The 123,181-nt window shown below is 40.6% G+C and overlaps 2 protein-coding genes across 4 annotated transcripts; one reads left to right on the top strand and one right to left on the bottom strand.

Annotated features, from left to right (window-relative positions):
* The first annotated feature begins 8,352 nt into the window (after positions 1-8,352).
* On the top strand, positions 8,353-20,210 carry LOC311265591 (large neutral amino acids transporter small subunit 1-like). 2 transcript variants are annotated; one of them, XM_084367406.1, is made up of 12 exons: positions 8,354-9,090; positions 9,552-10,229; positions 10,757-11,290; positions 11,428-11,553; positions 13,435-13,540; positions 13,697-13,741; positions 14,583-14,706; positions 14,824-14,927; positions 15,171-15,267; positions 15,457-15,606; positions 16,945-17,119; positions 17,370-20,210. In XM_084367406.1, the coding sequence occupies exons 2-12, from the start codon at positions 10,154-10,156 to the stop codon at positions 17,441-17,443; spliced, it is 1,611 nt and encodes a 536-aa protein (XP_084223532.1). In that variant the 5' UTR covers positions 8,354-9,090; positions 9,552-10,153; the 3' UTR covers positions 17,444-20,210. The 2 variants fall into 2 exon arrangements, with proteins under 2 accessions (XP_084223533.1, XP_084223532.1); XM_084367407.1 differs by having other exon boundaries at positions 8,353-10,229; positions 10,760-11,290.
* Positions 20,211-23,546: 3,336 nt separating this feature from the next.
* On the bottom strand, positions 23,547-109,703 carry LOC311265090 (TOX high mobility group box family member 2-like). Of its 2 annotated transcripts, XM_084366423.1 has the most exons (9): positions 109,075-109,703; positions 78,438-78,530; positions 68,424-68,483; positions 52,873-53,130; positions 35,402-35,632; positions 31,625-31,705; positions 28,575-28,973; positions 27,615-27,754; positions 23,547-25,258 (listed from the first exon to the last, which is right to left on the bottom strand). In XM_084366423.1, the coding sequence occupies exons 1-9, from the start codon at positions 109,177-109,179 to the stop codon at positions 25,216-25,218; spliced, it is 1,410 nt and encodes a 469-aa protein (XP_084222549.1). In that variant the 5' UTR covers positions 109,180-109,703; the 3' UTR covers positions 23,547-25,215. The 2 variants fall into 2 exon arrangements, with proteins under 2 accessions (XP_084222549.1, XP_084222550.1); XM_084366424.1 differs by lacking the exon at positions 78,438-78,530.
* Between the last annotated feature and the right edge of the window lie 13,478 nt (positions 109,704-123,181).

Below are 123,181 nucleotides of genomic sequence, written 5' to 3'. Positions count from 1 at the left end.
ACTGAGCTAACTCACGAGCAGCCGCTACAGGTGATATGCTGCCCCCTATTGGTATAAGTGAGTATAAGAGTATAAACTTAAGAAGAGGCCAATTCTTACATATTGCACCCCTCTACATAACATCTGACATTGTCTTAAATCACTCAGTTAATGAGGCTTAAACAATAAAAAAAGTAATACACTTTTGAAACAAGATGGAACTTTTTCCTGAAACCTCTGACTGAATGTTCTTCTATTTTTTCTTTAGGTGTACTCCTGTTTATCCTGTTTATATATAAAGAATATATAAGAATATGTCCAAAGCTTCACCCTTGAAAACTTATTCAAATCAAATCATCAAATGACATCAGCAAAGTCCCTCAGGGCTCAGGGCTTTAGCCTCAGGGGCAACATTGGGATTGGGCCTTAGTCACACTTGACAGATTTTTGGGTAGATGTGCGACGAAAATAGTAACCCCCTGGAGCCCTGCACTGTTCAGCCGCCTACTCATCTTGTATTTATGTTTTAAATTGGCCTGTCCTACGTGTCAAGTAATTATAGTGGGAATATACTGCCTATGTTGATATTATCAACACAAGTAAATAATGGGTTTCATACTATATTTCATCTTTCAATTGCAACAGAATGTAATATTTTCCTTCTCCATGGCTGAATAAGACTGACAATATATAATATATTTGAAAGTATATACTTGTGGGTCTCATCAGCTGGAACCTTTGAGAAACATCTAAACAAACAATGGAACAATTTCAAGCCCACCTTGTGCTGAATGTAGAGCAGCTGGCTGGTTGATGGCCAAAGTTTCCAGCTCACATTCGCTCTATATTTTCAGTCTTAATAATAAATACACAACAGGTTATATTTGTCTTGAGTGTATTCATCCCTAACTACCAAAAATAAGCAGTTTAAGCTGTGGAAATTTGGCTCTTTGTGCCTCCTAATACTTAATCTAAGTACATTATGACTCACAAATGAGGATTTTATTTAAGTACAAACATGTACTTACTCCTGTTATCCATAACTGTATATTCAGACACTTAAAATAGGCCAATGTATAATGTATTACCCCATATTCTTACAGCCTTACATATGTCACATGGTTCTCACAGTAAATGGGAAGATTTCTCTATGATGGGAGCTGTAGGAAGTGAAGATGTTGAAATGCAGGAGGCCTTTTACAGCTCGCAGCCTCTCTCGGAGATAAATTCTTCTGCTGCTTCAGATCTCACATACTAATCCTTCCCTGCTGCTATTTTCTCCTCTGTGACAGCGGGGCTTCGGCAGGGATGTTGGGGCCAAAACACCAAGCCAGCTGTGTGGGCTGAAGAACATCTTATACTGTATATGTTTCACGTGTACGTATAAGCATCGTGTCAGGCCTCTCAGAATCAAAGAGGGTATATTTTCAATCCTCTTAGGAACATATTCAATACATTGATGCTATTATGTCTTTTTGTGCAATTTCCTTGTGCAAATTGGTCAGAGAATAGCCTATTTCCACAGCCGAGTGAGCAGACACTAATGAATGTAAGGTCGACACGAGAGAAGGAGAGTCGGTCAATATATTTATATAAATTTGCCTGTAAATGGATGCCATTTGTGATGTTTGGCACCCATTAGCTGACAAGAGGCTTCTGTCCAGGTTGTTAGTGCACTTGAGTGTCGCCACACAGCTATTTGATCAATAAGGAGCTTAGGTGCATGTGTTTTTGCTTGTGTATAATTAACAATAAGTGGTTGGAGACAGGATGGTAGGGAATGAACCAGCCTAGAGAGCAGAAAGGGAAGAGAGGGAGGAGTAAGTGGTGTGTGAAGAGACATTGGCAGAGCAAAATCAGGGTCAGCTGTCAGGTCACATTGATGCCAACGGGAAGCAAACTCAAGCAGAGAGCCTGAGCTCTCGTTTCCCCAAGTGCAACACACAAACACACACACAAACACACGCACACACCCGCGGCCAGATTTGTGATAAGCTATAAGGTAACAGGAGGATGGATGGATGGAGGAGGAGGAGGAGGAGGAGGAAGTGGGCGTAGAAAGATTCAGAAAATGCAGCGATGGGTACAGTTGCATGTTTTCGAGCATTTTTCCAGGCCGGATTAGTGACAGTCGATCAAGGAGGGATTACTGATGGCCTGAGGCGCAAAATATATTTCTGGAATTAGAGGGCGTTTGATCTGTCTTATCAGATGGGTTCGCTGCCTACTTTCATTGGCCGCATATTCGCTGCAGATGACATAAACGTAAGTGGAGGAGTGCGTCAGCTCAGAAGCAGAGTGACAGTGGAGCTCTTCGAGTTTAATGGTGTAGATCTGAATAAAACACAAGGGATAACATTCAGCATTAGGTTTGGTTGGTGTTCCTGCTCCTGCCAGTAAACAAGGAGAGGGATGGATGATGTGGTTTCAGTGTAAAGATTGACTTCACATCATTGTGTCAGTGCTAAACAAGCTTCAGAGCACCTAAAAACATCCCCTGTATTGTATGTGTGTGATAATTTACTACAAAGAGGACTGGATCACAGTTTGGTAATTATACAGTATATCACTATCTGGATAGTCTGGCTCGACATAAAAAAGATAACACTTGACCAACCACAGAGCGGTGGAGAGGTTCAAGAGGATGTGGAGCTAAAAGCACCAGAGTGACGAGCACACAGGAGGATCACAGGAAGAGAGACAGAGAGAGGACAATTACATGGGAAAAGGGGGTGAAATAACAGGGATGTGGAAACAATGAAGAGAAGAACAGGAGGAAGGTAAAATAAACCTAATTTGGACCATCATCATCTTTTATAGGCAGAGTTGGGTTATCAGGGGGAAATGCAGGAGGTTCAGTTGGAGGAGGCCTGATGGAAAAAAAAATGAAATGGAGAGGAACATCAGTGGGTGATGAAAAGAAGGGGGAGGATGTTCTTTGAAGAGAGACGGTAAATTGGCAACATGAAATAGAAGACAAAAAGTGGGGGAGAGGAGGGGAAATTAAGGGAAATAATGAGGAGACTGAAACCGAAAGAATCAAAGGATACAGGACATTATGGACTACAGTGGCATGTGATATATAAGTATGTGAACAATCTTACATCACTAGAGATAAGAGAGTAAGATAATAATAACATTTATTACATATAATTCAATTAAAGAATGCAGAAGTTTAAAATCTGTGGAGGAAACCTGCTGTGTTAACAATGCTTTTTCACTATATTACGTAAAGTGTATGAACACCCGTGTCCATGTTATAGTGTATATTTCTGGGGCTGTTTTTAATGCTTCGTGCTTAATGTGTATCATGAGAAATATTAATGTTACAGCACGCACTAACGTTTTACACAATGGTGTGCTTCCAACATGCAGGTAACACTTCACAACTCCCCTGTGCACCATATGAGGTCCATATAGAAAAGAAGCCAACTAACACAATAAAAATAATACATGTTATTCATTCCGAATGGCATTTTATATATAAAAACATTTATAAATATATACGTAAAAGTGACTTCATGAATAAAGGCTTTTGTATCCGTGTTTGTTTAATTAAGATTAAGAAAAATGATAATAATAAAAATTAAAAATAAAAATATATTCTTTTTTTATTCTTATTTGTTTTTCCCAGTTTGGTGTGAGAACACTACTGGCCTAAAGTGTTGTTAGTCCTCTTCAGGCAGAATAGGAGCAAATCCTTGCAAGGTTTCCAATTGCCGTGGAAATTTATACAGCAGCACATTAATCTATTGATCTATTGTCAGAAATGGAATAAAATATTCATAATCATGTTTCCATTCGTGAACAATCACCTGCAACTAAGAATCCTTGTGTTTTTGTTTCCTTTTTCAAGAGAGAATAGTCCTTTTCTAGCATGCAGAGTACACCATGTTGCATCGCCATGTTTCTACAGTAGCCTAGAAAGGAAAAAACCAAACACTGACTCTAGAGAGAGTTTTTGTGGTTTCAGAAGCCACCATAGGGGACCTTTAAATCCATGGTTCAACAGTCACATATGGGTGTCCATACAGATATTTCTGCCATGTAGCATCAACGTGCCATCTGAATTACATACTGTGTTGAAGGAACAGTAAACCTACAGGTTAATTACATTATAGCAAACTATTTTAGGACCCAACAGCTCTGACATTCTGCTTCACTTCAGGTCTTTGAAAACTGATCTTCAGTGATAAAACATTTATCATGAAGTTATCTCTGCCTCTCCTTTACAGACAGAAACCAGCAATAAAAAGAGAAACCTACAGTCAAAAAGTGTGGGATAGATGAGTGCAGGCAAAAAACAAGAACAAAAGAAAAATGGGTGGAGAGATTGGAATGAGAGTGAAATAAGCCAGTAAAAAGCTGATTGAGAAAAGAAGATGATAGGATTAAGAGGTGAAAACAGAGGAGATTGAGGCAGCCTGTGAAAAGAGATTACAGATTTGAGTGAGAAGAAAGCCGGAGGGAGGAGGGGAGCAACAAGAGAACAATAGGGAGCAGTGGAAATATAAATGAAAAGCAAGAAAAACATGGAAACAACATATATGACAATAGAAACCAGATGCATACAAAGACAGGCAAAACAAAGCCTATAAGAAAAAGGAAGATGTCATAGTGAAAGATTAAGTTCAGGGTAAGTGACCAAAACTGTCGAAATGTATGCCCATCAAACATTTTGTAGTGCTCTGGTGGCCTCGTCTTTGCTGATTTTAACAAACTTGTAACTTCTTCAGTTTCTTCTGCTCAAGAACTGTAACCACTCACAGGTAAGTAAAACTTTGAGGTACTAGTACTTAATCTGTTGCAGATTAAGATGCTGCATTCAACTTGACTCACGAGGTAAGCTTTTTAAAATATTGCCGTTGTAGAAAAAAAACTTTGACCTTCAAAATGTTACATTTTTACCACCCAGAGTGTTAAAAACAGTGTTGCTTTACCTCTGTGATGATGCATTTTTTCATTAATACTCTGACATGTGATTTGAAAGCACACACGCACGCACGCGCGCGCGCACGCGCACCCACCCACACACACACACACACACACACACACACAGACACACAGACTCGAAAGGCTCCCTGTAAGATGCTGACTGTCACAGTGCTGCTTGAAAAACATCCCCAGTGCTTACTGCTCACTTCTGTGTGGGCTGCAACACATCCTGTCTGTCGATCATCATCTGCCATCACAGTCGGCTCCAACATGTCTTATTCATACCAATGACTTCACATTCATTATCATGTCACCTCACAGTGCTGAATTTAAAAATAGCTTCTTTTTGGGTTATGAAGCAACAAGAGAAATGTATTATTATGGAAAATATTAACCAAGAGGTTTTAGGTGCGCTCTGGTGTGCAAGGATAAAGTTGCTGACAGTGCACTCAAGTGCAATTTTAAGGTAATATAGTGTTCCCATTTTCCGGTGTTGTAAAAAGTACCCAAAAGTCCTACTTGAGTAAAAGTAAAGATATTTTGTTAAAATATTACCCTGGTAAAGGTGAAAGTCACCCATACAAATAGTACTTGAGTAAAAGTTTTATAGTATCTGATATTAAATTTACTTAAGTACCAAAAGTAATTTGATGGAAAATAACATACTTCAGTATAAAAAGTACAAGTAAAAATGAAATATACATATGTGTGTTTATGCTGTGTACTACGGAAGCCCTAAAGGGCCATGCATTCATTCATTTTATTTCCTCCGTTTTCCCGTGATAACGAGTTAATTTCATTTGTTTTCTCAAGATCTCGAGTTATTATCTTGAAATAACAACTGCCGTTTTCCCGAGATAACGGGATAATTAATTCGAGATGTTGAGAAAACAAAACGATAGTGTAGTATATTAAATCATTGCAGGAAACATCAGTCAGTGTAGCAATGTCAGAGGAGCAGGAGCATATCAATCACCATGTCACATATCTTTTCAGTCAAGGCCTGACACAGGCTGAAATAGCATTATGCCTTGCTATTACTGATAAAATACAAATTAGTGTGTGTCATCTAAAAAGATGGTTAGCAAGGCTTCAGCTATATCAGCGGGGCAATCTAACTGAGCCTGATGCCGTCGTTAACTACATAGCTGACCAGCTACGAGGTCCCAGGCATCTCCATAATCTCAGGCCTATCATATCACAGTCATTATCTCAAGATCTCGAATTAATTATATCGTTATCTCGGGAAAACAACGTTTCATTATCTTGAGATCTCGAGAAAATTATCCCGTTATCTCGGGAAACGGCAGTTGTTATTTCGAGATAATAACTCGAGATCTCGAGAAAACAAATGAAATTAACTCGTTATCACGGGAAAACGGAGGAAATAAAATGTATGAATGCATGACCCTTTAGGGCTTCCGTAGTATACTATGGGTTGACTGATTATCAGCCTGGCCGATTAAGATTAATTAATTAAGATTCTGAACTTCCCGTTATTTCAGCCTATAAATTGGCTCCACTTGAACCAACTACAGCATTAAAATGCAGCTTATACACTGATAAATCAATGATAAAAATAATAAAATGTTGATTGTAAAACACTACCATTTTGTCAATAATGCCTCTGTGATTTTACTTTGAACACAGAACATTTACTTATAATGCAATATTTTTTATTATGATATGTTAAATTAAGTAAAAGATTTGAATTTGTCCTCCGCCTGGATACAGGTCAGTTCAAATAACAAGAAAAGAATACAAGCTGCAGATTCAAAGTTTTATGTTTTATGAATGCTTTCTCCCACTTTAATTTTGAGCCACTATTGACAGTTTGGACCTCATACACTGTTGTTGATTTTGCGCTCATCTTTTTTGTGTGGATAGGTTATTTATTGCAAGTTAAATTAAATATAGAAATGTAAATGATTATGTCCCAGCATATTTGCATTGATAAAGGAAGGGGAAGGGTTGTTTCAGTTGGGTCCTGGAGCTGTTTCTAGCTCATACATTACATTAAGTATGACATTTATTATAAATGATGAGATTTTGCACCACCTGGCTGCCTCTGCGAGAACTATTCACATTACAGTAACTCGTGATTTCTGTTCGCTCTCTCACCATCTAACTCACCATCTACCTCACCATCAGGTGCTACACTGTAATGAAAGCTATTGACAAGTGACTCAGCGCTTCTCCATTGCAAAACATGTTTATTGTACAGCTGAGAGTGTGACTTTCCTGTGTTTTCTAAATGTAAATCATTACTTATAAAACAGTGGAATGGACACTATAATGACATGCTGGGTAAGAGAGACGTTGTCATTAATCTAAATGAAACAAATGCTTCTTGCTTTTAAAGACAACTTGTTTTGTTATCTTATAAACAAACAAGTACATATGGAGACACTCTTAATGCATCACATTAAACATAATTCAGCTACTGGATAAGATTTTAGGGATTACACATTAAAACTCTCAAAGCTTGTGTGCAGCATTACATTTTTCCGTTGTTTGCAGTTTCATTTCCTTTTTCTAGTGTTTTCACTAAAATCATATAGGCAATAACTTGAAAGAAATCCCTGGGACAGACAGTGATGGAAATAAAATCTGCACTCAAGTACAAGTATAGTTACTTTACTGAAGTAAAACTACTGGCATTAAAAATAATACTTCAGTACAAGTAAAACATATTCTTCTCAAATGATTCTCAGAGTATTAGTTACCTTTTAACCATTGATAGTTAGCCTTATTGGCTACCAGAAGGTTGGATATTAATTCAAATTGTACTCAGCACTCACTTATAATTGTAAAAGTAACTCAGTGGATTACATGGTGTCATGCATATAAGTGTGTGAAAAATTACAGACTTAAAATACTACTACTACAAAAAAAGACTTTGAGTAGATGTATTTAGTTACTCCCCCCCTCTGGTGAAAGACTAATCAATCTTCATTCAGTTGTTTTTCCTCCCATATCATTTCTTTTAGATAATAATACATAGGTCTAACTGACACCAATGATAAGACTAACATGAAAATGCATGATTGGCAATGAGTGGTTTCCTTACTTATGTGTTACAAACATTATCCTGGTAGCCTAGCAGAAGGCTGAATAGATGTATAAATCCATTTCGAAGTGACAGCAGCCAGGTTCCTATCTCCAGTTTAATGACTTGTAGCTATTTAACACTTTTGTAATCTGCATTTCATTTTAGCCATGCCTTTAAAATTTCCCATGACGCCTTGCGGTTGTGAAAGTGTTAATTTAATTCAAGTTTTATCTACCTACACATAACAGAGACGATCTTTGTGAGGCCAGTCTGCCTCCCGTGCTTTATGACGTTAACATTACATTGCTGAATTATATCCGATAATTGCGACACCGTGAGGGAGAATAACTTCCAAATGCCCTCGTACTTATACGCCGCTTCCTCTTTTCACATCCGGGCATTCGGAAGTCTTGCACTCTGGGCTACTCGCAGAGAATCTGATTTCTCCCCGCCGCCCAGGGGAAAGTCCCCGGACTCGAGGCAGAAAGTGCCGCTGGGTTATTCCAGTGTTCGCTAGCGTCGCACCGCCAGCAAGCTAAGACGTTCGCATGAGCAGAGCTTGGTGTACGCTGGTAGACTTTGTCAGCGTAACTAGTAATGCAAGTGAGCAGTACTAACGCTAAAACAGAACGGGGCTCATTCTCGGAATGCACTTTTAAAATGTTGTTTATTACATCTAACAAACCATTTTCATTCAGAGGCGCTAGTGCTCTTACGTTAGCTTACTTAGCTTTAAGCTAGCTCTTCCGTGTTGAGCACAGTGGTTACTTAGCAACACACGAAGTGCCGGTTTAGTTCGGACGGACTCGAGAACACACGATGTGGTTCGTTTTACAAAAGGCGTCCAAGGGAAGACCCGTTTGTTAGAGCTTAAACTTATAAATGCTTCTTATTTACACCATCTCCTTCTTGTGCAGTTACCTTTATATTCAACCGCAGTAGTTGACAGTGAAGTGCCGAAGAGAAGTTCCCCAATTTAAACGAGTTGAGGCCGCCATCTTGTGGTCGAAAACGTGACATGCAGCCAATGAGCGTCAAACAAGCTGTAAGTGCCTGGGATGAATTAAAATAAATTAACCTGACATCACAGGCTGTAATTTGCTAATAAAACCTGAATACCCTCGGTAAGTAATGTCACAGCCTCATTAACATTTTCCTTATGAAGTCTTGTTAACGTTTTTCTCAATTTTGTGATGAAAATAGACCGCAATGTTTGATATTTCAACAATTTAGTATTTTTTCCATATAGTTAAATGGCTTAGATTCCCTGTAAGCTCACATATAAATCTATATATTTTAAATAACCAAATCAGTAAATTTTTTTAACAGTCAAGAATATCAATCAACATAATTGCTACTACTAGCTAATTTTACTCTTAAAAGGAGAAAAAAATAGAATTGTAATGCTGTGTAGGTTTGGTCCTGTTTGAACAATTCAAGATGGTGGAAAAACCATCAGTCAACACAGGAATAATATTAGACCCATTATTATTATTATTATTATTATTCTGCATGGTCCCTGCTGAATATGGCCCGTGCTTCTCCATTTTCTCTATGGTGTCACCTTTCTGCATGACATGGGAAGGACAAAGGCACTTGTTTTTCCATGTTGGCACCACTGGAGGGAGCTCTAGATTCACAGCGTACCTGCTAATACACTCTGACGTGAGGCTCACAAAGACACACACTGACATACTGTATGCTACTGGATTAGGTAGCACACAAAAAGATTACAGCGTCACATGGTGGCCCCTCCAAATGGTGCCTGCCTGTAACCTACTTCCCTTCCTCTGAGCTATCCCATCATTCATTTGGAGTAGGCGTAGGCTCAGGCAGCAGCAGCAGCAGCAGCATCACAAAGGTCCAGCTCCTCCCTGCTGTAGCCTGGAGAGACGAGAGGGAGGGAGGGAGAGACAGAGAGAGGATCAGGGTCAGATGAATTCAAGTCTGAGTAACGAATGCAGTGTGTGCAGGAGAGTGTGTGTATAAGAGAGGACGAATCAGGGAGGGAGATTAGAGAGAGAGAGAGTTGAGGTGGGGGGGTGGGTTGTGTATGTGTGTGTGTATGTGTAAGAGTGAGAGACAGAAAGGAAATCCAGGCAGAGGGAGGAAGGGAACATAAAGGGAGGAAGGAAAAGGGGGGCAGGAGGAAAAAGACAAGCCAGGGGACCCAGATAAAGAAGGAAGATGGCTGAGCCGGTGCTGAAATCACGGAGCAGCCGGGAGAGCGTTGCCAAGGCGGCAAGCCAGGAGAAGATGGAGGGTAGGTACAGTGCATGCTCACACTCCTGTAGATAACCACATGGCGCAAAGCTGCGTTATGCCGCCATGTGCCCTGATGCAACATTGCCTAATGCAAAAGTACATGTGGCTATGGAGATGCCTTGTGATGTTATGGGTACGTGTATGTGAAAATGAAAGGTGACCGAGGTGACAGGTGAGGAAATGTTACACAAAATTAGACCCTGTGAGCCTTTTAAACACTACCTGATGCAATGTGTGTCACGCTTACAAAAGGGGCGGTAAATTCGGGACATAACAGCTGTTCTTCGGAAACAGGAATTAAAATTATCCTGATGAACCCGTTTAACCTGTTTGACAGTCGATACCTGCTGAACTCAGTTAACCTTAGAAGAGATCTGTCTGTTCTGTAAATGAACTACTGCCTAAAATGTCTCGGCACAGAAAACTTCAAACAAAACTTTGCCAATTTGATGATTCTCTCTTTTTGTATGAACACTAAATGCCTCAAATGTGAAATTCTCTTGTCTGCTCTCCTTTCTCCTCCAGCAGCCGAAGCACACCCAGACCAAGATGGTCTGATTGTAGAACAGCCAGCATCTCCATCCAGCCCCATGGTCCCTGAATCCGCCGCCACAAGCCCTACAGATGGCCCGCCCGCCCAAGGGGAGAAGGTCGTACTCAAACGTAGCATCACCCTCTTCAACGGTGTGGGGATGATCATAGGCACCATCATCGGCTCGGGCATTTTTGTCACTCCGACAGGTGTGGTCAAAGAGACCGGTTCAGCTGGGCTCTCCCTGATCGTGTGGTCTGCCTGCGGAGTCATCTCAACCATGGGTGCCCTGTGCTACGCCGAGCTGGGCACGACCATCACCAAGTCTGGGGGAGACTATACTTACATCCTGGAGGTGTACGGCGAGCTGGCGGCTTTTTTAAAGCTGTGGGTTGAGATGCTCATCATCCGGCCATCATCGCAGTATGTTGTGTCTCTGGTGTTCGCCACCTACCTGCTGAAACCTCTCTACCCAAACTGCTCTGTGCCCGACAGCGCTGCCAAGCTCATCGCCTGCCTGTGTCTTAGTGAGTGGGGGTTGTTGGCTGTCTTGCAAAGACTTACTGTAGAAATATGTTGTCTTTTTACAGATGACAAAGAATTAAATTTCACAAGCAATTATCCCCCTCATTCCTGATTCTACTCTCTTGTGTGTCTCCTGTAGCCTCCCTGACGTTTGTTAACTGCATCAGCGTGAGAGCGGCCACCAAGGTCCAGGACTTGTTCACGGCCTCCAAATTGCTGGCCCTGATCATCATCATCCTCTTCGGCTTCATCCAGATTGGCACAGGTAAGTCCCACCTACTCACTGACTGACAGACAGAATGTCAAGATACAACCCAAGCTGGTTTTATTTTTCTTCTGTTCATGGTTTGTCTCAGTCAGGCTTTTTCAGGGATCTGTAGAGAGAAAAAGCAGCAATAATAACACATGAATTAAACAAACAAAGGTTATTACTCAATTTGCTTTTCAGTCTATTACACTATTGGGTGTCATTTCCAATCTTTATACTAACATCCTGATCACATTGTGGTGCTCAGAGGACAAACTGTTGTGAAATGTTGTCGCTAGATTGTCCAAATATATGGAAAACAAGCTGGTTCATCATCACTTTAGTAAGAAAGGAAGACGGTTCTTTTTTGATGTGTGTGTAATGAGACATGTGCCATTATGAATATTCATAGTAAAATGATCTTAGCCTAATCCTGTTAATGTTAGTTAAATATTGAACAGTGATAAAACCGACTTAAATAATAAATCAGTAAAACTCAGTGTGGCAATCGTTTTTTTGTATTACTGCCTTTGCTGCCCATGATACGTGTACAGTATATTTCCCAGCATGCACCTGTGTACAGTGTTAAACCACTTCCTGCTTGTTTTCATTGTTGTGTATCATATTCATGGTGCATTAAGTGTAATAAAACAAATCCCATTACCGTTTGTAGGTTTTTTACAAAGTAATGTCCTCCTCATTATTGTCCCATCCTTATGTGTCAGTAGTTCTGACAAGGCAGGACTATTTCTTTTGTCTCTAATGATCAACAAATTGTTGACTAACACTAACACTAATGAGCCCAACCAAGCAAACTGCCCTCCTTTCAGTTTGTTAGCACAGTTGCTGAGTCTGAACACAAGGCTTGTCTGTCTGCAGCCATGTGATTGAGTCTGAGCAAGAGTGCAGCCATGTGCATCTGTGCCTGCGTGGGTGTATGAAGCTGAACGGCATAATTGGTTTCATACATGACTCGTCCGCACAGTATAGGACATTAAAGAATCCGTATGTAAGGGAATTGTTCGACAATTTTAGAAACATTGATGATTGCTGCAAAAAAGAAATCTCTGCCTCATGGTCCTTACAATGAAGCCCTGGACATGGATTTAAATGTGCAATATCAACTCCATCTTTAATAACAATTGATATTAAAAACTGAATCGGCTCCTTCATTCAAATTAAAACAGCGCGGGAAGACATTGTGGCCCTCCTTTGCTCCATGCTACATCTGTTCCTCTTCCCCCCACTTTTTTTTCCTTTTTGCAAGGCCACGCCCACCACCATTGTGCTCTACACTGCGTTACCATGGCAACTAGGCGGCGAAGCCTGCCGTCTGTTGTCACACTGTGGTCAGGACAGAGTGAGAAAATAATGTGTGTGTAATAGGGCCTCAAGGAAAGCAGAGTCATTACCATCTGAAAGAGACAGGTACTGTAGAGGAGAGAGTCAAACAGAACAGTTACTTTAAGCACACACCCTTTTTTGTTTTCTCACGTACCTTCCTTGACAGCTAGTGTTGCTAATTAAAAACTGGATTTTCTAACTGCTGTGTGTATAAATGTGCAGATGGAGGCTTATCTATCAAAAGATGTTTCTGCTCATTTTTTTTTAAATGTCAGCCGCACAGAATCTGATTGTGTTTCAGTACATCAAAGCAGATGCTCAAACCTGGAGGCAACAAGCTCAGATGGAGTCCCGACTGGCTAGAAAATGTCAAGCCTGTCAAAGGGCAGGCAGCAACAGACTGGGCTTCATACAAGAATTAAGAAATGGCAGCAGCCCTTAAATGAGAATCAATGAAATGTCTATGAAGCCACACTGTTACTTCAGGGAGAGAGGAACGTTTCTCTTTCATTTTAAGATTTAATTAACTTCTTCTTCCTCTTTCTGTGTGTGCAGGCGATGTGCCGTACCTGACGCTAGAGAAGTCGTTTGAAGGCAGCAAATTCGGGGTGGACAATATCGTCTTGGCTCTGTACAGTGGTCTCTTTGCCTTTGGAGGCTGGTGAGGCATTTGTGACCTATTTTGATGTAATTACATACCAGAAATAGAAATGATTCATTCATAGCTGCTAACTATTTTCTTTTGTTTTAGAATACATATTAATTACAGTCTCTAGCCAATCCCTAAAATAGTGCTGTGCTTTATATTTTCTTCTAGGAATTACCTGAACTACGTAACCGAGGAGATGATCAATCCAGAGAGGTGACTTAAATGTAATAATGGTTGTTTTGAGGATTGTACAGACAGATGAAACCATGGCCGACCCATCCATGACTGAGCTGAGATACAGTATTAGGGCTGCAACTAGCGATTATTTTCATAATTGATTAATCTGCCAATTAGTCTTTAAAATATAAAAAAAATAAAAAAATGCTCGTCACAATTTTCCAGAGCTCAAAGTGAAGTCTTCAAATGGCTTCTTTTGTCCATGAAACAGTCCAAAACCAAAGACTCTCCATTTATTATCATAAATGTCCAGACATATAAGTACCAACTGGATCTACTTATACTTGGTATAAGTAGATCCAGACATATAAAAAGCTGGATTGTAAAAAATGTTTGACATTTCAGCTTAAAAAATATATGAAGAGATTAATTCATTATCAAAATAGATGCCAATACATTTTCTTTTGATTGTTTGATCAATTAACTGACTAATTACAATATACAATGTGACATGAACCTCTTACAATGTAATTATAACACAATAGCAGCCTCAAAAACAGCTATAGGGTTGAATCAACATCTCTCTGATGACAAAAGAAAATTATTAACTTGAGTTTTGTTGCATTGGTTTTAGCTGTTACCATTGTTTTGACCACCTTTTGTTTGATGCTTGAAATATTAACATGCTCATAAATGCATGTAATGCATATATGTTTTTAATTAATATACAATCTAGCATGACTGATGATTGGATTGTGTAAAATTGGACACAAACATAATCCCTGATCTCATAAAAGCAGTTAAAACAATCATACATAAGTAGAAAATATGTTGGATGTTCTTTCCTCAAATGACCTCTGACCTCTCCCCATCACAGGAACCTGCCGTTGTCCATCATCATATCCATGCCTATAGTGACGGTGGTGTACGTCCTCACCAACCTGGCCTACTTCACCACCATCTCTCCTGAAGTCATGGTCGAGTCCGAGGCTGTTGCCGTGGTGAGTGTCATGGGTCTGTCATAAAGTTACCGCAGCTACGACTTGCAATTCAGTTGGCCTTTGTCCTGTTGTTATTGTTTTCTGAGTGGCCTTCATACATGTTGTGCTGTTTGGCAGAGTTTTGGCGAGTACCATCTTGGTGTGATGGCCTGGCTGATTCCTGTCTTTGTGGGACTGTCCTGCTTTGGAGCTGTCAATGGATCCCTGTTCACCTCGGCACGGTATGTGTTTGCACAATAAAATGTATTGTTGATTGCATTTTGCAGCTGAATTACAACGTTTTTTTTTGCAGTTCACACTATTGGAAATTAGCTAAGGGAATGCTTCAAAAGTTTTCCAAGCCGCTTTGAGCATAATATTCCTTTGAAGATGAAATTGCTGTCAGAAACTGGATGTGGTAAAAACTCACAAATGGCCAAGTATTTCATCAGTAAATACCAACTACCGAGCTTCCTCTCTTCTAGGTTGTTCTATGCCGGAGCTCGTGAAGGTCAGCTCCCTGCTGCTCTAGGACTGGTCCACACAGACCTCTTCACACCAGTGCCATCCCTCATCTTCACAGTAAGACTCAGCTGTAACTAATAGCAATGATTATCACTGGACATTCTAGGGTGTCAAATTAGACTCACAACCAACAAGGTGGGATCTAATCACTCTTAAAACATGTTTATAAAAACATTTGATGAGTACAACATGTGTGTTTATATGAATTTTACTGATACAATGTTGTCTTTCTTTCCCTTGTTTCAGTGTTTGCTGTCCATGCTGTACGCCATCTCTCAGGACATCTTCTCTGTCATCAACCTCTTCAGCTTCTTCACCTGGCTGTGTGTCGGGATGGCCATCGCTGGCTTGATCTGGATGCGCATAACCAAGCCCGACCTCAGAAGGCCAATTAAGGTAGAGTACCTACATCTGAAAGGTTGTTTTACAGATTTATCTGTGAAGAGAGTGATTGAGAGTCTTAAAGAGTGTGATGCAAGACCTTTGTTTTACCTGAACCTCAGCCAGGTTCTTGGTGTGCCCAAGACATCAACACATCCTCTGATTTCATCGAGAATCCACTATTTTTTATTTTCTTTCTTTCTTTTTTTAATGAAAGCGCCATTGTATCACTGCTCTTGTTGTTAGCTGGAAGTGGAACCACGCTGCGTTTCCAGGACAGGAGGGAGTGGCTCTTTGTTTCTGTTTCATCATGGGAATATTACTTTGGTTGACCAGAGTCTTTCATCTTTCCTTTGAGCCTGAGTGCTCTCAGCCCAGTTGTTTTATAAAATGAACCTCTAACAAGTAAACCTTTCATCAAACGAGACAGCTCGACTATTTCTTAGATCTAAATTCAGATCCTCCGACAGGGCAACACTGTATTTCACTTAGCTTGTGATGGCTGAGAGACTAAATTACTAAAACACTGTATGTGCTTGTAACAATCAATAATGTTTCTCAGGATGTTTTAACAGTCAATGTATTAAAATATAATACTACTTGTTAAAATGTTATAAATGTCCATGTAACAATATAATCACATTATTGCGATAACTGGTGGTTGTTACTTGTAACTGTACTGTAAATATTGTTACAAAAATATGCTATTTTCTTAAGTAAAAGCATCAAAGGAATCAAAATACAGCCTACTCAAAATACTAAAAGCAATACCAATTATGCTGGAATAGCAAATTTTAATTACTTAATTAATTAACTTGTGGTTTTCCTCCCAGGATCAGTTAAGTCTTATCTTAAAGTATAATAATACTGCGTTATCTGTTTATTATATTTTGTGTTATGAATGTGAATTTGCAAAGGAACCAGTAATTAAAGTTATCAGATAAATGTTGTGGAGTAAAACATATTTGTTTCCACTCAACCTAGGCATAGATTAGAATTATAACAGAAAATGGAAATATCTATATATCTATATCTATATACAATATATATGGTTTAACTGGTGATGCGATAATATACACAAGTAACCTAGCAAGGCAAATAACTTCAACTGCTTATTGTGTCATTGTCAACATTATTATCATATCATCAGTTAAAGTTGAATTATTGTGACATCATGATGCCATCATGTGATGTTTTTACATGATGCAGTATCTGACATTCATACGGTTTTTTACATTTTCCCACTTTCCCATTTTCAACACATTTCAGACGATCAGTTTCCTAATACTGCAGTGATCCTATCCTCTTTTCTAGGATCAAATACTTACATCTATTGTTTTTTTTATCCTGCAGTTTCCTCTGTTCATCCCCATCACTTTTGTTTTGGGGTGCGTCTTTATGATCGTCGTGTCCTTCTGGGCAGCTCCGTTTGAGTGCCTGGTAGGCAGCAGCATCATTCTCACAGGCATCCCGGCGTACCTACTGGGCTACAAGTGGAAGAAACCCCATGTGGTCAAGAAGATGCTGGGTGAGTGAGACATCTTTGTTCTTTGATAGCGTCTTTCTCTATTTGCTCAGGCGCAGCAGGAGAAGCATTCATTACAGTTTGTTATGAGATTCATGTGAGAATACCTGCTGGAGTGTGTTTATATAGTCAGTGCGAGGGACTCAAACAAGGTGTCGATCAGATGTTTAATACAAATCTGACAGCATTTGACCTGTAGCAGCCTAGTAAAAGAAAACAAACACGGCTAATGCGATGAGTTGTTTCTCCGCAGAAATCTTCACCATGTTCTGTCAGAAGATCTTCATGTCCGTTCCCGAGGAGAGGGAGCAACAGGCGGCCGAATAAGGCCGGACACACTGACCAACATGAGGGACTGAGTCAATATTTTGGTCTGAACATTCTTGACATGTTTACATTCATTCACCTGTGATTTGTTTTTTTGTTTAAACTTTAAATTACAACTGAAGCACTGATAGGCAAGTGAGAAAAAATAGATCTGCTGATCCATTTTCTGAGTTCTGATTGAAATGTATTATGACTTAAGAACATCATAAAAATGTAAGTTATTTTTTTTTTCCATCTCGGAAAAATCATTTCATCTGTGAAATCAGGTGAAAAAAAAAAGTTATAACCGATGCCTCTGATTGGCTTACCCCGATCCCTCATGCCTACTTCTAACCATGGCAACCGACAAAACAAATCCAAAGCCGTAGTTTATACGGTTTGGTTTAAAATGCTCAGACACACGCCACAGAGCAGTATGTATGTTCTGATTATTAACCTTATGAAGTCCCTTCGTCATGATAAATCATATCGTTATCTCTTTGTTTTCCTGAGATAATTAAATGAAATTAAACCGTTATCACAACAAAAAGTAATGCAATTATTAACTGGTGATCTCAAGATAAAGGCATTGAAAAAATAATTGCACTTGGCCTTTATGCATATTTAAGTCATAAACACAGAAAACAATCAAGATCACACTTAAGAAAAAGATCACCATTTTTTTTTTTTTTTCACTTGCCTCCTGGGCCTCCATACTAAACAGGCAGGTAACTGTGAAACAAACTGGTATTCACTAGGGCGGCCTGGCAATCTTGTTGAAGGAGGGTTTACATGAAGGATTGCTCTTGTTTGCTAAGTATGAAGGGATATTTTATTCTAGATCTTTTTGACAATTATATCTCCTTTAATGCTAGATCATGCTTATATGTTGCATGCTAGTTAATTATTAAAGGAGAGTCATGCAGTATGATTAGTTGTAAGCACAAGATCAAAAGCTGCACACAGTGTAGTCGAGTGGCCTAGAACATGCAAGTTTATTGCTCGCCTGAAGTGTACAAATGAGTAGCTTAGCGAGACAAGAACCTTTCTTTTTTTAACTTTCGTTACTTTTTGATAAACACTAACAACCAAACTACACATAGTTTATCATAGTTTACAGTTGTATGGAATATGAAAGCTGTATACAGTACCTACCTGTGAGTTAAACTCTCTGCTACAATTATGACCACACATCCTCAATAAACACTCACTGGCACTGCACAGTGTATAAATAAGGTCAGGGAAGGAAGAGAAGGAGGTTAACTATCATAACACTGGTTACATTATACTCATTAGCTACTAATATTTATGTTAAGCAATTGATTTGAATATGTGTATTTTTTTGTATTCATTTGTAAAAATGAGAGCACAGCACTATCTGAAAGCACAAACGTGAGATAAAACAGTGTATGTAGTGTTTCCTTAAGATGTGTTGCTGTAAATCAGGTCTGTTTCTTGTATCATTTTATCCTCACATCAAATCATGTCGCAGTCAGTGCTCCATGTGTGATGATGAAATGACAGCGGATACCAGCACCTGTTTGTGAGGCATTGTTATAACAGACTGAAGACCTGTATAGATGTCATTCTGGTTGTACTCAGTAAACTCATTGTAGTGATAGTGTTTTGTATTGCGTGCATCTACTGTATAATCTGTGCCAGACATGTCAGTGCTGATATTCCAGTTGTTTTGTTATATTGCCACTATAAGACCAGAATGAATGTTACAAAGTTATTGACATCAACTTTGCTTTGATTTTTAAAAAAAACATTAAAATCTAATAATTGAAGTTTTCCCAAAGTTACTGCAAGCACTTTCCCAGTCCACTCGAGATGGAAGAGGAAAAAAGTCTCTGAGGAAAAAGCTGGATGGAGGTTGTGTGGTTTGGGAAAGAGACAGTCCCCTTAAATATCAACAGTTGGTTAGTTGATTTTCAGCTTCTACTTGCTCTGCTGACAGTCCAGGACAAATCAACTGTAAATGCATATATTGATTGAAGACACCAAACAGAAACATGAGTGCCACTCTTCCAACATAAATGAAGCTAAAGTTTTCAGAAGTTCTCACAATGGTAGACTGCAGAATGATGGAAAAAAAAGAAGAAATACTTCCGACATGATGAAAGGTGGCCTTTCTACTTTGAAAACACATGCACACTTTAACCATCATTTTATATCTTAATAGAAATTGGACCATCACCAAAACACAATAGACAATGATCAACCCAGATTTAAAAATGCCACCATGGATTATAATTTACATGTAAAGGGAGAGAAGCACATCTTTAATGACCACCAATGGAAATGTCCTTCTAAAGAATCTGATGTTTAAAGCAGATTTTAAGAAAAAAAAACTAATTTTGGAAAACAATGCACCTCTTAACTCGCGATTTGATAGTTTCCAATGACAGATCGTTGCAAGCACAACAACAAACAGCACAATGCCTGAGACCCACTTAATAAATCTGAATTCAAAAAGTGAACATGTGTCTCAACACCAGTATATTAATATTTGTGAATTAAGATAAATGAATTCTGAAGACCCCACCATATATTTTATCTTTTGCAAAACATACTGTGTGGAATGTATTACTGTATGTGTGAATAGGCAATACCTTTCATGGTATTTGTCTGATGAAATGTTATGGAGGAAATAAAAAACTCTGCTAGCATATTTTTAAGCGTAAAAATGGAAAATAGCTATGTCAGATGTCAGTTATTGTAACTGTTAGATGTCAGTAACCATGGCAGGTACATGTAACAATAAATATATTTTTGTTCAAAGGTTGCTTGGTTGTTTGTGTTTTGTAAAGCCATAGCCAACACAAAAAGTCTTCCTCCTCTCTCTTTAAATTTAAATTCTCAATACTGAGTGAAAAAAGCGTCCCAATATAAAATTAAAAAAAAAGAAAAAAATGGAAATATCTTGGCAGCAGGGGGCGCCAAGAATACTGCAAAGTAACAAAAAAATAGCTTTTTAAAAACACATTTGTAATTAAAATACAGTTTTTAACTTTCATTTTAAATGAGATCTTGTTTATTTTTTGCTTTTAATGTTTGATTAAGGATATTTTCACATATATATAAAGAATGAAAGTATCTTTCAATATGGTCAGACACTGTTATAATACAAAAATCTGGCTTAAAAATTGCAGAAAAGGGCTGTTTTCAGTTGAGTTTTACTACACAACTCAATGTGAACAATCTTGTATGTTTAATTAATATTTAATATAATGCACTGATACAACACTGATAACATTAAATTTGAAATATAGCTGAGTGTCCATTGTCCAATCAATATTTGCTTATCCCCACTACATCTATAGTAATGTCTGCTTCTTTCAAGTGAGCACGTTTACCTCAAAGTAACATTTGCATTTTGGAACATTACACAGCTTAACAAAACTTCAACTGCTCTGCTCAGCAGAATGCATGATGGGAAAAGCGGGCTGTCTTTGACTCCAATACTCTCAGCACTGTTTCACATCTCTGTCAAGTGGTGTCTTCACAGTAAAGTTTCTGACTAGTTTGTGAAATAGATTGCTATAAATGTGATAAAAAACAATTTTTTTTCAAAGTTTATCCAAAGTTCCATAATTGTACAGGGCACCTGTCCTTTAACAAACAAATCTATGTAACTTCACAAGTCTTGTAAATGTATGCAGAACCAATCCTCTTTTATTGTTAATTGTCACTAATGTTATATAATGTAATACATTGAATTTTTTTCAATCAAATTTTATGGTTACAGATTTATCATGTTAGTTTGGATTAGACGTGTAAATTACAAGTCTATTTTTGTAATTTTATGGATATTTTGGTGTATTTAAAAAATACAGGGAATCTGTAAAATAAACAAATATTTCATAAAATGACAGATTGTGTGACAAAAGGCCCGGCCACTCTGCAGATAACACTTTCAAATAGAACAAGCAATCCCCAAAACACTAGATAACTTCTATCCAAATGAGGATGTTTCACAGGCACAGTTTTTCTCAAAATGTCGTCCAACTGTGTTATCACCTCAGCCATCAAGTGTTTGGTTAGTGATCCGTATGAAATGCTCTGTCCTTTCTTGTTTGCCTCGTCTTGTTTGCTGGCTGTCAGACAATGATGCCGTTGATGCCTGCGCTGTCAGGAGAGTTCATATCCGTCTGAAGAGGAAATGAGAGGGTCTGATGGCGACTGATGAAACCAGTATCGGAGCTGCTGGAGACAATATTAGTGATGGGAGATTGGACAGGCAAGGAGCCAATATTGCACAAGTGACGTAAAGGGTGTTTCTGCTAAAAGGGAGGGCATCAACCAGGGGCTTCACCAGTCCACTTCATTTGTAATATGATAAATCAGCACATATGGTGTAGTGAGTAAACATAAAAAAACAGATCTGAAAGGTGATTTACAGAAAGCAACTGTCGGTCAGATAACATTAAAACATTCTGAAGTCCTGTTTATTTTGAGCAGTCCTGAACATACAACAGGCATGTCATTTAAACAGATTTAAACTTATATTGCACATGTTATTTTCAGAGTTGCCTTGCAATCTTTCAGCTTTGTGAAATAACCCGAGGGCAGCTTCAATCATATATAACTCACTGAGGTGAGATTGATTCAACTTCACAGCAAAACGCATCATTGACATCAATCTTTACACATAATTTAGCTCTTTTGTACTGAGCCTCTTGAGATCTGTTTTTCATAAAACAAGAAACATTCTGCCAGTGGGGTGAAATAAATCCACTTGTCCCCTGAATATTTTGATTTGTTTCAAGAATGGCCCTGAAATAAGATATATAATAGAGTATAAAAAGTCTTCAAGGATCATTTTAAAAGGCTTTGTGTCTTTGGTTTGACTCAATGATGTTTCATTGTTGGGCATCCTTTAAATGAGAATAAACACAATACAGATGATGATATTCTTGTGCTTTCTCTTTTTCGTAATTAATGTTTAACATTTCTGAAACACATGATGCAGAGAGATGTTGGGATGAGGTTAAAATGTTCTCGATAGAACCTGAGTTTTCCACCGGCACTAGAATTCACCAGCAGATGGAGACAGAGGAAAATGAATGGGAGATGGTAAAACAGCAGAGGAATCCAGTCCAACCATTATTTCTGTCAGTAATCAGCCAGAACAGTGCTGGTATATAAACCAACCTGTCTTTAGAGCTGTGTGCAGTGTGACGTCTTTTATCACATCCTCATTTTGGTGACATTTAAAGGATTTCCTGCTCACAAATGTAACATCCTGAGTTTGTCATTTTATTCAACTTTTAAATACATTTTGAGGCTACTTCTGCCAAGAGTGATGTCCTCTTTTATTCCTGTTGCAGACATTTGGAAGCTGCCCAGTAAAACACAATTGTGGGATAACAGCCTTGCTCAAGGGCACCTCTGTGGTGGTAATGATGGCAGTGAGAGGAACTTTGATGTCCTTCATTTATGTCATTAAAACACATTATCGTTACACCTTCACCAACACTCTGAGCGAAGTCATTTAATCGTAATGAACCCATTCCTCTTTGGGTAGAGGCACTGAAAAAACAATGTGGTAAGTTTTATGAATGAGCTCTAGGGGGCACTGCGTCATCATCACCATGGAGAGAGAGAGAGAGAGAGAGAGAGAGAGAGGGGAGGGATGATAGATTCCATTTCTATTCTACCTTTAATCCAACTGTGAAATTCATAAGTAAAAGGCAGTATTTTTTTTTTCTTCTCAGGTACTTCTCTGAAAGACCATGCACTGCTGCATCAACTCTGAGTTTCATCATCACACCTTGACGAGGAAAAAAAAACCCATGACCAGCGGGCAGAAATATGTTGCTAGATATACTATATTGATCATGTCTTGGAAAAAGAGAGAGAAAAAATTGAGAAGGTTAAAGTTCTTTAAATGAAGGTACGCCGGGAAGCCTAAACTCCTCACCTAATGAGCCATGCGACGGCGGCCACGCTGACTTTTCTACAGCATCAAAGATAATTCTCCTAATTAACCTCAGACATGTGCAGGGGAATGCAAAGTTATGTTTATCGGCTATCGGGAGCTGCTCGTCTAATTACTAATGAATGTGTTGAGACTCAGTAATGTAAAGCACAGGCAAATAAGTCGAGACATGCACGTCCGTTTCTCCACTTTAAACATTTTATTACAGACAAAAGAAAACAAAAGAAGTATTGGTGACACAAAATGAATCTAATGCTGGTACAGCAGTATTGCACCAACAACAATTTCTGAAAAAATATTTATTATTCTAATAATCATGGTGTTTGATCAATAATAATAATAATAATAATAATAATAATAATAATAATAATAATAATAATAATAATGCACCCTGATGAAAATAAGCCAAAATGTTACTTCATATCATTCATAAATAGATGTGAAACCTGCAACCAAATTAAATAGAATGACCATATTGTAAAACATATGATATTCAACAAAACAAAATGGGTTCTCTCATCACTGGCTTTACAAATTAAAGAAGTACATTTGGCAGGTTTATACACAAAATTAAAATATCTACCCCCATGACTGTTCCTCCGAAACGCAAATCCTGCTACAGTGAAAAAAACAAAACGAAAACAAAATATCCTCAAGAATTTTTTTTTCTTCACAAAAAATGATAAAGATGAGTTCAACACAATTCTAAAACACCTAATAAAACTAGTCAAAAACTTTAAAACCCACTGTTATGTTTTTTTTTCTTTAGTAACATTTCACATTTAGCAACTTTTTTTTTTTATTCACCTGTACAAGTGGTGTCGGGACTAAAGGGGAGGTGGGCGGGGTTACAGGTGGGGTGGGGGGGGCGGTCCTTACTGACCGAGAGGAGGAGGAGCTAAAAGGAGAGGTATCGACCTTTGACCTCTACAGTTCTGTAACGTCCTGAGGCCGTGTGAAGAGAGTGACACTCTCTATCAGAGCTCCGCCAGTTAAGGAGGAACTGGAGCGCTTTTCGGTCTTTTCTCTCTCTCGTTCGGAGAGAGACAAGACCAGTGAACACAGTTTCAACACAACTTTTAGTGTGTGTATTCCCTCACTGAATCCGCCTGCACGAAAATCACATAACCAAACGAAAAGAATGTTTTTAAAAAAAAAAGGAAAGCAAGGGACTGCAGCTAAATACACACATAAGAGGGATCCATTTTGGTGATATTTACAATCACTCTGTGAGAAAGAAAGGAAATGAGGGAGTCCTTTAATATGGGCAAGGATGATTTACAAATGTCTTATGTGTTCGTGACTATCTTCATTAAAATTTTCTGCTTTGCTTTCACTCAGTCGGTCATGGAGTACATTCACCCCTGCTGAGGTGACTATAATCTAGTTTCCTGCATTAGCTTTTCTACCCAAGACCCCTTCGCTTTGAGTATGCTTAGAGCATTTCATCTCCCCGATGAGGGCAGTCCATGGCAAACACAGAGTAATGGAGTGAAGAGGGGAGAGAGAGCATCTTTAAAAAATTCAAAACAAAATGAGAAGACATTTTTTTTTTTTGGTCTTCATTTCCAGTATGTTGGCATGAGCTTAAAGCTCAATGCCCCCGCAAAAAAAAGGGAAAGTTCACTGATAAGAAAAAAAAAAAAAAGAAAGCAAGAGAAGTGCCTCAGGCTTCTGGCCGATTTAAGTGCTTGGCAAATAGGTGAAGTTACTGTAGCAGTCTTTGGGATTTTCGAAATCCGTCACAAAAAAAAGAAAAAAAGAAAAACAAAATGGTGTAGAAGCTGATACATCGATGACGTTATGTTGGAAAGCTCCCTGGAGTCTGACATTTGGAGGTCTTTCAACTTCAAGTGAGGTAGAGAGGCTTGTCCCGAGCTCCCATGCCACTGCTGAGGAAGAAGAAACAGTATTAGTGTATGTCTGGATACAAATAAATACAATGATGTTCTGACTGGGGATGCATGGTATTGGATTTTGGCAAATGTCCTAAATGCAGCTATTTTCTGTCGATACTCATATATGCACATATTTTGTCCACCCTATTACAGAAAACATCAGGACTCAATCCCATTTTCAATTTCTGTCCCGACCCCTGCTTTTCAAGTTTCCCCTGGCCCCTCAGAACAAAGTTACAAGAGTTAGTGGCTGATATCTCCTCCTTTGAAATGGGACAACCCTTCAAGACCCTCATATGTCATCAGTAGTCGTCAGTGGCGCGTATGTAAACAGACATTAGCACATTTCCAGTATGCCGTCATCGGCTGTGGTGATTTCTCTTGTGTTATCACAATGCAGTTTGCTGTTTATCTGATGGATAGATACAAAAGCATGGATGCTTGCCATTTGTTTGCAACTTTACGCCATCAGTCAAGTCATCAAACAAAAAAGAACAATGCTTCATTACCTCGCTAGCTGACTAGCTACTAGCTTTAGCTTTGGCTTTATATGCAAACATTAGCAACCCTTGCATCTTCGCTGCTGGACTTAAGTTAAAGTTCAGGTGTCACATGCCATCAAAGTGGGGAATGCTACATTGAGATATGTCAAAACATGGTACTGTCATGTTATGGACATCAGCTCCAACAATGTAGCATTAGCTAGCTAGCTATTTAGCTACGGAGTCATCAGCAAACTAGATTGTTTTATGCTTGTTATAAAGAAAAGTATCAAAAGAGAATGAAACAGCAGAGCGATCCCATCACCCCTGGTTTAAAAGCACGACTATTCTTTTGCTTGCGCCATTCGTTTCATTCACGCATGGTCGCTAATCGTCTGGGGCTGTCGATTGAGCTATCAGCTGTTCTCACACACCTTCATTGTTAGCCACATCATCATCATCATCATCATCTTGCTGTTGTCTTTTTAAATCTGTTTCTCTCTCTGCCTTGAGCTCACTCGTGCTGCTGTCATGCTCGGCCTTCACCTCTCCATCACTGCCAAGTCTTCACATATTCATTAGCTTCATTATTCCATCAGCCCATCAGTCTCAGCAGAGTCATCATCAGCCATCACCACCACCAGTTTCTGGACTCCGTGAGGGGATTTATCTCGCTGCTGCTTGGGGCAGACGGCCCTCGATTACAAAATCTCGCCGTAGAGTCTAAGCTCAAGAGACTTTTCTGACAAGGCCTAATTATCACATATCATCTGTCATAATAAACAATTATCTTTACATCATTCACTTGTCTCTCCTGATTGAAATATTACTATGATTACTCTTATCGGGATGGCAGATGCTTTTTGAAAATGTACACAATCACATTTAAATAAGAAAACTACTTAGTAAATGGTTTGCGTGGCATTAAAGCGCCATTACATCGGCCTGTCTTGTCGGCAGAAATCAACATTATCATGCATCCCTAGCTCTGACTATTCCCTCTTTATCCTACATTTTCACCAGGAAATCCTGGTGAGATTATGAAATCTTTTTCAAGGAAGGCCTAGCTAAAAAAAAAAAGCTTCAAAACAAACAGACATCAGTCAGTATAAAGAAAAAAAAACAAAAGTCAGAATTTGCAGATCACTTGGTGCTTGAAATGTCAAATACAAAGCCAGTTCTGCAGTTATCGCTCCTGACACACTGAGAAGAATTCAGTACCCTCCAGAACTACAATGATCTGACACTGAGTGAGAAGGTTTTAAGCACACACTCAATCGACTTCAAAGAACATCAAACATGATTTGACCCAGGCGTGATCCCATTTGACATACAGATGAATCAGCTCTAAATACAGGAGATACTGACTTCCAGCTCTGCCGCCTCTCGGAATAGCAACACCAAGTTTCAGGTGTGAGACAAAACAACGTTCCTCTTGTACCTGCTCGAATGGCTTGATTCAATAAGGCAATGTGTGCTGAGCGAAACACAGGGAAACTTAATTGGATGTCACACTTTTTGCGAGCTGGGTAATAGCATTGTTCTACTGCTGCAATGCTCATTTCAATTTCAAGGAGATGCTTTGCTTTAGCAGGGAAATCGCAGTTTATGATTAATACTGTCTGAGTCTCTGAGTGTGAAAGTGAAGTGCTTTAGTGCAGCTCATTTGGAAAAATGAGTAACTGTCAGACAACTACTTGCTATTCTCAACAACTGAATGTCCCAGAATGGATTTACAGAGGCAGACACATTTTTATTTTGGTCTTCTTGCGGTTAACTCGATGTGATTTCTTCTTGTTTATCATGTCCTTGACACAACATCCATTGCTACCGTAACACAATATCAGGGTCTCATGTGATGAGCTCACCCGCAGTGGTTGGGTCCACAGTCCCTGTTGCAGTACTCGCTGTCCCAGTCAGGGTTCTGGCCGTGCACTGGGTTCGGGGCCCCTGGAGACTGCGAGCCCCCGACACTGTTCTGGTAATCAGCCTGGATATGGGAGAATCCCTGTAGATCAGAGAAGAGGAGAAAAGGTGTTGAGATGAGAGTTTACAGAGCCATGAGGCCAATTGTTGTCAGTGCCTTTTATTAGTTGCTCCTGAGCTCATGGCTTGGTTAAAAAGGAGTTTCAAAATCATAATTCCTACACAGACATGACGCCCTGCTGGACTGGAGACATTATAGACTTTGACATCTATGTCAAACTGGAACGGCCATCTTTGAACAGAGGAGGTGGCCTACGACATTACTTATCACCCACTTACAATGCAGTACTGAGTTCCCTCCCCAGACAGCTTAACAACCATTCACACCAGGGCGAACGGACCAACGACCCACAAGTGGCCCTAACGACTGACACGTAACGACTCTGTAAGGACACTCCCACACAGAGTTTAAAAGACTGCAACTCCCCTCCAGTAAGTAAGCTGAAGAAGCCTCTTGGATGAGAGGTGAAACGTCTTCAAGAAACTGAAACAAGTCCAGTTGCCTACGATACATATAGACATATACATATAGACTCAGAGGGAGAGGAGAAAAATGCTTAGTTTTTCAGTAAATGGGTGAAAAAAGTTGCAAAAAATGTTTTTGCTTATATGCTAAACGCGTGACTGAGGCCTGTTTTATAATATAACGAGAGCAACTGACGAAAACATCCGAAGGTTTTAATTTCAATCACAGTCAGAAAAGCATTACAACAATGCATTGACGTGTAATAAATATACATCAACAATTATCAGTGATTAAATATAATATTCAACGTGATTACAGCGATTTTATTCTTCATCATATTCACATTTCACAGATTTTTAATAACGGCCACACCGACCTGTTGGCTGAGAGGAGGGGAATGCAGAGGCGCCTGGAGCCCCATTTGGTGCGAGATGATTGGCTGCGACTGCTGCATGCGGATTGGCTGGTTGAGCAGGGAGCTCTGATGCAGGGAGAGCTGGGCGTGGGGGTGCAGAGGTGGGCTGATCTGGAAGGGAGCTGGGGGAGAGGCACTCATGCTGGGCGGCAGCATCTGGGATTGGCTGAGGGTCTGGGCCAGGGTGTGGCGGGGCGGCCCGGCATAGCTCTGGAGGTCCGACAGGGGGAAGGAGCCCGGCGGGCCCAGGTAGGGTGAGGAGGGCTGGGGGGGCACGCTGTACAGGGGCTGCTTCGGGGGCAGCATGTGGGAGGGCTGGCTGGTCTGCTGGGCACTTTTTGGTTCAGGGTCGTTGTAAGTCTGTGGAGGAATAAAACAATTTTAATAAGATCACTTTAATTAATGACCTTGAACCTGAACACATCACAATAACACATTGATCATCACTCATCAACACAGCCCCCCTCTTGTTTTTTTTAAATAGCAGCATCCATTACACTTAAAACTTCAGCCTTGACCTGCATCTTGAAGGGAAATTCTGTTAGTAGTTAACTGAATAGCAGCTGGATTGCTACGCTATCCTGTTTACTACAACAGCTGTGGGGATTTCCAGAGGACTTCCTGTCTTTACTTTTTTTTTTGGACTCGCAGACAAGGTTCTAAAGGAACAGTTATATGTTTATTCCCCTTTTTGCAAAAGAGATAGATGAGAAGATTGAAAGAGCCAGTTCCAGTTTTTTATGCTAACTTAGCTTCATTTTTAATGGACAGGCTAGTGAAGTCTTTTTAGGTTAATTTTGCTTTCAATAGCCCCATTAACAGGTTCATTTTTAACAAAAAAATGAAAAATCAAGTGAAAAACAGGAGATGCTTTCCTTTTAGTCTGGTGCTCAACTGACTCAATGAGCTTTAGCGCGCCGCATTAGTCAGCTAGCTTTTTCTGCTAGGTTTTCTGACGTGCTGAACCGAGAGGCTCTCCCAGATTGATGAAGTGACAGGTAGTTGGGATGTAGCTTTTGTTTGTGTGAGCTGTCCAGCAGTCGGTCCTCAAAGCTAGCTTTTTGGCAAGCTTGACTTTTAGCTCGTCCTTTTTCTCCTCAAAGTGTTTTTCAATGCCTTTAGTTACAGTAGCTGTCGCTGGCATGACGTACTCAGGCTTTCCGACATAGCTCTTTAGAGTCCCCTCCACCCTCTACCACACTGATTGGCTTGCATCACATTTTCTTCCCTTGGCAAGCTATGACGGGATCTTTAGCTGTCAGCCATCTTTGAACATGGCAGCTGGGTGCTTGTTCTTAATGTGGTACAGCATGGTGCTAGTACTACTACTAAACTGTAGAGTAGCATTGCACAATTTACATTTGACTTCACTGCCTGTCGAGAGGAACCCCCCTAGCCTACAGACTGACACATGTAACTGGGCAGAAATATTCTCAGTGGTTCACTGTTTAGTGATAGGGATCTCATGTCTGTCCGGGGGATAAATGTTACATTTAAATTTATGTTAAATTTGCTGTATTGTTTTTGGAAACCTGCTTGCCAAATCTCTACCCCCCAGAAGATATGAGTAGAATCTTAACATGACTTACGGACACAAATGATAAATATTTGATAATAACGCCCAGGCTGACAAAGTCTGGAGTTTCCCTTTAAACATTTCCCCACTGCCTCCTCAGAACTGGTTAATTATGTTCTGATCCTCGTCAGCTGCCTCACTGCAGAGCTGCTTGTCTCTCGTCTGCCCGGTGCAGCAGTCCAATACAGTTTTAACAGGACAGTTGACACTTAAAGCTCCTAACAGCAAATCCTTTTCAGCATATTGATGCTGACTGTGTAACGAGACTGTATATTTAAAATTTTCCGTCCACCCTTTCCTCACTTCCCACACACATGTACACACGCAGGCTGGGAGAAGAGTAAACAGGGTCGAGGTTAAAAATGGACACAGTGCTTTAAAGTAAAACCACCAAACTCTGTCAAGATCACCAAAACTTCACTTCACCTTTTCTCATTTTGGACAGTATCACTCCAAGCAGGTGCAGCACCCCACAAAATACACCACCTCCACCTCCACTCCCGCCCCACCCTCCCCAGGCCCCTATGATGACCTGTCAGATTGCTCATCTCCAGCCATCAGTGTTGATTAGAAGGTAATGGAGCCCATTTGTATGAATAGAGCTGGGGCCGAGGTAATGATCAATAGACACCTTGACAGATAGATGGGAAAAGGAAAGGGACACACACACGCACAAATTCACACAGACACACACACATATATGCAGGAGCCCATGCAGAGAAATGAGGCTGTTTGCCTGCAGAACAAATGGAATGACAAAAGGAATCTTCCCCACACTACATTGTGTGTTGTTAATACAAGACGGCACTAAACAATGCAATCTACAGCCCTCCTCCTTGCCTTTCTTTATTCCTCGTGCTACTATGCAGGTGTGTACAAGACGCCATCATTCACTGGGCAAAAGGGATGTCATAGATCTGAATTAGCAGGAAGGTGTCAGAGGTGCAAACAGCAAGAAATCCTATGATTGCTTGCACTGATTTGGATGTACTTCCTGTTGTAGATGATAAGATGGAGGAAATCGATGATCTAATGCATGACACGGGTGTCTGCTTGTGTAGGATAAATGTGAGGCCTCCTACAGATGCATATAAAACAGACTCAAACCTGAGATCATATGCAGCACACACGAGAGAGCAATCATTTTCTATCCTCCATCTCTAATAGATGTGTCCATATGCTCGTGCGCTCCGATTGGCTGACCCCTCCCCCAACTATATCACCACACCAACTAAGATCCCCAACCCCCAACATCTGCACCCTATGGAAATAAGGTATTGTTCCAAATACGGCCTGCTCTTTTTGCATCAGATGCCCCCACCCACCACCACTACCACCACCTCATCCCAAGGAAGCCCCGCCCAGCCCATTAGCAGGGATTTTCCATCCAATCCATCATCAGTCTTAGCCAGGGCCTGTGTGTCATATGCGTTACCTTGGAAACCAGACTGGCTCGGTACGCGGCCAAAGCTTTCAGGTACTCCTTCTTAGCCGCCTCAGTTTTCCTCTTGTACGCCTGTGAAGAAGAAAAAAATCAAAACAAGAGGCTTCGGGTGAGAGGAGAGGTTGACATGCTCATAAATGGGCACACACACACGTTTGTCTCTCAACACACACGCACCTTTTTTATCTAACACTTTCTTAAACACACCATGCGCACACACGCACAAAGACACACACACACACACACACACACACACATGTCCTTAATGTTCCCTTTTCCATCAGAGCCAATGGTACAGAACACCTCTATTTCCTCATCACAGCACTAAAACTCCCTCATCTCAATGTGTCTCCCTCTATTGTAGCAACACATCATTTCCATTCCAATCCACCTAGAGAAATGAACTGGAACTTCTCTCTCTCTCTCTCCTTTTAGCTCCGCAATAACACTCCTATCAGCATACTGACATTAGAGATACACCAGAATGGTTGTAGTCATTTGGCACATTAGGATACGATCCCTGCCTGAGTATGAGTTTTGTTTGAAACTGCCTTCCATATTGTTGCCATGATGTACGAACTTCTGTTGTCATACAACTAACTGCTGCCGCTGCCGTGTTTGAGTAAAGTATAAAGAATGTGGCTTTATGAGTGCATATGGATGTGTGTTTCTGCAGGCAGGTATTGTCTGTATAGGATTTAGAGTGTCTGAAAATAGGGCTATTAGCTGTAGGAGCTACAGGCAAAACCATGTCTATTATGCAAAACAGAAGGAGAGAGTAGTGTGTTGTATGTTGTCACAAGAAAACCAAAGTATATTTGCATTGTGCTTTTTCTGTAGGGCTGAGTTAAATCTTTGTTTATACAAGTAACAGCTGGTACTGAAAATGAATTATTTCATCAACGAGAAATCTAAACTTTTCATATAGCAAAGAAGGTCAAACGTGTGCATAAAAACAGCCATACAGGAAGTTTTCCTAATTTATAAATCTGATCACTTATGGTTGTCAGCTGGTGTCCTGCAGGGCTCTATACTGGGCCCACTCCTGTTCAGCATGTACATTAATGATCGGCCTTCTGTGTGTGGAAAATGTGACATCTTAACGTATGCTGATGATACAGCTATTTTTGGTCATGGTAAAACTACAGAGGAAGTTGCAATCAAGCAAATAGATGCTATGTTGAGGGTCGCCAATGCTGTCTGGGGTTCAGTGTGTCAAAAACAGATTGTATGTTGTTCTCCAAAAGCCACAGCATATACTATATATAACCTGATATTCACATCTCTCTTGAAAGGCTACAAGTTGTACATGTTTTATTTATATATTATATTATTATAAATATAATTCTAGGATGCCCATTAACATCAGGTGAAGGGACTGCCGATAAAAACTAGCCTTTCAGCTAACTCGGGTAAATTTACATTTGTTTGAATGTTGATTAATGTACACTGTCCCTTTTCAAAAATAAAGAATTAATAAAAAAAAATACAAGAATGTAAAACTGGCATTTTTTGTATCTAAATCTGCAATTGTCAAAGAATAATTTATTACCTATTATACATCAAGAAGTTGCATCCAAGCAATCTGATTGGTCAACGAGGCATTTAGAATGTGAGCATGACAGCACACCAAGCTCATAGCTTAAAATATTCAGCTACTCCGCCATTATCATGATACGGTGCTACTAGCTTAAAAATACATGTGAATTTCCCAGACGTAGAAGCTAAATCTGTTCATGAAAAAATATTTTTTCAGCAGATGTCTAACAATACTAAGCTAGCAATTGCAAGGCAGTGTTGAGTGTGTATTTATTAAGTTTGGGCAATCCAACAATCTCCAGAAAGCGTTAACATCAGATCAAGTTATAGGGGAGTCTACTGACATGACTACTGTGATTACTTTGAAAGGTACAGTGATTGCAATATAATTCAAAATATATCAATGCTGCTTCCTTGTATCCAAAAATTGCAGCTTCCACTTAGCAATATTTGGATTTCGATAATCTTTCAATAACTGTGCAGCCCTACGGGAGACCCAATGTATTTCCAGGGAAATGGAGATTACACAATGGTTTAACAATATGAATAAATTTGGATTATATCTCTTTTTATTTTGTTTGGTAACTGTTGTATAATTCTAATATTACACTCAAAGGTGAGCTTTACCATCATTATTGGCACTTGAGGGATGCTTATGGATCACTATTGTGTCAATAATGACACTAAAGCTCACTCTCGAGTGGAATATTGCTTAATTTGATGATGCCGGCGTTGGTTACTTGACAGTTTTCAATACTCTATGCTACAGATACATTTGGTAAGTCATATTTTTGTGTATCACAGAGTTGATGCTCCACACCAAGAAGAAACAGTTCGGAAAATGCAGTGCTTTTAAATACACATTATATACTAAAATGCTGTCTCAACAGAATCTTTTCTTCGAAGCAAACCCTCCTCATCCCAGGAGAATCGCTACAGGCAAAAGAAACTAACGACTGCTCTTTCTCTTGGAGTCGAATACCCAAAACATCATGACCTCCTATAACTCCGTCATCATTAGCATTTCCTACCTATTACTGCTGAGCTGGAGATGACGTTAAAGAGCAACAAAAACAATAGACTTCCTGGATAGCTGAGATGCCCTTCAGCTAAATCCAAGGACGAGACGATCGTGAGGAGGGGGTTCACTAATTCTGTATTCTAGGCAGGATCAAAATAGCAGGCGAGAGATATAAATAAAGAGAGTGGAAATGAGAACTTCACACATCCCTGCTTGTCAGAGGGCCAATGAAGATGCATGGTGTGGAGGCATCAGCTATGGAGGCTGGAGGGAAACAGGAAGTGTGGACCGTACCACAGCCTGGAGCTTTGTGGGAGCTCTATTTGGCAAAGAAGATGATTTTAACTTTTTTGAACCAGATTTTTGGGGAAATTCTTTTTAGGTTTGATGGACGTGGTGCCGCTAAGAAAAGACGTGGTGCCTCTAAGAAAAGACGCTTTTGCATTGTCGCATTTTGTGCGCCTGCATGTGTGTATTCATATCTGACTGTTTGCTTTTGCAGGGCTGCATGAGCACAAGAGTATTTACACACTGCATAACATATATCAGTCCTAGACTCCTGAAATCTCCCCAGGTGCATTTATATTTTTCCCACATTGACCATTTCTTGCCCGTAAAATGTCCAACTTTGTTAGTTTCAGACTATTTTACGGGCTGCTGTTGCACAGAATACTCCCCCTCTCCTCTTTCCCTTTGCTCGAATTAAATTTAGAAAGAAAATCATTTTTATGAGAGTCAGGGGAGTGGGGATAAACGGATGGATTATCTTTAGAAAGAGAAGAAGAAGCTCATTAAGGTGAGCTGTATCTCACAGCGATGTTCTGGTAATTACACAGCACATAACGCCAGGGAGAGGCTGCTCGCCTGCTGCAGCACACATGCCATCTACTGGCTGGACCAGAACGTGTGCATGTGAGTGAGTGTGTGTGTGGATGAATGTACATGTATAGGTGCATTTGTTCTTTTATATGTTAAAGTTTACATACAGTACTATGTTTGTGTCAGGGATGAACAAGGTGCTCATATCTTGTACTTAAGAGAAGTAGCAGTCTTTACATTTTTGTGTTCTTGTTGATTTAGGCGGCTGTTTTTGACAAAAGAAAAACTTCTTTTTTTGTGTCATGCCGTAACACCAGACTATATAGTAGCTACTTTGCTCAGACTGTTAGACTGAAAAGCCAGATATTCCAGACAACCATATTATGTACCTGCTTCTGTTCCTCTCCTAGGCTGTCCCACATGGAGGCCACAATCTTGGAGACGTCCCCGAAGGTGGCGTTGGGGTTCTGACCCTTAATGGCCGCCTGGGTGTCTCTGAAGAACAGCGCGTAGGCTGACACGGGTTTCTGTGGCTCGTTAGGGTCCTTCTTCTTCTTCTTCTTTTGAGGTTTGGGTTTGGGCTTCATCATTTCTGCAGAGGCCCGCTTCTCGCTGCTTATCTGGAGGCAGAAAGAGGGATGGAGGGACGAGAGAAAAAGAGAGACATCTCTGGTCATAAATCAGTGGATGAAAATAACTCTTTTGCTGCAGCTACTATGGAAAAGAAGCTTGAGAAGACTTTCAGTATGTATTTATAGGTATGATGCATCCACTGGATAAAGGATAAGTAATCAACATTAACCACTGTGCACATGGCGCTCAGCATAAATGAAACAGAACATCGAATAAACGCTGAACTGAGGGTGAAAGCAGTGGAGTTCTGCGAAGAGCAGCAACGGCTTGTTCTGAGAAGAGAAAACAGATCAATTTACGGACATGGCTGAATGAAGAGTAACAGGACGTCAGAGAGACAGGTTAGCCTCTGGGGTGTAAGAGGCGTGGTTCAGGAAGAATCTGGCCAAACATGGGATAGGATGGAGAGAGTCCAGGGCTAATTAAAAGCAGTTCCACTTGGATTCACGTAGGTACGACGTTATCAGTTGTTAAATCACTGGATTTAAATCTGGGTTTCTTTCATGTAGATCACAAAGAATTCCACTTCGCGAGGAAAACCATAAAAAAAAAAAAGGATTGAATCTATATTTTTTTGATAGCATGCACCCAGTTGGTTTGTCAACAATAACACACTGCAATCTCGCCACATTTTCAGGAAGGCGAAAACGGCTCGCATCTGTGTGATGCACTCGATCCAACACACATGAATACATTTTCATTTTCCGTGCAGGGGCTTTGACGGGGGAGTCAAATCCAGGTCACCTGATCCTGGTTGTGATTCTATATGGAAATTGCCTTCTTTGCTGAGGAGAGAACACATCAAGCACGGGAGAGAGAGGGAGAGGAGAGAGAGAGAGAGGGAGGGAGAGAGAGGGAGAGGAGAGAGAGAGAGAGAGAGGGAGGGAGAGAGAGGGAGAGAGGGAGAGGAGAGTGAGAGTGAGAGAGAGAGAGGGAAAGGAGTGTGAGAGAGACAGAGAGAGGGAGAGGAGAGAGAGAGAGAGAGAGAGAGAGAGAGAGAGATTGCGAGAAGAAGTGACAGCTTGATGTTGCCATTAGTATCGCTGGAACATCAGTTAACCTGATTTCTTGGTAGGAAAAAACAATCCAATTTCCATCCATATAATAGAAGATATAATGACATACTGAATATGTAATAATATACATTGATATTACGTCAAATGAAGGTTGTTTATGTGCACCGTTTATGGTCGAGGGGTTATGGGGAGTTACTCAAATGTTGTTAGGGGCTTTGAGCAAGTGAAATGAGAGATTTTTGGCAAAAAAGCCCATCTTCAATGCCAAGTTCCTATTTCATCAGGTTGCATTTTAGAAATTTTCAACAGCTTTGAATGTTCTCTTTCATGATCCACTGATCCTGGGTTTCAGTGTTAAAACTCGGCAGGGGGGGAGAACAAACCATGAAAAAGATTTGTCCCCGCGCGAGTATCAAACAGCAACTTGAGGACATTTAAAGGCGTTCACATCCATCTAATGCATACTTATCACTGGATTAAGCAACAGCCACGTTTCCCCCCTTTAACTGTCAATTGGAAAACAGGAAATGACTGCCTTTGAAAAATCGCATTGTTTCTGCAAAGCATTTTGCAGCCAAACAACACGTTGTATTCCACCCAGCATGAAATTAACTAATCAAAATTCAAGGTCCAGGAGCACATTTGGCAGCTAAAGAAAAAACTTCAAAATGGCTTTACTGTTGAGCGGAAATGAATTGATGTTCTCATTCAGGGCGATGTGAAAGTATTGCTTGTCTATTTCACAGCTTACAGGTAATTTTTTTTGTGTGTGTGAGAGCAAGCCTGGTTTCATTAAAAAATAATCATCCCTCACTTTTAGGCAATGAGGCAGAAGACAGGCATTTGAAACGACATCTGTTCCAGCCGAGCCTTTGAAGTGAAAATAGAATAAACTGAAGGTAGAGCTAATGGAATGACAAAATAGGGAAAAAAGGAGGCTAAATAATCTCCAGGAAAATTCACATGTATTCACACAGTGGAGAGAGTGATGACACTCAACAGCTTGCAGCTACAAACAATCAGCCAGGAGAACAAGGGGCATATTCTTTCATTTCTTTCTTTATTTTCTTCTCTTATTGTACGAGAAGCATGTTTGTGAACTTAAAGAAGGCCAACATGAAATATCAAGGTAATACTGGAAAGAATAGAGATGAAAAATGAATGAGTGCGGCTCATAAAAAGACTACAACAAACCCAGTCTCCACTCACAACAGTGTAACAGTGTTAATAATGTTTCTACAGAGGACAAAACCCCCCTCCCAGAATCAATCTGGGATTTTTCATTTGCTTTCATTTCCCCTCAACCTGTCTAATCAACATCTTCCTACATTTCCCAGAATACCTTCAGAAAAAACCCAGAAGAGTGGGTGAGAACTTTACTGCTTAAAGGTCAGTTTAAAAAAATAGTCATAATAGCGTGTATTAGGATGATTATATCTGACCATAAAAAACAAGAGTGACAAGTAAATTGCCCGGCTGCAACACTCATTTCCCAAACATGTATTGAGAGAAATGCAAATGTGTGAAGAAGCAGACAGGCATGGCCTCCACTGTACATACTGTAAATGTATATATCTACATTAGGAAAGCGTAATAATTATAACACACACTAAAAACACAATCCTGTCTCAAAACCTTGAATAAATAAGTTAAGGAATAATAATTATAAAAAGAATAAAATAATTTTTGACTAGCTTTCAGTCAATTTCCTCAGCTAGTTTAAATAACTCTGATCAAGTCTTTTCTGCTAACCGTATTTGCAGATTTTTGGATTGATGATACTAAATGTCTCATTATTAAAGGTGCCATATCTAAGAATTTGCTACATGCACATTCATACTCCAAATAGGGGGCAGCATAGCACCAGAGTAACCACTAACTGCTGATAATTGTAGTTTCACCAGCTAGTTAGCTTAGTTAGGAGTGTTGGTGTTATTCTCTATCAGACTCTTGAGGCTAGGAGCTTGCAGGTCAGCATGCTAAATTCATTAGACATCTCTGCAACACAAAGAAATACAGTAAAAATTTTAAATTCTTGCATATTGCACCTTTAATATTTTGTTTGGTTTTGGATAAATGTGGATAAAATGATATGTTACGTTTGTTCCCTCATTTTCCCTTGAACACATTCATCTGAGTGGCTTTACTCTCTGCCTTTACAAATTATCGATGGTGATAAGCAGATATCCACCACATATCCACTGTACATTATCATGCTTATTTTCCTCGGTTTTTCTCATTCAGGCGCAGAGAACAGTAATGATTATGACAGCTGTTGTTGCCAGTTGAGAAAAAGCGAGAGTCACATCCCTTATTCATAACACAACATCTTGTGGCTGCACTGCATTCTGGTCTATTTTCTGATACTGTCAGTGGAGAGATTGGTATCTGGTCCTCTTCTCCGATGGATTTCTCCCTGTGTGACTGTTGATGCAAAATGGTGAATCTGTAAAGTAGCTCTCTGATTCTGATGTGCTGACACTGGATCCTGACGTTTGCCATTCGTTTTTTTTAGACTGTTGGACATTTATCTTGTGTCCTACAACACGTGTAGCTGTGCTGGAAATATTGTTTTGTGACATGATTTAAAATCTAAGTTTGGACAGATATCCACAGCAATAGGAATAATACATTACTCCCAAACCTATAACCCTTAAAAAGATTGATTTATTCAGCCAAAATGTTCTCAGAAATTATAATCTGAAATTCCCTTTAGCTTCCAAGAGGACTCAATTTCCTAATAAATATTCACTATTTCAATTATGATACTAAGTGCCAGATGAGTCAGCAGGGTGAGGGAGATGCTGTATGGTCACAACGGTGACATAAACTGCAGTGAACATGTGCAGAGGTCTGCCGTCCGTCACCGTCTTCTTTGACTAGAGCTTTAGCTTTAACTTGCAGGCCAAACCACAGACATATTTTGGTGAAAAAGTGGCAATGAAGGTGCATTAACAGGCTAACATTTCCATCACATAGAAAAATTGCCCACACACTGGCAAGAAGAATCCCTTTTTATGTGCAAGAGATGACAAAACAGGGAAAAAGTGACAAAAAGCGAATGCGTCAGTCAGAGGATCATTTATAGACCATGTACTTGCACAGTTTTGATAGCTGATTAATTGGTTTAAGTAATTAAAGGAAATACAGTGACATTTTTCAGATTTCAGCTTCTTAAATGGGAATATTTTCTTGTTTCTTTACTCCTCTATGACAGTAAACTAAATATCTCTGGGTTGTGAACAAAACAAGACATTTGAAGATGTCATGTGAGCTTTGCAAAACACTAATCGACATTTTAGAGAAAATAATCAACAGAATAATTTAGAATGAAAAAATAAAAATCGTTACTTGCAGCCCCAGTCAATACAATGTCTTTTTTCAGCACTGACACCTAATTAAATTCTTTTCAATTCCTTCCTTTGAAAACTATACACCATATATAGGCGATTAAATCACGAAAGAAGTCAAACTTCTCACATGTTCAATTTTGTCCTAACACAAGCAGCGTTAGACGAACTGGGAGGAAATACAATATTGTCTAAAACTGGCAACATTTTGATTCAAACTGGCAACTTTGTGATCACAGAACAAGTAAAGAAGATTGTGATCTGAGCAAATACTGCACGCCAGCTTTCGGCACATGACAGTGTTCACTGATTTGTACACATTTTGGTCTGTACAGAGAAAGTACTGTAGTTCAATGCTCTGCTTTACCATGAGAATATTTTGTTTTTGGACTCTGCTTTTATCCTGCACAAAAGGACAAACTGCCTTTACACAAACACTGATGTTTGAAAAAAAAAAGAAGCACTTTTTTCTCTTTAGTTATATCTTAAAGACAAGGGGGTAAAAACGGCCAAAAACAGCACATGACTGTTGCTAGGTGAGACCACCATGTCCTGTACAGATTGGCAGGGTCTAAATACATTTTGTACACAGCTTTACAGTTTACAAGCAAAAGATTGAACCATAGTGTCAGCCTTAGCTTGCTCATCCCATCAGCGTTTCTGTTGTCTGAGAGAGAGAGATGGAAGGGGTGGTGGATGTGGGGAGGGAGATAGGGAGGAGGGGGTAGCTGTAATTCTGAATGGACAGCGCTGCACTGGCAAGACAAGATTAGAATTGACAGCCTGATAACTGCGTCACTATCAAAACAGCAGAGACAGAGAGAGAGAGAGAGAGAGAGAAATGAAGGAGGAAGTGAGAGAGAGTGAGAGAAGAGTGTGAGATGCAAAGGAAAAGAGAGAGAGAGAGAGAGTTGATGTAGAGAGAGCAGATAAAAGGAGGAGGAGGAGTGATGTAGAAGAGGGTTGATAACAGAAAGAGGGACGGGTGCAGACATGGAGACCGACAGAGCTTAAGAGACATGAAAATTAGACAATAAAACCAGGTGATAGTATGGGAGAGTATTAAAGTGTCCAATCACAGCCTCCTGAATATATGCATCATCATCATACACACTGAGCAGCAAAGTGCAGAGTGCTGCACGCTGTATCGATTTCAGAAGGCCATAAAAACAAACAGGAACTACTCAGAGGTGATGCACAGATACCTTTTCTCTGTGGTCATTACACCAAAGCATGATGCAGATACTGAGCGCGGCACTAAATCAAATCTGGATGCGATCCGCTTCCAAAGTGTAGAACGCTTCTGTGGATTTCAAGCCAAACAACAGTAAAATGGGAAAACACACACGGCAGTGGCTTTTCAGTGTGTTGTACAGTTTGTGGGACAGTTAGTGTGCGAGCACCAACAGAGAATACACAATAAAAAACATTTTAAATGGTATTTTTTTTTGCAGGAAAATATTGTCTCAATGTGCACTTGCCTGAAGAAAGAGACAAAGCACACATAGTACTACTCAGAAGGCAATGGTGATACAGAAGAGGCTCTTTAAAACCACATTTCACCAAAGACTCCGAGTGAAAAAGTCTCTGATCAAGGACCAGGTCTTGCAGGTTGGAGATCTCAGTAAATCAATGTTTAGAAAAATTGTGTAGAAACTGGGTCTACAAGTGACAAACAGGAAGTGACACAAGGTAAGGGAGCAGCCAAGCGTAACAGTAAATGAATGGATCTAAATGCTTGTTTTAACACCAGGAACAGACAGGAATTAGAAAGTATATTATAAATCCAATACTACTGCTACTACTACTACTAAAATATTCATAAATAAAAATATTCATGGATTGGCCCACTACTTGTTAGCTCTGGACATATCCATCTGTCAAACAACAATAGCCTATCAATCCAAACTATTAGCTAACATTAGCGACTTGATCCAACCAGACCAAGTAGAGCTGTAGCAGCAAAACCCTTAACTGTCTTAAACTGAACAAACATCCATTTAGATATTTTATGACCGTTGCTTAATTCAACCTGATGAATGTAAGTGGAACATTCACTCTTTCTTTTTTGCCCTGTTTTGGTCTCTACCAACTACTGAGGGAAATAACTGGCTCTTTAGCTGCTAAATGCTCCACTACGTTCACCAGCCAGTCTCTTTCTATGCCTCTGTTGCCGTTCGGTGCTGATTTTAGGAGCTCTTTAACTGAAGCTGTTTTCCACGGCTAAAAATGATGTTGATGAGAGCGGTGAAAGTGAACTAGACAGTAAAGTCGCTGATCGCAAAACCAGAGGAATGACTGACAGATGCTGTCAAGCTCCTTAGAAGTTAAGGGGAACTAGAGTCTGGTGATAACACTTGATGGGCTTGTCACTGCGAGAGACCACTTTGAAATAGAAGTGATCTATTGTAAATGTAAGAGTATTGATTGTAGTTGCTTAAAGCTTCAACACTGCATTAACATTAGTCTCAACGTGAATGGATCTGATACAACAACTTTAAAAGAAGAGGCTGGTGAAAGGATCAATAGCTCAAACTAACCATGACACATTATGTATAAGTGGTTTCAGATATATCATACTTACTGTGTATGTACCAATATTTATTTTTCTTTTTTTTAAATATATTTTGAATAATGTGACCAAAGAAATGTGTAACAATATGCATAAACATATATGTTATGTTGTGGTACAGTGGAATAGATCTCTTCAACAGTACAGGCACGGACCTCTCTGCACCAGCATACTGAAGAGAAGCGCAGCTTAGTGCAGCTGTTACAGACTCTAAGCCTTTGTGGGTTTATAAATAGATAAATGGCCATGGTTAGAGAAGCAGCAGTGAGAATAATGTAATTCCAAGATGCCATATATAATTTTTCTGCAATTTTCACCACCAGCTGTAACTCGCAGCCTTAAGGAAAAAAGTGGGTTTCCTGATGGCTGTGTAAGTGCAACGAAAGCGCCAGAACAAAAAAGTTATTGTGCCTCACAGCTTTCATGAGCGGCTACAAAGTCAGCTGGTTTAAAAATGTAAAAGCATGTTTGTCAACTGAATCATCCATCCATTTATACGCCGCAGCTTGTAAGGACTCAGGCAGAGAAGAGACGTATGATAAATGATGAATGCTATCCAAAGTTTTTCCAGACAACATTATGTTTTTAAAATCAATAACGGTTATGATGTCAGTCTGCTCTACCTGACTGCGTGATCAGATGATCTTTGAGCAGAGGAGAATGAATGCTGGAGTGGCTTTTGAGGGAAAGTAAGCAAGTCTTTGTTAAGTTTCCATAATTAGGGTAGGGGGATCATGCGGGCTTACATTTTGGTTTTTATTACATGCATTTAGTTGTTATTTAGATATCGGTTTCACCCAGCATTTTCAAAGTGCCCCTGTGTGTAATGCTGTCAAGATTGTGGCCTTAAGAAATGTTGGCAAGGCAAGATGAGAATGTAAACAAAGCTGTTTGAGATCTGAATGATTCAACCTCTTCTAAACTAAGGCTGCCTGTAGACGGAATCCAAAATACAAGATGCTTGTTAAAATAGTTTCTTACATCCTGTTAGTCAACTACAAGTTTCTATAAATTCTTCAAATCGTACACTGTCAGTTGTTCTAAAACTCCTGCGTTGGCCTCGTCTTTGTGCATTCCCATCATCTAGTTCAGCCTTGATGGATTAAAATATGCCTTAAAATATATACTGTGCCCTCCTCATCTGGAAGCGATTACAGCTCCATGTCAGACAGCCCATCTGTAAGCAATGAACGGGACTGCATGTCAAAGCCGCCGCACAGATCTCTGAGTAGAACCAGGCACTTGTCCAGAGAGCAGCACTCATCAAATAAAAAATACAGCCCGGCCCAAACAGTAATGAACCGGAAGTGCAGAATCATGGCGGTGATCTGAGACACATGAAAGGACATCAGTGGGAATCGCAAGAACCTGATCCATAAAAGAGCCCATTATGGAATTTGTAACCAGTTCTGATACCATGCCATTACAAATATACAAGGTCTCTGTGATGTGGAGGATTTCATTAATGTCTGCAGACATGCAGGCTTGTGCTACAGAGCTCGCAATGTGGATTTCATTTCAACCAACATTCCCATTGCATATATTTTAATTCAAACTCGAGCCCAAAGCCGTTGCTGAGCTAAGCTGCATGATTTATCTGACTCTGGAAAATGACTGACAGCTCTGAGGAGCTCCTCCCTGCGTGCTCTGCCTAACAGCGCTGGACCTACTTAATCAGCCTAAATTGCAAAGTCGAGGCCCTTGTATTTGGTAATGTGGTGAAAACAGTGGCAAGTGAGAGCTAATTAGATTAACGGTAGTTTAACGAGCTGTTGGAGGGGCCCCCGCAGATTGGATTTTAATAAATAGTGGCAAAAGCATCTGCTATGCACTTCCTGGCTCTGCTGGCATCCTAATTGGCCCCAGTGGGTTGCTGTAGCTCAGCGCTGCACAGTGCAATTTAGGAGGGGGGGGGAAAAAAAAGGCAAAATGCTTATCTTCAGTCCAGGTAAGTCTGGGAACGGAAATAAAAACAGTCTTTATGATTGTAAAGCTTCACAGGCGAGGCTTTATCAACATTAATACTTCACTAATACAATTTCTAAGACTTTTATCACCACAGAACATCCACAAAATGTCCACAAAGCAGGAAGAGAGAATAAAACAGCTTTGGACATATTAATCTTTTCCTATTGTTTGTTTTCAAGATGAAATGTTCCCATGATGAGGTCTTTGTAGAGGCAACAGCATAGAGAGGAAAAAACAATTAATCAAACATGAATGAGCGACCATAGCAGGGTTATTTCCATAGCAACAGCCCGAGGGGACAACTTGAACCCTTTAATGTGAGCTGGTGATGTCTCTTTGTAAACATCTGCGCAGCAGGGGGGGGGAGAAAGCCAATGAGAGAGCCTGGCAACAGAGGCATCACAGGGCAGCAACCTCTTGGTAACAATCGAAGTTTCCATTATCTGGTGCTGAAAGGACCTAAAAGTGCTCTGAAATATTGTATTCGGGAGCATTTGAAGTTGATAAGCGTCTTTGTGCCACTGCCGTTTTGTGTCCAAAAACGTTGAGGTGGTTTACAGCTGCTCAAAACAACACGCGAATGATCAGGAAAAAGTCATCAAAGCCATTTGCACAAACAGTTCCTCTTACATCGACACATCAGAGTCGTAATCTCTCTCACACTCATGCCTTACGCAACCTGCAACCAGTGGGCTCGTTCAGCCTCCAGCTGTGACCAACAGAAGGTAGAATGCAAGTGTACACAAACAATAAAAACTGCTATTATCAGGGGTCGCTCGTCGGTGGCCATGAAGGCACTAGACTAATTGTCATTTCACAAGTCTCAGATAAGGGAGGGGGGATTTGATGTGAAAGCAATCTGTTGTCCGCTAATGTGATGAAAATACATAAGAGTACAAGAGTGATGCATGAGCAGAAGAGAGAAGAGCGCCTCCGGCACAAAGCTCAGAAACTAACCTGATTGCAGTCTAAAAATGACAAGAGCAGTGTAAGTATACAGTGGTAGAATGGTAATTCAGTCAACCACAATGCTCTCTGCATATAAAGGGGGAAAGAACATATAGTTTCCAGTGGTCGGCACTCAAGTCAACAATCCAGTGTACTAAACCTCGATCAGTTCTCAGTGAAGTGCACAAAAAAAACAAACTGAAACAACAAAGCCAGTAACAGTCTTTGAAAGTTAAAGAAATGAAGTAAATAGGGATTTATTCATCCTCCCTCAGTGACTGGGCAGTACGTGGAGCCTGGCAGCACCACCGCTGGCACAAGCAGGTATCCATATAAACCTCTTACAAACACTCTCGTCCCCCAAACCTCAGCGGTTCCTTGGGCGAGAGTAATGGCTTCTTTGCACTGGGCTGCGCTGTGCTATTGTAGAATCACAGAGCGGTTAATTGAAACAAATGACTCTAATAATGGGACATTATCCCCACAGGCTGGCTTTGTGGTGGGCCTAATTAGCGTTGCGGTGGTGGCGAAGAGGACGAGTCACCACGCTGATCCCTCAAAGGAAGCAGCCGAGGCCCCCTTTTAAGTGGGCAGTACGGGATTCTCCTGCTCGCAGCGTGTAAAGGGTGCCGGGCGTTTTTCAAAAGCAGCGTGGTAAATGTAAACATGTCTAGTCACCCAGCGGGTCCCTCTGAGGGTGAGTGCCGCTCTGTCGGCCGCTGTGCTGAGGCTGCTTTTACTTCTTGGATGAGGAAGCTCATGACTACCCAGCATCCACTTTATACCGGACCATCAGCAGCACTGTGCCTCCTATTGATACTACTTACCACTGAAGTCACTAGATAGTACTATCTATATTATTTATATTCCTTTAATTTTTTCGGAAAACACTGATATATCTTTAAAGGGTCCACTGCGTAATTGAGAAAAACTTTCATTGATTGATTTTCATGACTTAATAAACTGAATAAATAAACTGTCTTCATAGGACAACACAATTTTATCCGCTTTACTTTGCTCATATTTGCAGGACCCTTCTTAGTAGCCCCCTTCTAGTTTCAAACTGATTTCCAGGGACTGAGGATGGCTTTTTAAGGAAATACTGTATATTTAACAAATGAATACATTTTTGAGTTTGATTGATATTATCCTCTTAATATTGTAAATATTAAAAAAGCAGCAAAGCAGCAAAAAGCAGCAAGATCTTTCTGGAACCCAAGAATATATTTTCTGTTCATTGACTAATTGATTAGTCAACTAATTGTTGTGATTATTGCCAACTCTTCACCTCGCTGTCCTCTCGCATGTCATCACGTTCTCCCTTCCAGCGTCAATGGCCCGTAGCTAATGTGACAACATGAGATATTGTTTTCCAGATGTATTTTGATCACCGCTAAAATCTGTTTTCGCCATTCCTAATTGTTTACCCTTGTACACGATGATCCCAGAAAGTCAGCTGTAATGCAGTGTTCAAATCTCTGTGACCAAGCTGTTTTAAATATTCATTAGTCGTAACAGTCGCCTAAGGTTATTTGAATTAGCGGCATGCATATTCATGAACAGCAATGAATGAGCATTTGTTTTTAATGCTCAATCCGTTAATACTCCTCTTCATTACTCCACTGCGAACCCTGCGTGATAACCTGCACAAAACAAAGCTTTACTTTTTAAAAGCACAGTCTCTTTGGAAGCCTATTTGTTTCAGTTTAAATGAAACGGGAGTGCCCTCCCAATTATCTCGCTGTCATTTCTCTTGACAACTACAAGACACATTGTTCACCCCTGTTGTGGAGTGCAGCACTGAAGGGCATCTGTCTTTTTGTGAAATGAAAAGCCACAACAGAAAACATTTCTGCTCTTACAAAAAGTGATTTATCTGGGAACGTCACCGAGATGTCATATCTATCCCAGTGAAAGGCAGCAGAGCAGGCAGGTCATATGAGATATGTCTAAAACCTACACTGGAAAAAAAGAAAAGGAAAAAAAAGATTGCTGTTTCAATTTAAAAAACACTAGTAATCCAGCCGCACTGAGCATGTGAAGTCAAGTCAAACTGAAATTCGTAGCAGCTTTCTTTTGAGATAAAGTTTATTTTAAGGCAGTTCTTCTCATTAGATTGTGGACGGGGCTTGGAAAATGGAAAAGGTGATCTTCAAACATGCTGTGCACCTGAGGTCACTGTGTAGATTTCACCATGTGTGCAGTATACAACAGATTATACTTCCCATGTATCCATTTGCTTTCTGTGCATTTCCTTATTTGTCTGAATACGACTCGTCTAAGATGTTTCAGTCCAGTGTCGATGGGCTCGCTCTGATCTTTTTAATGGTTTGATTGTGCCTATATCTAACTATCCCTGTGCTGTCAATAACCGCAGCTGTCAATACAGTTTTATGTCGCTGCATTAAAATAGTTGTGGCCTTTCCGACCCGCTGTCTGTGTCCTAAATGCCAAGTGATGCAAAAAAAAATTCCTTTCACCGATTAAATGAAGTCAAATGAAGTCAAGCTCACATAACCTGACAGCAATCTGTGACTCTGACAAAGACTGATCCTGGAAGTAAAGGCACACGCATACATGCAGTAAACACACTGACTGTATACTGTAGGTGAGCATGCTACTTATGCACTGTTAACTACTGCACAGATGTACTAATGCACTCAGTCACTTTGTGCTTTATACATCCTTACCTTTATTACAAAGTTAAAGCTCCACTAATCATCTACCAATTAACCAAATGACCATGGTTAATGTGAAGTGATTGCTCTCAGTGAATTATCATCTTAGCTCTTTTAGCAAATTGTTTTGGTTTTACGTCCCGATAATGTACTGTTTGTTACAACCTAAACCTGTTGTTAAATAATTTTTCAGCAGCAGTAGTTAAAAAAACAAAACAGCCAACTCTGTCTGTCTAAATGTATCAACTGTGTAAGTAAGCAACTAGCTGGGGAAGTCAAACATCTAGCAGCTAAAGACCGAGATAATTTCCTAAGGGGCTGTTTAAAATTGAACTAGAGCTGAAAGGAGTTACACATATTTCCATCAGCTGGCCACTAACGTGACTCTAAATGAACGCTTAAAGGGCAAATCCACTAACTTCAGGTCTTGAAGATTACTACTGCATATGTGAAAAATGTAGTACAAAGCCTTTTGTGGATCCAGAGGAAGCTGCATGTTTTCTAATTAATTGCCTCCAGTGATGGCATTCAGTGGCTAAGTTGCATTCTGGGTAATGTAACACAATGTGACACAGCAGAACCAGAAATATCACAACTTTAATTCTGCGCATTCTTCTTCCTTTGCAAAAACCTGGTGCCTACATTACCCACAATACAACTTAGCCGCTGGATGACATCACTGGAGGCAGTTTATCAGATTACACGCAGCTTCCTCTTGAGCTACAAAAGTAGCTTTATACTACTCTTTTACAAATGCAGGGATAATCTCCAAGACTTGTAAACACAAATTAATGTGTTAATTGGTGGAGCTACCCTTTACCTTGACCCGATGCTGCTGGGTGTGAATGTGGACATCTATTTGCAAACACGTCAGCAATAACAATTTTATGAAGTGACAATATGTCAGGGCAGCGTGTCTGCCAGCCTGCTGTGGAGTCCCTCTGCTCTCAAGTGGGCGGAAAAAAACAAAAAACAAACAACCCCTGACAACAATCAATCAATCAAACGACTGTTAATGCGGCCTGAAAAATAAATAACCAAAGCGGAATCTTCAACTGACAAATTATTTATGATATCAACAATAACTTGTCAAAATAACTTGTTAGTGTCTCAACACAGCACAATGTTAAACACTGACTGCTGGTGGCCTGTCACACGCCACACATCTTGCCAAAAATATTAATCTGGCACCACATGTTTGACAAAACTGAACAAAGTTCCCATCCGGAGTCATCTGACTCAATGTGTGACATAAACTCGTAAAACTGGCAGCTGCTTTTTTGGCAGTAGGGGCTTTCCTCCTCCCTAACCAGCCTCATTACGCCGGTAATGAGACAGGGTCTGGTGCTCTGTTTCAATATTTAAACGCGCCGGCGCCCCTCAAGGCTCCGTGTTGGGGCCGTTCTGCAAACTCCATCGCGACCCCTCATTACTGTCTGCTGGTGAGCGTCCCTCCTCCTTTATTTTTTCAAAGGGCTACATCTTGCTCGCAGCTCCACCCGGCGTAGCCTCAGCCAGACCTGAACGATCAGGGGGCTTGTTGAACACGAGACCCCTGGGTGCCACCTCTTCCCCCAGCGTCGGGGTGGCAGAAACGCTGACAGCTAAGGGTGAGACAGGGATTCTCCCTCAGCAATGTGCATTCACACGAAGGCATGTTACGTCTCACAGCATCCAGTCATCCAAGACTTTCTGCCTCGATTTAAAGGCGCTGACAGAGTAGGTCAGCATTGCAGGGAGGAGTTAAGAGAATGTAAGAGCATTCCTGATTGACAGCTCTGTCTTTTATAAAGCCGATGTTGATCCTTCTGCTTGTTGGAGTCCTTGTAAATGGTGCAATTTAAAGTGAGAAAAGGTTCAAAACTGGCAGTTAAGACTATTATGAACAACATGCGACTGCAGCAGAGAGGATCAAACCCTACACCTGAACAAAGTGCTAAATCTTCCAGCTGAAAATAAGCAGAAAAAACAAACCTCAATGTACATCAATGTTGAAGCTCCAAAGAGTACTCATTGCATGTATTTGACACCGCTTTTATCCATTTACTACACTTTTCTATGGTGCCTGTGGAGTCATAATTAGAAAGAAAGGAGAAGGTTGTCAGACATATTAAAATTAAGCTTGAAAAAAAGGGGCTCTTGCAGAGACATACAGCTTTTCTGCAGGCCAGAAATCTTAAGATTATTATATAGTGAATTCTAAATGAACAGAAATCACACTCTTTAAAGCTTCCAGGACGAGCTGATGCAAAACTGTGTGCCTATGCAGCACGATGATGACGGCCAATCCACTGCTCTCAATCCTGTAATGATTTAACTGTGTTTGCTGTAGGATCGATGTGCGCTGAAAAAGAGAATCCCAAAGCAGGGAGAAGTTTACAGAGCTTTAGCCTTAGGCTAAATGTTGTACAAAAACCAGCAACAACATCCCTCGAGATGAAGCGTATCTGTTGCTCCAGCTGAGCTTGTACTTGTAGGAGGTTTATATGTGCACTGAAGGATAGCTTTTATTGAAGAGAAGTGTATCCTCAAGGTAACGCTGTTGACTTTTTATTTGCTTCTTCAGCGATGGTGAAAGAAGACTGTTGAACGATTAGCGCTTTGGTTTTCCAGCCATCTCCTCCAATTTCTGTCTGTGAGGCTTTTGTTAATACAGCACAACAAAGGTACAGGCTTGTCTCTTCATTTCAGACCCCGGTTACACCGAGAGCCCATTTCCATCCACCCTTATTATTCTTTAAGCATTCGGCAGACACAAATTCAATCTTCCTTATTATACCTTTATCAGTATGAAATTAAGGTTAATTGACTTTGTTGGGGAAGCATCAAATGAAACATCCCTAATGGAACCGAAATGAAAATAACGTCATCTCCAATTGCTTTAAAATATTTCTCAATATACAGCCTACTTTCCTATTCCACAGCCTCAGAAATAAGCTCCTCTTGTCCCAGGAGATAATAAATGAATTGAATCCCCCCCCCACTCCAACCCCACCAAACCCCCCGCCCTCCTCCTCCTCCTTCTTCCTTATCGGTCATCTATTTTTCCAGAGTAAGCTATTACTTGCTGGGGTTGCTAGGCAACAAGAAATATTAATAGCGGCTATTATTAGCCGGGCTCTGCTAGAGTAGTACTAAAATGTGGAAGTGGGAAACATGAATGTGTTACATAAATCTCCGGACCTTTCACAGTGTGTGCAAGTCTCTGTTTGTGCGGTGATTTATTGCAATGACGGTTCATTTATGAGAAAAGGGGGTGTGAAATAAGAAAATGGAACATTACCCTGAAGGGCTATTTGAGAATAAATAATTGCAAAGGTGAAACAAAAGCTGTGTAAGAAGCAGGCACTCCCTCTCTGTTCCCTACTAAAACACTACTGGCCTGAAGGGGCTGCTTTGTTACATATACTTGTGCATGGACATCACATTAAAGAATAAAGTTAACACTGCATTCGTGCACCCTGAGCCGCAGCTTACATGATGTCTTCTACTGAAATCAACCCACCCAAATCATTATATGGGTTTTCCAGCCAGATTGACTGTAAATGCTCCAGTCAACTGCATCTTTCTCCTGCACCAAGCATATTCAGCAATCGCCAATGGATTGTGACCTAATCCTGAAGACTGGCTCTAATGGAGGCCTTACAGTAGCTACCACCCACAGAAAAAAAAATGGAGCTTGCAACTTATGCAGTTTGATTCTGAAAATCACATAAGACCTGATTAACGGAGGATAAATGCCACGGATGCTCACATTAAAGCATAAATATTCATGATGGAGGGCAGAGAGAAAAAAAGTAATATTTATGTCAGATGAAAGTATATAACGTTGAATAATTCACCACATAGGCCATCTATAATTCATCTGGTTCGATCCTATGATTAAAGCATTTGAATGTGTTCGCCAGGGGTGTTTACATGTTCGGTCTGAAGCATGTTTAACACAAGAAAAAGTCCCTTTACTGTGAGAGGGAGAGCGGGGGTCCTCGGCATCCTTTTGAAAATAAAAAGTAGCTGACAAGGAATACCCCCCCCAACCCCCTCCGTGTCAAGATTTTCTGTTCGAACCCCCCACACTCCAATCCCTCCCCGTTCCCTTTTTTGCTTTGCCGATCATAACGAATGAAAATGTGCAGCGCCGAGTTTCTTGCTCCCTTTCTTAGCTCACTTTGAGGCAATGAAATCTTTGAGTTGCGCAGCTGAATAGATATTAAAGGAGCTCTGCTGCAAAGGTCTGGGTGTTAAGGAGGCAGCAGCTCTCTGTATTTATTAATGTTGCACGTATAGACCCCGGCCCCCCTCAGACTTTTCTGTCTCAGCTTCCTTGGCCTCTAACCGGGCTAATTATTGCGCTAATAGAAAAACGCTTTGCAGTAATAAAAAAATGATCTGAGACTATTGAGAGCTGCACACAGAAGAATTAGTCATTTTGCTGTTCCATTGCTCTATATACGAGTTTGTAGCTTAAACTGAGTATCTTGAGATCAATAGTTTTTGGAGACATTTTGAAAAGACTGAACTCTCCGTGACACGCACATGTGAAACCTCCAGAGAAATGTTTCTCTGCGCTGACTTCCAGCCTCCTGACCACGAAGACTAACAGCCTACCACAGTGCTTGACTCGTACGATCATAAAGAGCTGCAGCTAAAAAGGGACGGACAAGAAGAAGAAAAAAAAAAAAAAGCTTTACTCACCGAGTGCATAGGCCCCGAGAGGAGGTGGGTGTCCTGACCCAGCATGTTGGACATCATGAGGGCGGGCAGCTCGGGGTAGGAGTAGGTGTTGAGCAGGCCGTTGTGAGGCAGAGAGTGGAAGGGGTAACCCGACTCGTGCTCCATGAGGTGCAGCAGAGAAGGGTCGGCGTGGTTGGGGGGTGTGATGGGGGGGATCTCGTAGTCTTCATCCCCTGCTCCTCCTCCACCGCTGCTGCCTCTTCCCTGACTGGAGTAGCTCTGGAAAGGTGGAGAAAAGAACGGAATCATTGCGGAGGAACACAGCAATCGCAGCAACCTTTACACTAATTTTTACTATAATTTCAGGGTTGCAAATGTCTATTTTTCCCTAACGTTTCTAAAAAAAAGAAAGGAAATGCCAGATAGACACTTTAAAGGGACAGTTCAATCCAAAATCAAAAATACATATTTTTTCCTCTTATCTTTGGTGCTATTTATCCTTCTAGATTGTTTCGGGATGAGTTGCAGAATTTTAGGGCTATAGGTCGTAGAGATGTCTTTGGAAAATAATGGAACTAAATTACGTTCGGTATGTGATGCTTAAAGCACAAAAAAATGCAATGTCTACTCTTTCCAGTATAATCATACAGGAAGGCAAACATCTACTCATGGATGGATGTAAACATTAATGGCGTCTTTGGCTGAGCTGTAAAATTAGCTAGCTCAGTTAGCTTAGTTAGCTAGCCCTTTCATCCAGACCCTGTTGTGAGCAGGAACTTCTTTACCATGAAGAAGGAAGTGTGCATCTACTCATGGACGAGAGGCTAGCTAACTAAGCAAGCTAACGTTACAGCTCAGCCAACGAGGACGCCATTAATGTTTACACGTCCATGAGTAGAGACTCGCTTTCCTCTGTGTAGTGATACGGTTGGCGGGTGTAGTTCGGTGGAAAGAAAATAGTGAAAGTGCTCACAACAAGGTCTGTGGATAATCTTGAGAAACCGGGTCATGATTTCTGGAAAGAGACTTGCTGCTGAGTCTTCAAAATGTCTTTTTTGGTGCATTCTTTGAGCAACACAAGCCGAGTGAAATCTGGTTCCCTTATATTCAAGAAAAGACATCTCCACAGCCGATTTCTCCAAAACTCGACAACTCAAACCAAAATAATCTGGATGGATAAGTAGCACTACAAGTAAGAGGAAAAATATGTATTTTTCATTTTGAGGTGTACTATCCCTTTAATATGTGCGGGTAACTTAGAGTCTACAACCCACCGACAGCTATTTTTCTTTGGTACGTGGGAGGAAGTACACGGGGAAAATCCACATGAAAACAACATAGCAACATAAAAAAAGTGTGTACCTGCGTCTCAAAACAGTGCCACATTTAGTAACAGCACAAATAAAATCAGGCTCTGGTTTCAACACTTGAATCTCTAAGAAAATGTGCCCACGAGACAACATTTTAATGGCGAACAGAAGTTCAGTAACAATCTCTGAGAGAAAAGTTGACAAACATTGATCCAGAGTAATTAAAAAGCTTCATAATTGGCTTTTAAAGGCACCTGTTGGTTTTTGTTGTTCAGATTTGTTTTGTGCAGCAGACACTGTACCGCAGCAGTCGATTCGGGCTGTTTTTGTGCCGAAAACAAAAAATAATTAGAAATGCAAATTGTTGTGCTTAGAAAAGTGTAAAGAATTAATTCAACACAAACGTACACAGCAAATTAATTAGAGTTCGACAACAACAACAGCTGCTGTACAGAGTAATTTGCTTCAGAAATCTTGACAGCTTTAAAGCAACATCCTGTCAGCCTGCACGCCTTTAAAATACAGTTAATCAAATTCATTAAGTGGGAAAACACCAGCGACACTCACTTAGGGGCTTTTTCATAATCTCATAATTATAGTGCCAATCATGCTTTTTAGAAATAGAAAAGCTGGACTAAACAAACCTCACATTCCTCACTGTGAAATGTATCCGGTGTGTCCAAATGACCCCCAGCAGGTAAAAAAGCACTGGTTTTATGGCACTAATAAGGTGATACATGAGCAGAGCCTGTGGTTGTCTTTTCCAGGGCCTATCTTGACATAATATTGCGCCGAGAAATATGGTTTTGTGCTCTCAAAAAGCATACTGAGGGTATTCACCAGGGAATGAAAAGCAATTTTGTCAGAGGCAATCTGATGCCAACTCCCCTTTATAATGACTGAAGAAAATTAATCATCACAAATAATATTCCAGTGTCAGCCATTCAAGAGCTTTTTAATAGAATTTTTATTATTCATGTCTCGTGGTACACATCAACTAGTCCGTTCTGCAACATTTCAGAAATCAATTCAATATCATCTTCGTGTAGGCTGTCATCTCGCCTGCCAGTGCAGCAATTCATCTTGCAAACAAATACTTTTAGCAAACAAATGGCAAGAAACGACGAGCAGCAGCTACAATGTCCCCACCAGCAGAACTGGTGCTTGAAGATAGGATAAAAGTCTCATAATGTGCAGTATCATTAGGGAGAGAATAATAATAATAAAAGGGAGTATGTTTACTATCAGGGGGTGATGTGCTATTTTTCTCTTCCCATAACACTCGCTCCCCTCGTTTGGTGCTTGCTCAGAAATATTATCACTGACAGTTCCTTTTCCCACGATAAAGGTTTAACAAATGTCTGTCTCTTCGTTGTCTAACATTTATTATTGTTGTCATTTGTTATTATTGTTAACAAGCAAATGCGTTTGGTTTAATTCTATAAAAGATAAATACAAAACTGGCTGGTTTGTGCATTTATTTCTGACTGTATAAAGTATGATTTGTGTCCAGGTACTCTACATTAAACATATATATATATATATATATATATATGTACAGCCATAGATAGAAAGAAAATCTAGATAAGGCCAGAACACGAGGCCATACCACTGTCTCTATAATGCCGTGCAGGGAGGTGCAGGATTAGAGATGAAATGGTTAGCCGACTAGAGCTGCAATGATGAGTCGATTGAAAGAAAATTAATCTGCAAATATTTTGATAATTGTTTAATCATCATCATCAATCGTCATTTTCCAAGCAAAAACGTTAAACATTTATTGGTTCCGGCTTCTTAACTATGAAGATTCGGTATTTTTCTTTATCATTTATGATAGTTAATGAAGGTCTTTGGTTTTGGACTGTTGGTTGGTCAACAGAAGCATTTTGAAGACATCATTTTAGGCTCTGGGAAATTGTGGTGAGCATCTTTTCACAATTCTCTGACAATTTATAGCCCACAAGATTAATTGATTAATTGTGAAAATAATCGTCAGATTGATCTATATGTGGTGTATAACCCTCTCTATAAGGGAAAAGGAGAGGCTCGTTTGGTGAGAGTGAGTAATCGAACACGTTGAGGTATGTATGTACCAAGATTTAAATGCTGTCAGAGGCTACTTTATGACCGTGCCTTCCATCGCTTTGGTGATTTTTTTTTTCCTTTACTGCTTCTTATGATGCCCTTGGAGATAAGATGCGGGACAAGGACATCACAAGTTTAATATTTTCAAACATAGATAAATAATTCATAAATATACTGTCTTTCAGGACATGGAGCAGAGTGGATAAAAGAGAGAGGGGTCAGAAAGAAACGCCAAATGTTGATTCAGCCTTCTCTCGCTAACCTTCACCCTCCTCCCTGCAGAGGTGAAATTTAAGCAAATCTGTCATTTTCTGAGACAGGGACTGTGCTGTTGAGCTTTGAAGAATCTACACATCAGTTCTTTACTTGTTTTCTTTCTCTAACTTAGAGACAATAGCACCGGGCTTCTTTTGTACATCAGTTGTGATTTGACATCAAAACACCATATTGCTTTAACATAGTTTATAGATGTGAGATATCGCTCCGAGGCATATTGACTATCATCATACATAAAGCAGGCCCTGGTTCTTTGAAAGAAAAACATGGAGATGATTCACCCCATGGGAGAGGTGTTGATTTTTTCCATGGATCTATGGGAGATTCAGACTTACAAAATGATGCTCTAGTCGAAGACCACGTCTTAAAATCACACATTAAAAACTGGTTTCAAGAAGAATCTGAGGGATACTTTTAACGATACTTACTGTTTGCTTTACATCGGCACTTTGAAATGAATAAACCATCAAGGTGTCAAAAGCTCAGTGGAGGTAATGACATTCAGTCCCGCATAACTTACTCCAGAGCTTAATTTATGCTACATAGGAGATGACAGAGGAAGTGTTTGTTCTTGCTTTCAAAGGTACAGTAGCTAGTACTGCAGCAGGAAACTGTTTTTGTAATGTTTCATGAGATGGATGTGAGCTATCAAATGCAAACCGTGAAAAAACTTTCTTTAAAACTGTCCGCACAATGAAAACATGTTTTACTTTTTGGGTACTAACCACATTGAGTTTGTCTTGTTTTTGTAGTCAGGTATTTTAAGCTGGCATGAATGTTTTCTGATCTGAAACTGTCCGACGGAAACCTGTTTATTAAACTTGCTTTCACGTTTTTTGGTGCAATATGAAATCTTATGTTGTGAAAAACGCTGTGCTCATGGTCTGGTCAACTTTAGGCACAAAAACACTTTGGGTTTGGAAAAGATCATGTTTTTGTCACCACAAACATGGCTAGAAATTGTCCTGAGGTCTCCTTAAAAATATCAAGTGGTTTTCACAGTTGAAAATGTCTTGAACTGTGGTCACTGGCTTGGCAGCATACTTAAAAAAACAAGTTAAGTTGATTCTGTGTTTGAAAGCTTTTTATTGAAATGTGCTCTTCTCAGCAAAATTATGGGGAAAAAAAGTATATATAATTTATATACAGAAAGTCAGGTATCACACAAAGACACCCAGTCTCATAGTTTCTAGTCCTCTTCCCAGCACGTAAACATTTTCCTGGATCCAAACTGTCTTAGTTTGTGGACACAACATAGACATGTTTAGAGCCTCAGAGGAAATACAATTAACAAAAGATTGGAGTAATTGCTAGTTGTTAGCCACAGTTCAGCTGAAATTTCACCTTGACATGTAGGCGTGCTGGTTGAAAAGTCTCTGCAACCAAACACAGCTCCACCTTGTCATAATTAAGTTATCCTAAGTGGAAACAAATGAATCAGCTGCGCTTAAAGTTTCTTTGACACAAATGGCTGGGAAGATGAGATGAAGTCATTAGCTTGGTGATGGAGTCATTCGTGGCCTATGAGGTGTTTAGTGGAAGACAGCTCATCTGGGAACAATGATGTGTTCGTCAAAGGGAGGAGAATGAATATGTTGCGCGGTGCCACAGAGAGCCTGTCATGGCTGATGGGGGGCAAATTGTCCAAAGACAAGAGCTGTCTGTCTTTGATGGACTTTGTTATTACAGCTTCAGTGACTGACACACTCAAAGTGTTTTCTGTAATATGAAACACTTACAAGGTTTTAGAAATAACTAATCAGTCAGAAAAACAACTCTTTTGTGTCATAAAAGCACATAACTTTGACTGAGTATACAGTGTCCTATGGAAAGTCATCCAGCCATATGCTACGTTGTGAAAAAAAATGACAGAGCAGCATGGTTTTGGCGACAAACAACAGCTGGCCATGCATACATAAAGGTCTTCACGTCCACACTGTGTATTCCAGATAGACGGATGGCAACGGTAAATCTTTAAAACATCTTCAAAATTCACCTTCACAGATCAACCTTGCAGAGCAGAGAAAAGGGCAGAAATCAAACTCATCATCGGCGGTGTTGAAGATGGCCGAGGTGTGCTGCACAAGCGACTATTACAGCGATGGTCTGCCGGGTCCACAAAGGCTATCTGACCTGACGTGGAGACGACAAGGAACTCCATTTGGGTGATGTATCAAGAGAAGCAGACAGAGCGGTACAATGGAAGGAGAATGGAAAAGCAGACCCACCGGGCTGACTGACAGCGAGACAGAACTGGGATAAGTGAAGTGTGCGAGGAGGGGTGTGGGTGTGGGGGTGGGGGTGGGGGTGGGCCTTTCACCATGACCGATAGTAGCTCAGGGTCATCCGTTCCGTCCGTCACTAAAGGTGGGCTGTGGTGCACTTCAGCCAATGGCGAAGCAGTGAGCTAACCTCTTCCCTGCTCCCCCATGCACTGGTAATACTCTCAAATGTCACATCAAAATGGATCTCATTTAGGTGGGTAAAAAAGGACCTGACTCTCCATTGCAGATGGAGGCCCGTGCTGGGTTGTACCTGAACTCGGCTGCAAAGGAAGTGTTTTGAAAGGGTGTGAAAAGGGTCCACGTGCTGCACATTAGAGTCAGTTCTATTTTTTTATTTATTTTTTTTAAAACACACTCAGTTGTAGATCAAAGATGATGGGTGAAAAAACGTCTCTGATCTTTGTGCCGGAACAGAGAGAAACAGAAAATTCTTTAATGTTTGGACCAAGGGCTGTGTTTTTATTTTTTTTGACAAGGAGCGCAACACTGTGGTCTCAGCCACATTTCCTATTCTTATTCATTAGAGAGAATCGTATAAATAAATAAAATATGTTGTCTCGTAGTCACTCATCCCCCCCAAGGGAACATGGAAGCCCCAGTAATCACGTATGGCACAATAGCTCGCCCATAATCCCCTTTATTTTTATTTTCATGATGTCACTCTCTTTAAGCCCCTTGCTTTATGAGTCGCAAACGGACTGGAGAGGGGAGGAGAGGAGGAGCGCGGAGAGGAGAGGAGAGGAAAAAGCAAGGGAGGGGTGAAAACAAATGATGTGGATCCCTCATTGTTCTTTCTCTATGCCCTCATTCCAGTCAGGGTAATAAGAGAACATTGTGATTTACTGTCAGTGAAGCGCAAGAGTGCATCAGAGAGAATCCACTGCGGCAGGGGCCATTAAAATAGATTTAACTTCCCACAGTATTAGGCCAGATGTCTACACTTCTATTATATTTCAATCAGCCATGACCTTGGTCTCCATATGATGAGAAAGATCACTGAGAGAGAGAGGGAAAGAGAGAGTGAAAATACACACAGAAAAACCAATAGAAATATCAAACTACTTAGTCCCACTAAATCCCTCTGCTCCGCCGTGCAGCGTACACAGAGAGAGGCCGGGACCGAAATAGAGCCAAGGTTTCAAGTTCTCTTAAAAGAGTGTATGAATCATTGAGTGCACTCTCGCTGTTGATAAGTTGCAGTTTTTTTTTTTTTTTTTTTTGGTCGGGGGGTGCTGCTTTTCTGCAGGCGATGTATTTGTGGAGGGACCAAGGGGAGCAGGCCAAAAATGAGTGGGACAGTGGGTCGGTTTGATGTTCTTTAAAGCCTCTGATATCAACAGACATCATGAAAGCCAAGTCCTTCCACATTGACTTCTCACATCACCATACAACCCTGTCTTTGACCTCTCCGTCTTTATTTTTTCATGCCGCTGTTTTCCTCCAAACTCGCTAATATCTCTCTATCGTCCATAAATAAAATCCTAACTCTGCTACAAAGCGAGAATCTCCATCCATTCCGTCCATTTTAGCTGCATGAAAACAGAGCAGAGGTCAGAGCTTGTTCTCTTTCAGAGGCTGATGGTAATTGGACTTATTGGCTGACATGGACTGACCTACATAAGGAACTACCGATCCCTGGTTACAACTGTAACTTACAATCCCCCCCTAGCATGGGCGTGGATGTTGTGCTGACGCTCCTCTGATGTTCCTCCAGCATTGTTTGCAGATATTGACGCCCTGGTGCTGGTTTAGAGCTGAGAACTGTTTTCAGCCTGAATTCATGCTACCGCGATCTCTCTTGAAATTTAAATAAAGTACAATATGTATCTCTACTTCTTTCTCGCGACCTTGCCAGCGGCTCCGTACGGCCTCAAAGAGGGAGCGAGATGTGTGTTGGCGTTTTCAGACCCTCAATTTTCATTTCTTCATCCTTTGTCTCAAATGTCCCCCTAACTTTTCTTGCAGGGATGCAAGGAGAGAGGATGGGGAGAGAAACACGCTCGCTGAAGTGAAGTGTAAGGCGGGGGGGGAGGAGGGGGAGTGTTGTGAAGTGAGGAGAGTGTTGCAGTTGTGGTGGTGGGGGTATAATGGTGCACTGTGTGAGTCACTGTTAAGTAACGGTGCCTATTCACATCAGCATCGCCCACATTGGGTGTGCGGTGCCAGGGTGTACTGAGGTGTCTCTGCCTCGGAGAGAGAGGGGGGGAGAAAGAGAGAGAGAGAGAGAGAGAGAGAAGGGGTGAGGTGTATCATCAGGCCAAGCAACATCTGGATTTCTATTAATGGTTGACACCATCATGGCAGCTGCTTGTACCAGAGTTATCCTTCTTTCTTTGTCTGATTTTTAAACAGACACATTTTGGGATGTTTTCATAGATCAATAACACTTTCATATCTGTGTGCTAAATATGAAGCTATACAGCCAGCAGCCAATTAGCTTAGCTTGAATAAATGAGATATAGCCTTTAATGTGTTAATCTGTGAACTTTTTTCCGTGAGCATTTTTTTAGCCTTATGACAGAGCCAAAGTATCTGTCTTCCCGTTTCCCATCAGTATGCTAAGCTAAGCTAAGCTAGATAAGCTAACCTGCTGTTGGCTCTAGCCTTATATTTACTGTAACACACAGACATGAGAGTGGTATCTACCTTTTCAGCCAACTCTCAGAATGAAAGCTAGTTGGCCTTGACATAAATCTCACAATCTCAAACTAAATTTCCTAATGAGCCTAAATTAATAAAATTTGCTCATGCATACATTAAATACATACAATTAAATATGTTCTTGACTAAATGTTCAACTGATCGTTCGCATCATATCAAAGAAATGGTTTAGCATTTTGGTAAATATACTGAGATTAGAAGATTGATGCCGTTTTAAAGTCTGCACATGAATATGTAGTTACAACCTGAGGAGGATTTCTGCCTCTAGTCTTTATGCTAAGCTAAACTAGATGGCTGCAGGCTTTAGCGTCATATTTACCATGCAGACATAAGCGTGGTATCGATTTAATCTTCTCATCTTACTCTTGGCAGGAAAGTGAATAATTTCAAAGTGAAACATTTCCCAAAATGTCAAACTAGCCCTGTTCTTCTATGGTGTAAAATTAGCATACTTCTTCTGTATTTGGGCTCAAATTCCAGAGAGTCTTAGATTATTTGTTCATGTCATGTGTGTCAGATAAGTCACATGCCCCTCTCTCTGACCTAAATGTCTACTTTGACTGCTTCTCGTACTGTCGTTAGGTACTTCAAAAACAGACGATACATTCACTGATCTGCACTGATCCTGCCGTGGTCTCAGCAAAAGCTGAATGAACAGACAATGTATATAAGGGTCAGACTATGAACTGCAAAAATGAACATGAGTGAAAAATGAAAACTATATAACTTACAGGTTGTTAGTTGAACTTAATTAAAGTTCAGTGGGTTGTCTCAGTGAGTTTTGCATTAAAACAACTAATTTACCGTGTGTGTAATAACCTTGTGTTACCTTGGCTTCATTGCAATGATCTGAAGTGAACTGAGAAACGAAGGGATGTCTGAGTTGTCTGAATTGAGGTTTAGTTGATGTATGTGAGAGCCATACATTTTCAGGAGAAGAGGAGTTGGCTGGATGAGCGTGGGTGAAAAACCAGAGAGAGAAGGGAGAAACAGAGAATGAGAGAGAGAGTGAGGGAGTGTCAGAGTTAAGAAATACACAAAAATAAACAGACAGACACAGAAAGACGAGGAGAAAAAGAGAGAGAGTGAGAGTCTGCGTCCAACAAGTGAGGTTTCTATTCTAATCTCGACCATCAGCCACTGTTCTCTTGCAGCCGGCCAAATCGATAGAGACACATGGCTCAGCAAGACACCTGGAAACAGAAAAAACACAGACGCGCAAACAGGCTGAAACTTGCTGCTGCTCCTCTGAAGACCAGTGGCCCCTGAGCTTCCTCTCCTGCTCAGGAACACAATACAACGAGTACAACGCGAGAGAGGAAGAGACGCACAAAAATTACTCTCCCTCTTCCTGCCACTGGCTTGTTTTCTCTTTCAAGCTTCCTCCCTAACCAGCTATTTTTTTTGGGATTTCTTTTTTTTTTTTCTTGGTCTCTAATTTTCCCTAATCCATCGTATGTGCGTATATACACATGGACATGCATGCAGAGACTGATTACAGGGTGAGGAGAAGGCAGCCAAAACACTTGAAAATACACATGGAGGTACAAGTCTGGACAATCACTCAAACAGATCAGGCCTGATATGAATCCAAATGAAGAACACTAATTGTGTTTTGGACAAAATTAGAATATGTGTGGGTGTGGTTGGAGGCAGCCATTTTGGTTTGGCTGTGATCATGCAGTGGTGCAAATACATACGCTGCAGTCGGCATTATTTGGCTTGCACGTGCACGGTAGCCTGATAACCAGACTGTATTTTCTCTTTATTATTCAGTTCAATTTCAATTTGACACAGACGCTGCAGTGGCGAGAGCTCTTTTTCATGTTTTGTTGAAGAAGTATGTCAGTGAGCACACGCCAGACCGACATGTTTATGAATCGCTGACAAAATCTGAGACGTGGGCAGCGTTTCAGGCTTCTGGAACAAAGCTACATGAGTCAATCAGGATAATTGAGATGTTTAATAATCTTTAATTCGACAAACTATCCCCTTAGTAGCTCTGTGTGTGGGCAGATATAAACAATGATGGTCAACAAAACAACACGCCCACACTCGTGCATATAGGCCGAAACCTCGACAGATCAGCTAAATGGAAAACATCAATATCATCAAAACGTCTGGGTGCTCCATATGTGCAGAAACCATACAGTATTCAAAGCCTTGAAAACATCTTGTTTGAATGGACAGATTGTGTCCAAGCATACAGTAAACGGCCCCCTTTAAAGCTGTTTCTGATTAGCGGTTTTCTCTTTTTAAAAGCTCAGAGATGTTATGTGTAATGCAATCTCCCGGCTGTGTCAAACTGCTACCTCAGTGCATACGCTGTGGAAGACCCCGAGACATGCAAACAAAGGAGCCTCTGTTCTGGCTACGTGCACCTTTTTTACAGGCACACATCATGTAAAGGCTAGGGTGGGCATCTCCACACAGTGTTAGAGCTTGCATTAAAGCATACAGGGTCCTCCTTTCAAAATATGTTTGACCATTGGGGAGACACTGTGAGCTCTGTGCATTTTCCTCAGAGCCGAAGAATAAAAGTCTTACTGCAGAGCTGCTCACAAGGAATAAACAGAGGGGACACGGTAGAAATGCGTCCCATCTTGTTCTTCTACAAACACAGCTGGGGAGTACTTAAATCTTAATAAAAATGAGGAACACATTCAAAAAATAATATATACACACACATACCAGCATGTAGGCATGTATTCAGCATATTCATCAGACGGTAATCACCATTTCAAATTGATGCAGAAAATGATTCCATACTTGAACCTCCAATTTGTCTGATTTAACTTCAAAAGCGAGCTGTATGTGACAAAACACTGCACAGCTAATGCACACAATTAAGCATTAATTAGGGAATGATTGGCTCACATGCACAGCAAGCAGCCGGAGTGATGAACTTTGTTTGATGTACAAAAAAAAATGCAAATATCTTCGGATGTGGTGGCTTTGAAGATATTTGTGGGTTAACCTCTCAGATGGCCTGCACCCAAGTGCTGCTTAAATACATGGAAATGCAGAAAATATGTGTAAACGTATGCACAAGACAACTAATATGCAATGGCTTTGGTATGCTCCGACACATCTGAACAGACACTTTAAGGGAAAGTTTTCGTCGTAATGAGAGTAAATGCCATTTACTTTTTGGTAAAAGTGCTCCGTGACTACACCATCTCTCTTAATATATATCACCAACGCCAACATGGTCATCTACTCGGCACAGAAAAAGACTAAAGAAAGGTAAAAATCACAATAAATCTGGCCACGTTGATAACTGCAGTAATGCGAAAGGAGAGTTAGTCAGTTCTGCGAGCTGCTAATCTACGGGACTGGCTCTACGAGGTTGCAGATATGTTTTTTTTGTAAGTGATAGTGGACAACATCACTTGATGACTGAGAGAGATCACTTTTAGTCTATAAGTCTGCGCAGCATACCTTTAAAAGCAATGGTGTCCATCCTCCCTCTTCTACATTTCAAATTAAATCCGCTGTATTAAAAAAATCAGAAGCCAAACTGAACTTTGTGTTCGTTGGGCTCCTCAGAACTGGTGTTTAAGCTTCTGTATGACGGCGCTGACAGAGCATCAACTGCAACTGACATGTTTTGAAAAGCCCAAATTGCCTTATCCACTAAGAAGGTATTTGTTGACACAACACTGCAGAACCTGGAGAGGGTGTCGATGATTGACACATGACCGCTGCAGCAAAGAAACTACAAAGCTGGACATTTATCCCAATTAGCTCAAACCCATGTATGCAAGCGAAGTGACATAATTAGGGCAGATCAGGAAATGTGGCTAACAACGACGGACCTCGTACCCTGTGATGTGTGTTATAAGTAGACAATAAGCTGCTAAAGCCCCCCTCGACCTCTCGTTATAGTCACTCAATCTCAACATCAAAGGAAAGACAACCTTATGGATATATAGGATGACGGTGTGCCGCTATATGTGTGTGTGTGTGTCAGGGTTTATGAGCATATATTGTGTGTTTATGTGCACACACTGTACATATGTTCCTGTTTGTCAGTCTCTGCAAGGACCAATTTAAGTTTTATGCTCTGAGTGTAAGCACATTTTTGGAACGTGAGGACATTTTGGCTGGTCTTCACTTCTTCAAAGGGCTGTTTGAGGGTTAAGACATGGTTTTACTGTCGGGTTAATGTTATAAGTAGGTTTAGTTTAAAGGGTCAGTACACACAAATTACTAAAAAGACGTCTTTGGAAGAAAGTAGCTCCACTAACAGCAGTCTAAAGCATGGTTTGTGGGTAATCCAGAGTCACCAGAAAATTGTTTCATGAAATGGACGTGACTGTTGAGTTTCCCAAACAAAAGTCTGGGGTTAGGTAGCTGTGATGGTCACGTTCAGGAATACGGACAAGTGAATGCATCATGTCAACGTGGGTCCTCACAGGTATAGAGGTATGAACTTATGTTTGTGTGTGTGTTTGTAAAGTCCAGCGAGTGGAAGAAACTGAAATTGAGGACGTTTACTTGCACATGTGCTTATGACTTATGAATAACTTTGTGTCAAAGAATGTGTCACTTCCTATTACAGTATGTGTGTGATTGTGTGCGAGAGTGAGAGTGTGATTGTGTGTGAGAGCGAGTGTGTGTGTGTGTATGTGTGCCCCGACGTCCTCAGCCTTCTGGCCTTGTCCCGTGACTCCCTGACAGTATTTGGCGAAGCACTAATTGACGAGGAGCCTCCACCTCGTCGTGTTTTGTCAGAACATGAAGGCCTCGCCGCTGGATCAACAAATCCTGGAGCTCCAAATTCTGCCATATGTCCGGCCATGTGTTCCCACGTACCAGCTGGGAGCACTCAGCGCTGCGCCTGTCTAACTCATTGACAGCGCGACTAGGACTGTGCCACTCCAGACTGGGCCCGGTGCAACAATGAGCCCGAAATGGTGAAACATTGCCGCTGGTTTATTTGTGAGTGACCTGTTTAGCTCAATGGGTTGACATTGATTTAACACTGTCAGGGTTGATGCTTTAATCCCTCTAATGTTAAAGATATATGTTGAGTTAATGTACTTTGGATAAAATCATCCATCAAATGGCACATGTTGGAGAGATACTCTGGCTTATGAGGAATTAAATGTTTTTTTTTCCTACTTAGCAAGAGAGGCTCAAGGTCATGGATGAGGTTTTTAGAGTAATGCTCCGATTAGGGCGTCAAGGCTACCATCACCGATTTAATATTTCAATCAGCTGATCTGACACAGCAAATCATCAATTGTGGTGAGAAATGATTTTCAGAGAGCTTTTTCAAAAGACATCACTTTGCCTCAATTCCCATTTTCCACCTTATGACTTTGAAGCTTGAGAGATTAAATGATCTGAAAAATATTTTAATGTCCATTTTAGACACCTGGTAAACTGCTAACCAAGAGATCACATTACAGTTGTTGCTGTTTATCTGGCTACAAAACAGTAATGCACCAGTGATCCACCTTGGATTAGCCCCAAAGCTGTGTGGCAAAAAGCAACACTTTAAAACTAAACACACTGATTTAATCTGTGGGTTGTGGAAGTGATCTGTACATTAAAGTACACGATTGTGACCGCACAGTATAACTGTACTTGTACACAGCTAAATGCTAACATCAACAAGCTAGCATGCCATCAATAACAATGCTAACAGGCTGATGTTTAGCAGATAGCCTTTAATGTGTAACATGTTCATCATTTCAGTGTTAGCCGGGTGTAAACCCACCATGACATCGGTTTGTGGACTACCATCATGAAGTCTCGAGTTTGGTATTACGGCTGTCACCATCTTGGTTTCTGAAGCTAGAGGTGACCATAATTGGACGTGACGGTGGCGCTGGGAAGGATACTGATTGGATCAGGCTAAGAACATGAGGACATGCGGTTGTCAAGCTATTTGTCAATCACAAGACGGCCATGCCAAATATTTTTTTCTAAATGGGACCGTAATTTACTAAATGAACACCATACTGTGGTGAAGAAGACTTGAGAGTAGTGATTGAGACCATAAACTCATTAGGAAACTGTTTTCTGAGGTAATAAATCAAGTTAGAAGTAGGGTCATTTTCTCATGAGCTAACAAACAATCAAACTTTTTTTTTAAACTAGTTGTCGCCCCCAGCTGGGAAACACTTTGCCAATTCAAAAGTTCAGGTTTAAGGCACTTGAGAATGTCTTCAGTTCAATGATCATAAACCCAAGTATTGAATATATTAAAACAAAAAAACAGCCTCAAAAGCGTGATTGTCGGACTCTGATGGATCAGGTTGTGAAAAAAACATCTTGAATAATGTAAATGTTTTGCTTCACAGTTGTTTGTGCTGGAAGGAAACCTTTGACTGAGTCATTTGTAGCGATTATAAGATCAATAAAGTTGTAAAGCCCAAGGTGTATTTAAGGGAGAGATTAGTCAAACTCAATTTCCTGGTTAGAAATAGGATAATTTCTCTTGTCCTTATATATGTTCCAACGTGGGGAAATACAATTTTACACTCATACTGATGGATGGTCTGATAAAATATGATAACTTCAAAAATATTCAAATTCATATTCAATTGTCTTTTAGAATACTCTTTTGGGAAACTTAACATTAGAATAATGAGAACAAAATGAGAGGAATCAAAGTGAGGTAGGTTTTCACATTTACACTGACACGTCTTACCCACATGTCTTAATAACAACCGGGTGACCACACACCACTGTGACTTATGTTTTCCACGATTTTCCAGTTGTACATGCCACGCTGTCTATCTACAACCAACCTTTAGTTAATGAGCACCTTTACTGGCAAAAATGTAATACTTTCCAACATTTACCAAAACATATCATTTAAAAAAACTCTCCCTGTTAAATGCTGACACCTGCAATACCAAGCTAATAACACCACAGCTCCCCAGACATTTATTTATACAAGCCTGTGGGCTTCATCGGAAAAAGACGTGGGCTGTCTTACCTGGTTTGGAGACCGAAACTCTTGGTTATTGTCATTCATGTACATGTTGTCACCATCAAACTGTGGACAGAAACAGAGAGGAGAAATAAAATAAACAGTGTGCAAGAGGAGGTGTGAAAAAAAAAATTAGGGGCCGAGGAGGAGGTGCGAAGAGGAAAAACTCTTTACGGGTGGCCTGAAGTGTGAGACTAATGACTTTGTCACTTTGGTTAAACCTCGTGGTGGCATGGCAGCGTGGGTAATTACTGTTCGTCAGCGGGCCGGTAATTAGGCTACATGAGCACAGTGACGAGAGATGGGCTTTTCCCTGTGGGCTCTGCTGTGTGTATGAGGGAGAGAATGAGTGTGAATGAATCTGTGAGTGCGTACAGTAGTAAAGGTTGTGTGTGTGTGTGCCTGTCGTTGAGCCTGTGGATCCAGCGTGTGTGCCGCTGAGTGAGGGCATGCTGTGTCTTCAGGATCGAGTTAATCAGGCATTGAAAGATCACTTGCTGCAGGTGCCAAAACACTGCTTGACACGGGGTTAGAACTCCCGTAACAACAAATGACCCTTGACCCCCGAGGGTGCTGAGAAACAACACCGGGTCACCAGCTGAGCACTATGCGCAACATGCTCACGCTGATGTATAGTGTGTTGGTGAGCTAAATCCCTGAAGAATTCCCCAATGAGATCGGCCTCGAGTGGGGCACAAACGAAGACAAAACAACACAGATTCTGTTTTTAGCTCCAGAGAAAATGAGATTCTGCCCCACAAACGGCTCAGTAACTGAAACTGCGCGGTGTCAAGGTGACTGAGAGGCTGCTACCATGTTCAGAAGAAGGGCCGTATTGTGAAACGCCCTTGGCTTCCAAAGACATGAAGCTTTGTCATACCACAATTGCAGCAAATAGAAGACTGGACTGGATAATAACACGCATACACACAGAAACCCAACGTGTCAAATTGAGCCTCCTTTTTGTTTGTTGATGGAGGTCATCCTTTGTGAAATCAATGTACGGAATGAAGACTAGGGAACAGACAGCAGAGACAACATGATCAAACTAGACAGCATTCCATGTCAAATTCCTCAGATGTAAAGATACCGGGGGGCCCTTTTCATTTGGGGTGGTCTGCTTTGTGCCTATGTGCGAATGCCTGCAAGAAAAACACACGCTGGATATGAGAGAACGCAAATGGATCAAAAGGGGTACCTGCTCAAAAACAATGCCCGACGACTAATGGATGGAAATGGGAAGAATTCCTGGGGGTGAAATCTAATATCCACACTGGAAGAGAGGAAAAAGTCGAAGCAAGAGCTACGTAGAGCATGTGAGCGCTGAGAAAGAGAAATTACTGTACATTATTGCAGGAGAAAGGCCTGGGGAATGAGCGGCTGCCTCGGGGCAATGGTTGGTTAACGATGCATATCATGGAAGCCCTTGTGAGGATTCACTTGGTTATTCTAATGATTGCATTTACATTCAACCGCAGACGCAAAAATGAAACTGAGACAAGCACTTGCATTTAAGCCTCATTCATACCTCACATGATTAATCCGAGAACCCCACCAGCACCAGCGTTAAAAACTGCTTCGGGTGAAACTGAATGCTGACTAATTGTTCGACGCTACATGCTGGAGATACAGACATTAATTTGCTTAATGAAGCGTGGTGCTGTCTATCACCTGACAGTGAGAAGTGACTGTAGCTCAGAGAGGGCCAAAGTGATGTTGACCTTGGTGACATATCTGCAATAAACTCTCTGCTCCTCACATGAAAGCCTCTTGTCCTCGCCTAACTGAGCAATTTCATTCCATTGAAATCCACTTTGATATCGCTGGTGACGTAAAGCCATTTCGAGAGCGTCTTTTGGATAAGATTCTCTCGGGTGAAAGGAGAGTACACTCACTGAATAACGCCGTTTTTTTAACCACAGAATGCCAGATCGCGTATTTCAGCTTCTATTGCAAACTGAGCTGCTGTTTCTTTCAGCTTTAAATGAAGCAATTAAGGTGGACAGTGCTCATTTTCACCAATTACATCTGTAATATAATGTTCACCGAAAAGGCCAAATCCAGCCTTGAAAGGTCAGCCATTTTGTGCTTCAACATGGCTGCCCATATATTGCAATGTAAAGCTGTTTTCCCCCTGCTCTTCTCTCAATAGCTCTCCTTTGCAGTGCCTCGCTCTCCCACTTAAAATGCCAATTTATCCTCGGCTCAATGCTATCAGCTCTGCCATTACTCCACATTTACTGCAGAAATCATCTTCTCTTTCTCTGTTGTTCCCTTCTCCCTCTCTCACTCTCTCAGTCTTTCCACTCCCCCTTATGTTTCACTGTCTCTTCCTCTTTTCTATTTCTCCTCCTCGCTGCTTTCTCTCTCCTCTGTTCCCCTCTCTCTCTCCGTGCTACAACCTCCCTCTACTTCTCCATCTCCCTCCCCACCCCTCCTTCTCCCCTCTTCCCTCTCTTTCTTCAGTGGGCCTTGGCATCGCTTTCTCATCGGCAGTCTAATTGGGCATTCTGCCTGAGACAAGGGCCTCATTAAGCAGTAATTACACACATGTTGTTTTCGGCAAACATCTCTATTTGGATTGCTTTGCATGGTAATTGTTCAGCAGGGACCACTGCTCGCGATGTTTCCCTCCGTGACACACGTGGTGCTGAGAGAGAGGAATAAAAACATGGAGAAGAGGGATAGAGAGGCAGGGAGGGGTACAGAGAGAGAGAGAGAGAGAGAGAGAGAGAGAGAGAAGGGGGGATGTGAGAATAGAGAAAATAATAATAGGTTGTGGAAGGGAGACAAATTGAGAAATAAAGAATGCATACATGAGAGGAGAGGAGGATGAGAATAACAGAGAGACGCACTAAAAAGGATGAAGGTGATGCTGAGGCAGTAAATGGAGAAAGACAATGAATAATTGACAAAGAAAGAGGTAGACAGATTCAGTGTGAGAAGAAAATGAGGTGGAGAGGTAGAGATGGAACGAGCAAAGACGTAGAGGATGAGTAAATGAGGAAGAAAAGTGAGAAAGTAGAGACAGAGAAACAGAGAGAGAGAGATAGAGATAGAGATAGAGAGTCCCAGAACTAGGTCATGCCTCGCAATCATCGACAAAGCTGAGCGTTTCGAAAATAATGAAGCCACAAGGTGGAAGTAATGCTAACTAGCATATCCAGGGAAAACATGTAATATTTACACAGTGCTAATGGTACAATACAATGCTGGGATCTTTTCATCTTGGAGTGCGCCGGTGAGACAGTTGATGGCAGGATTGGAGGCAAAATTACAGACTCCACTGAAGATTGTTTTTGATTGACGGACAATTCATATAAGCTCCTCATAAAGCCTTCTCGGCAACATCTGTTTGTGAGGGGGGGAGATGAACTGCTTGTGTGCATGAGTAATGCCACGACTGTCCAATCGTTAGAGAGAAAAATGAACTCGTAATGATGGGAAAATAAAACTAGGAAACCAATTACCTAAGAAGCAAAGTATAATAATAACTTACATAACTGGAGCTAATGCTTTGAAACACATGAATACCACAGCAAGTAACCTGTTTTATGTATCAGCTAATATCAATAACTGAACCTCAATTCCGGTCTATTTATGTAACATTCTTTTATATAACGTTATCACAGCTTGTCTCAAAGGGCTTTAGAGTGGTGCAAAGTACATAAGTACATTTGCTCAAGTACTGTGATTATGTAAAAGTTTGGAGCACTTTCAGTATTTCCATTTTATGCAACTGCATTTCAGAGGTAAATATTGCACTTTTCACTACATTAAAGCAACATTATGTAGAAATTGGCGTTTTGGCGCCCCCCCACAGTTTCTGAGTGCAACACCACTGTTGTAAATACAAATCCCAGGTCTGTAACAATTTGTCAGATGTAATGTAGGTGCTGACTACCATCAAATCTCCTCACGTCATAACAACTTGCAACTTGTATGCTGAAGTAAACATGTATGTAACACTGTGATCCTACCCTCTCACTGAAGTTACATAGTGCAGAAACAAGTGAGTGGCTGAGACAGAGACACCCTGTTACAAGACACTGAACCATCAACATGATTCTGAAGCTGATATTTTACATAATGTTGCTTTAATTTAACAGCTTTAGTTACTATTACTTTACTACAGATGAAGATTTTGTGAACAAAACACATGATCGGCTTGTAAAATATGACGCTTTGTTATAGACAAAACTAAAGCCTGACTGATGTGTCACTTGGCCGATACCAACAGCCGATCAAAGACATATCGGTCTCAGTGTACATGTTGTCATTTTTTAAGTCTACTGTTTCAGTGCACTGATGTAATTTTAGACAATTAAAGTTTATTGTTACATATCTTTTTTACACCCCCCAAAACAGAGTATTGGTCGGGCTCTAGTTGAAACTACTCAAAAGTTTATAAAGTAGTTTAAAAATCTGCCTTGACCAGCTGCAGCAGCTGCATTAATATTAATCATCCAGTTACATAAATAATATACAGCCTGAAAGGGGTCATTCTCTTACTTGCCTCTCTTTTTTCTACAGTATTTCTTCATTCTGGTTGTACTGCTTCAGTACATAACAACATAACATACACCATATTACAGTTGATGTAGTATGGTGTATGATATGAGGTGAGGAGAAAAAGGGAACTTGAACTCAAACAACATTCACACGGACCATTGCGACATCTGTAAGAGTACAACAAAAAACACACAGGATCCCACTGAAGAACAACCACAACAAACTTTCAGAACTTTTCTATTTACAAAAGGGAATCTATAAGCAGAATGTGTAATACTTGTGACTTTAAAAGCCTTTGCCAGTACACCAAGTCTCTAAAAATAATTCTCTCACCGAGCGGAATTAATAAGCCCAGAACAGTACACAGCCATTCTGTGAAGAAAGGGGTGTGGTGGTGGAGGTGGTGGTGGTGGAGGTGGTGGTGGTGGCGGGGGGGGGGGGAGACTCATGCAATATGTATGCCTGTTTGAGCACCCCTCTTCCTCATCTTCCCCCTCTCCTCTTTATTTCTCTTTTTACATCTCTCTCTCCCTCGTCCTCTGTTCAATTAAGCCGTAGGAGAGACCTAACAAACCTCAACCTGAGACAATGTGCCACTGAATTTTGATGTTGCCCAACTTGTCACGGCTGGTTCAAAGCCAGACGAGAGGAGGAGACGGAAAGACAGACAGAGAGAAACACCGACACGCAAACATGCACGCACACATGCACACACTTAAAACAGAGGAAGAGTGAGAGACAAAGAGTTTGAGAGGCAGAAACAGAAAGAAAGAAAGAAAGAAAGAAAGAAAGAAAGAAAAAGCTATAGTAGGTCGAATCCAGAGTTGCATGGGAGGAGGAGAGAGAAAAAGGGAAGAGAGGAGAGACTATAGTAACAATTCTGGTGTTGCACCACGCCCCAAGCAAACAATGAACATGGGCAAACAATGAGCATGGCACACACACACACACACGCACATATATACACAAACACACACACACAAAGCCCATAAAAAGCGCAGCCTGTGGCCATGGCGACACATGCTCTGTTGTCGTTAGATAAGGGAAACAGGGCCTCTTCCTGGGTGTGAGAGTTTGATCCTACACACACACACACTACACACACACGCACAGACTTATGTACACACTGCAGCACTAGGGTCACATCCACCAACGCCCAACATCATGTGCATCCTCACCTTTATCAGCTGCATGGTTCATTTTCATATGCAAAACCCGGGCTATGTTTACCTGGACACACTGTGCTCCGGTCAGCGGACCACATGGACGACATGATCAGATACCGGCGAGATACACGCAGCGGCTGGTCGTATCTCTCGGAGGGATTTTGATGGAATTCTGTTTGGAATTTGCTGGCTTCATGCCAACCTAGAAAGTATTCAGTTGGAGGAATTGGAAACATGCATTTGTGGAGGCGCTGTTTTTCCTGAAAGGACTGTTTCAAAAGTGTTTTAAAAGACTATTTGCATTACCTCCCCAGCTGATTCTGGTAAAGAAATATTTAGCCTTACTGTCAGTGATCAGCTCACATCTAATGAGCATCATCTCTGTTTGTTATGATTAGGTTCCACAGCGGAACAACACACACAAACACACGGTGCGCTTCCTATCAGAAACAGCTTGGAAGAAAAAAAAAAAATCCCTTTTCACAAAAGACACGACGCAGGTTCCAACCGCTTCCGGCTCCACCTATACTTTGTGATGTGTAAAAATAAAAAAGCAGGCTGAAGCTCTCATTCATCCACTTTCTGTTGCACTGGAGCAACCGCAAAACAGAACCAACAGTCAACAGCAGAGATGGGAGGGGAGATTGAGGAGAAAGGCAGCGTGCGTGCGTGCGTGCGTGCGTGCGTGTGTGTGTGTGTGCGTGTGTGTGTGTGTGTGTGTGTGTGTGTGTGTGTGTGTGCGTGTGTGTGTGAGAAGGGAGGCCAGGTGGTGTGGTGCTAAATAAGGTTTTGTTTCCACTGTGAACCCGAGTTCACTGTGACTTAGTGAGTTCACAACAAGATAAAAATCTTAACGGTGATGGTGAGACGTGTTAACTCAGACTGTTTTAACAGCAATCACAGTCTTACAGTTTAACGAATTTTTTGACTTTTGAGACTTTCATCATTAACTAATTATAATATATATATACAGATATATACATATATATATAATATTTTAATTATTTATCATTAAAATAAATTATAAGGCGATCATTTCTAATAATGATATGATTTCTGTTCAAAATGGAGTCAAAGGATGATACTGCGGAACACAAGAAACAAGAAGAAACTCCATATATGTGGTTGCAATGGCAGCGACAAAAAACTCTTTTGCAGAAGTCAGTAAACAGCACACAGCTGTCTCATGTTTAATACCAAAAGAAAATGTTACTGCACACCACACTGTGTAGCTACTTCTGAGGGTCCCATGGATTTCACTTTTAAATTTTACCCATTACTTCTGTGGGTTGAGACGTTTTCAGGCAAGGTATTTACAATTCAACTGGCTGTAATCAACATTTTTGTATTACATGACTACTTTTATCTGAGAGGGGTCACTTGTAATGAGAATAAGCACGGACTCTAGGGGTGTATGGGTACATGTATGTATCCCAAACAGTCACTGTAGTTCAGTGCATGCAGTCATACAAAGAATACAAATATAGTAACTACAGCTGCATGATTTATCTTTAGAGCATGGACATTGTGATGTGCTCATACGCAACAGTCATATTGCAGGACATGCAAGGCAAACAATCTCAACATGCCCTGCTTTGGCTTTTCTGTTGCTTGATACATAAAGAAAATGTACATGGTTCTCATTATCCGTGACTGGTCTACAAGGGAAGTCTGTCTGATAAGTCTGCTCACTTTTGGGTGTTTTCCCAAAGTGAGCAACAAGCTGGTGACCATAGTGTGGCATTTAGATATTTTGTGGTTTTCGATAGTTGGTGGAAACCAAAACAGAGCTAAAAGGAGATCTCTATGATACTATGAATACGTTTTCCAAATTAAATAAAAGTTTATCATAAATTATATTTTTAGCTTATTTCTGTTGCCCACTGCTGACCAAAAAAAATGTTATTGCAGGTTTATGAGTAAAATATACTTTTGTGTAAACTCTATCCAGGTCGCTGAATGAAACATGGCTGCACTGTCTGTCAGAGAGGAACAGTAGGTTAGCATATAGTTTGACTGCGTATCATCAAGTACAATCTCTGTGGAGTAACTAAGCAGAGTGCAAAAGAGGTCACGAACATGGAATGCGCCACGTGTGAGTGCATGTGCAAAGATACGCCGAAAAAAAATGATGTCAGACCAAAGTGCCACCCACATGGCCTCCCTCTTCCTGCCGCGGTGGCCTTCAACAGCCTGCTTGCTAACCAGTGCTGGGAAACACCTTCTTAGCATCGGGCACAGTAGCATCACATGCAATTAGCAGCTAGGCCCAGCAGGTGCAGCAGTCCTATACTTGACAATATGGCTGCCACTAGGAGGAAAGTGGTCCACCTGACACTTACACAGTCTGGTTTGGAGTGAGAGCGCGCGTGTGTGTTCGCACGTTTGTACAATGTACAATGTGTGTGTCCGTACAGTAAGTGCATGTCTCTGTGTGAGTCTTTGTCAGTGAGGTTTCTCTGGCAGCAGGAGAGGATGCAGAGCACAAGCCACTTTTAACTGACTGGGGTAAACAGCGATGAGAGAAGATAAAGGGCAGAGTGAATGTCACATTACCCCAGCCCTTTGCCTCTGCTCACCGCAGCATCAGATAACTGCAGCAGGAAAAAAAAAGTCTGGTTTCCTCTAGCATATAATTGGTTATCTTATTGCAATCTACTGCTCTCTTGCCTCTGCACAGAATAAAGTACGAAAGAGCAAAGGGAGAAGAAGAAGAACAAATTCTCAAGTCTGACTGTTCTGGCAGTGACTAAAATAAATCATTACGAACATAGGAAACACATCAGTCTATTTCTATAGGTGTCTTCTTTGTTGGGAGACACACAAAAGGTTGCGGCTGTGTGTTGTGTTCAGTCTCCTATATGCATGGACTTTGACATGCAGCACGAAACTTACAGTTGTAGAAGGTGGGAGGAAGTGTTGTAATTGTTGAATTACTGTTACTGATAATCAGGTTGCGGTGCATTCACTTTAAGTAAGTAATTATAGCACTACGCACAAATATCAACTAAACAGGGAAGTATGCTTCATTATTAATAATAACAGCCAGTCCAGTAGGTCAGGGTAGTTTTAACAAAAGATAAATTCACAAGAAGGTACATAGCAACATCTTATTCTTACAGCAGGCTGCCTGAAGAAATATCGATGTGTTATATTTATTCTCACTAAGAGACGTTTTTTATTCATTATTAAATAAAAACAAAGTGGTTAAAGATTAATCCTGAAAATGTCAAAGGTGCTCAATTTCAGTGCTCAATTTCAGAATTAATTTGTCTCTATGGATGCCCACACAGTGTGACCCAACTACTACTACAGAGGCGTATTTTGCACCTTGGCACGTTTTCACACATATGTTGCTGCAATTAAGAAACAACTCCTGACGTCATCTGTGGATTCCTGTAAATGTTTTTTTTTAATGCAAATACATGCAATATATGCATTGTGTAGCGGAGAATATAAAATAATGAGTTTTTCTAATGTATTCAGACATGGTGTATGTATAAGGCATGGAGAGTCTGTGCATGTGTATGTTCTTGTAGGGAAATTCAAGAGTTTAATAAAATATGTCTCTCCATGATGAGCAATTTAATCACAACTCTAGATATTCTCAATTTGGAGCCTCCAAAATATAACTGGGCCCAGGTCAGTACTTTGAGGTACACCTTTCTAAATCAACTGGCACAAACTCTCCACTTGCACAATGTAGTATGGCATATAGCTGCTTTGCAAGCTGCTAACTCTACAGTATACCTCTATAGTTATCTCAGTGCTTTTCTTTATCCGTAACCTACTTAAAATACTTCACATTTCACATTTCGCTTTGTATATTGTTTATAGTGTTTGTAGCATTTTTGATCATTTAGGTAATCACAGCTTCCTACAAAGAACCAGTCACCCTTCTCTCCAATTTGAGATTTAAATCTCTTATCCAGCAATAAGGCTTTACTGCTCACTTTCACAAGATGGTGTTTGTCAGTCACTTTCATTTTTGGCAGCTCTTTCAAGCACCAAGTTTTAAAAAAGAGACATTGCGACCTATTGTTAACGTGTGGCCAGCTAATGCCGCTAATGACTGTCTATCTATCTAAAGGATCAAAAATGTTAAAACCGCTATACAAAAATGAACGGTGAACTGGTCACCATGTATAAAAAGGGGACTGTGAAAAGTGTATTTTAATTAAGTTACAGATGAAAAAGCACAGAGACATCTCTAGACATATACTATAGAGTTGGCGTCGGAGGCAAAAGGACGTGCAGTTTGTCACGTGTCATACACGTCACACCACATTGTACAAGTGGAGAACAGATGAAGTTTCAGAAATTGGAGGCTTGGCTATCTCACCACAGCAGTGGGCAGTCTTTTCCTAGCTGGATTGATGCCTGGGGTGGGGGCAGTGTGGAGCCTAACCCCTCGTTCACCCACACTGTACCGGGCCTGTGGTTAGAGAGAGAGACAGCGGGGAGAGAAAGAGAAGAGACAGAGAAGACAAAAGTGGGGAAGGAAACGAGATGGCGGGGCTTTAGTTTTTGCGAGATACAAGCAGGGCATTTGTAAAGGAACATGTCAAGGGCCCCCCCTCCCTCGTGAACCTTTCCCTTCTTTCTCCCTTTTCTCTGGTCGCTCTGCTCTTCCCCTCATGCCCGGCACACGCGTGCAGGGGGAGGAGTAATGACATGAGACTTACACAGTGACTCTACGCAGCGCCATGCTAGGGGAAGAATGGAGGTTAATGAGCTGACATCCCCTCCACCCCGAACACGCCTCCTCCCTGTGCCCACCTCCCTGCTCTCTTACACACACTGACAAGCATATACACAAACCCCCGACAAGACAGTGGGGCTGAACGCTGGCACTGAGCCAAGGATCTGGAGACTAAAGGAGTATCATGGAGCAACGAGTGGATTTACACTGTCTCCGTGCACATTAAACACAGCTCACAGCAATGGCTGGGTTATGAACAACTGTGAGAGTAATCTAATATTACAAATATGACCTGCAAACATCAGCTCACATAATCAAAACCACATAACATAGTACTTTTCTACCACACTGCTTGCTCAGTGAGGCTGAAATGCTCATTACTCAATGGAAAATAAGGTTTTTGGATCTTTTTTGAACGTGTGAGGCAGAAAGTACAGTTTAGCTTGAGGGTTGCATCATGTTATGAAAGGCTTTATCCTCTGTAAACTATTAGTTTAGGATATTTTATACTATCTGTTTAGGTTTTTTAGGTTTCTAGGTGGCACTGATGAGAAGTGAGGGAAAGACCAAAGTCATTAGGATTCATTCCCTGAGGATCATGAATGTTTGTACCAAATGTCAATCCTAAAGCCCAACCCATGCATCACTCAGCCGATATTATTGGCCAATCACAGAAATACTGGAGATTTATTGGCATTGGTGGTCCAATATTTTTGTATTAAAGAATTTCTGTTGCAGAATACAATGAGGAAAATGATGCTTAAGGTATATCTAAGTGTGATACAATATCCTGCCTTCTTTACTGCTTTCTTTCCTGTTTTTGTCAAGTGTTTGGTAATCACATTTCAGGGACCTTTGCAAATCAGCTGATATATAAATATCTGAATTTTACTCCCCAATATTGAAACTCAAGCAAGCCAAGCTGCCTGCCAATATCCTGCCACCTTTACATGTCTTTGTCACAAGTGTTTTGTACATCATATCTAAGGGGTCATTGCAAATCGCCCTCATCGGATTTGTTTTACTCCCTCACATCAGTATCAGCATTGCCCCAGAAATCATGTATCTATTGGGCTCTTTTCAATCCATTTCGCTTTGAAGTTTTCTCAAAAGACAAACGGACTGACTGTCAGATGGCCCAGCTAACAATCTCACCCCTAGAATCAAGTTGCGAGGATTGCTAAGAATACTGTCCAGCCTATGTGTGAGCATCTTACCAAACACTACACAACCGTTGACTTGTTGGGGACAAGCAGCTCTTGCACCCAGACCACAGACCACGGCTTGAACACATCAAGCTATTATAGTGCAAACAATGCTGTGAATAACTGATCAGACCTTCACATGCTCCCCCATTTCTTGGTTGTCACATGGTGGTGAGTGGGTGTAAAAGATGTTAAATAAACCTCAGTGGCCTTTAGGTTGCATCACCGGAAAACCGACATGTAAAGGTGGCAATTTTTAACAGATAAGAGTTGAAACACGCACACACATAAATAAAAGACACAGAGAGGTAAGAATACAGTGGGGTTTCAGGGAAAGTTTTAGAAAACATTTCAGCAGATAAAAACTTAGTTGAATGCAAATTAATGTAAAAAAAGGCATTTTCATGAGCCTATCTGAGGTTAGATAAAAAGATACAGGTGCACTCAACACTGACATGAGGCAGATTTATTAGTTTGACTGCTGATGTTTGATCTATGTATAACATAAGCCCCTGCTATTCATATAGCTCCATAATGGCCTGCTGCACGCCTGGTTGACAGCTCCATTACACCCTTCACTCCCCTTCTTGAGAGGCCAGACGCTACCATTTAAGCTACAAGCTTTCAAAACTGGAGTTAGATTTTTTTTTTTTTTTAGAAAATGTCAATGGAGGGTATCCTACTGTTAAAGCTGATGTGCCTTAATCACCTCAAATAAAACGAGTAAAAAATGTATAAAGCATGAGTCTAAAATAACAATCCTACATGAAATAAAGAACATTACCAAAAGCAGAAATAGAATTGATAATGGCGCTGCGAAACACTTTTACAGCGCTCGAAAACAATGGAAGATGGATGGTTAGTCATTAGCGGCCATTGTGAATCTTTCCAGTGAGTAATTTGTGGAAAGGCTTGTGCATTTTTAATATTCTTAAACTGAAGAGCCCTAAGAACACAAACTCCATAAAATAATAACAGGCATTTCACCTTAGCACTATCCGAACTTCTCAATTATTTACCACTAATGAATTGCCTCGGGCAATATTCTTCTTAAGTACAATATCAACCATCCCAGAGAGGCTGAATCAGCTCGCTCTAATACTTAATACATTTACTCAATTATGCTCACTGTCCCTAATATGAAAGAGACAAGGATGTACAAGCTTTCTTCTCCCTGCTGTTTCATATGCTCTGATTCAGCCTTCCTATCTCAAGAAATTCCTCGCATGCACAACAACTCCCATAATGATTAATTGATAAAACATTTTTCTAAAAAAAATAGTAATGACAAGGTTCTTGACTTGTCCTTTATTTTCTGTGGTGTGGGAGGATACAATAAAAGGATGTTTGCTGTTGTTGTGTTGTCTGGCCTCAGTACTACAGGCCAGTTGCCAGGCATCCACCAGACTTTGCACTTTGCAGCCTAACATGCCACCTAGAAATATGTCGTTGATGAGCCTTCAGGAGCCTGAGGGAGCCTCAGAGCAGAGTGTGGGGCATCACTACCACCAGGTAACCAACAGGTTGAAAAAGGATGGAAATGTGCGGGAGGAATATCGTATGGTACCAAGTAAGGAAGGGACACAATAAGTTGATCGTGGTAAATTTTCATTATTGGGATAATCGTGAATATCCTTACATGATTGAAATAAAAAAAGGCTGTCTAGCTCGCTGATGTACAGTCCTCAATTGGTTTCCTGATTTCCTGATTAATCCTTTATGTCCATCCGTTTGTGCAGGAAGATCTTAAGATTTATGATAACTTTCCAGTATGTTTTAGTGCCAAGAGTTTTAAGAATATTTTGATGATTATCTGGATCGAGAATCGCAATTATGTTGGACAGGGTACTCGAGACATTAAATTTGTATTATGTCCCATGCCTGGTACCAGTTCAAAAAGTAATGGAAGAAGTGACAAAGACTAATGAAGCCATCAAAAACAGATGTTATGAGTGCAACCCCACAGTTGCTTATATATTTTTGCAACAAAGTCTCAGTTGAGTGCAGAAAACTGTAGAATAACCTTCAGCATATAAGTCACCATTGACTAAAGTGAATGTAAATAGATTCAACCATCTGTTAGCTTCATCTATAGGGGACAACTTCCTATGGGGGGAAGTGTATCTATGTGTGTTTGTGTGCTTTAGTGAGCTTAGACACTGCTCATAGTCACTGTGTAACATCTGAAAGTGAAAACAATCCAGACAGGTATATAGGTACATATGCTTTACAGATATTTCACATGAGAAAGACAAGATATCACATTTGACAACGATTTCACAATTAGGCAAATGTGGTTATTTGAAATATCATATTTCACACATGAAAACACAACAAACAAAAGCTGTTTTTTTTTGTCAAGAGTTGATTAGTCAGTGTTGCGAGATCTTGGTTGATTATGCTCGTGTTTTCTGGTCGTGACCACCTATTCAGACCTTCTGGAAGGAAGTGGCATCAATCATTTAAAACATCTAGGGTTTTAGTAACAGTACCACATTCACAACCCTCCAAGTAAAGACTGCTGGCTTCTTTCTCAATATTGTGTCTTTTAGAGCAGATGACTTACTCTGTACTACTCAAAACAGGCCTGGGTGAAAAGCGACTAGAAAATTGGTGCATTTATTTACCAAATCAGGCAAATCCCTCATAAATATTGAACCGCTTGATATTTGTATTTTCAAATAGGCAAATTTACCATGATTTTCTGAATGTTGAATGAATAAGAGTTTTTAAAAGGAGAGAGTTGGTTAATTAAGATGATGATTTTCACATACTGGATTGTTTAGACATACTGTATAAACGTTAGTAACCACAGCTGATAGTCCTGCAATTCTGTCTCTCTCTCCGTTTTTTTTTTTTTTTTACATCCACCGTGCTTGAGCATGTGCAGCTGTTTATAAATGCGCATATTTTATATCCGCAGTCCACTCCAAGTAACAAACTGAGCATTGGGCTCTATTTATATGATCTAAATTGTTATCACCATTCGATCAGAAAGATGTCACAACCATGATCCCTCCACTGTGTAACAGAGCAGTTCAGGCCTGACAAGCTTTAGTCGATTCCACGCTATCCGGATATAATCATCAGTCTTTGGCTGTAACTACACCAGAGAGAAATTTAAGTGCAAAGGATCCTGTTCCTAGACAGCTGGTAGTTGTAAATTCCTATCAGGGAATAAAAAAACGGAGAGGGAGGGAGAGAGTTTGAAAGAAAACATATACTATTTTCATTTCAACTGCTTTAGGGATTAAGGCTCGGGGCTCTAGAAAAAAATGCATTAAAATAATCCACCATTTGCATGTTTTATCTCACAAAGGAGGCTCACATACACACACATACAACCAACCCCCACTCTCCCCCCCTCCCCCCCCTCCCTTCTTCTCCTCCGTCCCCTCCCCCATTCAGACACACACTCGTACGCACGTCACACATATACACACTGTCATCATTAAACACACACACACACACACACATATCGAGATCAACCTGCTGCCATCTGCTCTACGCGCTCTGTACAATCCTCGCAGAATACATTATTCACTACAATACATCACATCACATTCCCTCAATGTCATAGCCTTGTGCTGGAGAAGAGTGAGAGAGAGAATGGAGGAGAGCGGAGAGCAAAACAGCTATTGTACTCTGAGGAGAGAGGGAAACAGAGAGAGAGAGAGAGGGGAGAGATTTGGCCTGTTACATGGTACAGTGGGAGAGAAAATTAAAGACGGTTTGATTTGGCTTTTAGGTGAGACAAGGTTGTCAGCGAAAACTTGTTCCAGTTACAGCTACCAGGCTAGATTAAAAATCCCGACAAGGAGGTGAGTGTATGAAAGTGAAGGATAAGAGAGGCTGAGAAAGTGAGAGGAAGAAAGGGAGAGACACCTGGCATAACTGGCAGGAGAATATACCGTAGAACTTCTTGTCATACACCGCGGCATTTTTTTGTGTGGGCTCTTTTGGTTTCTTCTTTATTTCTGCGAGTGTTTTCAAGTGTTAAAGAAGGAGGCAGGTGTGATTTGATATTTTCGTAACGGTCAATGCAATGAACAGACCAAGACCAACAATGTGGAAGTCCATCGCTCAATGCTTTCCAACTTCCCTAACCATTCCAGAGGTTGTTCTTTTTAAAAAGGTGCTCTAATCTATTAATATTTTATACGAACAATGGATCAAAAGACTTTGAAAGGGTTCACTCACAGAGACAGGCCCACAGAGATTTAGACAGTATTCACACAGCGGCCATTTTCCTCTGACCTTACACTCAGGGTGGGAAGCTCAAATGCTGGGATTATGATATGTTGCCGGTTGCAAAACGTATAAGAGTAAGGAATCTGAAATATTGTTATCATTTGACCCCTTACTGATTGATCAGCAACTGTTCCCACCCTGACAGGAAAATGGCCACATGAATATGGTCAATGGAGCATTTTATCACCTTTCGGCTCCTTGTTTTGCAACTAAATTTTTTTGGTTCTCTCTCACCGCACTCATCAGCATTGTTTTCAGCCGCAGCATGCAGTTGATTTTACCAGTAAATGCTACCTAACACGGAGCTTAAAGGGGAGTGCGTATTGGATTTACATGTGTCAGGTAGATAGAATGATGACTCCCAACGGATGTTAATGATGCTCCATGGAGATGTGAACGGGCAGCTGTTTGCCAGAAAGTTCACCAAGCGGTCAAAGAATTAAATTATTCAGGTTTACAATTTCTCAAACAGGAGTTAAAATGCATTAATGTACATTAGAGTGAGTAATAACACATCTAGATGGTGTGTTTTAATTATTTTAGACATCAGTGGAGGTCTATGGCACATAGGAATTATCATATCAGGATTTGGCTCGGGGCAGTACTTGTTAGTCAGATAAATTCATCATTTTTTGTTTCTTTCATGGGAATTGTAGAAAATAAGAAAAATATACAACAACTACAGCCTCATCTTTTAAGTGTTATCGGTCGTTAATGTACGGCATGTCACTACGTGTTAATGTATTATTCACTTTGCTCTACTTACTGAATGAATTTAAATGAGAGAAATGCATTAAAAAAAAGAGCAGATTCTGCTTGCTTTGAACATGTCACACGCCCTGTCCCTGTTATTTCTCGTGTGCAAAGCATGATCATGTGTGTGTGTATGTGTGTGTGTGTGGGTGTGTGTGTGTGTGTGTCACCATTGTGCGGTGGTGGCAGAGCAGAGGGAGTGAACAGCTGGCAGGCCCACACTTGACTACGTATTGACCTGCTTTGCATTCACCTGTTATTCAGCCGAACCTAATGTTTCCACTTGGCTCTGCTGCAGCTGAGCTTCAATTAACCTCGCTGTGAGAGCAAGGCAAGCAAGACTTAAGTAATCTGTCAAAGTAGTTTGTCGAACTTTGCTAAGTGTCATTCCACCTAATCCTGGAAAAAAATTAATGGGTTTTTACTTACATTTTCACACTTTTTTGAAAAAAGAGCAGAGCGTTTTTGCCCAAAGAGGACTTCTTACAGCACCTGTAAATACAGCCTACATTCAAAACATCATTAACATACTATTTTTTACACTCTCAAGGTTCTCGACAGGGTGCAGGTGATCTCCTGACTGCAGATAATTAGCCTTTGAATGTGCCATTTGCCTGTCTAAACACACCATTTGAATGGGAGAAAGCGTTGCTGCATCAGATGCTTCCCTTCTCTCCACTCCACTCCTCCTCTTCGCCTCCTCTCCTCCCGTTTTTTTCCCACCCTCCACCACTCCCCCCCTCCACTTTTCGCAGATGCTCTCTCGGTTCTTGTCTGTGTTTGGGCTGCGACTGTGAGGGGTCACCGCCTGCCTTGTTCTCACACGAGGAGCACTGAGCCTGTGTGTGTTTGTATGTGTGTGTGTGTGTGTGAGCGAGAGAGACACGGCGCACACTTGTCTATGGATGATTATATGAATGAGTGTGTGTGCGCGCAAAAACGTAAAAAAAAAAAAAAAGAGGTGTTTAAGTGTGTGAATTTATCCAAATGTCTGTGCAGTTGAGCCTGAGTGCCTTTCCCACTGTGTGTGTTTCAAAGTGTTCGAGTGTGTATCTTTCTGTGTGTGTGTGTGTGTGTGTGTGTGTCTTGCTAGCTCAGTGCCAGGTCTCTCTAATGAGTCTGTCAGGCGCTGTTAGCGACGGCGTGCTCCCCTGGCTCAGCGCACTCCTACAGACACACTGTGATTAGCCGGGCCAACGGCACGCCACCGGGCCAGATTAAACACTCACCACGCCGCCAGGGAACACACACACACATTCACACACACACACACTCTGCACAGCACACATTACAGCAAGCGTTACACTGGCGAGCACAGGCACCACGCGCACACACAGACGTACTTAGACACACACAGCTTCATCATCATCGTGCCCATTAGTCTTCTCTGATACAGTAACACGTACTTGCCCTCCAGAGCCAGGTGTTGACGCCACTGGAATCGTAAATGGATGTGAAATAAAAACACAATACAGGCCACCTATGGCACCGGCAAAAAAATATTAATATTTCATCAATATGTCCGCCTTTATTGAATTCCTGACTGCCGCTAATTTTGAACATCACTCAGAATTAAGGCCAGCCCTTCTGGCTCCAGCAGCTTTCAACATCTTCATTAAAGCGACATGATTCACTAATTACAGGTAATTACCCTTTAATGAGCGGCCCAGATGAATGAGCAGATATGCAGAGGAGGGGCAGGCCCGAGGACACGTCGATTTTCAGTTCCTCATGGGCCAAGAGTGAGCGGACTGACTGGGTGTTAGAGCTGAGACATGGTGGGTTTAGTTAGAAAAGGCTGGCTTAACTGTCACTTAAACTTCTTTGAGACATACACCTGGTGTATGATCCAGGATACAGAACATGGGTCCATCTTTTTGGGTTGTCAGCCCTAAATATGAAGCAGTCTCCGACCGTCACGGCAGCATGAATGCTGGTCATTAAAAGCTCCCTTTCAAAAGTTTATCTGAGGCTCCAGCAGTCTGAGTTAGTCAAATCAAGTGGTTATCTTCCAGGTGCAGCCTTTTAAGTCCAAAATTCCCTCTTTGTGTTTCCTTGGAAGTTTCCTTGTTGGACAGATAGTAACATAAAGAGACTTACTCATGTCCCACATAGTCACTTCAGGTAAACTTCTGAATATATTTAAGGATTGTGGACCCCTTTCAACCCCTTTAACACTGAAACAGTTACAGCCACTAACACCTGCTTTTTGTCTTCAAGTGGAAGGGTATAATCTGCATCTTCATTCAGAATTTCATGTGATAACTGACACCTTACAGTCATATTAAAGCCTCTCTGGCTTCAAGACACATTACAAGTCATGCCCAGTATCCAACCATATAGATGACTTCTATAGGTAGCCTACAGTGATCTTCACCACAGTTGAGTAACCTGTAATGGACCTAGGTCAGAAAAGCTGTGATGACCCTTGACACCAACGACAAATGTGTGTTTTCCCTTGGTCACATTTACAAGAATCTTCACTGACACATAAAAGGTGAGATTTGTAACACACTTAAGGTGGTGCTGTGTTAAAGCAGGCAGCTCCTCTAACTGTGAAGGTGTAGGAGGCGCAGACTGTAAACTCAAAAGAGAGAGGCGTTTATTGTTGTCCCTCTCTCAGAAAACCAACACGTGAAAATGAGACTGATCTAACAACTTGCCAACATTTTACATTGAAGTTTCTTATCTCGGCCATGCAGAAGAAAGTCCCTACATGAAAACACATGAAGTGCACCAATTTTCCCCTCTTTCATATTCTTCTCCTCCCCCTCTCTTGCTGACTCTCGTGCCATATGGCCTATTTTTACCCCTCGGTGTGGCATCTCAGGGTTTTCCTTGTCACCACCACGTTTCCTGTCATCAGGTACGGTTGAACGGTGCACTTACTGAAAGGGCCCTGACACTGTCTGTCTAACTGTCTCTCGCTCAGATGTGGTCACAGATCTTTGTCTTCCTATCCAGGTTTGTTTAGCCTTTTACAGTTCATGAATTAAGAGATAGCATCCCTCTATATATAGTATGTTAGTAGAGTGTTATAGCCGTAAAATAATATCGCAATATCTTTAGCCCTTTATGCACAGATTATTTAATCACAAAGTAATATTTAAATGTAATTCTTTACTGATAAACAAGTTGAAAATCATGGCAATAACTTTTTGTCAATATATGGTAAAAAATGGCTTCCAAATATCAACCCACTGTATTGGGGACCATGCATGAGAGGGATAAGCCAGGGGTCGTCAATCGGACCCCACGGGGTCAGGCTGCATGACGATATATCTCAACATTTTGAAATCTCTTTATAAATAATAATCAATACTATGAATATAATGAAAAATTACATCAGTTTATTGTAAAACAGACTTTAAAACGAGGGAAAGACAATATATATTCAGTGTCATGATGTAACAATATCTCAAATTTAAGTCGATATATAGTCTCATAAAATGATATTATATGTTAAGTACATTAACATACTAAAGCGGAAATCATAAACCAAAGTATTAGAAAAACATTTCTTGGTTCACTGTCTCCTGTTTGTCTGCCTTTAATCCAGGCCCATGGGATTAGGATATTTACAGAAATAACCCTTTGTTTACAATTCACTAATCCAATCACCACGCTAAAGTTCATTCAATTTGTGCCCTGGCAGTGAACCCCCCTCCCCGCCCTGCTCCTCCACCCCTTACCCTCCTCCTCTAAAGCATATTTATCATGATGCCATATGCCCCGACACAACACTGCGTCTTTTCTCTCGCTGAAATGTGCAGAATGTGATATACAGTAGTGTGTGGCACAATGGAGTAATTGTGTTTTGTCCCTATAGTGAAAGTATGTGAAGAGGAGAAATATCAGTGCAGGATGTGTGCTTTACCAGCCTCATAAGACGATGCAGTTGTGAGTGAGGCGAGCTATCAATGAGCAACTTGATTTCTAGGATGTAACTGTGTTGCCTGACCTCTATTACAGCATGCTTTGGTAGCTGTTCTAAGCTTTTTAATGTCAAGCCGTATCATATTTTCTTACTACAATATACTTTAATAACCTTTCTCTCTGCAGGGCAAAACAGTATATTAGGCCTATATATATTTCAAACTATCCCAAAATCAGTTCCAGATGTGTGTGAGAGGCTAAAATTCTTTTATGAAAGACAAATATACGTTTGGACTTGAGATGATAAACAATGAAATGCCAATAGACTGCATGAAGTTAGCTGTCCTCTTTGTGCTGCACCTCTCCTCTAGCGTGACGCACAGTGCCTCTTTTGTTCTGCCAGTCATTGCTTATGTTACTGTAGAGCACTAATGCACACAGATCGATAGCATACTTTCCATTTCAACACATTGAGCTGATGTACGGACACGCAGTTGGAATTGATCCCGTCCTGTCAACACAAAGTTTTAGCTTTGTATGTCTTTTTTCCCTGCTGCAAAATAAATGGTGTTTTAAAAGAAAAAAAAGCTGTTTTCACAGCGTGTCCACAGTCTCGAAGCCCCTTTGTAACTTGACATCTCTGTTTTACACGTTGAATAACTGCATTGCTGATGATGATGTAAGGCGAGGTGGGTGGGAGACGGTGCAAAGGAGGCAACACATCAATATCAAAACAGAACATCTGGCCCATTCACATGAATCAAATCTTAAAAACGATCCGTCACTTCCAAATGCCTTCTCGTGCACATTGTAGACCGTTTATGATGAGGGTGGGAAGAGAAACTGGCTCAACTAAAACTATTGTGAATAAGTTGTAAAGTCACAACTGCCATAAAACATGTTAATACACCAATAAAACGACCGGTCTGAAATGTAAAGAAATAAAAAAAACAAAAACAAACGCATGTCGTCTGTTGGTCTAGAACAAACAAACCCAGCAAAATCAATTTCCTCCCCCACAGGATGTCCACAGCATGCAAGTGGGTTTTTACGACCATGGCTGAAAGGTGCAAAAACACCATGCATGTTTCAAGTAAGCAAAAGTATCAATCTGTAGTTTTAACAAGCTCGCAGTACAAGGTGCACACAGTCTGAATATGGTCTGAAACCTTTAACAGCATCAGGGCTGAAAACAGGAACTGGCTGGTCTCACTCAAATAGGTCATTGTGTGCAATATACTGTATGACTGATGACTGATTTAAGGGACTGTTTAAAATGTTAATCTTGAGCTTTTTATTTTTGTTTTGTTTCTGCAAACAGTTTCATTTGCCGAACACAAAAAACACAAATGTTTGCCGTTCTCTTTCTGTTTCTCCTGGAGTTAGAGTTAAAAAAGTCAAAGCATGTCATAAACAATTAAATCGGTCTCTTAACACCTCTGATCCTTCCTCTAAACGCCTCTTTGAGCCTGAAAAACAACAGCAGGAAGAATCAGAATATGACTTTCCCCCCCCGGCTATAAATCATATAGTGGTCTTCTAAAATGATACATTGTAGGAGGAAACTCTTTAAATTTTTTGAAGCTCTCAGCCCACACAATACAGTAGGTGCTTCTGAGACCAAGATAAAATGTTTTTTAGTGATAACAATAAAACAGCTCTTCTTGGTTCGATGAACCAAACCATCAGCTTCAGAAAGGCAGCGATGGAAAGAGAGAAACAGAGAGAGGAAGAGCACTAATCTCATTACCTTCTCTTCCTGGCATGAGAGAATATTCATCTCTCTGTGGCAACTGGCAGGAGGGTAAAAAAAAAAAAAAAAAAAAAAAAAAATTCAATCGCACATCCCACCATTTCATTTTCCATGTAATTAAATCAGTTAAATGTTATAAAAACATGTAAACTCCGTCAATGACTTTGAGCCATTTGCATTTTTAATCAGGCCAGATTAATTCTAATAAGCGAGCTGGGCTAAGGCGATGACAGAGCAGGCCTATTGTGTGTCTGTCACACTCATTTAATTCTGTCATTATGTCCCATATCCTATTATGGTAATTGGCTTTTTATTCTCAATCAACAACCAGCCAAGGCTATTAAGTAATAATCTCTGACTACTGCACTTTTAACCTGAAACGTGTTCGAAGTTTGCCACCTTAACAACAACAATCGGCTGATAAAAGATGGGAAAATGCACAAACAGTGCAATGCATTGTCTTATTCCACCCAGCCACTTGCTCCAAATGAAAAATGACTGTCAAGAAGCTGCATGTTGACACTTGGCATAGGGCGTAAAAGCAAACACATTAGATGGAGGAAATGGGAATCACCATCTTCCCCCTGCAAGGTAACTAAGCAGAGAAGACAAATGTGTCTGATGTGTTCAGCCATTTCCTCTGCTCCCTCTCGGGGGAGTCACTCGAAAACGAAATCTGTGAAGAAACCGGCCCTGCTGTTTAATTGAAAGACGCTGCGGCAAACAAATAGGAGAAGGGCGAACGGTTTACCTCCAGGGAGACATGCAGCAAGTCTCTGACAAAGGGATAATGATAGTGTAAGGGAAACTATGTAATCGTAACCATGCACAGAGCTGCACAACTACAATTTATCAGAAAGGTTAAATAATTAGAGATTGTTTTAGGTTATACTGACATTTTGAGGAGGAGCAGCCATCAGGGCTGTATGTTGCCTCCTGAGTTAAACCTCAATGGATGGCTGCAGTTGAGTAACTTTATCAGTTTTTCAAAACAAGAATATGATCAATAAACTGGTAACTTGTAACTGGATCTGCACCTCACAACACTTAACAGCAAAGTAGTACATCTAAATAAAGTTTAAAGGTCCACTATGTAGTTTTGAGGAAGAAACTTTCATCAAAAGAGAAAAATCTTCATTGACTGATTGATTCACTTTGGAGGACGGCTTTTTTTATTCAGTTTAAAAAAATCATATTTTTGTTTGTATTATTACCTCATTAATATTGAAAATATTACATTTCTGAGTTTTACTTTTTTGAAAACTACATAGCGCACTTTTAGGGTTTGTGCAGTAAGCTAACAGCTAACTTTAATATAGGTTGATGGCACTGTTTTCCGTTACCATCTTTAGTCATCTCTTTCATCATTGAAGGTCTGAGTGGTTCTTTCGCTCCACCCAGTGAGGTTTAAATGAACCACACATCATCTCTGCTGCCGACAATAACAATGTCTGCACAAATAAAACTACACTCTGCACATCTATTCCTGGACTGTGTATCTATTGTCATGATATAATTTGTTCTATTATCACGTAAGGTCGCAACGAGCCAAAAAAGGCAGAAACATTTTCTACATCGTAATGCCTCCTCGCACTTCAGCACACACCAGTTGTGCCCCCAGATTGCTGCCTCAGCAGCATCGGCAGAAAGGGGCACTCACATGCAATGTGTGTGTGTGCGTGTGTGCGTGTGTGCGTGTGTGTGTGTGTGTGTGTGTGTGTGTGGTTCTACAGAAAATGCCAACAAGTCACATCACTAGTCACTATGCACGAACTGTGGTGTCAAACATGTGGTCAGGGACATTTTCAGCGCAGTCACAGAGGAATTTCTTTGAAATAGTCAAACAGAAAAATATACTTGAGCTTTTACAGCAATTGTTAAGTTTTTCTCAAAAGAGAATAGGAAGTGGACGGTTAATACTGGTAGAAATAGATTAATCCCACTCGTTTTTAAAGATGTTTCAGTTTGAAAATGATTCATAATCTTATTCAACATGATCTAAGACTTGAATTAGTTTTGTGGAATGGTTACCACCCACTTCAAGAGCATGATTGCCAGTCTTTCACTGATGCATTATCAAAGTCAGTCTAGCTTTACTTTATAACACACTCAATTAAAAAAAATAACAGAAGACATCTTTTCATTTATGTCTTTATAGGTTTAAGAACGTAAATATAATCAGACACAAAATAATACGGTTAAACTATCATTTTTATCTCTCGTTTACTGTAAATCCCTTTTGTTCAAGTTTGCTTTGGTTTTTAAATACCCTACTCCCTCCTCTCAATTATAAACAGTAGTATTTGTCATTCACTTTTCATTTTATACCCAAGGAGATATTTCTCCGTTATTGTCTGCGCTCTGTTGATTTTATATGTAATTAAAATGAACTGAGAGGCTTGTAGGACTAAAAAAAAGGAATTACACAACATACTCATCCATACAATATAAAACAGTCAGTCCTTTTGTCAGAAGCCAGTACAATAATGGAAAAAAAATGTCATCCATTCAATAGCTCAAACTGCACTGTAAACAATGTCAGGAAAGCGGTGGGGGCTGGGAGGGCTTTGTTTCAACAGAAGCCACCCTGATGCAATTGACGGTTGGACCTTTAATGTTTGCAGTTTCTTACTGGCTGCTGCTCTCCTCTCAACAAAACGCTCCAGCAGTCATTTCACTCATATTCTCAACTCTAAAATTAGCCGTTGAGTGCGGCAAGCTGTCAGTGCCGATTCAGTTGGACAGGTACAGCTAGAATGTATTAATTTTTCTCATATAGGACAAAAGTGCTTTTCCAGGTTTCAGTACCCCCCACTTTGCCTATATCCCCGTGCATTAGTGCCCTTTTAAGAAGCAGCTAGAAGAGATTTTCTCCAGCCACAAAAGACAGATGCAGGAAAAGCAAACTGAGCGCGGCTTCTCTAACAGTTCAATAACATGTGTTGAAAGCCGCAGTTTCTCAACTCTCACTCACTAATGTTATGAGTAAGTCAGATGTCTATCCACAGCACGCAGCCGTTTCACACTCTCACAAGCCAATTTCACTTTTAGCACTCTAAAGACAAGATTTAATAAACCTTTTCATTTCACAGTCAGACCTTATGAAAGCGCCGTATGGCCTCACAATTTACATTTTACTCACTATTTATCTGTAAAGAGGACTTAATAAGTTCCCTCTTGAGTACACACAAGGTGAGCGTTACTATGGGGACGCAGAGTGCTCCGCTGTGCTCTGTGGCACCGGGGCCTGCTCCATTGTGGCGACAGACAACAGCTGTCTTTACCTTTGGCAGGCAAACAGGCTCATTAAGGGCGGCCATGTTTGTTTTTGTGCCCGATACCTAGCCCTAAGCAAACACAGCCATATCTCCACTCCACAGCCCTTGCAGCCTCAACATTTCCTTCCCTATTGTGGAGGGAGGCCCTGGCACATTGAGCCTGCTGTACATTTTTTTTTTTCCCTGCGAGTTCTGGCTGAGCTGCCAGTGGCTCTCAAAGAATGCGTGCTTAATTGAGAAATTTAGTCTTGGTTAGAAGCTGATGAAATGCTGAAATGCAGCTAGCACGGCGCTGAGTTGCTATGAATATCGTGCATGTGTTATATACATAATGTATGTCATTATACTGGCCGATATCACGTCTTGTGGTATGTCACAAGAAAGCCCTCTTTGTTTGTTGTGCTGTGGACGTGATAAAGGCGTCATTATTTGGTCGGCTCACAGCTAACAGTAAAATCTGCAGTGAAAGGTTTCATTCGCATATTTTCTCCTCTCTCAGCACTGTCTGCGGCTTGAGTGACAAGGCAGGTTGAATTCATAACGCTTTGACAAAAATTCCATTTAAGAGGGAAAATGGCATTGAATGTCATTCCATTACTGCAGACGGCAAACATGGGAACACTTTAACCCAGAAGGCATTCACATTAACTTATACAAAACAGCAGAAACACTATTTTTTGGGCCCTCCTTTAATATATGGAGTATTTTCAGCCGTAGCATTTCAAGAGTAGTCTTCCAAAATGTACTCACTTATTTGATTTCATCTCTTTTCACCATTTGTCAAGCCCAAAGTCACAATGCATTTTGAAATGAGTTCTTAATGTGGAGTAATGAGGCTGTCATGGCGAAGCAGTCTCTGCTTGTTTGAATTTGACTCATGTCGTAGATTCAATTAAATCAGCTGAAGTCAAGCTGGCCCCAGGCCAGATCGGTAATGGGTGACCTCATTCAAACAATGCACTGACATATTGAAACAATAAGAGGAAGGGCCTTGAGTCAGTTGCAAAAGCAAACTCCGCTCGAAAGCGATAAGGTAGAAAAATTACAGTGAAGTCACCAAGGTGTCTGAAAGATTTGTGTAGTCATGTGTCTTCTCGGGTGCTCGAGTAGGTTTCTCTTTTTTAATCCGTTTGGTTTCAAAGTTGTTGCTTGTGTAAAACCTCACAGACAGGCTGACTGCGTGTGTGTGTCTGTTTATCATTAAAACCACAGATCAAATGTAATGCAATAGTACTCAAGATGTAACAAATGCAAACATGGAAAAACAATCTTTTACTGTTAAAAAGATAAACATCCCTATTGCCAATACACTAGACCACATATGCTCTGTGAACTCTGACTCCCACTTCCTTCGCCTGTAATAATTGAAAACAAAAACTGCTCGAGCTTTACAGATAAAGACTACCTTGCAGATTTTAAACACAGCTGGCCCGTTTCTTCTGTTGGAGGTTTATTTGTCCTCAGAAGTCTAAACTGATTTATTTGGATGTTGAAATGCCTGGAATCTAAATCATGACACAAACACTCCCAAGGCTATGTAAACAAGCTTTCTAGTTCCAGTCTACAGCCACGCTTTCTGAGCAATAACTTGAGTGCCAAGGGCAAAAGCACTTCTCACTTTTGGACGGGTCTCCACTGTCACACAGTTATTAAGAGAGGGCGCTCCACAGTTTAGAGAAAAGGGAGAAGGTATTGCTAAAAGGCGTATTCTGACTCCCCTGTCAATGTTCAATCAATTACACTACTTATTTCAAGGTACATCTATAATTTATTATGTGCGAGTTTACAGTTTGGAAAGTCAGAAACGTCCTGAGTGCTTTGTAGAATAAACAGAAACACGGTAAGAGAGACAAAACGGAACATCTTGCTTTACTCACTCTTGTTTCTCTATTCACCAGGGCAATAGCAGTTACAGTAAACAGATAAGAGGGTGCACACACACATACACACACACACACACACACACACACACACACATGCGGGTACACACTAACTAGTAACTGCATCTCATTAGGCGGCATTCCCTCTGGCCCTTATTCCATTAGAAATTAAAACTCGGGACAATTAGTGGCAAATTGGTCTCAGCTCAAGGCTCCGAGATGACTTAATTACAGGCTCATCTGAAAACTGTGCGATGGTTCTGTGCTGGAGCACATAGCGAATACCTGGATTAAGGGTCAGTCACAACGAAGTTCAACAGATGGAAAATTAACAGCCGGAAAAACTAGTACTGTATACCAGAAAAATACAAATGAAGTCATCCCAACGACAGAAAGGGTTTAATGAAGAGAAGGCTCGGAGGTGTTGCTTTTACTTTGTTTCAAAGGTCCCACATTGTAGAAAGTGACACTCCCATGTCTTTTTGATTATAAAGCAAGTCTAGGTCTAGGTGCTATTTGAGTACTGTGAGAGTATCAAAACGCTCAATCCACGTAAAAATGAAAGCTTCAAATGAGCTGTCAGGACTTCTGTAAGCTTGTGAGGTCACAACTATACAGCCACCGCCCTCAGCCACGCCCCTAGCACGACCGTGGTTGCTAAAACACCGACAGAGCTGACATGGAAACACAGTGGGCGATGCATGCTCAGGCCTGTGAGAGCCGATCAATCAGAGCAATGTGGGCATTTTGGGAGGGGGTGCTTAAAGAGACAGGCACTAAAACGGAGTGTTTAGATAGAGGGTGAATAGAGGTGCTGCAGCAATGGACAGTGTGAGAGAAATAATGTGTTTTTCGAACATTAAAGCATGTAAACATTTTTAGTGGACATCCAAAACAAAAATATGTACCTGAAAATAAGCATAATATGTGATCTTTAAATGTTGAGAAATTAAAAAGCTACATGCAAGATGTTAGGGCAGCACTCTACCATCATCTTTACCACAGGACAAACAAACGGGATGAAAGAGGCAAAAGGTCAAATGTTGGTGGGTTCAGATTGCTCTGAACAGAGCCCTCGTTTCCTTGTTTATAAGACTGCTTGTTACTTCACTCTTAAGTTTTAGTCTGTCACTTCCTACAGATGGAGGGGTGTTCACATCTGATAAGAGTTTTACTTGTGAGACATATTCCAAATCTATTTGAACTACACTATTTTATAGCGCAGACCCACGTACTCATTTAAGCTGACAGTACAGGTGTATTTTCACATAAAACATTTTGTAGTGCAGCTTTGATTTAGCAGTCAAACCTGAATGAAGTATCTTAGCCTCCATGGACACACAGAGCACAGAATGGAAGGTAATTCATCAAAATCCTGAAGGAACACATATAGCTAACTTATTTTTTATCTGCCTTATCACTCTGCTTATGACAAGGACACAAAGAACATTTTTCTGTAATTGAACCAACTCCAGTTTATGTAACGACTGACCGTTCTGCCCTTCAAGCCAGAGAGAGAGAGAGAGAGAGAGACAGAGAGAGCGATTTGATCGCTCCATGTACTCGCCCATGTCACGTGACACCATGTCCCATTATATTGTGATGTTGTCATAGGAGGAAAGGAAATGAAATGCCTTTCGGCTGTATGGCAAGTGTGTGTGTGTGTGTGTGTGTGTGTGTGTGTGTGTGCATGTGTGGCTGGATGGCGGGGGAGTCAGAGGTGTAAAAGTGAGCCAGTGTGTTTGTGGTTCAAAATTAGTTTGAAAGTCGTGTTGTTGTAATTGGGAAACTTTGCATTCTTTGCATGATGTCTGGTCTTCAACATCAACAAAAATGATCAAATATTACATCAAATATTACAATTAATGACAAAACTGTGCAACTCCAAAGCATTAAACTCTATGCGTAAGGCCAACATTAAATTAGCATGCAGACCAGCACTTTTTTGTGGATTTAGTGATTTTTTTTAGTGGATTCATGTGGATTACTCAACATGTCCTAATCCCTAATGACTGAAGGGTTGAATGCTAATGACTCCCAAAATGACATACAGGATATCGTTGACCGTCGGACCTTTGTTGTCACTTTGTTTTGCTAACACTGCAAAACGGTCACAATTTGGTCAAGTTTAGGACCCAAAACTACTAGTTTAACTTTAGTACGCTACTTAATGGTCCACTTTGTGAGAACGTTGATTATTGAGACTCATTCTGAATATGTCAAATACTCACTCTTTGGTAACGCGGCCGAACAGACTAACAAACCCAAAGCGTCAGTGTTTGAAGATTTCGGAATGAGACTCAAAAATCAACGTTCTTATGAAGTGGACCTTTAAGTAGGAGTTACATTACGCACATGACATAAGTTAAGTGTGTTACCTAAGTAACTCAATATTGTTTACTTTTAGTTTCAAACTGGACACGAAGTTGATTTTAGCTTCTTCTTGTTTGTGTTTGTTTGCTCATAAAAAACAAAGCAATATTCCCCACATGCAAAATTCAGTCTCCTGTACACACACATGCACACACACACACACGACAATGACAGAGGTGAATGAAGATTAATTTTTTACACAAATGTGAATAAGACCAATTTTCTCCGACATTCTGAGTTGTTATTCTGACTTCAGAGGGCATTCGTGTGAATTTTCACAATCGGCAAACGTTCTTCCGATAATTCTGACAGCACACGTATGCACAGTTAGTCTCAACCCCTCAGATTCTTGGTCTTGATTGTCTCTGGTCCTGGCCATGACTTTGTCTTGGTTAAGTGGTCTTCACTACAGTACTGATAATGACTGACAACCACTGAACCACACAAGTGATTGACAACCAGTGGACCCAATCAAACCAGCAGCCGAAACAGGAAGTAGACTTCTAACTAATACAAGCTAACGCCTGGTGTCACGAGTCTTGAGTCCCATTTATCTCCTGCTGCTGTTTTCCTGCTTTACTTTGTGTCTCTGCTTCCTGTACCCACAAAAAAACACCTACATGCAGATTGAGATAAAGAGCCATTGGTAGCTATTAGCTACCTCAACTCTTAAAAGCCTTCTAGTTCTGCCAATAATCACCGTGCTACTTGAGCACTCTGAATGTAGCTCAGTTTTGCATTTTGATACATTTTTATGCAAATGTAATGCCTGATGGTATATGAGCCGTCTGAAAGCTTGTTTCCTACATGGCAGCAATATGAAGAGATATCCCTATGAAACGCAGTGCCTTTATCTCATCTGTGTCTGAGTAAATGATGGCTCATAAGACCTCCTGCGGTGGCTCTGGAGGTTAATGAGTTCAACCACACATTGCAGAAGTTGTTTATTACTTGTGGCTGGTGTCTTTGACAGTACTGTTATTATGTGCACTCATAGTGATAAAATTCAAAACAGTTTACAGATACTCTTCCTTCGATGATTCAAAAAGCGCATACTGTAAGATGTTTATGAGTTGGCAATGAGATAAAGAGGAGATAACTGCATACTGTTTCTATATGGTTGGTTTTATTATTGCTTTCATGGGTTCCTTTATGTAAAGGGGATTTTTGCTGAAACCACAAGGCGTGCCAAAATTTTTTAGGGGAAACACTGCACGCATTCAAATCAGCGAGTAACACTTTAAACCTGCCTTTCACCTATACATTTTCGCGAGACGGCTGAATCTTTTGCCGTAAAACTGTATCACATTGCATCATCATTCTCCACCCGATGTGTAGACAGTTTACTTGACTTGCTGTCATAATCCCAGTAAAGCCAGTAATTATATAACTGTGTCCTGTAAACATGGCTACTGTTTTACACGTGTTGATAACCACATCTAGATACCAAGAAAAGGAAACGTTTCTCAGTGTTTAACAATGGAAAAATTGCAGACAATGAGCGATGAAAGAAGCTGTTGTTTTTTTGCAGCAAGTCACCGTGTCAGTTGAGAATTTCCTTTGTGTCGACGATGTGTTCGGGGGATGTTGCATGAATGGGCAGTCAGCATTTAGGGTTCAAAAGAAAACAGCAGCCTGAGCTCCTGTCTGTGTGAAAACCAAGGCTACGGTGCTCTGTATCAAGTGCCATTGTTTTGGTAATAGTAAACCTGGGGCACTTGCCAGGAGGCATTAGTCATTCATCTAACAAGTTCCACAAAACAAACCACAAAGTGCTCCACTGTCGACTTCCTCTTATTGAATTCTGAGCACATAAGCACATTTCCAAGTGTCTTACAGCAATGTATAGACTTTCTGATGACTAGCTACCTGAAGTATGGCTGCCATGTTTGTTTATTTGTGTGTTTTCCTGACAGGAAGCCGGCTCGTTTGGTAGCACGAGGGAGAGAATGAGGAGAGAGAAGAAGGGAGGTGGCGGGTGAAAGGCGGATAGGAGGGGATTAGGGCGGAGTGCAATTTTTCAGCAGGCCAGGCATACGACATGATCTCTAATTACCCACAAAGCACTGTGTAACCCGAGCCACAGATTAGGCTGCATTATCAGGCTTAATAAAACATGACCATCTCTCAGTTTCACTCCCTTTCCCTGCCCTGCTGCCACAAACATTTGTTCCAACTATGACATTCACAGTGCCTTTGCTAAGCAAGTACGCCAACTTTAACTGCTGCAGTTTTGACTGCAGAATCTCAAAATCTGAAGTGATTGAGATGAAGACGAAGATGACAAAAAGTTTTGATATACAAATTTGAATTCATATTTTAGACTTCCATATAGTTTTTGTGTAAAATATTTGGGAGTTTTATCTCTTTGAGCCTCGAGCAACCTTTGGTCAAACTCATTTCAAGATTCAAAACCACTGGTTTATTATATCAAAGTACTTTGAATTTTATAAACTTAGCATAAGTAAAGTGGAGTAAAAACTACAAAAAAATAGAGTGGAGTTGAAGTATAAAATGGCCATAAGATGAAAAGACTCAAGTCCAAGTACCTCAAATTTGTACTTAAGTACAGCACTTGAAAAATTAATTACTTACATTCCACCAATGTATATGATATGGCAATTTAACATGGACATGGGTACTTATACTCAAGAGCTGAAAGAAATACTAAGATCTTATATTTGTAAGAGTATCAATACCAAACTGTAGAAATACTTGTTACAAGTTCAAGTTACGCATTTCAACAATATTTGCCTCTGATTTATAGCAAAGCAGATGTGTAAAATAGCATAAAATTGACATAAAAAATGTACTTAAGTAGAGTACTTTAGTAAATGCTGTATACTTTCCACCACTGCTTATTCTTTCCATACTACATTTTGTTGTACTTTATACGTAAAATTGTCAGACTTTGACCTGTTGCAGAGTATTTCTACCGTGTGGTACTGTTACTTTACTTAAAGGTGCACTATGTAGTTTTGGGGATCAGAAGAGAAAGATCTTCATTGACTGATTTTTTTTTTATGCCTAAACAAACTAAATATACAAACTCTCTTTGTTTTCATGACTCAATAAGCTAAATAAACAAACTTCAAACATTAAAGGACAACACAATGTCATACTGTTTTACTTTATCTATATTTGGCGGACCCCGCCACCTTTCTGGCTTCAAACAGCGTTCTGGGGACCTTATTATCGTCTGAGAACAGCTTGTTTACTCAGTTATGGAAAACATAATTACTTCTGAGTTTGTATTGTTACCTCATTAATATTGTAAATATCAAAATTCTGAGTTTGAATTTCTTCTCCAAAACGACATAGTGCCCCTTTAAGTAAAGGATCTGAATACGTCTTCCACCACTGCTAATTTGCCAGCTACACACACAAAACCATGCATACACACACACATATGCACACACATACACTTTACTTGCCTGGTTCACGTGGACTGTGCCAGTAAGTGCTGCTTTAGGCTATGGTTTTTCACTACTGTCTACTGTGTTATTAACAATTCTATAAAAAGATCTGCTCAAGTTTCCCTTTCCTGTGTGTTAACAACCCTACCGAGCTGCTGTGAGGTTGTCGAGGCCGAGTTAAGAGAAAGAGGCAGTCAAAGAAAGATGGAGTCCTCGACAGCATAACACCACTGGCCGTATATCATAATTTCCAAAATCCTACTTTTCTTTCCTCTGTTTGTTTTTTCATAGCGACATCAGTCATCGATGTGGCTCGTGGCCAGCTTGAGACTAAATAGGACGACAACACAAAGAGAGGGCCTCTTTCTCTCACTTTCCCTCCCTTTTCTCAACCCACAAGTCTCCTCTAACCTCTCTACCTCTGTTTTTCTTTAACAACATCCAGCTCTTTTCTTTTCTCTATCCATAACTCTACAGCAACTTCTTCCTGTTTTAGGCGATTCCCATGTCTTAAACCAAAGATAATAGCTGTGCAAGAACTAAAACCATAGTATTACCACTGTACTTTCTGTCACACTTCTCTCTCTGCCCATTGTAAACGATCATGGAGCTCATCATTAGCTCTCAAAGAGGAAGAATGAGCCACAGTTTGATTACCTCGGTGGCTCTGTGGGCTCCCGCAGTCTCTGCTGACTGGATTGGACGCAGACGATTACAGCCTTGTGCTTGCAATTATATCTGCCTGCTAAATATGTCACACATAATAAACACATGCTCCTGACAGACAAGGGACAAGGCGAGACAGTCACAGCTGGGGAAAGAGGAAAAGAGAGCAAATTCAGGATCATATGGATTTATCTGCCCTGTCGTCCTCGAGTGGCAAACTCTCGCAGTCCAAATCAATGCATGTCAGTGAACTAATGGAAGACACCAGCGCTCAGGTTAGCATTTAAAGATCTGCTAGTGATTGGAAATCTAAAAAAGAAGTATTCTGATTGATCGCCCAAAAGAATAAGACTGATGAAAAATACTCACATTATTGTACTTTTTCTGCGCTTGGACCTATAATTCAACTTTCATATGGGTACTGTCCCTGCAGGCCGCAGCGCAAACATGGCACTGACACCAGGCCGATAATATTTGTAAAGGATATTCAGTGAAAACAAGGGAGGGAAAGGGCCTTAAATCCCAGGCAAGGAGCTTATACCATGGCCCATGATGTTTGCACAGGACATACCTCAGGAAGCTGAGACAACTGGGAATGTTTGTCCAGCTTCCAGCCTCTTCCATGCATACATACATACAGTACATACAGCACAACCCATACAGCTCACTTCGTACATACATACATATACACTGATATATATACTGTAAACTGGACATACATACTGCATATCACACAGTACATAGGCCTTCTCCACAATTAAGTACTTATCGTATATACATTTTATCTTACTAACTTATCCATGTGTGTACAAGACCTCATTAAGTTTTTGCTGATCTCGGTATTGGCAGTTGACTTATCCATGATTGTTTTACCCCGTTTCCTCAACATTGCGAGAGGGCGTTTTTCCTAATTTTTGTTAATTTTGTTAATTTCTTACGGAATAACAGTTTCTGAGTAAGTTACAAAGTGCAGAAACAAGTGATTGGGGGCGGGGTGGCTATGACAGAGACACCATTCACCCTAAAACAAGACTCTGTAGCGTCAAAATGATTTTGAAGCTGATATTTTAAGGTTCAAAAGTTACACACTGTTGCTTTAAATACAGGCTTGATTGGATTAAATGGGACTGTTGGGCCTTGGCGGAGGTATGCACTCTACTGAGTGCCTTCTGCTTGATTTTTTCTTTTTAACCTTCCAGTTCCCATGTCTGATTATTAAGAATTAAACGTTCATTGCTCTTTGAAAAGGTGCACTTGCATTGTTATGCTATTATTTTGTCACATCAGTGGCATAAAGTGGTGTAAAATGACGATAATACATTGAACACAATTATTTCTGGGTCAATATATTAAGCAGTTGTAGCACATACAGTACATATATTTACAAGGGCTGTAACTGCTGATTATTTTAATCACTGATTCATCTGTTAGCTCTTTTATCAGTGAATAACGTTCCAAATCCCAAGGAGGCGACTTCAAATGGCTTTTTTAAAAACCCTGCTAAGATTCAAAAGTCAAAAGATTTTTCATTTAAAAATGACGTAAATCAGAAAAACATTTCTTGTCAACTGGCTAATCTAACTGACTTATCAGATCAGCACATACAATGTATACAGTACATATATACATGGCCTATATAAAGAAGCTCTCTTGGCACTCTTACGCTCCTTCCTGTTTGTCTACATTTGTTTGTCTTTAGCACAGAAACACTGGCTGGCTTCTGTAGGAGCTCATATGTACAATATCTGTGTTATGTTGTATATTGTAGCTTTCCCAATGCATATGGCAAAACAAAATAAAATCTCAAAATACTGTAGCACAGCTCAAAACTCTAGAAAAACAACCATATTACATTATGAGAGATGACCAACATAGATAGATAGATACATAGATACATAGATAGATAGATAGATAGATAGATAGATAGATAGATAGATAGATAGTTTCACCATGCCATCACATGTCCTTCCCTCTGAGCATTTGCAGCCATTAACAAACATAATCAACATTTAACTAAACACCCATGGGCCTACTCTGCAGCAGGTGCTGCCTCTGTTTCTTTTCCTTTCTTCTTCTGCAGTAAGAATGAGAATGCCATCGCACTGCCCCATGGGAAGGCCCGGGCTGACTAATGTAAGCACACTACAGCGGGGCGGCTGGTCTTAATTACGGTAACAGACGCTGAGGGGGACGCGCTGCTACCCACCGACGAGCAAGTAGCTCAGCAGTGCCAGGGCCAATAATTAGCACATGGGTAAACCCCCCACCACCGCCACTACCACACACACATTCATACTGTCACTCTCATAACCTACATCAAACACAAACATTTAAAGGCCAAACAAAGAGGTATTTGAATGGGGGAAAAAATCCATTCATGATCCAGCATCACGTGTCTCATTTCCTTTCATCAATATTTACGTCTGCCTACATCTATCAGAACTAATCTCAAAAGACCCCCAAAATGATGTAGACACCTTGTCGGGAGAAGGACTTTTCACAGAGTCACCTACAGTAAGTAAAAAGAAATATATATACGAGGCAAGAAATCTCTGTGCCATATGCCGGCTGTGTGACTCAGCCAATGTCAGAGCCAATTCCAGTTTTATTGAAATGATTTCAAATGGTTGGAATCCCTATTAAAAATCTGCTCCGTGTGTCGGGGCGGGGAGAATATGATTTAGTGGCTGTTTTTTGCCCCCTGCTCGCTGTGTGTCACCGGCCCTTACTGTGGTATGCATGGCCTTCCTCTGCACGGGGGCTATGAAAGCAATTGTGATTGTGATTCCGTAGTCAGCAAAACGCTTGAATGGCCCCGAGTTAGCATGCGCACACACACACACACACACACACACACACACATAGACACAGTCCCCATACTGGGCCACTGATTACTTCAACCCATTTGACTCTCGCTCATCCTTTGATTCTCCCTTTCTGCCTCTCTGTCACATACCACAGAGTTTGTCATTAGCTAATAGCGACAACACCACTCAACATGAACATAATACCGCAGCCTGCATCACAGCCGCTGGTTAATTCGTCAGCCATGTTTAAGTACTCAAGGTATTAAAAAAAAAAAAAAAACCTTGTACATATAACTAAAACTAACAACAAACATGTTTATTCAAGAGCTTGTCTCGCTTGAGGATGATCATATGATGGGAACTGACTGAATATGTTAATGCAAAGCAATCAAACCCTTTGCTCAGCGTACACAAAGGCAGTCCTGTAATAAAAAAATAAAACTAAGATAAGGCATTCAAATGGAGCGCATCACTCCCCGGCTTATCTGAGGCAGAGGAGACCACCAAGTAACAAAGCCAGCTCTTCAGTCATGCCCTATCTAAGCAGTTATCAGTTGTTGGGAGGATATATGAGCTGGGTGGGGCTTGGATGTATAAACACAGGGCCTACTCTAGTCTGTGCTCTACTGCTATACTGTAGGCAGCAGCTCAGCTCAGCTCACCTCAGCTGCAGCAGCAGCAGCAGCAGCAGTCTGCACTGTTTGATTAAGGTATTCAAATAAAGAAGCAGACACTGTGTTCCCATTTCACAGAGCAAACTGACAAACAAGTCACCACAGCACAATTACAGCTGCACATGTTGCATAAGACGCATCTTTACACTTTAAATGCTTTTTAAAGAGACAGAAAGTACAAATTAGTGCAGTATTTGCATACTTTATATGAGCATGTAAGGCAGCATGATAACATGGCACAGTTTCTTGTTACCATCAGAGCACAAAGCTGTTGGCATTGTTCTGTATAGTTCTCCTTGGCTGTCTGAGAGTGGCACTGTAATAAAAGCCACGCACACTCACAGCGAAATAAAGTATTGAAAGTATTGAAGTAGACATCTTCAGGGTTATTTATGGATCCCTCTGAATCATCTCAATCTGCACTTGAAGTACCTTCCCTGCTCATTTCATGCATCTCTTTCTTTGCGTTCTTCACCTTTTTTCCTGCTCTACAGCGCTGAAGTTCTCAGTGAATACAGTCGTAGCCAGCAGCACAACGATTCATGTCATTTAAACAGCGCCAGTCGATGACAGACGTTGGTTCACATCTCCTCCTCGCAAGACGTTTCTGTTGATCGTGGACAACACCGCCTCGGTAAGGGAAGTGATTCACACAGCGACTGGTGATCACAGTAATTATCAGCACATTGAAGAAGGTGAAAGAAAAGAATGCAACCAGAAGCTCCAAATGAGCAGCGTGACAAAGGCTGAAAGCATGAAAAGCGGCACACGTGTTCCCTGGAAGTCACATAAACTCGCTAATTACTCAAACTAGGCTCGTGTCCGCGCACAGCATCCAGAGTGAGCCGGCAGCACACAGAACAGGTTTGCAAATAAACAGACTATAAAGCGAAAATAACAGCACATGCTCATTTTATCCAATTAAGCTCGTGTGTGACTCAGATTAACACTGTAAATTTCACAGCGATAACAGGAGAAATGTTTTCTCAGGCTGTAAATTGCTTTAAAAAAAGAGAAAAGAAAACAGGAAAGTGGAGCAGCCAGAGAGAAATAATTGCTAAATCTCAATATGGTTGCCAAATTGTAACCATCCTACCAAAAGCCTCCTTTTATTCAAATTATTTTGACTCTTTTCCAATAATATCATCCCCAAAGAATACTCTCGAGTTCAACAAATTCACCAACAAATTCGCCTACAAACCAAAAAATCCACACAAATATGCAAAACGAGCCCATGAAAAAAATTGACCTTAATGCTATGATTAGCCTTTTTGCCTCCACGCTGCTTCAGAGAGTGACCTGGGCAGAATTAGAAATTGGCCGAGCAGGCCTGTCAGAGATGATTAGCAGCAGGCAGATCTGATCCGTAGATACAGTACCTACATAACAAATCAGATGTCTCTTTAATGCCACAGCCGGTCTGACAAGCCTTTTGAGGAGAGGAACTTGACCTCGTGCGTCGTGTTAACAGGACACCAAATGATCCCCGCTGCTCCCCCCGGCCTTCATTTGCATTGCTAGTGTAGGTAGTTAGTGTTACACGTGCGGTGATGAGCAAATTGGAGAGAACCCCACTCCCTCCCTCAAGCAAAGGGAGATCTCAATAATTCAAAATGAACACTTGTCATTTTTTGAGGGGCGCCACACTTTTGGTATCAGTGACAGTTGTTTGGTGTCACTTTCTCCCTGGTGAAAGCACTTTATATCACTTCATATCTTGCGGCTTTGTTTCCAGGATTCATGCAGTGTGCGGATATCAGCATATTCTTGGGATTATCCGCATGGAGGATGATCCTAATTCGTTTGACCTACAAAAAAGATAGCCCGTGTGCGGAGAAGACAGTTATATGAGCCCATTTGTGTGTCACAGGTGTAAACCGGCCTTATCGGTAAATGTTTTATACACATCGACCTTATTTCATCTGCGAATCAGGCTCAATAAAACTGTCTCCTGCTTGTTTTTATTGTTTTTTTTGTTGCACCAAACATGCAAAATGTGGCCGTGGCACCATTTTTTCAAACAGGGACATGATGTTTTCAGTTGATAACTGGAATTTTCCGTTCAGTTACAGAGATTTTCCATGTGCCCACACAGCGAAAGACAAACATCCCCAACTGTGTGTATTCCACTCATTGTCATACCTGAAAGCCATCTTTATCTGAGAAGAAGAACTCCATCTTTAGCTCCTCGAGCTTCATCTGCAGCAGCAGCAGGTCAACAACGAGATGCCTGTTGAGCTGTTACGTTCCCACCACGGTAAGTGGCAACAACAGAGTCTAATTCTGTGATTACAGATGGCTGAGACCCTGGTAGCACGGGTGGAAGCTGCAAGTTTGTTAATTAAACAGTTTAAAATAGTTTTCCTGGTGTTTCCACAGGGTATATCTTGCTTTTTTTGCTGCTCATTAGTACTTTTTTGTGAGCTTATCTTACTTTGTGGGGGGTTTTCATCTCCTGCAGTATGGCAGGCTTTCAATTCAATGCGCCTAAAGACCCATTCTTTGGTTCTTTATCACAGGATTATTAAAGATGGGACGACGACTTGATTTTTTCTTTGACAAAACATCAATAATGTTGTTTTAAATGCCACCTGCGCACTTGCAGTGGAGTGAGTGCAGGTCACAAGCCCAACAGCGACGGGGTGTCAACCCTGACTGAAGAGTAAAAGAGTGATACTTGTAGCAGCCAGACTCTGTGGTTTCTCCTTACAAAGTAATTAACAGAACATTACTGGCACACATCCATTTAATCGTTCAACTCCCGGCGGATAAAGCAAAAAACAACATGTAAGCTATAAGAAATCATTGAGAGGGAAGATAATGCTGGAGCACAGAGCAGCAGAGTGAGGGCAGTATGGATTCTATACAGCCTCTGGTATTCCACATCGGGTGGGACACTTAATGCCAGCTTTGTGCAAAAACACAACTGCACGATCTCACCGGGGAAAATAACATAATCACCATGTTGGCGAGAGGAAAAAGAAAGTTGGACTACACGCTTTTCTTTTCAGCGACAGAATAGAATGATTGCAGGTTTCAAACACAAACCCCGCGTCTGGATTAAAAGGCAGCTCATCCCACAGCTCGGGTCACTTTTTACTTGCTGACACTTGACATTTTGTTTGTTTGTTTGTTTGTTTTTTTAAGAGTGAGCGCCCCGTGGATAAAAACGCATCCAAAAGCGTGCGTTTTTTTTGTTTTTTTTTGGCACTGCGTGAATGTTGCAGGCGTGTATTGGGCTCATATGGAGAGACAGGTGAGACAAGAAGCGTTTCGATGCACGAGCAGCACACACACACAGAGAGAGACACACACACACACACTGAGAGAGAGCTTGTTATTTACCTTGTTCGCGTGGTAATAGTCCAACGAGCTCAGACAACTTGGATCAGTCGGTAGGGAGCATGAACCCACATTTGCCGGGGGCGCAGGATAAAATCTCACGTCCATCTCAGGTTGTGCGAGACTGAAGGCATGAAATCACTTTCGGCGTCTTTTTGACTCACTATTGTCTCAGCAAACACAACGCCGGAGCAGGAGGACACACGCGCGCACGCACACGGAGCAGAAGAAGTGGGGGAGTGTGTGCTCGGTACTCTTCCCTCACATCCGTTCGCGGCCGAACTTCGGCACCAACTCTGGTGATGATGCGCAGTCCTCCTCCAGGATGCGAAGCGCTCGCTCACTCACTCAAAAGCGCAGAGGACACAATTTCATGGAGACACACGTGTTGGCAAAACTATCCCGTTGAGCAAATAAAAGCACAAAAAAAAGCCCCTCCAACTTAGATCCTCTCTTTTTTTTTCTTTCTTTTTCTTTTTATAAAACCTGTGTTAAGTCAGCAGCTCGTGAATGCGCAGCCTCTTGTTTCCCCCCACTGCTCTCAGGACTCCACACGGGCTTTGTTATGGAGGTGCATATTCTTGCATTGGTTCCAGTACAGAAGTGGTTGGACTTCCCTCTGCCATGCGACCTCTGCCGATAATAAACGGGAAAGAGGAACGGAGGGAGAAGGGGGAGGGGAGATTGGTGGCTGCCTTGGCAACCGCTCTCCTTTCTGCAACTGCGCGCTTCTGATTAGCTGGAAATGTAGTGGTGTGCACGGCTGTGCATTATAAAGCGCACTCTGCCTCCATCAGGGCTTCATAAAGGGCTTCCATTTGGGTTATTGTGCCAAGGCGGATGGGAGGAGGTTGCGCGGAGTCTCTCTCTTGTAGTTCTACCATGTTTTTATTATGTTTTTCTTTAATATTAGTATTTTATTTGCGTGGCTACGAGCTGAACCTGTTGTGGTTAATGTCTCCCGATTATACAAAACCCATTACAGTCTGTAGCCTGGAGCAGAGAGCACAATTCACTTGGATAGGCCTCTGCAAATAGGTTTAAGCAAAGAGATATCTCCATTCTTATAAAGTTTTTTAATAGAGTTTAATTTTCATACGGCTGATTTTTTCTTTTTTTCCATTTAATTTGAAGTCAGTTTTCAAAAAAGAAAAGTTGTTTTGTCTCCAGTTGTGCCTGATTTTTAAAATGTAGTCTTTTGTTTTATGTTTTGTATCAAAAGAACATGTTTAAAAAGATAATAAAATGCACGCAACAGTGCAGAAAAGCACACTTCTAACTGTGAGCGCTGTGAATATGTACAGGGAGGTTTAATCTTGTATTGCCATGCAGTTGCAAATGTGTGTGGAGAGAAGCCGGGGCTGTGAGAGCCGCCTCTGACAGCTCACTGAATGTGATGGATAGCACACCCTTGCCCTGTGATGTGCATGCACATTTGATGTTGAAATGGCCTATCCATGGGACCATTGTCTTTCAATCATGTCAAGGCAAAGTACAGAACAGAGCACATTTTCTGCTGCCTGGCGTTATTACTATGCCACAGTTTACAGCACAATCCATACACCCTGCCTCCTGCACAGAAATGTTTCTGGTCCTCCCCATGCTGTTCTGTTTAAAGATACCTAATTTGATCTGTTTTAAAGATGCAGCGATGATAAATCCCCTTTATCACTCCTTAACGGTGCTGCAGACAGGCTTTCATTAGTTGAACCTGCATGTGAATAAAGGGAAGAGAAGGGTACAATTGTTTTTACACAAACCGTGACAGCAGCATCTGCCCACTGCTGCAGCTTTTATCTTCCCAACCTTCAGAAATGCAAAAAAGCAGGTCATTATTTCAGCAGGTCTATTATGTTACAGTGCAACCTCTTTATTTTACAGTGTGGGCCTTCGCTGCTGGTAGGTAGGCACAGCCTGCCACTCTCCGGGCCCGGCACACAGAGGGTTAACAGCATGGCTCGGTGCCATGGCTTCATGGGAATGGAATGTGGAGTGCTGTGTGTGCAGGGCTCCTTTCCCAGCATCCCTCACTGCCCAGGCGCATGCTAATGATCAGTATTATTGAAGCACAATTGATGGGCTAGCAACCAAACAAGAGAAACTAATTACTACTAAGGCTTTATTGTCCTTTAATTACTGAAGCTCTATGGCAATTAGTGCTGCACAAAGACGCAGGCCTACTTTAATCTCAAATAAAAATGTGATGCAGATGAAAAAATTTGGAAGATGAAAGGTAGATAAGATAATTTGGCTGTCGGTTCGTCCTGCAGAAATGATGACTGATTTGAGTAAAAGCGTGGGAGAACAAAAGAAGTGCTGAGGGTTGCGCTAGTTTAAACTGAAAAATCATCTCGAACTGGATCGGCATCGGATATTTCTGTGACCTTGGATTGCTAAATTTAAAAGTGGATGCTGAACATCTCTTGCACAAAGTTTGAGCAGAAAAGAGCCAGTTTGTGATGTCATTAAATGAGGACTTGTAAAGCTGCTTTTACAACAAACAGAGAGAGCAACTTTGTAGATAGTTTCACTCTCATGAGGCTGATCACACTACAGAGCAAACTGTGCAGAGCTGGGAGGCATAAAAGTGGCTGTGTGCGTTGTTAACGACAGTACGGCTCGTGTTACACTTCATCAAATGTTTCTCAAGGTTTTCTAACCAAGTATGAAAACCACGATCTTCTTCTGCATCTGTATCATGATTTAACTTTAATTTAATTGTCAGTTCTGTTCATGTAGCAGTTTGATTTTTCATACTGAGAATTAAGCACTTTCACTTTGAGCGCTCAGTACAAACTTTTCACAGTTTGGAAATTATCGTTGAAATTAAAGGTGCACAAGAAAATTCAAACCCAGAATTTCAATATTTACAATATTTATTCAGGTTTAAACACAAACTCAGAATTTTTTTCCCCCCATAACTGAATAAACAAGCTGTTCTCGGAGGAAAATAAGGTCCCCAGAACACTGTTTGTAGCTAGAAAGGTGGCAGGGTCCGCCATATATAAACAAAGTAAAACAGTATGGATTTGAGTTGTGCTTTTAAGTCAGTTTGTTAATTCAGTTTATTCAATCATGAAAACAAAGACGGTTTGTTTATTTAGTTTGTTTAGGCGCTCTTCCAATTTAAATGTCTTCCCCAAAACTACACATTGCACCTTTAAGTAATTACAGTACAACAAAGCTTGAAGTCATATGTGTCCATCTACTCTGAGCCTCTACTGTAATATGTTTCTAATGCTGAGACCTCTTAGTCTACTGCCTCACATAGCACGACACAAAAGAAGGAAATTGCATCATGTTTTATTCTAGGGTGAAAATGTAGGTGTGTGTGTATGTTCCAGTATCTTCCTATGGTGAACTCATGATGAAGTTGAATGTGCGCTGTGTAGTATTGGAAAAGAAATCCAAATGCAGAAAGGTAATATTTGAAATATTGATAAAGTAATAATACAAACTCATAAATAGTTGTTTTTTTTTCAGACTGTATTTCCATAACTGAATAAACAAGCTGTCTTCAAAGGAAAATGAGGTCCCCTCGAACAGTTTAAAGCTAGAAAGTAGAAGGGTCCTGCAAATAAAAACAAAGTAAATAACTGTGAAATGGTGCTGTCCTCTGAGGACATTTTGTTTTATTAAGTTCATTCAGTCATGAAAATCAATTAAATAAGACTCTTCCGTTCCAATTAAATATTCTTGCCATTAAAACTAAACAGTACGTAACTTTAAGCCACGTTTACTATTTAAATCAAAAGATTACAAGTTTCCAACTGCCAGCGTCGTTAGAGTTTAGGTATTATAAACTCAGAACATGAAAATTGAAATTAAAATTTTAAAAATAAATGTTAGCACTCTCATCAGTAGAATTTTGCATGTGTACCGTATACTTGTGAATGCAGATATGCCTTTTTTTTTATTATGTAATCAGAATTACAAAAAAGAGTTTGAAAGTATCCAGTTTCAGGTAGCAAAGTAAATTATCCTACAAGATTTCTTTTTTTCAGGATTATATTTTAAAAACAAAATTGTTTCATTTTATTTTGTTATTTTTTTTTTACCAAGAACTCCCATTGAGATCTTAATCTATTTTACAAGAGAGACCTGGCCAAGGTAGCAGCCCTACAGAATCACAACACAGAAAAATACAACATGTACTGTGAATAATGTTGTTGGATATGTTTGCAGTAGGTTGAAATAACAACACATTGTCCTACTTTGTCCTCAAGCACCATTTTCATACATTCTGCCAAACCAGTTTTGTTCCTGATATGCAACATATATGACACACCTGCAGAGGTGCAGTACATGTTGTACTTGTACTATCGAGCATTTTGCACAATCTGATCTGTTCATGCAAACTGTCGTGCCTCAGGGCAGCTATGGTGAGGTACATGCAAATGATACCATTAGGTTATCGTTGCTCCCACTCAAGAAGAACACATAATCTTTCCCCACATAAAGCAATCATATAGTATATATTAGTTAAAATATTAAGCTTTAGCACCTCTTGTATTTTCAGATAATTAGACAAAATCAAATGATTTTTTTTGTATTATTTTGTTTCATATCTGAGCTGTATAAAAGATGCCTCGTGCAGTGTATCCCAGTGAATGCTGTTTATTATCACACTACCTGTTTGCTGTACCTGTAGCTGTCTTGCAGTAATGAGCTGTACAGTAAGCCTGCAGGGCATTTGGAGCTAAAGATCGTCTCAGGGACGAGAGATAAATGTTAAAGATTGTTCATTTAGTGAGAATCAGTAAATCTATCTCGCTGCTCTTCGATTGAATACAATTAAGATGTAAGAATATTAAACTATGACTTGCTCCTGGTCCACTAAAACAAATATTTAAAAGCTCACAATCACCTGAGGGAAACTTGAGGGCATTTTTCTGTCTCAGCTTGCTGATCTTTGACCCCTGTGCCAGGTCGCACTGACCCTACTTGTTTCAGCAGGGCATGGGAACTAGCAGCGTGTCCTGAGTGTGTCAACAATCAGCTCTGAGAGCACAAACAGCAGTTAAGATAATGATTCTGGAATCATTCATTTACTGGAGAACAAAAGAACGAGTTGTGATTTTCCATCTACGGTGTGCGTTGTTTTAGCTGAGTGAAACATCTCTTCTTCCCTTCAGATTCCTATTGGAATAGATGCAGAGATCCTATAATGTCCTCAATGCAGCTCTGCAGACAAGGAGGTCATGACCTAGTTTCCCCAGGGGTCAGCTCCCATACTCCGTTGCAGGACTTTAAGCCTCTGACATGTGAACCACTAAAAGATTATGTCCATGTGTTGTTTTTATTCCAGATTTATTCCATACATGGAAAATGCTGACTCTCTAACCAAACTCAGTTACTGTACAATGCGCCTGTAAATCAGAGCTCGCACTGAAGAAAAATGCTGGGATATTATTTGACTGACATCATGTCCTCATTGTGTCATCCACCTTGCAAATCACCCTGAAGCATAATTAAGGAAAATCACCACAGGGCTTACATGCATTGACTCTTGATTTGGTAAAAAGGGACGTGTATACCTTTCCCCTCTGCACGCAGAGCTGCAGGAAGACAGAGAAGCTCAGTGAAAAAGAGAGCAGACTTGTCAGTCTGACCACGTTTCATTTAGCACTTCATTTCAAGGAAATTCTAGAGACTCTTCTAATTGCCTATAGCATTTCAACTCTCATTCGGGGGGAAATGTATTGCAGTGTGCAGGAGCTAAGCTTCAGTGTGTTCATATCATTAAAAAGGCCAACATTTGCACATGGCGATAATGTCAAGTGAGTGAAAGTTTCGTACTTTTGTCTGAAAACCAAAGGGAGTGTGTGTTGTTTTGATTGCCAGTCGTATGCATGATCAAAACAAGCCCGTGACATTTGCTCTGTTTTTTTTCTCCTTTGCATCTTGGACACAATTTGTCTCATGCATATGACTGAGCGCATGTTTTGTGCACATGTCGGAAAACAGGACCTATTCTTATTTGTGCTCGATGAGACACATGGCATCATTTGCCAGAGAAAATTGTTTGTCATTCAAGCGGAGGAATTGTGAGTCATTCCTATATAAAGAAATTCAAGCATCCAATCATGGTCCCTTTCAGATGAGCAATTAGGATTCTTTTTGAGTAGCTGAAATTATAGATGTTTTTACCGAGATGGGGGGGTGGGGGAGAAAAGAAAAAATGAGGCTAATTTGAATTCAGGCATCTTTTTAATGTGACCTTACAGCATTAACAACCATTAAATACATTTTATTTTCCAGTGACTGCACAATTTGGAATTTATTTGGTCATAAGTCAACATTTTATTTTTGTATAATCCATTTTCAGGAGCTGTTAACCTTCCCAACCCTGCACTAAACTGACGCTAAAATCCTCTGTTTATGCAGATGTGTAGATATGATACGAGCATCATTTTGTGTAAAAACCCTCTCCATTTTCACTTTCCGTTGATGTCAGGACATGCAGATCCTATGTAATCTCTATCATGCATGGTGGTGAAACAATGCTTTTGCTTCTCATGTTCCATCCACTTATTAAATGAAGCATACTTGATCTTTATCTGGGCTGAAGGATGATGCCTGCACTGGCCTCTATCCAGGTCCTGTAGGCTGGAAATAAGAAGACAAACATGACAAATTCATCAGGGATATTAACCTTTTATTCACCTTAAATATGTTTATTTATTTGTTGATTAAGGAGTATTTCAGTAAAAGATTATCAAATATCAAACATACTAGATGTTAATATCTATTAAATGTTATCAAGTGATCATTCGCTAAACCCCACCCATGAACCGCAGTTGTCCAATCATAGCTTAGCAACCGTAACTAGGCACGGTGAGCGGCTCTGTCCTGCTCTTTATTAGATTTGGGGAAGTTTACACTTCAGCGAACCCCAGACAAACTTGTTATCCAAGATAGCATTATGTTCAACAAACACATTGGTTAGTCCTTAAAGCCCTCCCTCTTGTAACTTTAAAAATGAAACATACTGTTTTAAAATGTGAAAGCATAAATCTAACCTCTGGTATCCAAACAGGGTTATGTTCAAATGAAATAGGCGAATAAAAAAAAGATCAGTCCCTTATCTCAACACTGCAATACAAGAACATGTTGATTCTTTGTGTCCATGTCCTCTATGTTGATCATCAGCTGGTGAGATTGTCGAGGGCAGGACATTAGCTTTCGCCTTAGCGCTGTATCATGTAGCGATAAAGAGCACAGTTAAAGACGCATTTCACAGGGTTTTCATTGTAAAAGTCAGCTTGATATATATCAAAAATAATTAACCAACTACTGGAGCTTATTTTAGCTTAACAAGCTAGCAAAAGATAATAAAATATGCCAAAAACAGTTGTCATGTGAGCCTTGTCATACTTTCAGTACTATAGCCGACTAGCTCTACATATGAACATGCTGTTTCTTTGTTTCCAGGTCTTCATTGTGGATCATTTGGCTAGCTTGTGAGATTGTTGACTTTGCTTGACCTTAGCTTCAGCCTGAGGCTTTTAGCACATTTTTGATGTAGTTAAAAACACATTTTACAGGGTTCTCATCTTTGGCAACAAGCTAACTAGCTCAATATAAAATCTGCCAGCATCCGTTTAAATTTCAGCTGGCTAAATCTGCGCTGAAAAACAATGACCAATCGACCTTCAATCCAAAAAATACTACAACATTTCCAGAGGGAAATTTGTCACCATAATCACTATAAACTATATGTTAACCCTGTCAGAACAGAAAGCAGACAGGGTTTGGCAAAAACAGTATCAATCACACTGGATGTCGAAGGGATAATTCAACTAGAAATTATATTATTTTTGTTGACAAAAATATTATATATATATATATAATATATCATGAAAAGCACTATATAAATAAGATGTTATATTATTACTATTATAATACTGGATGTTAAAGGGATTTTTCACCCATAAAGACATTTTTACATTATTTGCTGGGCAATTAATTTATCATCAATTATCATAGATAGGCTAACTGGATGTTAAAGGTATATTTCACTCACAATATATATATTTTTATTGACAAAGTGTTTGTTAAAGGGATACATTTCTCTGGAATAGGGAAAAATAGGGAAAATATCTTAATTACTGCATGATAAAGGAATTTTTATTCAAATGTGTCACCATTTGAAGCCTGAAATACTAATACAAACTTTGTTCTTGTATTACACTTTAAATGTGGCAGCCATTTGAGAACCACTTTACCATCATAAAACTCATGCCAGCATGTGGAAAAACTTCTCAGACTGAGAACCTTTTTTATTTTTAGAAGAGATTGATCAGAACAAGACTACGTTGAACAGATAGAGAAGATTTTTTTTTTTTTAAATAATCTTTGCAGGTGTTCTAATGTGTTTTTATATGGTAGGCTTAAATGTTTCAAAAGTAACCACAAATGTTCTGCATGAATAAGTCTGACTACAAAGTTATTTGTGCGAGGAGTGCAGGTGGTGAGTGATATATTTTTTCAGTCTGAAAGATTAAACCTGCTAAGGAATGCTTTATTCTAGGAAAATATATTTTATCTGTCAAAACCCCTTGAAAAGCACAACTATCACAATCTACGTGAAAGAAACTGAAATGAATCTTTTCGTCCAACTGGCAGTTGAGTACAGACTGGATTTAGTTTTCTCACCATTCAAGGCTACGTTCATAATACCTTCTCACCTTGGCTTTATAAAAAGGACAAATCATATTATAATCTCTCTCTACAAGTGAATTCATGTGGCAAGAATGTGTCAGTGATTACAGGATATGCTGCGAAATGTGTGTTCATGGTCAAATTTCTCTGAAAACTTAACTGCTCATTCTCATGCTTGTAATGTAATGGACAAATTATTGCAATTTTCCACTAAGTAAGCATCAGTGTCAATGACTTTAATCAAACATCCGAGGTTTGGTGCACTGCACACTCTCACAGTATTCTGTGTTTGATAGAGAGCCAATCGAGACTCTACTGTATATTTCCCCTCAGTGTTGATTTCTTGGTAATCTCCACCTTCCATCATTCCTGGCATTAAACAGCTGGAAGATGTGAAAGAGATGGTTATGCAATTTTGACCTACTGCAGAGAAGGTGCCTGTTGGGAGGCCTGAGTGCCTTATAATGTATAAGCACACTTAGTACTGACAGTTGGACCTCCATCAGGCTGGAAGGAGTGGCATTGTTGCACAATGGAAAGAAGGATGGAGAAAATAGTTTCTCATCGGATCCCTTGAGAGATTGGAGATTAGAGCTTTATCTATGTTACCTTGCAAGAGGATGAGGATTTTCTCCCGGAGACAGACATAGTTGAACTGAAGTCGATGTACTGTATGGGTCTTTGTGTTGGACATGACTGCCAGCATGAATAAAATATGGCCATTGAAAAATGCTGTTCAACGCTCTTTGGGAACAACAATATCCTTTTAAGAGTAATTTCACTTAGGCTGTGTATTCTCGCCAGACTCACCCCTTTCTTTCTTCCTCTTTTACAGACACAAACAAACACACTCACATTTTCAAGGGTGAGAGAATGCTACATTGCCATTACCAGTGAACACAGAGGCTAGGGGAAGAGAGAAGAAAGAGGGAGGGAGGGGGAGGGAGGGGATGGGATAAAATCCATCAGATTTGATGGCATGGTGATGTAGATAATGTTTTCTCTTTTCAGCTCAGCTCAGAGAAAAGAAGGCAGAACACAACCACTTTCACTCTCTCACACCCTCTGTTTTGAATGAAAGGGAGCACAATGTACCGAGTTTGTGTGTCTAACGTGTCTCTTTGTGCACAAACACCGTGCCCTTTTACCTATCAGAATGATTGCCCCACCATTATGTGATTTAATGGTAAAACACACATACTCTTAATCTGGCTATCTGGCAGAGGAGCATGGGCTTACAGTCGACGGGAGGGGAGAAAAAAAAAAAAGAACGTAATTATCCAGTTTCTCATCTGTTTGCACAAATACGACAGAAAACCCCCTCAGAAAACGTGCGATGCTACGGTAATTTGCCGCACAGAAACATTGGAAAACAAATGCGTTGAGGAAATGTAGATGGGTTTTTAAGGTCTGAAAGCCACAGCTGCTTGGCAAGCAGAAGCTGGCTCCTTTTGTCTTTTATCTTCTTCTGTAATGTGCACAGGTGCTGCTTAATTCAATTGGAGAACGTTGCCATGGTTTTACATTAATATATTTCCATGTTACCATTACGACTGTTGTCATGGAGATGATAGGACCTATTTGAACTGAAAGCAGAGATGGTTTTATGGGGGTATTGCTCTCTCTCTCTCTCTCTCTCTCTCTCTCTCTCTCCTCTCTCCCTCCTCTCTCTCTCTCTTTTTCATTCGGTTGCTCCATGTCGAGTCACATGGTATGCAGCCAGATTTAAGGCTTGACTTCACTGTTCATTTTTACCCTTTTTTTCTGGTTTAACTCAGAATTGCTGGAACCGAAGATGCATTTCAATTGTATCTGGCGAGCAGCACATTCAGGGATAAAACACAGTTCTTATTTGCTCATAACAGGGCTTTCTGCATGTGTGTGTGTGACGCACAAATCAAACCCAGTATTGTGCAGAAAAATCATCCAAACATGCAACATTGAAAAGAATTTGCACTAATGTTCCCCATTGACTTTACCATTGAACCCATGTTGATTGAATGTCTTCTGAATCCCCAGAGAAAGTGGTTACAGAGGAAAATGAGCAGGCTAATCAGGTACAAAGGTTGAGCTGCACTGGAAATAGAATTTGCTCAAAATCAAAACAACTGTAAAATGCAGACATTTTTTCTTAACATAGCGCACGACGAACATCTAATCGAGACACGGTTATCCCAATTAAAGTAATTGCACACTTTCATAAAATCAATACCGCTCCCTGGTACCGTAATTGCTTCTTTCAATCAATTTGATGCATTTTCTAGAACAAAAGGCAAAGCAGGGGTATTCAATTTACTCAAGCATACCAAAGTTGATGGAATGCTTGTATTGGCTATTAAGGCATTGGTTGTTTTCTTCTTCTTAAGGATGCCACTGGAATATCTTCGGAGGCAAGTTCAAAGTCACCTTGTTATCTCTGAATTTTGCTTTCGATTCCACTGTAACTCATTATATCTGTACGCACAAGAGAAGAAACATATTAGTACCCTGGTACCTCACTGAAATGAGATGCAAAATGTATCACAATATGCAGTAACTTTGTTGAAATCGACCTTAGTTTCTTGCTAATGAACGTGCTTACACACAGGCACACAGGCGCACACACCGTGGTTGAAGGTCCAAACAAATATAAAGAAAATCTAACAGAAGCCACCATGAGAAACTGGGCTGCTCTGACAGCTTTGATCCATCAGCAAACCGGCACGATGCAAAGCAAAGTCAAATTTGTCCTACTTTTCTTTGCATTAACAGAGAAAGATTTCTAAATTCTTACTGTATTTTAGGCTGCTCTCCTCTCAGTGCTGTTGTGAAATGAAATAACTGAGAATTAGAAATGGGTTACAGACAGTCCGTCTTTCTTCCTCTCAGTCTATCTCAGTCACACACGCACACATGTATATCTGCACAGATAGACAGACAAACCCGTGTTTAAGCCACCACCATTTTCTCTTTTTCCGCATTTCATTCCTCTCTTTTTTTTTCGTGATATGAAACTCTTGACTCGCAGCATAGCGCCCAGCTTTCTGCTATTCTTATACAAACACAAAGTGACAAGATGGTTACTCTCTCTGCACACTGACAGTTCATTCCGGACTAGGAAAAATGTCAAAAATGTTTAGTCACGGCTGAGTGGACTTAATTACCGTCCTCTAGGCTGCCTCAGAACTCAGTGCCACTAATGGTCCCGAGCTACAGATAAAATTCCATTTACAAGAATGTTGCAGCCACAAGATCTGATTTGGCCAATATGAAATATTTACGTTGATGTAATTAAAGTGACAAAGCTTATCACCCATTCTGGCCCAAAAAAAAAAGGGATTGCCCTGTTTAGAAAAATAGGAAAACGATGATTGTTGGCCTTTTGCTTCCATCGCCTCCAGATGAGATGAAAATGTTGAATTTGTTGTGTCTGAGGATAATTGGAATAGTGTTCTGCTATGTGCTGATTTTGAGCTTTAGTAAATATTTGCACACAGAGAATGTGATTCCTAACAAGGTTACTAATAGCAGGTAAAGGAAACATCTTAACCTACTTCTGTGCTGTTACAACATGACTTGATTAGAATAATCAATCATTTTTATTTTTTAACCCCGTGAGGTCTTTCACTAATTACAATAAACATGATTAAGATGATGTGTTAACAGTTAGTATGTGTCTCGGGCCCATAAACATCTTTCTGCGATGACGGTGTAATTCGTAATTTAAATCTAGATGAAAAGGTCACCATCAAACTGAAAACACAGGACTACAATTACTCCTATGAGTTACAGGTGATTGACAGCTCTTTTAATACACACACTAATACTTAACAACAGTCTAAATTATTAAGGCTTTCTGGTATAGCAATGCTTTAAAATGTTAATTAACACATGGAAACACACGCAAGATGCTCATTTTCAATCTACAGGTCAAACTCTGATGATACATGTAAAAATAACGGCAATTTATTAGCTCAAAACAGCAAATAGTACATCTTTAACTCATGACTGTCAAACAATAATGTGCATTTTCTGACATAACAAAATAAAATGACAACCGTAATCATCTTGACAATTGCGGAGGGGCTAGCTCGTCATTGACAGAAATCATGTGATTTGATTTATTCATGCTGACAGGGAAACTCAATCAAACAACATCAAAGGTTTATGGTAGACTCTTAAACTAAACAAGAGCACTATGGCCTGTTCGTATCGTCACATGCTGATGCAGGAAGTGTAATGGTGTAATAGTAAAATAAGAAGTGTGTTGGACACATTTCAGCCTTTTCAGTCACAGCTAACTCCTTTCTGTTGTATGAAAACGGTCACTTTACATGTGGGATTTACTCATGGGCGCAAGGCTAACGTCTACCTGCTGGGCCACTCAAGACTCCAGTGTGAGGAAATAGTCCTCGAGGGCGCCTATTCATATGTAATTGTTCAAAAAACCGTTGGAGGGATTAAATCAGGTTACCTTTGAAAGAGCTGGCTCACCACAGCCCGGTCGGCAGGAGAAAATGTTAGCAGATAACATGTTTTAACAAGGCCTTGGGACATTTCCAAGTGTGTCTGTGGCGACCAAAGCATGTATTTTAAGCCAATCCTTGGTGTTTTTCTTACCAGAACTAAGTGGTTTCTTTGTACGTGTCTTTATCTTTATCTTTATCTTTAGCTCCATAATGACTTCTTGTTTCACACTGAACAAAAACTGCAATCAAGAATATAGACTCTTCACTCCTTTGCAGCTGTAATAATTACTACAGCTGCGGTCACCACCCAACAAAAAATGTAGCTGTGGATTGTAGTCATTGAGACATTTCACTCGAAACCAAGATGGCCCTAGAAAAAAAAGTCAAGGGGCGATCAGAGTTATCAGGGTTCATCCTCTTGGGTCCAATGTATGAATGTAAAGACAAAATTGCACCACAATCCGTGCTCTAGTTGTTGTGATATTTCTGTTCTGACTGAACTGGCGGCCTGACTGAACGTCAAACCGACATTGCCCTCCCTCGAGCTACGCCACTAACACGGCTAAAAATCTATCCGATATGTACGGTATAGTGTATACCTTTATGCATGACGTGATGTTTCATGGTAAAACCGACAGGAAGCCACTGTTTTCACACCCTTAGATGAGCTATTGTGTGCGGCCGTTGTGCCTCTCCCCCACCCTTCACATCCATCATGTGAAAATGAGTTCATATGCATCACTGCTAACATAATGGTCTTAAGAGGCTGAGAGAGAGGCTCACCTAACATGCAGGATGGCACAATAAAGAAGAAGCCACTGACATTAATGAAAATGTATACCATTTAAAACTAGTAGAAGCAGTGGCTGAGAGGAAGACAGAGCATTATTTATTAATAGTAAATGGCTAAGTGACTGGCCGTTGATGGCATGGGCTATTTTCATACCGTCTCCATATACTTGGTGTTCTTTCCTTGTTGCCAAGTTTTTTGTCAAGGA

The sequence above is a fragment of the Pagrus pagrus genome, assembly GCF_965226575.1.
Source record: "Pagrus pagrus genome assembly, chromosome: 11".
NCBI lineage: Eukaryota > Metazoa > Chordata > Actinopteri > Spariformes > Sparidae > Pagrus > Pagrus pagrus.
This window is presented reverse-complemented; position numbering and strand designations above follow the sequence as displayed.

Excerpts from the sequence above, each read along its gene's own strand:
- LOC311265090 (XM_084366423.1), bottom strand. The coding sequence starts at position 109,179 with ATGGACGTGAGATTTTATCCTGCGCCCCCGGCAAATGTGGGTTCATGC. Across the intron at positions 68,484-78,437 it reads AAAGACTGCCCACTGCTGTG|TTTGATGGTGACAACATGTA; the intron begins GTGAGATAGCCA and ends TTCTGTCCACAG. Across the intron at positions 25,259-27,614 it reads TGTGGACCCAACCACTGCGG|CAGTGGCATGGGAGCTCGGG; the intron begins GTGAGCTCATCA and ends CTTCTTCCTCAG.
- LOC311265591 (XM_084367406.1), top strand. The coding sequence starts at position 10,154 with ATGGCTGAGCCGGTGCTGAAATCACGGAGCAGCCGGGAGAGCGTTGCC. Across the intron at positions 11,554-13,434 it reads CTTCATCCAGATTGGCACAG|GCGATGTGCCGTACCTGACG; the intron begins GTAAGTCCCACC and ends CTGTGTGTGCAG. Across the intron at positions 15,607-16,944 it reads ACCTCAGAAGGCCAATTAAG|TTTCCTCTGTTCATCCCCAT; the intron begins GTAGAGTACCTA and ends TTTATCCTGCAG.